Raw genomic sequence first — 143,208 nt, forward strand, 5'->3', positions numbered from 1 at the left:
TTAAAATACAATACGACTCTGCCGTCAAGTGCTCCTGTCGAGCGTCTCTTTAGCCACGGAGGACTTGTTTTCACCCCACACCGTAACCGCATGACAGACAAACACTTTGAACAGGCGTTACAACCGCCTTTACGGGACTGTAGGCTAAGTGGAACAGATGTAGGTCTGTTGCTGAAAATATCTTGGTATTGTTCACTGATAAGGTTTGTAACCTCATTCTTTTGTAAACTTAGTGTTTGTTTTTTGCAAGCATTAGAAAGGCAGCACCTTAGATGGTTCTTGTTGCATGCCTTTGTTAAATGGCCATGAAGCAATGTTGCTGGGTTGCATTAAAACATATATGTGTTTAAAATTATATCTTGTGGCAAGGTTTAAAGTGCATTTTGTCATTGTCACATCAAGTTTGAATATCTGATTTGTATTGAATGATTTGTATTGAACCTTATTTTTGCTAAATGTGCACATTTCTGGGAAAAAAACAAATCGATATCTAAACCATCTAAAATAAAAATTTTAAAACAACAAACACTACAATGTAAAAACTAAATATGTAAATAGGAAGTGTCTTTTTCAACGGAACTGGATTAAAAATACGTGTTCGCATCACCGCGTTCGACTCTGAAAGTGCAAGACCACATTTTGACCACAAGAGGGCAGCAGGACATTACACTTTCCCACAATCCCTTAGGAAGCGTTTACATTCGACTGTATTTACACTGGCTTGTATTTCAGATCGTTCTTTTATAATACATTTGCCAAAACAGATAATTGCTGTATAATCTTTATTCTACTGCAACGATGGAACAAACTGATATTGTAGCCAATTTGTTTTAAATGTCTATTCTGAGTAACGTCACTATCATCTGCATTATACAGCACCCTTCTCCAGCTACAGGTTCCTTCGAAGCCTCCATTTAGGCCAGTGTTGGATTTCAGACACGATTCCCACAGAATCCAGCTTCTCTTACTGACCTTGCAATCACAGCATGATGTCACGTCGCAATCCCCCCAGCTTAGAATCGCCCAAAGCTCTAGAAATATTCAAAAATAACCACACAACAGCTGGCCTTCACAATCCAGCAGGCAGGCAGGCGTTGCTGCAGATTCTAATGACCAGGAATGCTCCACCATGGGTAGAAACTGTGCCTTCTGCTTAATCGAGCCAACCTTTTGGGTTGATGCTTCTGGAAACCATTTCAATACATGATATATATGTGTGTGTGTGTGTGTGTGTGTGTATTGATCCCTTTTTCTCGTGCATGTGCCCTGCACTTGTCCTGACTCCAATTAGTATGAGCCTTAATCTGTGCAATGGAATTCATGATTACATGAATCTGTGGCTTGCAAGGTCAATTCACTGTTCAGGAACCATCAGGAGAATCTCCAGGTTTAATAACAGACTGGGGGACTTTGTGACCTCCAGTTTCTATTTATTGCTTATTAGAGTATAGTTATTGTTTAAATGTATTGTCCAGCCTTATTATTATTGATGCATCACGTTGTCATGAACTGCTTCTCGGCTATTTTAACTGTAACCATTGACGGCAAAATGAACGGAAATGAGCTGGAGAAGGTTTTCAGCTAAGCCTTGAACTGCGGGTGGGAGAAAATGTGGAAAACATGTAGAAAAGCTTATTCTGTTCATGGGCTAGACGCTGAACATACTTATGGGCGTTGTTGATTCTCAACATTGTAGTAAAGAAGTACAGGAAGTGACATAACATGAACAATCGCTTCGAGGTATTGGTGTGGCACTGGAGCAAGAGCATCAGCTATACCTAGGCCACTTTATATAATAATTCTATAAATAACACTTGCGTCGCATAATTATGGGAGTGTTCCGGTCGCCGCAGTTCCACCTGACCCACGCCCCGTTTTTTTTTTTCTTTCCATTTTGTAGCGATTACCCGCTCAGGCTTTGCCCACTGGCAGCTACTGAGGCACGCAGGCCGATCTCCGCCCACAGCGGCGCGCCGCACCGTGAGACCTCGTGGTTGCCAGGTTGGCGCTGTTAGTGTCCGCTCTAGGGTTTTTATTTTTTGGGGTTTCAAAAAGCAAAACAAGTCTTGTTTAATGTGTCAAACGGATAAATAAGGAGAATCGGGAGCAACATGAAATACTTAGGCTAGTTTCTTACGTGGTTGCAGGTATTTTAGTCTTCAGAATTTTTCTCTCGTGTGACTGTATAATTATTTCCATGTGCAACATGGAATGCTCCAATTTCAATACGAATTATTTAATAGCCCATTCACATAATTAATGGATACCAAGTGAGCCAAATGTTAAGTGGTAAAGTCACCAGTGTATTTTTTGACTAGTTTCAGTTCCATCTTTTTTTTAAATTTGACAGGAAACCGCGCCCGCACCTGGCAACCCCGGCTCTTTATAGCCGCCTAATTCCGAGGCACCGCTCACAACTGTACGTTCCTGTTAATGGTGCTGCGCTGCGCGGCGACCCCACTGCACGGCGGCAGCGGCAGCCGCCCGATTCGTGGCACCTGGCGGGCGGATCCCGGAAGCCCGCGACTCCGCGGCGTGAAATTCGCGTCGCCGCCCGGAGCCGCGATGCTCCGCCACGTCGGATGCGCGACACGAGCGGCCGCCGCGCTTTGATCCAGAGACCGGACCGGTCAACTCCGCGGAGCCGCAATGGGATTTCTTCATCAGCTCAATCTGCTGCTATGGAAGAATGTCACTTTGAAGCGGAGGGGGCCGGTGAGTAGCCTTTCGCGTTGGTGGCATTAATTCATCTTAGAACGGATGTAAACCGGCGCGTCGCGTCGCGTCGCTTTGTTTATTTGTTTGTTTCCTTCTTCTTTTTTTTTTTTTTTAATGATATTTTCCGGGCGTCGCTGTTTACGATCTTCCTGCCTCCGTTCACATCGGAAGGTGATGAGAGAACAGGTTGCACCGACCGCCTGCTCACTTCCAAAGTGCGTGCAAAACGTCACCAAATTCCAAACGGTGTTAAATTAGGCCACGCAGCACCAGAGCCAATGTTGATGCATTTCCTTTATTTCCATTCTGATTATTTATTATTGCACATTTGTGAGAAAGGGTCCTGCTGTTGTCTGTACCAGTTGCTGCCTCCTGAATTCAGCTGAATGTGACATGGTTGAAGTGTGCAGATTTCTCAGACTGGGTCTGACTCGGTTCACGCTGTTTTGTATAAATATTTCAGAAACGTTTTACTGTCAGTTCTGTTGCCGTTGCGGTTAATGCATAATTCAAATAAAGCGCTGCTACCCCCCCTTCCAATGTAATTATAATTTTCCCATTTCCCCTCATGAAAACATCACACATTTGTGACTGCAGAATAGAGTCAGGTGGAATACAGTTTGCTTTTACGCAACTCCAGGGAACTATGGAGTCTGTTACAAACATCTTATAGTTCTAAAGGCAAGTAATCTACAATAAAAGACAATGAAATCTCAAACTTAATTACATTGTTGTTATCATTGTTATTATTACAAAGAAATTGAAATAGTTGTTATCATGTAGTCATCATTCAGTACTTATTTTGTTATTTAATATGGGGCCAGTGGTGGCCTAGCGGTTATGGAAGCGGCCCCGTAATCAGAAGGTTGCCGGTTCGAATCCCAATCCGCCAAGGTGCAGCTGAGCAAAGCACCGTCCCCACACACTGCTCCCCGGGCGCCTGTCATGGCTGCCCACTGCTCACCAAGGGTGATGGGTTAAAAGCAGAGGACACATTTCGTTGTGTGACCGTGTGCTGTGCTGTGTATCACAATGACAATCACTTCACTTTATTTAAATAATGGAACAAGGCTGTTGTGTGGCGCTGGTTTAAGATATGGACGTGGCCATGTGTTTGTTCTGCTCCATGATCTTCTATTCAAGCTACCTAGTAATGCCATCAGAGGGCTTTACATTTCCCTTTAATGCATGGCCACTGTTTCATTCGTAGCACAAAAGCTGTGTTGAGACCACAAAATGACTCCTCGTGCAATTAAAATGTTCTCTTGTGACATGTGTCCAGGGTATCGAACCTGGAGAGCAACTATTATGTAAACATCGCAGAAGTCATGCCATGTCCATGTGCAACCTGTGGAATCAATGTTGAAATATCTTTTTTTTTATGATTTAACTTTTATGGCACCCCCTTTATAAAAAATAAGCCTCTGGGGAACGGTTCTGAAATTTAGATGCAGATACGTGCCACAGTTTTGGGCATAAAACACTCCCGGTCAGCCTCTGTCGAACTAATCTCTTTCAAAATTACCTCTGGACAGAAACAAATGCCTTCATTATACGTTCCTTTCCGTTCCTGCAAAGATGTGCCTCAGTGGCCCGTTCCCTCTCGTCGCAGCTAATGGATCCATATATTCCAGGTTTAAATTTTTATGTGCCTATTTTTAGCAGCTCTATTTATAGATCCTGGGCATCAGAATCCCTCGGGCAAAGGACTGCCCGGGCAGTAATAGCAGCCTCGGCATCTTTACGTGGGCTCATCAGGTGGGCCGGGCAGGCCAGGGGCCGATAGTTTTGCAGATTGATGGATTGTGAGAAACCGGTGCGTCAGCAGTTGCTAATGGCAGCAGCCGCAGCCGCAGCCGCAGCCGCAGTGGCGGTCGGGGTTTTATGAGCGCAGCCCTTTGGGTTAGGGGTTCGGGTTAGATGTTTTTATTAGTTTCACCTGTGCGCCAGAGGTTCATGTTAGCAGACGTGTCCCCGTCACCTCCCTCCGGTAATGTGTGGCACTCAGATAGCAGTTCTCATGTCAACATGCGGAGTGATTATCGTCAAGGTGACACTTTTAATGTGCCTTTTAAGGGACCAAATGAGGATGAGTTAATCATTCATCCTCTTGAATATTTACTCTGTGCTTTATGGACAGGGGAGAAGAAAAATTATTTACAATGCTGTTTGGTTTTAATTGTTCCAGGAACATCTATGAGCTGTAGCACTTTATTATAAATATAAAAATGACATGTTTGATACTTTAGTTGCCAGTGTGTCCGGAAAGTATTCACAGCGCATCACTTTTTCCACATTTTGTTATCATTGCAGCCTTATTCCAAAATTGATTTTGTTCTCTCACAACACCCATAATGGCTAAAGGTGAATAAAGGTGAATAAAGTTTACTCGAGGTTTTTGCAAACTTATTACAAATAAAAAAACTGAGAAATCACATATTCGCAGTCTTTGTCGATGCACCGTTGAGGCAGCAATGACAGCCTCAAGTCTTTTTGAATATGATGCCACAAGCTTGGCGCACCTCTCCTTGGCCAGTTATGCTCATCCCTCTTTGCAGCACCTCTCAAGCTCCATCCAGTTGGATGGGAAGCGTTGTTGCAGCCATTTTAAGATCTCTCCACAAGTGTTCAATCTGGGGTCTGGCTGGACCACTCAAGGACATTCACAGAGTTGTCCTGAAGCCACTCCTTTGATATCTTGGCTGTGTGCTTAGGGTCGTTGTCAAGCTGAAAGATGAACCGCCACCCCAGTCTTGCGTTCAAGAGCGCTCTGGAGCAGGTTTTCATCCAGGAAGGCTCTGTACGTAGCTGCAGTCACCTTCCCCTCTATCCTGTCTGGTCTCCCGGTTCCTGCAGCTGAAAAACGTCCCCACAGCAGGATGCTGCCACCACCACGATTCCCTGTAGGGATGGTATTGGCCTGGTGATGAGCGGTGCATCCAAATGTGATGCCTGGCATTCACACCAAAGAGTTCAACCTTTATCTCTTCAGTCCAGAGAATTTTGTTTCTCATGGCGTGAGAGTCCTTCAAGGTGCATGCCATGTTGAAAAGCGTTTGTGTTTTCACAACGTGTGTGTTTTCTAGATATGCAATGTGTTGCCATTTCTTATATAGACTGGTGTGTGTCTTTGCAATTCAGGTCCAACCAACTGTTTTATCCACAGATGGACTCCAGTTAAGCTGCAGAAGCATCTCAAGCACGATCAGGGGAAACAGGATGCACATCAATTTTTTATCTTTAATAAATTTGCCAAACTTTTTTTCACATTGTCTTTATCGGGTATCATTATGGGAATTCTAAGGAAAACATTAATTTGATCAATTTTGGAATATGGCTGTAACATAACAAAATGTGGAAATAATTATGTGCTGTGAATACTTTCCGGATGCACTGTATGTTGTGTAAGACGTAGTGCATGGGAAAAGCTTGTGAATATATGAATCTTTTTATTCACCAATAAAAGCACCTTGGCTTGGTAGTGGATGTGGGTTCATGGTTGCGCTACGTCTGCAGGAGGGTGTTCAAATCATCCAGAAAGAGGAAGTAGGTTGCTTTTATATATAAAATTCACATTTTATTTTTCACGTACAGTCATACACGAAATGATATGCAGTGAAATGCTTTTGCGACTACTATAGACCTCAGTATTGCAAGTATTCAAGAGGAACCAATATGCAAATGTTGCAAACACAACCAAATATTCAAATTTTATGTTTTTAAGCATAAAAAGCAATAAAAGCAATATTTCCTATGTGCATATTGCTGCTCCTGAAGACAAACGTGAAGTGACATTCACAAAACATGCCGCAAGTGTTACATCGCTCATGGCTCTGTTTGCTACCATACTCTTAGGCCTCTGTGGCTGCAGCTTGATTTATTTTGACCCCTATTTGTCCACAGAGACTGACTCAAGGCCCTCTATCTCTTCCTGATTTTTTTTTCCTGAGTCACCCCTGCCCCCTCTTGTTATCTTGATAAAAAACAAAAAAAAAAGTTTTACATCTCTATCCCTCTGCCTCCCTGTTGTCCTCGAGATGCACGAAAGTGGTGAGAGGACGCCGGGCCTCTGCATCCCGGCTCCCTGTGATATTACCTTATGCCGAGTGCAACGCAGCCTGACCTACTTCTCCATTGCCTCTGACGGGATTGGCTGAGGGAGAGTCCGATTCGGGGACAGTGAGAGAGAGGCAGAGCGATCGCTGCCCAGGTATCTATGGCGACTAAGAATAATGGAGCGTTATGTACAATCAAAGATGGAGGAAAATGCGGGTGTTTGACAAGGGGGCACCCACGTAAAACAAGGCAGGAGTCAAATGCCAGCCGGTTTAAATTATACATACGAGCTTGGCATACGATCCTGGCAACCTGATTTCTGTCGGCACGTGTTCACAATCAATTTTACTGGCTGATCTGTGGACTGACTCTGTTTCTGCTGTCCTTCCGTCTTCATGCGAAGGCTGAGTGCTCCATTGAAGTCAACTTATTTGCTACAGTGCAACAAGCGGGGAACAAACTGAACTGTGCAAAAGTTAAAATGAGATATCGGGTTATGCTACAGTCTGTAGTGTGAATAAAAGACAACAGAAAATGTATCTGTGTCTGTCTATTTGTATTTACATGTATTACATGTAACCTGAACATGTTCCTGCTGGGTCTGGTCAAAATTTTATATTTGGCCCAAATCTCAAGTCTCATGTTGTGTTGCTTATAAACACATTCACATAACTTGCCAAATAATTTGATCACATTGTGATGACGTTTGAACCAAACACGATTGTTTCCAAGCGCTACTAGAGATTTCCACACCACTGTGGGCTGCAGTGAGTTTTTGGCAAGGGGATCATGCAAATCGCCAGATAATGAACTAAATAACAAACGTCAGTATTCTGTTAATGTCAGATAAGCAACACAAAATATTATCTAAATAGCGTCAGTTTGACACTAAATGTTAAATAATCATTCAAATATGATGATGTCTGGATATGCGTAAACAGGTGTAAGAATTGAAATGTGAAAAGTTAAACCACTATTATGCTTTTTTGCTTTTATATAGGTCTTGGTGCAGAATTACACCAAGGATGCGCTGTTTCGGTGTGTGTAATTTAAAGAGGCAGGACGAGGTGCAGTCTCTTCAGAGTCTCGCGTGACGGAACGAAAAAAATACATTTTTATATCCAATCATAGGGCAACTGCAATGCTTCGCACGTTTTCAAGCCATGACGGTTGGTGGAGTTACTTTTTACGGGAGGGGTGGAAAATTCTCTGGGCAATGAGCATGAGAAAGGGGAGGTAACCTTTCCCCTTATGATGACATAAGGGGCCAAATTCCAGATCTGACTGTCTGTCGCTTTCTGAATGGTGTAGCAGAATGGCCAAACCACTCTTTATACATATTGCTAATTCTAGCCACTGCAGGACCATAGACAGGCTAGGGGAACTTGTATTAATGTTAAATAATTACACAAAGTGAAATTTTCATAATATGTGACTTTTAATAAAATCCCCCATTCAAAACTAGGGATTTGAAGGAAATGTAAGGGTTCTGGTGTTGTCACAATGCTGAATTTTAAGCAACATTTACTAACAAAAGCATAATATTCAATCCTACATTTTCCAAAAATGCTTTTAAGTTGTCCGAGCAGGAAACTGTTCACAAGCAATCTTTGCTAAAAAAGAGGAAGCAAGACTTTCTAAATGGAACTATAATGACTCCCGTGAATTGGTTTTGATAGACCTCCTCTTAAATGGACCATTTAAATGACAAATCCTTGAGAAACAATGCATTATTTAACAGATGAATTCAACAAACAATGAAAGCGTAGCGTGCAGTGAACCCTGCCACATTTAGGAGAAATGCTTCTCTCCCGGGGAATCAGACACTCCAGCGAGACAAAGCAGTGCATTCAGGAATACAAATGTAAGACATTTTCACGGAAACCGCGGGGAAGCACAAGAAACCAGAAATATTGTGATTGACACTACTGTAAATCATTTAGGATTATTGAGAAAACTATTATGCTGCTGAAGATGTATTGGTTTATTTGTGAACAGATGTGTGAGGTAAACCATTTCAAGTGGAATACTATGTATGTGGAGGCACTGCAGTGAATTTTCACATGTTTTAAATGGAATCTGATATGTTCCAATGCATGTGTGCTTACTATGATCTCTCAACACACCTTCGTAACATGAGAGTGAAATAAGAATTTTATGAGTCACAAAGGTGTAGCTACACTAAAAAAGGGAACACTGGCTTAACTTAAAAAATTACTAAAATATTAGGTGACAGATTACTTTTTTTGCCAGTGTTCACTTTTTACAGTGTAAAGATGCACTGAATGTTTTTCATTACAATTGTTAAAATATATTAGTTTGCTTTTTTAAACTGTCTAATTTATGCTAATGAGTAATTTTTTTTTAACTTTACTATAGTTCTGCTGACAGCATTTTGTTTGGTTTATTCACATTACGGCAATGCTAAAATATGAGGTGACAGATTAATTACATATTTTTTTAATTTAGCCATTGTTCACTTTTTCTGCGTAGTTTGCGTGCAGTGACGTAAATATATTGTTGTATGTGTGTTGCTGGTAGAATCAGTAGTTCTGGGAATAATTACAATTTGAAATGTTATCAGAAGTCACAGCATTTTTGTTTTTGACACAATAGAGGTACAATAGTGATTCTGCTCGATGGCGAAAATGGCCTTCAATTGTTGCTGCTGTTTTTCAGTTCTTCCCTCAGGCAGATTTAACTGTGACTGATTTCATTTCAGTACTACGATACTGGATACCAGTATATCACCAAATATGTGAACTGTGCCTCATTATTATACAGCTCTCAAACCAATTCTCAAAACAGGTTGTGAATGGTGCTGTGGTGTTTGTTGCGCTTCAAGTATTTCATTAATACTTCACTGAAGCACGTCTGTAGGGCACACCATTTTTTTAAGTGTAGTTGCACCCTTGCTTGACGTTTATTTCTCGCTTTAACGTGTATACGGCTCTGCGTCACCATGTAAATCCAGCATGAGATTGAAAGGGCGCATCTGTCAATCTGTCACTGAAAAAGTGCTGTTGGCTATACACAAGTAAATGTTAAAAGTAAATAAATGACCTTGTGTGTCAGGCAAAACTGCACCAGACAGTGATGTGTTTATATGGGTAGAGGGGTATTTATGCTTTTAGGACAGTTAAAGGGCGTTTAGACAGACGCAGCCTTGTTTTGGGTTGTATGTTGGTGGCATTCGTGCTGCATCTGTTGGGCCTGGTTTATGTGTATGGTGAGCACACTGTGACGGTTGTTTTTGGAAACCATGGCGGACCATAGGGGCTCGGCCAACAGACTGGGCATTTTTTGGGCATAGGCTGGGCTCTGTGCGGTCGTCTCGCTTTATGGCATCATCTGCGCGTACAGGCCAGCCAGCCTGGTGAATTATTGAAAGCCCTGCTGACTTCTGGGTGCTGCACTGGAGAAAGAGCGTATGAAAAATACATGAAATGGACGGGAAGGAAGAAACGAGGGATTGAAAGAGAGAGGAGGCCAGTGGCCGTACGGGCGCTGAGGCGCAGTGGTCCGGCTGTCGGCCACAAAGATAAGAGCGGAGGGGAGGTGGGGCCCAAAGTACAAACAAGACGTGGGAAGATCCAGAAGCTCCTTCTGGGCAGGTTTCAGCTCGAGATAATTCCATTACACTTCCAATGTGCATGTTACACGTGCATGGTCTGAGGAAGTGGTTAATGAGAGGAGACAGAAAATCAACCAACAAAACAGGTGGAGAGCAGGGTGAAAACAGGGTAAAAGTGGGAGAAATGAGGACAAATTATGAGCAGAGCCAGAATGGGAAAACTGCAATGTGCAGTGATGGAAAGGGAGAGCAAGAAATATAAGAAAGAAAATGTCAGCGATGCTTTCACCAGGCGGCAGAATCCTCTCTCACCTTTGACCTCATGGTGCCTGGCGTACGCTTGTCGTAATTGAGTGCCGCTGCTTGGGGACTGGCCTCTCTCAGATGGTAATGGCCTCTGTTAAGCGCCTCTCATAAAGCCATTAGCTTTTCGTTCGTGTGGGAGATAAAATGCAGGGGCTGGAAACAAAGTCTCTACCCAACCACAGTGCCGCTTAGTCCCCTGTTGCATTTTCCCAAAAATGAAGGCAGAGAAAAGAATGCACTTTGTTGTCTTTTAATCCGACTGGTCCTCTGAATATCAGGGAACATAGGAAACATCCCAGAACTCTGTGGTGCATTCTGATAACTGTGTTTTTTTGTATAGTTTAGGGTCATTGTGGGCTTGAAGAGTAAAATGCCACATTTGAGTAGTTTGCTTGGTGAATTTATTACTAGGATTAAGACGTGAAGGACTGGAAGCAAACATTGAACATCCACAACGTCAACCAACCACAGTGGGGGGGGCAGTGGTGGCCTAGCGGTTAAGGAAGTGGCCCCAGAAGGTTGCCGGTTCGAGTCCCGATCTGCCAAGGTGCCCCTGAGGTGGCACTGAGCAAAGCACTGTCCCCACACACTGCTCCCCGGGCGCCTGACATGGCTGCCCACTGCTCACTATGGGTGATGGGTTAAATGCAGAGGACAAATTTCACTGTGTGCACTGTGTGCTGTGCTGCTGTGTATCACATGTGACAATCACTTCACTTTTTAAACCAAGAAATGATATATATGTTTATGTGTTCTCCTGGCTTGTAATCAGTTTATATTTTGTCATGGCATTGTGAATTTGTAACAGTTTATTACAGTTTTTTTTTTTATCTAATCAGTTATCGGAAGGATAATAAATCAATTTTGGGAACGGCTCATGGCCATGAGAGAATATTCCAAGTGGTTGAAATTAGGGGCTGGGCGGTACGGCCCCTTGTTTTTTTTTGCCAAATATATGATATATGCATGGGTATATAGTCTTGTCAAAATGACAATACCTTCAGGTTAGGAAGTTTCCATGATACCATGGCACATGATTTACTATATTATACATTTTATTATATTTATATTATAATTTGTCATTGTTGACTTGAGTTGTGCCTGACAGAAAATGCACCACATTGTTCTTGGTTGTGAACATTTTACGTACATTTTTTTCTTTTTACCTGTGTGTATGTCAGAATGTGTTCATGTACACTTGTGCATACGTTACATCAGCCTACATCCCGTTAACGTATCTTGTAACTTGTTGAAAGGCCTGGCTTATAATTCAGTTTGAATCAGATCACGGGGCTTTCACGGCAGGAGCACAGGTGACAGTGTGTGTTCTCTGGTCCCCTGCTTCGACTTCACACTCGCTACGCGAGCCACCTGTTCGCTGGGCCTGATCTGTGGGCTGAAAAACACATCTTGCATGTTCGTGTGTGTGTGTGTGTGTGTGTACAGCATCACATCTGCTGGGTCGTGTTGACAGTTGCGTTTCTGTATCTCTGTCTTCTTCAAAACAAGCTCAGCGGCATTTGTGGCCACATGAAGAAAAGCCGCTGTCGTCTGATGTTTAGTGTGTATCCTGCGAACACATCATCAGACGTGGGTCATGGTTTGTTCCAAAACAGAAGTGTTGGTGGAAATGATTATGTGGGTCAAGGAATCTTTGTTGAATATAAAGAACTGCTCAGAACATGTTTGATGACACCTGTTGCTTGTGTTCTAGTGACGTGGCAGAAAAACGTCATCAGTCCTTTGTATAGCATGAAACGGTGCTTTGTGCAAGTGAGACATTATAGTGTTTCTGCTGAGTAATGAATAAGAAACATGTGACCTTCCTTGCACTTGCAAATTTGTTTCTTGTAATTATGACTGAATATACACTAAACCAACATGTATTTATTGTATTTATTTACATTTTTGAGAAATGAAAAAAATGAAAAATTCAACAAAGACAATTCTGCCAATTTGGCACCCCTGCTGGCTGGCTGCAGTGCATTTTTTTCTATTGCCTTTCTCAGTTTTTTATTGATTTTAGTTTGCCTTTTCCTTGAAAACCAACAATTGAACACAGTTAAACCATAGAGTTTAGCTAAATAGCTTCACCAAGTGATCAGTTTCCATGTTCTTTTTTTAGTGTAGATAAAAAAAGACTTATTTACACAAAACAAAGGGAACATTAAATTGGTTTATTGTCAGTAAAACAGTATACACAGTATACGGTGTCTTGAAATGCTGTTTCACACAAACCCCCCATAGTGCGAGTACAAAATAATTATTTTTTTTCTTTCACTTTTATCAGTTCTTTTTTTGTAATATATCTGTCTATGATAAACTTGATTGACGGCCTTGGCTGGATGAGAACAGAGAACCTCCAGCATTAAATGTTGGAGCTACTGACTGTGCATGTGTCCCAGACATCAGCTTGTTGGTGGCTCCCATTTTGACAATGTGGGGGAGGCGTTTTTGTTCTGATGACCTCTGAGTTTACCAAAACAAGTTTGAGTTCATTGGATACATTCCAGAACAATTATGCATCCCATCATGCACTGCACCTTGCTGTAACGGCAAAACGTTTTTGCTTTATTATTACTATTCATAATTTTATTTCACTAGTAAAATTCACACAGGAGCAGCTGCAGGTATCTGAGCTGGTTACGTTACGTGTTTCGAATGGCGCAATCTTGTGCAAGATTACCGAATCTCATGTTCCCTAACCAGGGGAATAGCTCCGGTGTGATGCTGGTATTGAAATGAACATTTCTGGCAACACTAGGTGTGTGAATTTTTTATTTGTATTTTTTTTTACTTTTTCCTAATGTAAAAAAGGCATGGCTGATATAATGGCTGGTGCAGACTGGCAAAGATGCAGGACAGGGTAAATCAGCAATGATTCGGAGTCCAATTACGGTAAATGCCAGTCTTCTCTGCCAGTGGGGTTTCTCTGGTGCTCCCTTGACCTTAGCTGCGTCTGTCTTTACTGTATCTCTCTCATCCCTGTTCCCATTTTCCCTCTCTTCATTTCGCTGCCTTCGTACTTTCTAACAATCTTTTCCTCTTTGATCTCCTCAGCTTGGCACATGGTACGTGTCCCTGTCTCTCCCTCTTTTCTTTTTTTCCTCTTCCACTGCTTTTCACTCAGTATTCTTTTGGTTTAGTGTCTGACTCTTTATGCTTTGTGCTTTGTGTACCTGAGTCACATCTCTGGATGGGTAGCTGTTTGCTCCAGCTATCAACCTCCATATTCATATTTAATATAAAAGTTAAACAGTAGTGTTGGTCTCTCAATCTCTCCCTGTCATCTCCTTTAGCAATCAGAATTTGTGGTGGTGCCTGGAATCAGTGAAATGAAAATTGCCACTCAGTCCTATCCATGTCATGAAACATTTACCAGCTTGACAAACATTGTGTGAAAGGAATAAAAAAAGAAAAGGTGCCGTGTGATGCCCCCCTACCCCAAGTGTACTTTATTGTGCACCATGGTATCCACTGGGACACAAAGTTAGCATTGACATTTAGGTGAATCTTATACTTATTACATGATTATGTAGTTATAATCATGGTGTGGCAAACTATTGTGATATGTGTACAGCATAGTGCCCATTTCTAATAAAGAAGCATATTAATGAAGATATTTAATTTTAGATACTGTGTTTGTGTATGTGTGGTTGTTCATGTGTCCTTTATGTCTCCCATAGGAGAGCACTTGTTTTTGCACAAAATCTCCGGAGACAGGGTGCTTAGCTGATCAGACGTCGCTTCTCTCCTGAGGGCTTTAACAGGGGACGAGTGAGAGTGTGAGTGAGAGAGTGGGTTCTGTCTGATTCACTCACTCGTCCCAGCCGTCTTCCATCTCGATACAAGACAGAAATGGGTTTGCTAAATGTTTATCATTGTAATTCAATATTGAATCCTGCACAGTGTTTTAATATGCAAATATAATTAAATGAATATATCCGCAAAAGTCAATCTAGAGTAACTATTTAAAATGTTGAGCCTCTGAGACTATTTTTAATATTCACAGCTACTGTGTGCAGTGTAGTTATTATTCTGAACATCCTTAATGTATAGAAGTACAGTTGCTATCCTCACTGAATTTGACTTCAGCAGTGACGTTGGATGATCATAAATATTGCTCATATTAGGAAAGAAACTGTGTCCACTGTAAACTTGGAGAAGCAAATGTTTTCAATTGCAAGAAACAACTTATTTGTGTATAGGCAGACAGGCTTCATCTAGTGGAGCTTCTATAATTATCACATTGCAAGTTTTTTTCTTTATGTGTATTCCACATGTACAGGTATTCTAGTGGCATGAGGCAGAAAGTTCAACAAGTGGCGGTAAAACTGGTTTAATGAGGCACAATTCTCCCAGAAATGTCCTGAAATGTCCCAGGCTGTGTTTGCCATCAGATTGTTGCATATTTAGGGTAGGTTAACACTGTGCTTATTAGATAGATAGATAGATAGATAGATAGATAGATAGATAGATAGAGAGCGATACTGGGAGAGAGAGAGACAGACAGAATGCACCATATATATCGATGAATTATTCTAGAGGACGGAAAATGACAGTCAGCAGGCCCACATTAATAATTGACTATTATCCCAGAGCCCATCTCAACATCCTGCTTGTGTGCTCATATTATCTCCAACAGCCACACATGCCAGGATGTGAAAGAGATGGCTCGATATATTTAGATGGGGGGATATGGATTTCGGATGAATGTATCACTTGCGCTGGACACTAATGGCCCGGTGACATAGCCCACTGTGAGTTTAAGGCTTCTGGTTGTTGCGTCTCATTTTCGTTCCCATTATTGTGTAACAGCTGTAATAAAGGTTGCATGTAAACGCTACTGTCTTTTTTTTTGTCTTAGCATTGAAAGCACCATGTCACGATGGGCTGGACATGGCGAGGAAGGAGGACGCATATGCACAACGTCACAGGACAGGGGTTTAATACAAAATGCCCTGACGGCGAACAGACACCAACAGGATAGCTTTATACAATTATATAAATATACACCAGGTGAACACGATAAGGGAACATGAAACTCCGGCCCAAACTCCGGATTCATATCAAGATTCAGACTCATCAGTTAGCTCAAAATGTCTGTTCCCCAAACTAATGAAAGATACATAGACCACCACAGATACATAGTTTACTAGTCCTCACCAGCTGATTGTGATTTTCATGTGCACAGCCTGAAGACTTTGAATATATGAAGTCAGTATTACTGGGTGGCTTGCATGAAGTACTACTATGAGACTACTTCAAAAGCTATGTATAACCTTGATTTTTGTAGTTGGATGGAATTCAATCATAGTTCTCCAATCTTTCTCCAAGCTTTTGTCTGTAGAGATGATACTCAAGTAAGAATTTCATTGTGCTTGGTACATTGTACTTGTACATATGATAATATACTTAAAGTATATGACTTTTCAGGTTTTTTTTTCCAAGATATTTCTTAAGTAATTGTTGTTTTGAGGTTATAATATCTGCTTGAGGATAGTGTCCCCACTGTAACATATTAATTTCGTATTTTAACAATGGTAAGGGTGGTAGTAGCCTAGTGGGTAACACACTCGCCTATGAACCAGAAGACCCAGGTTCAAATCCCACTTACCACCATTGTGTCCCTGAGCAAGACACTTAACCCTAAATTGCTCCAGGGGGACTGTCCCTATAGCTACTGACTGTAAGACTCTCTGGATAAGGGTGTAAATGTAAATGTTAATGCTCATGTGGAGATAACACACAGTTTTTGGTGGGGTGAACAGCCTTATGGTGACAGCCTTATACTGCCCCCTACTGGAGCTGAACTGTGAACTAAACAACTATGAATAACTATACATAAATTAATAAAATTATTATTATAAAAATAATTGCTTCCACAACTAATTAGTCGAGGACCAATATGTCCTTTTTTGATGTTAAACACTTATTTTTATCATAATGGGGTGGGTAGTAGCGTAGTGGTTAACACGCTCGCCTATGAACCAGAAGACCCAGGTTCAAATCCCACACTTAACCATGAGTGTGTCCACGGGCACTGTAACTTTACGCTAAGTGCGTCTGATAAAATGGCATAAATGTAAATAATGTCTGTACACCTTTGTAAATCCTGCAGTTTTTAGCCTCATATTGTAAGTAGAGTTTGTAAAGTGTTAGGGTGCAGTAAAAACCCTCCGCTCCATTAGTAATTACCCTAGCTGGAGTATCTACAGGACACCTGTATTACTTATTGCTGATGTATCAATATTCAAAAAGACATTACTCCGTGTACAGAGTGTCCTTCATGGAGCGGGTGGCTTTCCAAGCGGTAATTTTCCAGCGTTTTGGCTTCACTTGCCTTGGTCTTTAAACTGTAAACGCTCTGCCAGGGGCTGAAAGCAGGAACGATCTTCTAGAGCACATCAGCAAGCGGGAGGAGGCAGAGAGTCCCAGAGTGATGGAGGGATTAGCTCTCAGTTGGGGTGGGAGAGTGAGAAGCGTCGGGGATGTGATTTAAAGACGAAGCCGACGATCCAAGACTTGTTTGAAGAAGTGGAGCTGTGTTTTTGTAATATCAGGACAGGGAGAAGAAGAGGAGTAGATGGATGGTAGTCGTTTGCTGGCTTGAGTGCAACTCAGTCAGGCTGGAGATCAGTGCTTGAAATGGCCAGACGGAGGGCGTCTGGATAGTGGCTCGTCTTCATTTGCGGAGCCCGAAGTTGGGCACGACGGCTCCCGCCACATAATTGGGCCACTTTATCTTAATTGTTCCCCTAATTACGCTGCCAGTGACAAACCCAGCGCTGCTTGTGTCCCAGTTAAGGCGCCAAACAAACCGATCACGCTGAGTGCAGGTGGAGTTGGGGTGCTGTGGTTGGTTCAATCTGCCATGCTCGTGTGTGTAATATATATATATATATATTCTGTCTTTACCTACCCAGGTCTCATGTGCATGTGCTGTAGTAGGTCAGTCAGATAAGGGTCCGTGTAAAGGCGCATTAGAACAGAATATTAGTCCAGACAGGTGAGGCCCGACTGGCGTTCATTTTCTCAAGCTGCTGGATAATTCATGAAAGCGCTGTCGTCGCTAACATGCCAGGCTCAAAGGATGAACCTCTCGGGCTTCATGATGGAAATGGCTCGGGCTGACAGCCATTTTGTCCACTCAGGGAGATTTGGGGGGAAGTGTTGTGTTGCCACGTCCTGTCAGTGTTGATTAAAGATGCTCACTCAACAGTGTTTACTCAGCTTGACACGGGCACCCATCCTCAACCTTCAGTATTTTCCTTTTATCCCCTACTGAGTTCCTCATGATTTAAGGAGTTCCTCATGACTCTAACTTTTAATTTGTGACTTACTTTCTCTTTTTCCCTCCTTGTTTGTTGAGCATTCTCAAATAGAGTGGCTCTCATCAGAACCATCTTACAAATAGCCAATAGCAGCTCACTTACACATATATTCACTCCATTTAAACCATTAGTCCACAGTCTTTCATCATTTCAATCAATCTTTCAACCTCCACCATTCTCCTGATCATGTAACATAAATAAATATGTGCCATAGCTCATCAAATTTGCATTAGGAAGCCCAAACAGTAGGAGGAAGTCCATGCAAACATGGAGAGAACATGCACGATGAACACATAGAAGGCAAGTGGTATGACATTTGCACTGCCCTGCCCTTACATATTGCATGGAAATGCTTTCATAATGAAATTACTTAAAGTATTAAATGTTTGTACATTTTTTCCATAATTCTATCTGTTTCGGTTTTCCATGAGGGAAGGTCATTAAATAAAGAATCCTTTATTTTGTTCAGTTATCTGTGTAACCCCCACAACCATTTACAGTACACTGCTCTTCTGCTTTGGACTGAAAATCATATTCAACTGCTGTCCTGACTTCAACAGAAATCTGCCACTGTTTCTTAGCAACTCTGTACATCAATTTGTTCCAATAGATGCAGCGATGTATATGTTGGTTATGATATTATTATGCTCATGCTGATGTCTATCTGGACTTTTGTGTCTTCACCACTTATAACATTTGATCTGATACCATCTGATTTTTGGGGAATTAGCCTAATTTCAATCTCAAATATTTCCATATAGAAGCAGTCAGTGATGGCTGAATGGCAAAAATGCTAAATATTTTTATAAAAATTTAAGGTAGAATATAGATTTTGTCCTGTGTGTCAACGGTGACAAAATTTACATGTAAATAATCATTGCTGCAACAGCAATGATAATCGTCAAATCATCAGTCATGCAACTGTAGTAACATTGAAGCTCTTGGTTGAAAACAAGGCAAGTGGGGTTCATCGCACTGCATCTCACTTTTATATTTTTATATCTTTTCCTGAACAGAAAAAGAAAGCCAAGTCATAAGTTGTCCCCATTTGTCATGGCACACTGACAACTATAGATTAAACCTAGACTAAAACTAAAGTGAAATTAATAAAATATGAATTTAATGAAAATCTAAAAATCATCTCTTTACTGTAATCCAGTCCCTTGATACTGGCTCATAATTGCTCTTTAAAAAGTGCTGATGGAACAGATTTTTTTTTTCCAGTGGTGTCATATTTTGCTATCATGCACACAATGAATATGTCTGGAAATGTGCAGCATCGCTGTCTATCGTGCTTTAGAGAGGGGTGTCTGATGGCTGGCCAACAGACCAAGGTTTTGTGCTGATGTTACCACGGTCTGATAGCTGTGGTGATGGCGTGCATGAGTAACAACCTTTTTACTTACCCTGAATAAACCCCTCTGCTCCAGCCGGGAGGTCCAGTGTGTACCATGAAAACATGGCTGGCATCGCTGCAGCGCCCCAGGTCGCCCATGACACTTTATATAATGGTTCGGAGAGGCACAAGTAAATTTCACGGGGATGTCCATTGAGTGTTCATTTAGCAAAATCTTGTTAAAAGCTGTTTACAAATTGGGCACCAAAGCCCAGTTAAATAAAACCATCACCTTGTCCACTCCAAATGAACCGAAAAATGCAGGTAGTTAGTGATGCAGGGGAAGTTCTGCTTAGTGTCAGGAACTTTTTCTGCTTCCATGATTTTCACTGACAGATTTCCAGCACTCATGAGCTGTCAGTTTTCTGTACGTGTCTCAGCAAAAGCCCTGTCCATTCTAGCTTACATGGACACAAGTATTATAGAATTTTCTAATAATCTGACTGGTGGTGTCAGAATATCAATATAAACACTGGATGCCAATAGTTTGAACTGAAATTTGAGTGACCCTGACATAATAAATATTATGTTTTAATTTATGTTTTAAATTGTTTTTAAATTATCATTTAATGTCTGATTCTTTAGAAAACAATTCAGTGACCTCTGAATAACTCTTTTTATACATAATCACTGAACATATTGTACATTTATATTTGCACCATTTTATCAGACACCTTATTCAGAGCAGCTTACAATCAGTAGTTACAGGGACAGTTTCCCTGGAGTTAAACGTCTTGCTCAGGGACACAATGGGTTTGAACTTGTCAATTTGTGCTCTTCCAGTAAGTGTGTTACCCACTAGGCTACTAATTAGTGGATGTTGTATGGTATAAAAAACATGAAACTATAATTAAATTTGAAAATTCTCATTGGAATTTTTAGTTCAAATGAGCTGCATTACAAGAAGTTAAATTTTTAAAAAATATTTCCTTCTAATGCCAAATAAAACATCCATTTTCCTCCTTGTCCTGTGAATCCCATTCACCGAGTCCCAGGGTGCTTGTCAGCCTGCTTTAAATTGCAGCGTCTGAAGACATGATGCCCACTCTGAGGGAACAGTGGATTTCAAAGAGCGTGTCCTGCGGAGCTCAATTCGCAGAACATGGTACTAACAAACGCTGAGATTATGGTTTGGAATCCCAGTGGGTGGATGTGAAATGATTCATTTTGGAAGTGCATGCACTGTCAGTGCAGCATTTGAATTTCAATGCAAGCCACTGCTAAATATTTAAATTGAGCGATGGGGAGCTGGGCCTAATATAATGTTCGTTATCGTTTAGCCATTGCATGCTGTTGCACTCTTCTGTCCTGTTATATTTGCTCATTAGCATGTGCGTCATGGTTGGATATGAGGTCCCGGGCGCATCATTACTTTTTGGTCCCGGCTAATGCTATTCATATCATCCCGTTGGGTCATGTTGTGGACCCTCAGGGTGGTGATATGCTGTGAACAGTGACTATTCATCATTACTTCCATTGGGGTCAAAACTCAGTTAATCATTAGTGGCAAGACATAGCGTAAGGTGAAAGAACAAAATACTGGGATGGGGTTATTTAGTAGATGGATCTCCCACTATTTACACATCTCAGAAAAAGTGTAACATAGTGGAAGTATTGAGCGTAGAAATTGGACATTTCTGAAATAAATTTCAATTACATTGTTATTATTTATGTAAATACATTTTTCTGAACGATGCTGAATGGGTCAAAGTGTGAGGGGTTTGAGTCTGTGGGGCCTGAATTGAGTCATACTGTATGTGATTTTGGACTAAATAAGAAATGAATGTTGTTGTTGTTTGATTGATATATTTTTATACATAAACAGTGTACAAGGAAGAAAATTCCTAATGCAAGTTCATTACTTTGTGAATTGCTGTCATTATCCCACTATCCTCCAGCACAATTTGATCTATTTGAAAAAGATAAGTTTCTTTTAATATTTAAAATATTTTTAATGAGCCACAATCAAAACACACACACACACACACACATTGTCATAGGAAGATGTTGACTCGAAGGCTGATGTGACAAGCTGTCAGTAGGGTATATATGTATTTGTCCTGTGAGGCTGGCGTGTGGACGTTGACACGGACGAGAGCGACAGGCGACCCCGACCCAGCGGTTCTCGCTCTCCCTGCAGGCATTTCTGCACCAGTGCTCTCTCATAATCAGCCCTCTTTATTATTCAACAGCAGCCGAGTGGAGAATGGCTCAATAATTGATCACTTGCGTTGTATTAGAGAAGCGGTGACGGGGTGGTCCCTCAAGACAAGAGAAGGGAGGAGGAGAGCAAGAGAGAGCGATACGAGTGAACACTGAGCCATCGTACCCGAGACGGGAAAGGAAAAAAAAAATGCTGACTTGGTGTAACAGAAGGCACGACAAAGTCTCCTTGAGCTAACTTTGGTCCTCATCCCTCTACCCTTTCTCTGTCTCCTTGCCTATTTGGGCTGCATTTTAATGACGCTAAATAAAACTTTAGTTCAACGTGTCAAGTATATCTCATAGGTATTCAGACACTAAAACACAAAAAGAAGGAAAAGGCTGCCTCGCTGCATTGTTGCAAAATTTAACCAGATTTTCTGCATCGAGGACGAGGCTGACCCATCAGAGGACTTGAATTAAAGCTTCATGATGGGCTTGGTAGCAGATCTGTGATGCCTGCTGACACCCTCCTGGGTTCAGGGTGTGTAGCAGTGTAGGGGACGGAGGCAGTAGATGTTATTTTGCACTACACTTGGTGACATATTGATGGGATGGCCTAATATTTGGAAGTAGGGTGAGGTAGTAACGCTTCATATCATTTGTTAGTTAGTTAGTATTTGTTGTCAATTCATAGGCATCTATGCAACCCTGAATTGGCTATAGATGTGAATTGTGTGGCCCTCATAAGCTGTGAACCTGAGTAGGACTATGCCTTAATGGAAAGTAATTGAGGAAGAGTGTTCCTGACACACACTCATGAGGCCCACCAAGGTGGCATCATCTGCATTTTTAATTATTGTGTTGGGGGGGTCGGTGGGAGTGCTGTCATGGGTATAGACTCCATACAGGGGAGGGCTCAGCACACCACCCTGTGAGGATGGAGAGCTCCAAGCACTAGGAATGTGTAATGTTCAAGGTTTTGTTGCTACTTCTATGAGCACCACTTATCGATTCAGTACTTTAACGGTACTTTTATCTGTACTTTTTAATTTTTTTTAAAGTAAAGTAATTATCTATATCTTAGCAAACACTAAAGTTTGAGCAAATATCTATTGATGTTCTGTGGTCTCCTCCATTTTGCTCTGTGTCTGTATCTCATCTGAGAGCCCTGTTGTTGGTTTCTTTCCTCCTCCGCCTCATTGTGGATGTATAGAGGACTCTCATGAGCTGGACAAACTCCTCAGCCTTATGGAAGTCCTCATCCTTCAGATGATCTAGGTTGTCCTTGGTGATTACTTTTTGAAGGTGTGGGTCCAAGGCTGCTGCTTGATGACCAGGACCTATGCCACAGCCACACAGCTGCAGGCCCATTTACGAGATGCGAGGGGTACTAGGGTTTTCAGACAAACCATTTGCAACCTACTCCACCGCTTTGGCTTGAATGCCGGATGACTGTTGCAGGTGACCCCACTGACACCAAGACACCACCGTGACGTTTGCAGTGGGCACAAGACCATGTGACCTGGACAAAGCAGCAGTGGTCTACCGTCCTGTTCACTGATGAGTGTCGCGTCAGCATTGCTGGAGAAGGAAAATGGTGGAAACACACGCTACTGACATTGTCAATATTTGTTATTTGGGGCTATCCCTGTTATTGTCTAAATTTCTTAAATAATAAGTATTAAACTAATGAAAATGGTGTTTCTTCTCATACATCATTAGTAATATCAAAGGGAACTTTTACTTATTTCCTTAAAATTCAGAGCAAATAGGAAAAGCACTCAAGCGGTTAAGGAAGTGGCCCCGTAATCAGAAGGTTGCCGGTTCGTATCCCGATCCACCAAGGTGCCACTGAGGTGCCACTGAGCAAAGCACCGTCCCCACACACTGCTCCCCGGGCGCTTGTCATGGCTGCCCACTGCTCACTCAGGGTGATGGGTTAAATGCAGAGGACAAATTTCACTGTGTGCACCGTGTGCTGTGCTGCTGTGTATCACATGTGACATCACATACTTCACTTTATATATTGTGATATAATTGTATTGTGACCCATGTATCGTGATATGTGTCGTATCGTGAGAACCTTGCTAATATACACACTAGTCCTAGCCACAACAATGTTAGGTATGATGGAGTTAAAGGCTAAACTGTACCTGATGAAGAGTAGGCATAGGTCCCTGGGCAAAGAGCAGTCTGGAGGGCTGTGGAGACTGCATCACTCTGTGCACGGAGTATTTTAAGATCGCTGGAAGTCCCTTGTAAATTAGATCTGACTTTTAAAACTTTAAGCGTGTAAAACACTCATGCATGAGGATTTGAGGATGGGGATTATGGTAGCTGCTATGTGGCATGGTGGTATGGTAGCATGGTACAGGAAGAGGCTGATTGACAACAGATACTCCATCGGGTTCGTTCTGGTGCAACAATATACATAGTCCAGCAATGATTCGTACCCCTGCAGTCTGCTGACACTGTTGTGTATTCAATCTAGAGCCGATCTTACTTACATTACCAATGGGATATAAACTGTGCTCTCCAGGCTCTCCAGAGTTTTTTCTTGTTTACTGAATTATTAGTGATTGTTACAAGGTTTGAGTGGTTGAAAAAAAGAAGACAAAAGGAAATACATTACAATGTAACTAGCCAATGAAAATACATTTACATCTCACATCATGAGAGTATCAGCAGACACAAATCACAGTGGGGCAGTGGTTGGCCTAGCGGGTAAAGAAAACTGACCCGTATTCAGAAGGTTGCCAGTTGAAATCCCGAACCGCGAAGGTTCTACTTAGTAAAGCACCATCCCCACATGCCTTTCATGGCTGCCCACTGCTCACTATGGTGATGGGTTAAAAGCAGAGGGCACATTTTCCAAATACATTTGGAAACTGCTCATGCACAGATTCAACTGCAGTGTAAAGAACGCGTTCGGCAAGGCAACTGAAACCTTTATTTTGGGATCTCAGTGCTTCATATTGCCGGGCCATAATAATAGATCTATATGAAGTGATCTCGCAGGGTGTGGCCCGTGCGCTGGCAGTTTGACACCCCTGAAACAGTCTATAACTCATAGCAACGTTTGCATGAGTTTTGCCATGCTTACAGTAGTCTATTATTGGCCAACAAGGCTGTGATTAGAAGATGGGACTGGAGCTGCTCTGGAAGGGACAAAGCAGAATCACCCATATTTCATCCTGGACATAAACGCACTTATATAATACAAACAGGTATTTCACAGGTATTGGGGGTCCGCTGGAATTCCCTTGTAAATTCAATGTGACTTTTAATTCCGATGTTGATGATCTCTGCACATATACTAACAATGCTTTCAAAATGCGGCTAGACAGAGTACTGACATCCACTGCATTTCTGCATGCCGCAATAAATGTATTTGCATTAGGTGCTCTGGTTACATTCAATTCATGCTAACAGCAATTGTCCAACGGGTTTCATGTTTGTTTTTTGTCTTGACTAGGCAAAAAAATTCACTCGGACATGTTGAAACTCTGCTTGGTTTAATAAAAAGCACCATGTGGTGCATTTAATTGCATAACAATTCTTTAATACAGCAATTTTTTATTATGTGTCCAGTCATTTAAGCACCCAACAGTGGTGATATCGTCCCCGCATGAATCCCATAAAGACCTCTATTACTGTTGTTACTACAGGGATTATTTTAATTTCATTACCACTACTGTGAAAAAAAGAAAAATAATTTGGCAGAATTACTGCTGTTCCCATTGCTGTACTGGTAGCTGTCTGGGAAGAGCTGTTAATCATGCGTATGTGCTCCTTCCTTCTTGAACTTACACATTAAAGTAGATCAGGGTTTAAAACTAAAAGGGTCTTGCTCTAGGCCAAAGAGTTGTTCTTGTACTAGTTTGCTCACTAGTGAACCCTATGTGGTGTAAGGCCCTAGTAGTCGAACTAAGCCAAGATCACAGTGCTGAAAAGGTAGTTTACCTGTCCTGCCCATGCTCTAAAATGTACCCCATGACAGATTTTCAGATCACCCTACAATTCATGCTCCTGCATTGAGGTAATTGGCGCCACATGGATTATTTTCTCATTTCGTGCAGTAATGAGCAGATGCGAGATCAAGACTTCTTGCTATCAGACTGTGCTCTGGATGTTGTAATGATCCTCCATGTGTTTAGTAATGTTAACATCTGTCAGACAAGACATTTTTGTCTTGGAAGGCTAATAAACATTGTACTGTAATGAACAAATGATTGGGAAACAGTCAGAAGGAATGAGGGAAGTTTCAGGGTCTGGTGCAAATGGCTGGAGCGAAACCCTTAAACAAACCTGTCTGAAAGGTGAGCCGTATACCGAGGCTCAGGTTGCTGTCCCTGTCATCCAGACTATTGTATTTGTGAATGAGGGGGCCAGATAGCACCAGAGGAGCAGGTCTGACTCAGAGGTCAGTGCTGTCACATGGCTCAGATCCCAGTGTTCCACTCACCCTGTGTTCAGGCCCCTGATTAAACCTCCCAGCTTCTCACTGTCAGTAATTATGTTTGGAAGGCCTTTTAATGAAATGGACACGGAGAGTAAAAAGGGAATGTTTGTTCGGTGCTTTTTACGGTGCATGTTGTTTTTTCAGTAAGTAGATGAAAGGAGGATCCCAGAGGACTGGCAAGACAGTAATTACAACTGTAAGAATTTATGCACAGAGCTTTACAGGGTTCTGCAATGTGAGTGACGGATGTATGAGTAGAGAGGTCTTTGTTTCTGAAGTTAAGAGTTGGTGCATAATACGTGCATAAGACTTGCTTGTAACAAAGTGAACATCAGTGAGCAAAAGTTAAACTGATGGTCTTTGTACCGTTGTGATAAATCACTTCATTTGGTTGATGCAGTTGCAAATGAGCTAATTTCCTAATTAACTTTAGGAAAAGTTTATGTCATTATCCAGTCCGGAAGGGGAAAGAGTTCGGACCGGAGTTTCACGTTCGTCCTGCCTTATATTTCCTGATTGTTTTCACCCGTGTATGATTGTATGAAGCTGCCCAGTTTGTGTCTGTTCGCAGTCATGTCATTGTTTGATGATGTCTGCCCTGTCCTGTTCACCATCTGATAAACCCGTTCCGTGATGTTGTGCGTATGCGTCCTCGTTCCTCACCATGTCTAGCCACCCTTCCAGATCTACTGCCCTTGCAATGTCAAACCAGCGTAACACTTATTCTGTTATTCTGAGGGCAAAAGTGGTCAACTTCACTTTAGTGTATTGGTGTGGATAACAGTTTATGCAAAATATTTTGGTACGTCAATATTTTGATCTATTTATTTTTGATACACCAATAATCAGCGAAAAAGGCACAATTATGTACATCAACATTTTTCCGAATTAAAAAAGGATCTGATCCCCTTTGTTTTTATACAGGGAAGTACCAATAGGTGGAGCTACCTGTAGTGCCACTGAGTTACGGGTAAATTAGAATACAGTGCCTATAGATTTTATATCAACCCCTCGTGGTCTCAGCTATTATTCCTGAGTACTGTCTAGTTATCTTATTCCTTAAACTTAGCAGCAATTTCCCAGCTCCTTTGAATTATGTCTGCAAAGACCAGTGTGACATCCCATCAAACCTCAGCATGCGAGAGAGCGTGGTAAATTGGTCCCTGGAAGGACGTGGCTCTTGTTACGAGAGCGTGAGCGGAGCAGAGGTCTTTGACAGGAACCGATGGTCTGGTCGTTTAATTCCACCCTGGTCAGGGAGCTGCTGGTTATTTACGATAGACGGCGGGGGGAAGCTACGGACTAAATCAATCCCATGCCAGCGATGGCCACTCCTGTCTGGAGGGGGGCTGGGATGTGATGGAAAGGATTGTGGCTGTTATCAAAGCTTTTGTGGTAGTTATCCGCCACTCATTTATTTCTCTTCAAATGCACTTAACTAAAGCCTCTGCTGGTTCTCAACCTCACACGGAATGGTAATTATTTTAGTAGAAGGGACACATTTGAATGCAATCAGGAACACGAAGTATTACGGCAAGAAATGTTGGTTTCCGCCTGTTCATTTGATCCTCCCTCTGACAGATACGCATGAGTAGAAAATATTGTTCTTTTGTTCAGTTTCCCTTCTCCCCAAGCAGAGATTAAATAGCCTGAGATGTGGTCTTTGAGCACATCCTAATACATGCTTCCAGTTTACAGAACAAAAGAAAGAAATCCATTTAGGGTTGAATGTACTTGCTGCAGTGTGACATTAGCCTTAAATTAGCATACTGTCTATCTTCCTGTGCGTGAAGTCCTTCCGGTTCATCTGGGTCGAGGTTGCCGTGGCATTTTACACAAAGTCCCATCTTAATTGGAATTGGGGATGTACATGCAAGATGTATGGACAACAGACATGACGATATATCCGTGAAATGCATAAAGAGAAAGACTCAAAACATTAAAATTAATAAACGTATCAAACTATTTGACCATAATCTAAATGTTAATTTTAGGGGTAGGGTTACATTTTGAATTGCCTTATGACGGAGGTCATTACATTTATAATCCATATTGTATGCTGCATATGTATTTACCTAAGTGCTTACAAAGCTACAAAACGTGTGTGTTCTGTACTGCACTAGTCTTGTACTCTGTATGTAAAGCAGCTTTAGGACCAGGCATTTTCTCCCACTCATAAATAATGTAAACTCACCCTCCAACATGCAAATGCGGCCCAAAAAACTGAGGAGGCATTTTCAGATGCAGACACTCCACAGGCAGAGCTCTTTAACATTCTAATCAAATGTTTCTGTTTGCCCTTTCCGGCCCTTGAAATCAATAAGCACCAAGAATTTTAAAATGAGACAAGCTCTCCCTATGGATAGTGATTTTTTAGCACTGTGTGTGTGCAGGACTGTGGTGTTTACAGCTCAGACTTTCATAAGTGGTTCTTTGTAGACAGAGTGAGTCGGGCCTTTGTGCATTGTGAGCTAGGCACGTAAAAGAGCTGTCTGTCTAGCGTGCATCGTCGACAGAGAGGATGGAGGAGGGAGGGGGAAAGGCACCCGGAAAGTGGCAGGGGAAGGAGTGGAGCCCTCCACCTCAGGGCCTCGTTCACCTGCTGTCTCTCTCTCTCTCTCTCTCTCTCTCTCTCTCTCTCTCTCTCACTCACTCATGAACTTTTTTGCTCTTGGGTGACTCAGCATTCAGGCAGGGTTGATGGACCAGATGGCTGAAGCACACACCTGCTCTTTGTGCTTTACTCCTCTTTTCTGCTACATCCTCTTTCACTCTCTCTGTCTTTATCTCCTTATCTTTCACTTTAGCTCAGATGGAACATACAATGTTGCTGTGTTTTTAATGTCTGTCATTGTAGCAGAAAAAAAGTAAAAATCACAAACAAAAGTACTAAATATGCCATTTTGTTTATTTGCACTGACCATTAATAGTACCATCATTTCACAAAGTAATGTAATTCATTATGAAGGCTACAGTTGCTTAGCAACATACCAATATAAGCAACATTTAGAACAGATCTAATGATGAATTCACATCTGATCTGCAGTTACATTCAGTCACAGATGTGTGATTATAATTTCAGGCTTTCGTGTTTTTTCAAGAACCTTTGGTTCCTAAAAGTGGAACACACACTCACACAGTGTATTATTTCCACCCCTTCCCCAGCCTGACACCACACTGTCATGTCGCTGACATCTTTCCTGGCAGCTTCTGAGCGAAACATTGTGGCCAAACATGAAAAACAACATTGTCATTGCTGCCGTCACCCTCTGCCAACTCTCCTTTTTCCACTTTCTGCACCAGCACCCCAACTTCCCAAATCATCGGAACCCCAGCCTCTCCCATCCATCACCCCATCACCACCAGCCATGCTCTCCCCACACTAGTGGAGCAAAAATGGTGCAAGATCCCCGGCTGGCGGCTGCACTCCTGCCGGTTCTCAGTTCTTTATTAAACAAAGATATATGGTAAATCTTATAAATACATAAGCACACAGTATATAGAGTGCGATCTTCCAGAGTAGCCTATTTCTCATCCGTTCCTCTCCTGACATGTTATCATTCGGAACTGCTGCAGAGATCAGCAAAGTGAGACAACATAACGACTAAAAAGCTACGATGAGGATAAATATCTTTATCTTTATTGACTGAAGGCTAGGAAAGAAGCATGTGGTAACAGTTATTGCTGTTCTAGCAACATACTCCTTGAAAGCATGGGGGAATAAAATAAAATAAATGTTTTATGTGTTTATAGAGAAGGGCTAAGGGAGGATAATGTAAAAGTCTAAGGGGTGTATTTTCGAGGCCTTATTAAGATGTGCCGAATTTCAAGTGTTCAGGGAATTTTCCAATCCAATCCAACTTTATTTTTAAAGCACTCTGAAGCAACCAATGCAGTGCAGTACAGTGAATAAATTACGACAATAAATAAAACAAACTAGCATCACAAAAAACAAAATAAAAAAATGACAAATAAAATCAATAAAACCAGCAATGGTAAAACATAAATAAAACATAAAATCATTAAAAGCGACTAAATCCTTTTTTGTATTTTTTGCTTCAAGAATAGCTAATGAGGAACCCAGATCTTACGTATTGGATAGCTTGGGCACTTTTGTATGTGTTTTGTTGCACTTGTACTACATTTACATTTACATGTTTTACAACGTGCTTTCAAGTTACCATTGATGAAGAGATCAATTCCGGTTCACTAGGACCCCAACTATGAATACATCTTTTTATTAACTCTGTTGTAGATTCTGTACACAAGTTCGACAACAATAAAGTTACAATTTAATCTAAATTTTCTTTAAAGAGGAAGGTCTTGAACTGTCGTTTGAAGGTGCTCAGTGACTGAGCTGTTCTGACCTCGAGGGGAAGTTCATTCCACCACTGAGGGGCCAAGACGGAGAAGAGTCTAGATGAATGTTTTCCTTTTACCTTTAGTGATGGAGGGACCAGGCGAGCAGTACTGGAGGCTCGGAGTATATGAGGTGCAGTGCGAGGTGTAATAAGGGCATTGCACATATATTGTATTGACATTATCCAGAATGACTATGGGCTCCTCCCACTTTATACTTATTTTATGTGGACATCGTTAAAGTTTTAGTTCTGGGTGACAAATAATGATGACCAACAAAAAAGACGAGTTATTATGAAAGCTGTGATGACGTACTGGCTGCATCTGTTCTAGAGCTTTGAAATAAGTGATCAAATCAGTACCTTGATAGAGCGATAGAGTCGCATGGCAATGAAGACAATGAATGTACAGTAAATTACAGTCTGTCCACTGATAGCTGTAAGTCACTGTGTCCACAGTCGACAAAGCACTTCTTTGTGGCCGAACTGTTTACACAGGTGTTGTTGGAGTCCATTTGCGTACAGGGAACAGAAAATTTGTGTATTTCAACAGCTGTCAGGTTCGTCTGACCACATTAAGGCAGAGAAAGAAATTATGCAAAGGTCTTTGAGATGTGTGCATTGACACTAATGTTTATATTTAGGCTATTTTACATTCTTCTACATATTTAAAAACAGCCCTTTCCCATCAGTAAGTTGCATAGCACATTTAAACAACCAATATAGAGTAAAAATATGCAATGTATCTAATATCTGTCACTGAACGTTTTTTGTATTAATTCATTTATTTAATATGTTTATATTATTAAATTATTTACTACCGAGCCATGACGCTATTCATCAGAGTGAACACTCTGGGTAAAGCCATTTTTACACACGCACGCATGACAACACACATACACACCAAAATATACTGTAGAATCATGCCTGGATGTGTTTATGTGTGTGTGTATGTGTGTGTGTTCTGGCCTTGGCCTCTAGATGCCACCACTGGTTGTGATTGGGGTTTGATTTGTGTCTTGTTTAGACTCACCCTTCATATAATGTTTCTATTTTTGTTGTCCTTGGTTTTGTCCTTTGTTACTATAAGGCGTTCCAATCAGACGTCTGAATTATCATCTGGAAGTCAAGCAAGTAGGGGTTTGGGTGTTATCTTTTAGTTCTTGCTTCTGTTTTTTGTGTTTTATTTTAAAGGTCCCCTGACATGAAAAATGTTTCTGCTTTAATATCAGTCTCAGTGGTCCCCTAATACTAATAAATTAGTGATGATTTTTACATCCCATCACAGAGCGACTGCTATGCTTCACAAATTTGCAAGACATAGTGGCAGTCATGATAATGCTTTAGAGGAGGTGTGGGAAATTCTCTGGATGAAAAAAGCCTGAGAAACGGGAGGTAACCTTTCCCCTTATGACAACATAAGGGGACAAATTCCAGAGCCGACCTGCCACTCTCAGAACTGCAAAGCAGAAGAACCAAAGCACTCTTTACACCTATCGCCATTTCTAGCCACTGCAGGACCATATACGGGCTAGTGGAACTCATATTAATGTTAAAAAATCTCACAAAGTGAAATTTTCATAGCAGGGGACCTTTTGCATCTGAAATCTCTGTCCTCCGACCAATGAAATTTTTTTTTCTTCGTACGGAAAAGAGTTTTTGTGTGTTTTGGGGTGTGTGAGTCGCTGGCAGAGTGAGTGTGTGTCTTTTAAGTGTGTCTGATTAATAAAGTGCTTTGCCTTCATGGCAGCTGTCCATAATTTTATCATTACTGTAAGAAACTGCTCCGGAGGACTCTGGCAGCGCTGGCGTCGGCTGCACAAGCCAGCTTTGTGCGTTTAGCCAACTGTACAACCTTCACACCGGCCCGTGGATCAATATGTGAAGCTAAGCAAACTGAACTCAGTGTGTTCCTTGGCTGAGGCATGGTAGAGCAAATCGGAACTGACAGTGAAGTGAAAGTAAAAGTGAGTCATTGTGATACACTGCAGCACAGCACACGGTGACACAACGAAATGTCTCCTCTGCTTTTAACCATCACCCTTGGTGCGCAGTGTGGGGACCTCAGTGTGGGAACCAAGAGGGGGCAGAGGGGCCTTTCATCTACCAGTAAAGCACAAAGTTTCCCCACCTGTGCCCACCTCACTACTCTGTCTCTCTTTCTGTCCCTCTCTCTCCTGGTGCAGTGGGTGCTGGCCTTCGAGATTTTCATCCCCCTCGTCCTGTTCTTCATCCTGCTGGGCCTGCGGCAGAAGAAACCCGCCATCCCCGTGAAGGAAGGTAAGAGGTGGAAGAGAGCTCTTGAGGGATTAGAGGCAGAAAGAGATGGGTACGTAAGTGGAGAGAGATGAAGAGACAGGAAGAGTGGGGTGTGGGTGGCCCACCTGGCTCTCTATCGCCTCCCGGTGGTGCGTAGCTGTTCTATTAATAGTGTTTCTTTACAGATCAGCGTTTGCGCCCCCGCTGTGCTTAGCTCATCCATTATGGTGCAAAATGTGGAGAGAAAAAAAAAAGATTCCCGACCAGCAACCAGAATGAAAGCATTATAACCCATTCGTATAAAGACAGAGTGTCCAGACTGTGGCCGTTTGAACAGGAAGACGGCCATTTCTTCAAAGGGGCTGAGAAAGGGCTTATGGGAGATAATTAGTGCTCTCTCTGTACTCTGGAGATCACTGAGGTTACTACAGTTTAGTGTGTTCATATCTGGTCTCACTGTGCAATGTCTTTCATCCAAGTGTCCCTTTTATTTCAAATGTGGACGTCACATTATTTTTCTCATGTTTATTTTCCTTCTTTTTTTTCTCTGTATTTCTCTGTGTCTCTCTTGCTCTATTTCTGCAATTCTCCATGGTGCATGTTAACTGCATGCCGGACCAGTGTGTAAGTTTTTTTAATTGGGCAATTGATTTCAGCGTGACTGCCTTCAAGGTGTCTCTGTCGCTGTCCTCTCGTCCCCTGTGTAACCATGGTGTTGCATAATTGTTCATTTGTGTGTTTACCTCTGTGTGCGGGCACGTGCTTTGTTGACCACGGCTAAGGGTGTGTTCGTCTGCCGCTGAACTGATCCTGTTACACTCGACTGACTGATGGTGAAGAGATTTAGCTGCCAGGTGGCGGCTGCAAGGAGAAACGGGGCAGCGAAAGGCCAAGCACGCACACATCTACTCACACGCATGAAACGAACACAGACAGGAGGCGAACAGGAGGAGGACATGCCAAATGAATGGAAACCTGCTGCTTCTGTGCCCAGTTTTAAATCACTAAGCTGAGAGAGGCCGTGTGGGGGGAGGGCAAGGTTGATTTGCAAGTGATTTGCTGTCAGATGTGCACAAATATCAAACTATTTCCCATGACTTGGAAGCAACAGTCGTAAACAAAAAAAAACATCAATTCATCATTGGTTACCTAGCAACATATCAGCAAAGTCCCCCTATGCACATTCATGATGTTTTAGCTCAAATAGGTTAAAAGTGAGTGGAGGTTACTTCAACATCACATTTTAGAGCCTGTACAATAATATAAAAAAAATGCTTGTGTTCAACCAGTGTACATTAAATTATTGACTGGAGCTGATACCATAAATGCAATTGTTCCTGATTTCCTGAAAAATCCTGACTGATTTATTTGCAGTCCGACTGAAATAAACAATTTCAGGAGCTTTCCTTAATATGGATCACAAAAATGTTACCAGATTTATATGACTAATATTGTAGTACATAAATATATATAATTGCTTTTACTGTTGTCTTGTCATTTTGACTGACATCAATTTTATTTAATTCATAAATTATTTTAGCAACAAATTTCAACTATTCTCTATTTCAACTATTTGAGATCCAAAAACACTGTGGGCACTGTGATCCAATAATCACTGATTGGTTGTTTCTTGTCACATAATACTATCTGCATATTATGCTTCACTCCCATGTTTGAGATGGCCCAGTTTTATTTTTACAGATGAACTGATCAAAACAACCGATATGTAACCACGCTTAACCGTACATAATACATACAGGACTGTTCAATGAATCCCTTTTGACATTCATCCCTAATAGACCATTTCTGATATTTGTCTATTTTATTATAGCATATATAGGGTAGGCCTGATTATCATGGATAATAACACCAGATAATAGAGAATTGGTCTGGGTGAGGTTGCCATGCAAATTTGCAAGGTGGTATAATCCAGGGATTGTGCAAAGCAATTTAATGAGGGGAGAGACAAAGATTTTAATTGTCTTGGTCTGTAATAAAGTTTCCATTCATTTGGGAGGAGAGTGTAAGTCTGTGTTTGTGAGTGTTTGTGTGTGTTTGCATCAGCCCTTGGGCCAGTCCTAGTCCTCCTTGCAGGCATTTGGCATCTATTTCCCGGCATCAGCAGTTCCTTTTTCTAATGTCATCTTCTGCTTGGCCTGAGAGTCTCTCCTTTTCCCAGCCACCACTGTGAGGGTGGCTCTAACCAACTCACACTGTGTCACCTCACTTCTGGGTCCCTCAGCTGGGTTTGTTGTCTGGTGACTTTGCTCTGCTGTAATCCTCTGCTTTACAGGATAAGAGGAAACAGATGTCAAATTTGAAAATTGCGCGGGCTATAAACCTGCCTCGATTGAAAAATATATATACTTTATAAACATTAATAAAACACATAATGCCTGGGGTGGAGGCCAGAAGTCCTTTGAAAACACAAGAAGAAACTCTACTTTCCTCTGCGACCATGTCAATAAGCCCTGCAATTGGCCAATGATAAAACTGTTTTCTTTCTGCTGAAAGTCAGGAAATTAATCCTGCTGCCCCTGATATTTGGCCCCACTTAGGAAAGGAAAAGACATGCGAGTGTGATGCCAGCTTTACAGGCTGTTCACTGCTGCACCAAAGGCACTTAAGGAAGAACGAGAGTGTCAGCAGTTTCAGATTAGAGCCTTGTCGCCATTGACACTCTCTGTTGCCAGATTGGACAAAAGGCTGAGATTGAAATTCATGCATTAAAAGTGTTTTATAAGAGCCATCATGGATTCATTGTCTAGGAGTCAGGTATACGTGAAAAGGTTTGTCAATTAATTAGGGTTCTGGGTTAAATCCACAACTTGCTGCTGTATGGAACAGAAGTGGAGAACACAAGATGACATTATTATGACTGACTCTGACTCAAGCTGACTCTTTATTATAGATGAATCCAAAGGGGGCGTCCTTTTTACAAATCAGAGGCAGAAATGTTCTAAAGTAAATCTTATGTTTTGCGTAGTACTGGACAAAGACAGGTGGAACTAAAGAGTGGAATTTAAATTAGGGAGAGGGGAAATGTGGATAATAAATAAGGTACATAAAACAATGTAATGCAGGAAGTGAAATGGGGGAAATGGCAACCATTAGTGCTCTGTTTCCATTCCATTATTTATAATATAAAAATTGTTATAGGGAAAAAAACGATTATTCCTTTCCTGATGCATTTCTTTATTTCAACACCACCTTAACTCACAAAATATAAACAAGTGATGTATCATAACTTTTGTGACTGACTCAATTAAATGCTATAATTCCCTGTCACCACTACACATGAATCTCTGCAGACCAGTTAGTGATTAGAAGATGACTGCTGGCTGTATGCTGCTGTTGGATCCTCATCCACGCTTTAAATGCCAGCCTTTATTATATAATAGAAAATGGTAAATCATTTTTTTACCTGGCTGCAGTCTAAATGGCATTTCCCACGCACATCTGACAATTATAGTCAAACTTATTTCAGGAGGTTCGGTAAGGGCACAAATCTGACATCTGTCACCCTCTCTTACTGATTCTCTGACTTCTCTGATCTTTGATGGCTCCCTTCTTTTCTCCCTCCATCTCTCCCTTTCTTCGATCTTCCCTTTTTTACATCTTAATCAACTTTTCATCTTTCATTCAAATCACTGCTCCTTCCACAACCCTCATCGTTACTCCAATTCTGCACCTCTTCCTGCTCTACCCTCCGTCTTCTCCTTCCCTACCACCTTCCTCCCTCTCTCCTTCCAGCCTACTACAGCGCAGCCCCCCTCACCTCCGCCGGCATCATTCCCATCATGCAGTCCCTGTGCCCTGACGGCCAGCGGGATGAGTTCGGCTTCCTCCAGTACAAGAACTCCACGTGAGTCAGAGTCCTGTGCATCCGCTCAGTGCCAATTTAATGGCCTCTAATGGCTCAAATGAGATCAGAGCCCAGTGAGCTTAATGCAGCAAAGACAGTGGCGGATGTTCGCTGCAAAAATCCAGGCTGTGTGAGCCTTTAAATAGGGCATCGTATTCCATGTCGCTTTGATCTTTATTTGCATAGCTCTGGTAATCTGTCACACCAACAGCTTCTCTGTTTGCTCTCTCACTCTCAGCGTGACCCAGTTGCTGGAGCGCATAAGTGAGGTTGTGGAGCAGAATCACTTGTTCACATCGGACAGGCCCGGCCTAGGTGAGGAGCTGGAGTCCCTGCAGCAGCATCTGGAAAGTCTGAGCTCAGCCCAGAGTCCCCTGGAGAGTCACTTCAATACCAGCCACGGTGAGAATATGACTATTATATTCTAAAAGTATAGCAATAAAACTCACTCGCCATCCTTAACAACTTAATCCTACTCAGGGTTGCGGCTGCCGGAGCCCATCCCAGTACACTGGGCGCAGGGCAAGATACCAACCCAGCACAGTGCGCGCACACACACACACACACATCATTCATGCACACACTCACGTCTACAGACAGTTCAGTCGCCAATCGCCTAGTGTGCATGTATTTGGATGGCAGGAGGAAACGAGAGTAGTGGGATGAATCCTGACCCAACACGGGGGGGAGCATGTTGCTAACAGCCACATAACTGTATGGCCCAACAATAAAACTATAGAGAAAAATTGGATTAAAATATATATGGTGCACGGTATGGTGCTGTGTGGCATGCAAAATGTAACAATATAAAGAACAGAATTAAAAATATTTAGAGAATACATACACTGTGGCAGAATATGCAAAGTAAAGGGCATAATTAGGGAGCATGGCAACCATTTAGCAGGGTTTCAGAATCCATCACTTCTTAAATTATCCGTTGTCAGCACCAGGAACGCTTTTTGCTGCCAGAGACGACTACAAAGATCAGCTTCAAAGCATACACTTTAAAAACACTTTCATCCAAATTCAAAGGGGCACATTCAACTTTGGGATATATATTCTAACTGAAGCAAATCTGTTGACGCAGATCTTCTTAAGTGTTTACTAGGCCATCTGAGGAAAGGCACAACATGAAACGACTCTACTAATTAGCATAAATAAAGTATGGTAACATAAAGTTTTACTGCACCTGGATAGAACTTGTGAGCTTGCGAATACAATATAAGATGCTGTGCACAGAAAAAGGATGTGACAAGTCACAGGAATTCCATAGCTAGTCAACAGTTACATGGACAACAAGAAACTGCAGAAAGTGGACATTTTACACATCGTTGGACTCCTGAACTTGATCTAAAAAAGGATTTTGCAGCCACTGATTGTGCAGGTTTAAAAAGATGAGAGTTCTGTCATTTTCACTTTTCTTAACATTCTCTCAATCCTCCTCTGGATCATCCAGGTCTCTGGCAAACTTTAGACGGGCCTGGACATGTGCTGTCGTAAGCAGGGAGATATTTCGAGCTCTGCAGGATTTTAACCCATTACGACATGGTGTGTTACTAATAGTAAACTTTGTTTCTGTGGTCTCAGCTCTCTTCAGGTCATTGACCAGTTGTGTAGTTATAAGCTATTTCTTCACCATTCTCAAAATCATTTGTATCCCACTAGGTGAGATCTTCCATCTATTTTCTAATATTTGCTTCAACAGTTGATTTCTCCTGACCAAGCTGCTATTGTTGGCTCATCCCAGTCTCGTGCAGGTGTACAATCTTGTCCCTGATGTACTGATCAGGTCTCTGGTCTTTGCCATGGTGGAGGACGGGGTGCTGTTGGTGCAGTGTCTTTTATGCAGATAATAGAGTTCAAACAGGTTCTATTAATACAGATAACTGGTTAAAATTAGAAGAGCTTCTTAAAGAAGAAGTAAGAGGTCTGTGAGAGCCTACCTATGATGAAAATTACAGACCTCTCATTTGTGTAAACTCCACTGTATTTGTAAAAAAAACCCTTATCAGCCATTTTGAGACTGCTTCTAACACTTAATGACTTATTCTTGACCACACACCATTTAATAAATGATACATTTCCACTCATCCTTTAATTTACAGGGCTGATTTAATCATCTTTACCCCCCCTTTTCAGGTGATTACAAAAACTCTCAGGGTGGGTGTAGGGAATAATAAAAAGAACGACCAAGTGTTTTGACCAAAAATGATGGTAGGTTCCAAATCACAGCTCAGCTCATAAGTACATAACCATAAATGTTTTATGGTGGTTTATGGCTATAAAAACATTCATTATATATCAATTTAATCATCAGACATAGCAAATGGATGAGTGGTTCAGAGGAATCCTGGGAGTGACACTATCTCAAGATCTCACTAAATATCATTTTCACTTTATTATATTGTTAATGGTCACATGTGCTGCTGCTACCTGAATGACATTGCTTAGGAACAGCTGGATCAGAGGTGGAATGCTTTGAAAAAATGGGTTTTTCGCACAACAGAAAATGATGGTGTGATCACAACAATACCCTTGAGGTTGCACTATATCAGTCCCTCTCATGAATTTTTGATTAAATAGCCTAACAGTGGAACCTGTGGTGAATAATAATTCATTACTGAGTGTGAAAAGTGGAAGTCTAAAATGAATACATCTGAAGGCTCTCCAACAGACTCCTCACACATACTCCATATGTCTTTTACTTGTGCGTTTGTGTTAAGCAGTACATCCACTAGTTCAGAGTCCAAAGTTTCTGACCTTCCAGGATATTGGAGTTAGTAACAATATATTTTTGCCCAAAATTCTTCATGTATAATTTTAGAACATTGGAATGTCACTGTCTCTCTATTGTGTTGTAGGCTTCACGGTCGGCAGCATATTGAAGAACCAGTCTGTGTTCCAGCAGTTTCTGGTCCGAAATCTCTCTCTGGCCAATGACACGGCCAGTCTCCTGCTCTCCTCTCCTGTAAACCTCAAAGAGGTCAGGTTACACACACACACACACACACGCACACACACACATATCTCAGCATTGTATGTGCGTGATACAGGGGTTTATTTTATTTTCATTCTGGGACACAGCGATAACTCAATTAGAGAAGCAGTTCTCTTGATGATAATAAAAAACACTGGCTTGCATTGCATCTGATTGTTTCTGCTAATGTAAGGGTTTTACATCATCTCGTTTTTTCTAAACAAAAAGTTCTAATTTGTAAGATAGTAGGGTCATGAATCACTGAATTCTCCAGCAATTAGGGCTGCATTTCTTTTTATTTTCTGTACAGTCATTCTGACTCCTTTTCCCTGACCAGGTGTACAACCTTATCTTTGGCACCTATCCTAGCATGGGCCCTGGAGGTAGGGGACTTATGGAAGGGGTGAAGGGGGCACACAGCCCGGGAGAGAAGGTCCTGCAGTTGGAGGTTAGAGCGCTTCTTCTGTTGTAACCACTGTTAGTTACAGGACTCTCTTGAAACTGATCTCCTGTTTTTTCACAGGAGCAGTTGCTGGGTGGGTGGCGTGGCCTGGATGGGGGACTAATCCACAGAGCTCTACAGGACCCGACCAAAGCTGACCATCGCCATGCTCTTCTAAAACTCCTGTCCCAGGCTCTGGGTCTGGCTGGTGGAGGTGTTGGACCGAGGTTTGAGCCTCAGGGACTTAAAGAAATGGAGGTGTGTCAGTCAATTAGTTACAGTAGAATCTTACATTCAAAACAGAAATCTGTGAAGTTTTCAAAATGAACTTTCTTTTTTAAATGTGGAGTGCCTATTTAAGCAATTGTGTGAGATGGTTTATATCAATTTTGTTCAAAAATTCAGATTTTTGGTCTATTTAGTGTTTAGCCTTAAATCATCTATGTTTGGGCAATTCTAACATTGGTATGGATCATGTTGATCATGTTCCAAAATCAAAGTGACTTTATTATATCAAAAGGGACACATAAAGGCAATTTTAATTCATTTAAATTGATATTTTAATCAAGACCCACTCAATTGTGGTCTACAGACATCACTGTTTTCAGGTTCGTTCTTCATGTCGTTCTTTTCATGTATTTTTCTCTGTAGGGCATCTTGCTGACTGGCTCAGTGCTGGAGGGGATCACGTGTGAGGAAGGTAGTAACAGTGAGCTGGGAAAGATTCTGTTGGTCCCTGAGGAACAACAGTCGGCCCTCCAGGCCTATCGCTCTGCAATGTGCCGTGGTGGGCCTGCCCAGCGTGCAGAGAGGTTTGGACAGATAAGCCAGGAGCTGAGAGACCAGATAGACACTCAAAATGTAATTGAAAAGGTACGATTAAGAAAAAAAAAGAACAATTTATAAGAAGGGATTGTGTAATTTAAATTATGGGGGTCATGAACAACCACCGTACTCTGTAAAACAGACTGCATCTATATTTTGTACATTTTGTTGTGTTGAATGTGGTCACTTTTTTGTACCATAAACCTTCTTGAACAACCAAAGAAGAGCATTACATACAGGACATGTGAACACAGTCACATGTTTCTTATAGCAAACGTTCATATTTCTAAATATTACATTATTTATATTATTTGAGATCTCTGCATTGTCTTGTGTTTTTTTGTGAAGCAACTGCCACTTATACTTCATTAGAGCTTTAAGTCTTTGCTTTGAAAAACATGGTCTGTGAAGATTCTCAGTCATCCAGGTGAATTTGTCTGAAAGTTGAGTCAATGCAACAAAGAAAGAAAGTCCAGTTGCCATGACTCAACTTTGAAAACCATGGTCACTTGAAAATGCTAGTATATCTAATACACCTGTATGACAATCGTAAAAAGCTTTGCCTAAATTATTTCATTTTTGGTAAAGCTGCGGCTGGAGCAGGCCAATGCTTCAGGTCTCCCCTCTGCCCACCTGGGGGCTCTGCTGAAGGATCTGGCGGATGTGGAGCGGCTGTTGCGGGACGTGGACCTATTATCGGGCTTGGCCCGTCTGCTGCCCAAAGGGGCCTGTGCTGGCCATCAGCCTCCACCGGTCACTAACACTTCCACATTTGGCTCAAATACCACCACCTGGGGTCCCAACACTACTGAGGGCTCATCCACCACTGATGGGGAGGATGGGGGCGTAGGAAGCGAGGCCGAGAACCCCCGCACCCAGTTCTCTGCATTTGTACAGTTGTGGGCCGGACTGCAGCCAATCCTCTGTGGGAACAATCGGTATGTTTGTGGGGGTTTGCAGATTAGACATAAGTTTTTAGATTTGAGTTAAACTCTTTTTTTCAATGTCTTCAATTAGGATTATAGAGCCAGAAGCACTGAAACAGGGAAATATGAGTTCCCTGGGCTTCACCAGCAAAGAGCAACGTAACCTGGGCTTACTGGTGCACCTCATGACTACAAATCCCAAGATCCTCTACTCTCCCATTGGGTCCCAGGTGGACAAAGTTATCCAGAAGGCAAGTTTTTAGGCTCAAGTGAATGTGATTAAACCTGCTGAGCAAGTGAAAAGAGGAGAAGGCCAGAAGGGTGTGAAGCTTTGAAGTGGCACGGAAATCACGCCCTGGCTGCTCTATTCCCTTACTATCTTTTGATTAAGCAGCTTTAGACATTTTGCTGAATTTGCACAGCAGAAACACAGCTGTGACTTTAGCAGGGATAATGGCTTCGTAGCAATGGTGCACAGCACTAATAAGGTCATGCATTTACAAAACAAGAGTCTGAGGACCTTTTTACGAGTCTGCATGGCCATAAGTGGAAAGTACATGTCCAGAAAACTCAATTCCTCTCTAGTATTGAACTCCAAGTCACTTGGGTAGTCTAATTAGTGCCGTTGCTCACCCAAGCCATGATGCAGAGCTAATGGTACCAGATGCCTCACTGGCTGTAATGAAAACAGTGCTGCTAAATTTGGGAAAGCTTCTCTTTTTTTTGCACAATGTAACCTTTTAGCATCTGCTGTTTTTTTTTTTTTTTTTAGGCCAATGAGACCTTTGCATTTGTGGGGAACGTGACCCACTATGCCCGGCTGTGGCTGAATATCTCCAGTGAGTTGAGGACATTTCTGGAAGAAGGAAAACTCAACAGCCACCTGGCCTGGCTTCAGCAGGTAAACATTGCTTCTTTTTTTAACCTGCCAGTCAAACTTCTCAAAACTGTTCCCTTCGATCCGTCTAATTACAGCAGTATTTTTCACCAGAACTTGCCAATGTTCCAGCACTAACTTGCAAGTGATGAACAAAGCTTTTATTTAAAATGTGCTACCAAAGCTAAAACCTCTTTTGCTTATTTCATACCCCTCCAGAAATCCAACGTGAAAGGACCTTCTGTAGAGCATACAGAAGCATACAGCAATGCTTTCTTCTTGATAAAGCACCAACATTTTTTTAATGCAGGCGAAGTGCATGATTCATTAAGGCACCCATGAAGCAGATCTTGGTTAACTGATTGAGTAGCTGCTGTTTTCTCTACTTTACAGATATTTAGGCTTATCTTGAGTTCCTAGGGCATTAAAAGGCTTCTGATGTGGGCTGGCATTAATGTTAAGGGTTAGCATCTCTATTGTGTTTTTCCTTGAATTGTACAGATGGGAATGCCAGCATGTTATTGGTTCATTTATTAGAAGAGAAGGTTCCTGTTGCCAGTGGAATGATGAATGAGTTTAAGGGAAAATTTGTATGTCCAGAATTCCTTGACGTGTGCAATCTGTGCATAAAATGACATTGGAAAGTAGGTGGGAAATCCACATATGAGCGGTGAGCCGTCTTTCTTGTCTGACTTGTAGTTCACCTCGGATCTACGACGGCACCCTGAGCTACTCAATGCCTCCAACAGCGAGCTGATGCAGAGCCTGTTGGAAGGGAACTTCAGTCTACCCAACACAACCACCCTGCTGGAGCAGCTGGACACCATCGACAACGCTGCCTGTGGCTGGACCAGCTTCATGTCCAAGGTCGGAAGGGGTGTGGTGGATAGTGTTTGTCAGAATTTAATTAATTAGTAATAACAATTTTTTTTCATAACAGTTTTTTTTTTTATTTATTGGAATTTGTTAGTTATTCCTTAGTTTATTGTTATTTCTTATTTGTTGTATGTTATTGTATTTTTGTTTAATTATTTATTCTTTTCAAAATTCCTACACACAGTGCACATAGGTATAATTTTGTAATTTTGTTATTAATTTTGCACCTATATTCATTTTGGTTATTCGTTGTTTGTGTCTGCAGGTCAGTGTGGACATCTTTAAGGGCTTTCCAGATGAGGAGAGCATTGTCAACTACACCCTTAACCAGGCCTATCACGACAACGTATCCGTCTTTGCCAGTGAGTTACCCGGTGGCTGTGGCCTGTTTCCCAGTTGTGTTTATACAGAGCGGAGCTGCTTCATGTCCTTTGAGACTGTTGTGATATGTGGGACAGTAACCATGGCCATAATCCAGTGGCATTTATTGTGCCGCCTTATGATACAGTAGCTCTTCAGAACGCCTCGAAAATAAGTTGAGGACATAAAATCTTGTGAGAAGGGTATTTTATGTTTTATTGAGAACTGTGATTCATTGCAAGCATTCTTAGCAAATCTGCATGTAATTATTTTACCCAGTATACTTTTGGTTATCTTATAAATAAATACCCAAGGTCAACTGAATTTTGTGTGGCCCATGCTGTGTGTTTGTGTGTTTTTTATTCCTCACTTTCTCAATAGGTGTGATCTTCCAAACCAAGAAAGACGGCTCTCTGCCCCCACACGTCATGTATAAGATCAGGCAGAATTCCAGTTTCACGGAGAAGACCAACGAGATCCGCCGGGCCTACTGGCGTCCTGGCCCCAACAACGGCGGGAAGTTCTACTTCCTCTACGGATTCGTGTGGATCCAGGGTACTTACAGCTGATTCGCTTTAGTGTTTGAATTGGCAAATTTAGGTTTGGAAGCAGAAGCAAAATGCTGATCCTGGGGTTATTTTTGTACATTGTTTCTTTTGAAGGCAAAAGAAAAATGTTTGTTCTGTTTCTCTTGGGAGCTGCCCAGAAATAAAGAGGAATTAATGTCCATTACTTTGCATCAGATGTGCACCTCGTAGTTTATTTTGTTGAGCTGTTTGTTCTAAAGATGTGCTTTCTGTTGCTAAAAGCTCTATTGCTTCGTGATGAACTGCTTGTTGTTTTTGTCGTGTTTGCAAATTGCTATACGGAGCTCTAACTCTAGCCTATTGTTGGTGTTGTGGGAATGTGACAGATGAGCATATATGTGGTGTTATGTGTACCACTATTTCTGAGGTTTGAAAACTGATTCTCCTGTTTCAGGAGGCCATCTGAATAATAATTTGTCATAATCATGATGGCCTCATTGCATTTAGGGTTTAGGCTTCTTTGACCTTATCATTCTGTGACCTTGCACTCTAATTAATTGTTTGGCACTGAATCTGACATTATGGTCAGGGGGCCAGGGCCATTTTCAACTAAGCATCATTTCTCATTTCCATGTTAACTTGAGACAAGCTGTCCATCGATGTATGGATTATGACCTTTGGTCATAAGAATTCGGTAGATTAAATATATACATATACACACATACTATATACATTTTACGGGGCTCAGTCTCCTTAATAACGTGAGAAGCTAAACAATGGACATTAAATGGACAGTTGAGGTTGATGAGTGTCTGATAAGATGCCCCTGAGATAATGCCCGTGGAGGTCTACGGTGGAAGATAAAATACCTTAATTTAACCAATACTTTTAACACTCAAACATCAATATAATGAGAGACGTAAAGCCCTACTGTGTGTTTGGAACAGATAGTGAGATAGCTGGGTGGCTGCTTGCCTTTTTGCATCTCTGACTCTGACCAGGACTGAGTGATTTTGACAGTAGAGGGAGGGAGGGACGGACCGGATGAAGAATGGATGAACAAAAATCCATAAAATCAATAAAGCTTTGGCTATTAGTAGAGTAGCATTTTGTGTTCCTTTCCTACGCTGTTTAACTGCCGAACAGATTAGCTGGTTATCCTGAGCACACCTGGGTTAGGGGACGTTGAGGGTGAATGCAAAGTAAGATCTTCCCTAGTCATGATTTATTAAACACAAACCAAGCAATCGGTTTTAAAAAAAGCAGTGGAACCTATTTTTACTTCTTGCGCACAATGGACCTTGCAGAGTTGACACATTTTCGAGTACAAATTTGCTGCCACTAGGATATGAAATCCTGAAATAAGTGTAAGCAGTCTACCTCGTAGCCACACAGCAGAACTTAAAATATCACTGTTGTAGGGTACAGTTTCAGAAGACAAAGCGCTAAAGCTAGAGATGCGTAAAGATGTTCTTTTCTGGTGTTTCTGCAGATATGATGGAAAGGGCCATCATCAACACCTTTGTAGGACATGACGTTGTGGAACCAGGGAACTATGTCCAAATGTTCCCCTACCCATGCTATACACGAGATGAGTAAGCATTCCATGGCTTCATGCCATGTGTCCTTCTTCTTGTTGTTCTTCACTGATCCCATTTATTGTACAGTAAATTAAGACTTGGATTTGAAGATTAAATCTCTGCTTTCCAGCTTTCTGTTTGTGATTGAGCACATGATGCCCTTGTGCATGGTCATCTCCTGGGTCTACTCGGTGGCAATGATGATCCAGCACATAGTGGCTGAGAAGGAGCATCGACTCAAAGAGGTGAATGTCTGCCTGACATGCAAATAGTGGCCATGATTAAAAAAGATGGTTGTGAGGTAGCATTTACTTCAACACGTAAGGACTCTTGTTAAAGGATCTATTTGGCCATGGTCATGGCCACACTCTTTTATTCACATATGTCTGAGAGTTAAAGAACATTTATGACTCTTTATGGATGCAATCTCTCCCTGCCTACAGGTGATGAAGATGATGGGACTGAACAATGCAGTGCACTGGGTGGCCTGGTTCATCACAGGCTTTGTCCAGCTCTCCATATCTGTTACTGCTCTGACGGCTATCTTGAAATATGGCCGCGTACTGCTGCACAGCGATCCCTTCATCATCTGGCTCTTCCTCACCATCTATGCTGTCGCCACCATTATGTTCTGGTACTTTGGCTTGGCTCTTTTGTTCTCTTTTTTGCTTGTACAGCAGATAATAAAGCTTTTAAAGTTTTCTTTCATTGAAAAAACTTCTATATTTCTATATTGTTAGAAGTATATATATAGTTCCATATTTATCTTGACATTTTGTTTTAGATATACCAAATTGAAGTTTCACATACATCCAAAAACGTCAATTTGGTATATCTAAAAAAAAAAAGGTCAAGATAAATGGCATGAAAATACAGTAAAAAAAATGCATATGTCAGTTATTTTTAACCTGAGCTCTTGCAGTAGATGTTGACTGGATTGATTGTATGATAAGGAAACAAAAGGAAAGCTATTTCTTTCTGGAAAGTATTAATGTATACATTAGGGTTTAGTCTATTACAGCTGTTATGAGAATGTTGTTGGCAATTGTAGTTGAAACACCATCTAAAAAATCCCCATTGCACTTGTCCTCATCCTTAGAGGCTCTATATAAATAGGCCAAATCGATGTGCCTGCATAAATATCATTTAAGTGACAGGTCTTCTGCCGTGTTGTCCCACTGAGGTGATTGAATGCTTTCTCTGTACAGCTTCCTGGTCTCGGTAATCTACTCAAAAGCCAAACTGGCCTCAGCATGTGGTGGGATCATCTACTTCCTGAGCTATGTGCCCTACATGTATGTTGCAATCAGAGAGGAAGTGGCCCATGACAAGATCACTGCTTTTGAGAAATGCATAGCGGTATGACGTTTTTCTGGTGCTTTTGGAATATGCTGCATTGTTCCTCATACCCTGTCTGTGGGTTCAGCTGGATAGTGCTTTGCTTGGTGTTAAAATCATAAATTCATTATTGAGCCCACTGCAGAGTGAATGCTGCAGAGAACCTGCCCATGTTGGTGTTCTAGAAACTGTTACTAAAACACAGTTGCACAGATTTTGGTGCAGAATCATTACATTTAAGAGCCAAATGCATATGAAAATGGAAGAATGTAATTTAGCCACATTTAGCTATTTGGGGGCAGCATAGTGTTAAAACACCAATAGACATTTCATAAAAATTATTCAATCAGTTGGAGATTAAAGGAAAGTTAAAATAACAAAAATGTCTGGACAACTTTTTGAACCCAACCCATGTGATCCACTTGCGATGGCCTAGTTTGAATCTGACTCTGCTCTACTTCCGCACAGTCTCTGATGTCCACCACTGCCTTTGGGTTGGGCTCCAAATACTTTGCCCTGTATGAGGTGGCAGGGGTGGGCATACAGTGGCGCACCATTAACCAGTCGCCGGTGGAGGGCGATGATTTCAACCTGCTGTTATCCATGGTGATGCTCATCATTGACGCTACAGTGTATGGAGTGCTGACCTGGTACATAGAGGCTGTGCATCCTGGTAAGCAGTAGATTATTCATATCATGCACATATCATTCACGCACAACAAAGAGTGCATCGTGCTAATTTGTATATTTGCAAAGTAGAAGCTTGTGTAACAAAACCAAACAATTGTATGCCTGTACGGCAATGCCCTAAAGCGTTAAGGTTTTTGTTATGGTTGCAAGTTTCAGCAAGACTTCCCAAGTTAATTATTCTGTTTTATGCATCTTCGATTGATGTAATGGAGCCCCGCTGATCAGTAACAGCAGAGTAATTCAATTCTACTGTTCTCATTCATTCTAAGAACGTATAAATGTGTGCACAGCAAGGATGATTGGGGATCTGGAGCTGTCAAGATTCATATGCAAGGTTGTGACTGAAACTGAAATCTTTGAAAAAGCAGATAATCTTAATACAAAAATTAAGACATGTTTAACTTGATCCTGTGATATACACGCATTCAATGAAGGCGGTTTGCTGGAGAAAAATGTCGGATGCTACAGGAGTGTTTTCTTAGCAGTGTAGAAATAGCACGCCTATAGGCCTACTATTCAGTGTGTTAATTGAAATAATGAGGTATAATAATTATTAAAAGGATGGTGCACAGTGATGCTTTAACCAAATCTACTTAATGCTTTTAGGTAAGCATCAGTATTTGCTGGTCCTTTTTGTAGTAAACAATAATTGACTCTTGATTTAATTTTTTGTTTATATAATCAGTTTACATTTTGATTTATCCTGTTTTGTTTGCTCCACTTTGTAATTGGATTTTTAGAATTTACATAGTACATTTTAATTCTTGACAATTGTTGCACTTTTTCTATTATTAGAAAAGTCCTGTTAATTTTGGGCATGTTGTAATTATAACACTGGTGCACAAATTTGTCATTTTAATATTTTGTATAACATTGTGTATTTTATAAGGCTGTAAGTGTATACAAGTTTCTTAAGTGGTAGTAGCCTAGTGGATAACACACTCGCCTATGAACCAGAAGACCCAGGTTCAAATCCCACTTACTACCATTGTGTCCCTGAGCAAGACACTTAACCCTAAGTTGCTCCAGGGGGGACTGTCCCTGTAACTACTGATTGTAAGTCGCTTGGATAAGGTCTGATAAATGCCGTAAATGTAAGTTCATGTGCAGTTTATTCAGTTCACTGGTCCTTTTTTCATTATCTACCAGGTATGTATGGACTTCCACGGCCTTGGTACTTCCCGCTACAGAAGTCTTATTGGTTGGGCACTGGTCGTGTGGAAACCTGGGAGTGGCCTTGGGGTGGCAATGCCAGGCTTAGTGTGATGGAGGAAGACCAGGCCTGTGCAATGGAACATCGTTGTTCTGGTAAATTCCTCCTTCCTGTTTTCTCTTCCTGTATTTCACTTGCAGGCTTTCAGAAAAGAACCCTTTTCTGTCTATAATTTCAAAAAGACGGGACCATAATTTGTTTTTATAAAATTGGCATATTTTCTTGCTTCTGTCTTCCCCTAGAGGAAACACGTGGAATTGAAGAAGAACCCAGCCACCTCCCTCTTGTTGTGTGTATCGACAAACTCACCAAAGTCTATAAGACGGGTAGTAAATTGGCACTCAACAAGCTAAGCCTCAACCTGCATGAGAACCAAGTGGTCTCCTTCCTGGGACACAATGGGGCTGGAAAGACCACAACCATGTGAGGGGCCAATAAATGTGTGTGTAGGAGACTGTGGTTAGAGTCATGCTCATTTTCAAAACTGATACTGGGCCAAAGGAGTAATTTTTGAAAGTGAAAGTGAAGTGATTGACACAACGAAATGTGTCCTCTGCTTTTAACCATCACCCTTGGTGAGCAGTGGGCAGCCATGACAGGTACCCGGGGAGCAGTGTGTGGGGACGGTGCTTTGTTCAGTGGCACCTCAGTGGCACCTTGGCAGATCCCCATAACGACCACTGCCACTTTTATACCAAAGAAATATTTTATTAATATTTCATAAAGAGAACAACAAAATGATACAATTTGAAATAAATGATGACTCCTTTCAATATTGCAATACAAACAATGTAACATAAATTCAATAGCCTTTTTTTTATTTTCAGTGTGTGTGTGTGTGTGTGTGTGTGTGTGTGTGTGTGGTCAGAATTAAGAGTTATTTTTAAATGCCATGTACAGGAATATACTGCCTGTCCCATGGAGTTCAGATGGTGGATTTGGACCCTTGAAGTCCCCTGATGTTAGTTGATGATCCAAATATGAGTCACAGATTTATGATCATCACTGCCCAAAATAGTTAGAATTTTTCTGTCATTTGTTGAGTGAAGTGGTTGACAATAACTGACTGTAGGACCTGAATGGCACTTCTGCTCTTTCATTGTAAACACGTTGACACACACATGCTGTGCCCACAGGTCCATCCTGACTGGTCTGTTCCCTCCGACGTCTGGCTCAGCCACCATCTACGGACACGACATCCGCACCGAGATGGAGCGCATCCGGCAGAACCTGGGCATGTGCCCACAGCACAATGTGCTCTTCGACAAGCTCAGCGTGGAGGAGCACCTGTGGTTCTACTCACGCCTGAAGGGGATGGCTGAGGAAGACATCCGCAAAGAAATGGACAAGTGCGGACACATACATTTAGTTATTTTTTCATAACGGCAAAGAGATCATCTTGAAATGAATATTTGATGCTTTTTGATTCTAGTACCTATTTTCTTGCCGTTTTTTTTGGCAGTGTTGGTGACAAGTTGTCATATTGATAATTGGTTCATCTGCACAATAGATGCTGAGCAACAAAACTGAAAAATTATACACCAATTATAAGCACTACAGTTATCTTTCAACTTTGGTTTTCAACAAGATCCCATGGTTTTGCCCTAATTGCTGCAAAGGAAGACTTGTAAAGTTGCAATACTCAGTGACACTGATCTCCTGCTTTATAGTGATTTGCAAATGTCTCCTTACCTAGGATGATCGAGGATCTGGAGCTGTCCAACAAGAGACACAGTCTGGTCCAGACGCTGTCTGGGGGGATGAAGAGGAAATTGTCAGTGGCCATCGCGTTTGTGGGTGGATCCCGGGCGGTCATCTTGGACGAACCCACTGCTGGGGTGGACCCTTATGCGCGGCGAGCCATCTGGGACCTCATCCTCAAATATAAACAAGGTGAGTGGCGAGAAATAAACATGTTTAATCATTTCACAGCACGGTCCGGTTGATTCTGTGTCTTGTTTCAATGCACAATTGAGCTGTAATTTCATGGAGCCTGGCCCAGATTAGCACATAAAAAATTTTTTAAGAAGGCCTTTTCTCCACAAATGTATTCTAATTTTAAGATGTCGCTAGGTTAATCATCTTAGTAGGTTAATCATCTTAAGGAAATGTCTTTTATGCTGTGCAGCATGTTCAGGTTGTTCAGGTTGTTGGGTTTTAATTGTCTTTATGCCACAGTACATTCTGTGTGTGTATGTGCGTGTGTGTAAAAGGACGCACCATCCTGCTCTCCACCCATCATATGGATGAGGCCGACCTGCTGGGAGACCGAATCGCCATCATCTCGCATGGCAAACTCAAGTGCTGTGGCTCCCCGCTGTTCCTCAAGAGCACCTATGGAGATGGCTACAAGCTCACCCTGGTCAAGAAGCAGAGCGACTCACACAGTGGAGGTGTGTGTGTGTGTGTGTGTGTGTGTGTGTGTGTGTGTGTGTGTGTGTGTGTGTGTGTGTGTGAAAGGGAGAGTGTGTACCGTGCACTCACGCTTGTCTTCATGGCATAATTAACAGATGTCTTGAGCCTTGTTAATTGTTTGTCAAAAGTGTAATTATTTCTTAGGCCGCTCTCCATCTGCTTCATCACTATGCCGCTGATGGATCTTACTTTGCATCTCAGTCTTTGAGCAGAAAACTTCTCTTCTGATCCCAGACCAGAGCAGTCAGCCCCCAGCCTCCCACTCCCCCTGCAACGCGCAGCCTTCATCGCTCTCCCCCTGCTCCGAGAGCCGGGTCACCCAGTTCATCCGCCAGTTTGTGGCCTCCTGCATGCTAGTGTCTGACTCCAACACTGAACTGTCCTACATCCTGCCCTCGGAGGCGGTCAAGAAGGGTTGCTTTGAGAGGCTCTTCCAGGTAAACCTGTCATGCAGAGGCTGCAGGGTCAAGTTCAAGGGGCGTGTCCATTATGTATTTCCTGTTGTGCTGGAGGTTGTTCTGAGAGGTTTGCGTTTTTCCATCAGGCTCTGGAGCAAAGTTTGGACAGCTTGGCTCTCACCAGCTTTGGGGTTATGGACACCACGCTTGAGGAAGTCTTCCTCAAAGTGTCAGAAGAAGATCTTTCCCTGGAGAACAGTGATGCTGGTGAGCCTTCAGAACTTAGCCAGTCTCAAAACCAATGAAAAATGGAAATTAATTAATTCTGAAGATAATCAGTGGCTGAAAACTAGGGTGAAGAAGTTCTAAGCATGCTGGAGAAGATGAAAAACTGCTTCGTCACCAAAAACCACTCCTGGAGTGTATTACTTCCTGAATACCATTAATATGTATGAACAGTAGATGATAAACTCCAGATTTAGCTTCCTGAGTATAAATGTTTAATTGGTACAAATATGATCTGACTGCAGCTGTTGTTGCTAAGTGGCATTAGCATTCATTAGTTTTGCCAGAATGCTGCTAAACACATAGCTAAACACATAGTGATTGTATATTGTCTATATTGACCCTTTCGGAATTCAGTATACATTTTTAAATAGTGGTCATCTTCTAGAGAGAATGAAGCATAATATTCTGCCTTGCCTTGCGCTCCCTTCGGCAGTGAGCATCCAAATTAATTCTCAATCCACAGATAACTGTTACAGTTACATTTACAGCATTTATCAGACGGCCTTATCCAGAGCGACTTACAATCAGTAGTTACAGGGACAGTCCCCCCTGGAGCAACTTAGGGTTAAGTGTCTTGCTCAGGGACACAAAGGTAGTAAGTGGGATTTGAAGCTGGGTCTTCTGGTTCATAGGCGAGTGTGTTACCCGCTAGGCTACTACCACCCTACTGTTGTAGCAACCTGCACCTCTAATTGCAAAAGTTAAGATGAAGGTACTGAAAATCAGTCAATGTAGCCCATACCCTTCCTTGATTATACCCTCCTTTCTATCTCAGACATGAAAGACTCCCCTGGTGGCATGTCAGCAGGGAAGCCCTCCTCTCTCCTAAGTGGGCCCCAGGGCGAAGGGCCACCAGCAGGGGGCACGTCACGGCCAGAGGTGGAGCTCAATAACTTGGTCATGTGTTCACGCCTAAGCCAGAGTCAGGATTCCCTTCGCTCTGGCTCCTCTCTTGGTTCTATCCGGGGTGATGAAGGTGGGCTCTACGCTGACTTCTATGGAGATTACTGCCCATTGTTCAACAATGGGGAGGACCTTGACTCAGCCAGCCTGAAAGGTAGTTTAGGAAATGTTCTAAAGACCTATGGCTTATCTAGCCTTGTACAATTCTGTGGTTGGGTCGGTGCTGTATGGAAGAACCCTCATGGACAGTCAGGGTATGTTTATGGTATTAGTATCCATGTAATAGAAGTAATACATTTTGGTATGACACTCTTGAGATAAAATGGCTTAGATCATTGACTGTCATTGAGTCTCATTGAGTGGGAGAATTTCTTAAGAACACTAGCACCTTTAAGGGGTAGTCTGTGGTCTTAAAGCATCTTTAAATGGAATAGACTCTTTGCATCCCTCTTTTCTCATGCAGATGATGATGCTTCTCCTGACCCTGTTGTACTTGAGGGCCAGGGCAGCTATAAACTGGATGGCTGGTGGCTTAAGCTGCGCCAGTTCCACGGACTCATCGTCAAGAGGTTCCACTGCGCTAAGAGGAACACCAAGGGCCTCTTCTCTCAAATACTCCTCCCTGCCTTCTTTGTTTGCGTTGCCATGACTGTTGCCTTGTCTGTTCCTGAGATTGGTAAGTAGTGATGGGGAACCTTGAGTAAAGTAAAAAGACAGTTTTATTGTGCTGTATTTGTGCTGCTTGCTGTTACTTCATGCAGAATGTGTCTGGCTCTACTTCTCCAGGAGACTTGCCTCCTCTGATTTTGTCACCATCACAGTACCACAATTACACACAACCTCGTGGAAACTTCATACCTTATGCAAACGAAGACCGGCTCCAATACAGGTCAGGGTCACACTGACAGTTAAGAGTAGTGGAATGAGTAGGAAGCGCTGACACTTGGGTCAATAGTCTTCTCAGTTCAGAATTTATGTCTTTTTTTTATTCCTCCCCCTTCCTAGCAGGATTGATACGTTAATGTTTTTCTGGATAAGACCTTATGAATAAATATGAGGATGTAGTACAACTATAAAATAACAGCTATTCTAATTCGGTTTCATATGTTCAGGAGTAAGCCGTTCCCTGATGCCAGTCCACAGAAGATCATCAACACCTTGTGGCTGTCCTCTGGTGTGGGTGCAACATGCGTCCTGAAGACCCCGTTCAACAGCACCCTGGACCAGTTGGCTCAGACTCTTAAACCCTACGCCAACAACTCCAAAACCCTGGCTGCACGCTACTTTGACTCCATGTGCCTGGACTCTTTCACACAGGGCGTGCCCCTCTCCAACTTTGTGCCTCCACCTCCCTCACCTGCCCCTTCCGACGACCCCGAAGTTCACTTTGACGATGGATTCTGGAATGCAACGGCAGCCCCGATGACCACCGTGCGAGGTTAGCATGCAGTCTTTAATACTCATTGTTTTTTATGTATTATATCTGGCCACATTTATTCATTAAAGTGCTTATTAGCATGCAAAAATGCTATATTGACTTTGTGACCTCTTGACTTCTCTGATGTTGTCTTTCCACAGAGACAGTGACGTCTCCCCCCACTCTTCCTTTGTCTATACACGAACCGGTGCGTTGCATCTGCTCCATGCAGGGCACCGGATTCTCCTGCCCCAGTGGGGTCGGGGGTCATCCGCCACTTGTGAAGGTGGTTACGGGTGACATCCTGGTAAACATCACTGGACGCAATGTGTCAGAGTACCTGCTGTACACTTCCGATCGGCTACGGCTTCACAGGTTGGCAAGTCATATGACTTTTAATCGCATGTTGGGTGCCATTTTCATTGCAGTAGTGACAGAACAAATTTTATGTCCACAGATATGGTGGCTTCACTGTAGGAAATATTCAGAAATCTGTCACAGCATCCTTTGGGAAGAAGATACCACCCATGGTGCGCAAGATAGCAGTTCGTCGATCAGCCCAGGTGAGAGCTTTTGCACATTGCTGTCTTGGGTCATTTCAGGAGTTGAGTTGACCTGAGCTGCTTCTTCTTCTTCTCACAGGTGCTCTATAACAACAAAGGCTATCATAGTATGCCCACCTACCTGAATGTTCTTAACAACGCCATCCTCCGTGCCAACCTGCCAGCCAATAAGGGCAACCCTGCTGCCTATGGTCAGACATGAAGTTTGTGTGTTTCAGTATAGAAATTGATTAACAATACAACAAAGGTTTTGAGCACCGTTATATCAGGTCTGTCAGACAGTGATATCTCATATCATCACAATACAGAAATGTACTACTTTGCAAAAGTAGTGAGGGAGGAGTCATGTGGACAACAGCACATCTGTAGTCGACAAACTTGTTGTTTTAAGCATTTTATTTCAGATATGTGTTGATTTGAACCAGCAACCACTGTCACTGACTATTTCGTCACCTTTTTAACATATTTGCAAAAAATATTGCCAAAATGGACTTAAAATTAAATCACATGCCTTTGTGACCTGAACAAAAAAGCGTTTTCAACATGATTGTTAAATTCTGTTGTTCACAAAGGACAACATGGTGGGCTGCTGTTTATTATAATAAAAGCAATAAAACACTTTGTATTCAAGCCCCCACTTGAATTTTATTTAATTTTTAATTAAAATTAATTTTGAGTTTAAGAGCAATAAAAATGTATTGTAATGTTAAGAAATTAACATAAACAAATGATTGTAATGTTAAGATTTTTTTTAATTTCGATATGTAAGTTAGAATGTATAAATTGCAAGATTAGTCAAAAATGTGGAAATAATCGAGAATTGAAATGCTCTGATTAGGAAAAATGAATTTTAAGATGCATCACTGCATTGTATTGTTTAGCCCTAGTCTCCAGGATGAGCTGTAGCTCTCTACACTGTTTTCTTTTGTTAAATGCTGCTGTATGTTTCTCAAAATGGTATTTTTGTGCAACAACTACAGGAATCACAGTGACGAATCATCCCATGAATCGGACCAGTGCCAGTCTCTCTCTCGACTACCTGTAAGGCTCCCTTTAGTTTCTTTCCAGAACAATGAGCACACAATACCCTGCTTCTCCAACAGACATCTCATTCTCTCTTCCTCCCCTCTCCCACAGGCTCCAAGGCACAGACGTAGTCATTGCCATTTTTATCATTGTGGCCATGTCCTTCGTCCCTGCCAGCTTTGTGGTCTTTCTGGTGGCGGAGAAATCCACCAAGGCCAAACACCTGCAATTTGTCAGCGGCTGTGACCCTGTTATCTACTGGCTGGCGAATTATATCTGGGACATGGTAATGAGATAAAGACTGTTAATATGCATGGAGGTTGCACATCAATGGCGTAAGAAGAAACACTGTGCACGTTGGTGATCACTTTCCTAACTTAAATAAATCCTAACCGTGGATAAATCTATGTGTGTTCCTCTGTAGCTGAACTACTTAGTCCCAGCCACATGCTGCATTCTGATCCTCTTTGTGTTCGACCTGCCGGCATACACGTCACCCAAGAATTTCCCAGCAGTCCTCTCTCTATTTCTGCTGTATGGGTGAGTAAGACCTGATTTATTAAACCTTTAACGGGAACAGCATTTCTCAGCAGTTAAGGCATGCCCAATGTTTTAAAAGCATTTATTAAATTGGACTTAATTTGAATGTTTATTAAATTTGCATATTCATTGCTCTATGTGGCCCTGTAGGTGGTCTATCACACCGATTATGTATCCAGCCTCCTTCTGGTTTGAAGTGCCCAGCACAGCATATGTGTTCCTCATAGTCATCAACCTCTTTATAGGCATCACTGCAACAGTAGCCACTTTCCTCCTGCAGCTCTTTGAACATGATAAGGTATTTAACACACTGACAGAATTTTTTGCTGTTTGTTGACATTGTCAAATATGAGTATTAAAATGTGAATTGTAATAAATGTTTATTATTAAAATCTTCTGTCTTGGTAGGATCTGAAATTAGTGAACAGCTACCTGAAGTCCTGTTTCCTGATCTTCCCAAATTATAACCTGGGCCATGGGCTTATGGAGATGGCATACAATGAGTACATCAACGAGTACTATGCCAAAATTGGTAAGTCTGATAGTTCACTACTGCTGAAAGACTCGCTAGTTTTAGACCTGTGTTACTGTATATACATTTAAAGTCTATCTCTGTGCTACAATGTTCTGCCATGTTCAGGTCAGTTTGACAAAGTGAAGTCTCCATTTGAGTGGGACATTGTCACCCGGGGCCTGGTGGCCATGACCATTGAAGGGTTTGTTGGCTTCCTCATCACCATCCTCTGCCAGTATAACTTCCTCAGGAAACCCCAGTGAGTGGTGCCAATTTTGTGTCAATGAACATCAGAGATTTTGATAATTTAATATGAATTAAAATAATTTTAGTCTAATCTGTTTTATTTGTCTTATACATTCAGAATACAAAAATGACCATCTTGGCCCAAAACCTGAGACTATATTTAATACCATAGATGGTGTCAAATAGGATTAGGTGGAAGTAGCCTAGTGGGTAACACACTTGCCTATGAAACAAAAGACCACAAAGTCTCAGGTTCAAACGGGTCCCTGAGCAAGACACTTAACCCTGAGTTGCTCATGGGGGATTGTCTCTGTAACTACTGACTCTACTGAATAAAGACATCTGATAAATGTCATAAATGTGAATACAACAGTTCTTTTGGCTACGTCAGTTAATCCCACACAACAGAACAGAAAAAACAGATGAAAAATAAACAGATGATTCAGCAGTTTTACATGCATTTCAAACATGTATATATATGTAGCTGCTACCCTTTATTTAGCACCCAGCAATTTTTGCAAAACCCTGCCAAGAAACAAGCATTTGGGAGCAAAAACATTGCAGATAGTGAAGGGTTGAATGTGATGTTCATGTTCAGGAGGGTCCCAGTGAGCAGTCAGCCCATAGAGGATGACGATGTGGATGTGGCCTGTGAGAGACGAAGAGTGCTGAGAGGAGATGCTGACAATGACATGTTGAAGATTGACAACCTCACCAAGGTCACTAGCAGACTTTCTTGAAATAAATGTAATGCCGATGAAAATAAACTTACCATGTTTCCCCATGGTAAATGTATTAATAGGCTTAATAAATAGATATAGATTACATTTTCCCCATATGTAGGTGTACAAATCCAGGAAGATGGGTCGTATCCTGGCAGTCGACCGGCTGTGTCTTGGGGTTCGACCAGGGGAGTGCTTTGGCTTGCTTGGGGTAAATGGAGCAGGGAAGACTAGCACCTTCAAAATGCTCACTGGAGACGAAAGCACCACAGGAGGGGAGGCATTTATTGAAGGGCACAGGTATGGACTCCTCTCGCAGTTGTAAAAAGAGATAAAGCTCTCTGCACAAAGCACTGTATTAAAACACTCCAATCTGATGTTACCTGGCAGAAAGAGGCATGGTACAATAGAGGTTAAAAGAATGAACCGTTTCTAATTTACTAACACCAGTAGATTAATATTGCAGTTACATGTAAATATTGTATGTAAAAAGGGTACCAATGTTAAAGAAAAACCCAGAATAAAAGAAAGGAGAGAGGGATAGAGAAAGATAGAGAACAGCCAGGAGCCAAGCTACAGAGAGGTTACCTGGTCCAGGAGATACATGGAGAGGCAAAGGCCCAGAAACTGGGGGTGGGGGGGGACCCAGTTCCCAATGGAGAGGAAAAAGAACTGCCCACGTGAAAATTTTATTATACATTTGACTCCCAGGAAGTTGAACAATCAGAATTCCACCCTCCAAAACAAATGGCTGGCCTTTCACACCTCTGGCTCGGGGGGGAGGCCGTTTGACAAAGATATGGAGAACACAGAGGTGATAAACCTCTACGCAAGACAAAAGTGCAGAATGTCATGGACTTGTGACTCCCCATCTTACACAGTCATAAAACTGAAGAATTAATATCTTCTGCAAAATCAATGCCCTTCCATGCAATCCAATCATACTACAGGTTAATAAAGGCTTAAGGCACTGGGAATTTGACTACCAGCTGAAACATGCCTAATTGTTTTCATATGAATATTTACAATATTCTTATTTTGTTATCACATCACATATATACAGATGCTCGTTTATGTGTTATTTATACACAGTATTTATAGAATGCTAGCTTGATTATATGTTTTTTGGTAACTTTCCCTGCTCCTGCTTATCCTTTCAGCATCTTGCGGGAGCTGTTGCAGGTGCAGCAGAGCATCGGTTACTGTCCTCAATTTGACGCTCTGTTTGAAGACATGACGGCAAGAGAACACCTGGAGCTCTACACACGCCTCCGAGGCATCCCCTGGAAGGATGAGGAGCGGGTTAGCACACACGCTGCATCTCAACCCTCAACGCGCAACCCATATTTCAGCAGAAACAATATGTAATTTAAAAGTACCCATCTGCAAACTTGGAAAAGTTTGTATAACAAAGTGTAGAAAGCAATTAGGAAACCCTGACAAACAGACACAAACATCCTTACCCCAACATTTAATGCTGTCAATCCCCACTGCACCACAAAGGCATTTATTTAGTGCAGCTGAAGATGGGAGGAGCCCATAACAATGGTTGACAGCTCTGCCACTTCCTAATTTATCATTTACTACTACTATCTACTCTGGTCAATGCATTGTACAAAGTACCGCAATCAGTCATACCAGACATGTGAGTGTTTCAGCTAGCAATTGACCCAAAGTCCTCCAAAATGATCACAAAACTGCCCAAATGATCTGATAACAATTTAACTGTCACGCCTACTTAATGTGTTTAAAAAAGAATTGGGTTCTTCAGTATCTTTTCACAACAAACTGACCCATCTGAGTACTGAGCATCTGACATTGGTGAACATCTACATATACATCTTATATTGCATGATAAAAGCATCCCCCAGAAGCAAGAGGCGGAGGTCATTTGAGTAAAAAGTAGTAATTAGCATTACAGTGTCAATGAGACATTTTTATGGGAAATTATTGTCCAATTTCACTGTCTATTTTCCCTTTACCCTCTCAGGTGGTGCAGTGGGCCCTGGAGAAGCTGGAACTCACTAAATATGCAGATAAGCCAGCTGGCACATACAGCGGAGGAAATAAACGCAAGCTGTCCACTGCCATCGCTCTTATCGGATATCCTTCGCTCATTTTCCTGGTTAGACACTTATTCTCATATATGCTCTGTCTCATTTCACTCTCTTCCAAGGATACTTTCAATTTGGCTGACTTTCCACAGTCAATCTGCATCAGTCAGTTCAAGGGTAGTTTACACTTTGCTCCAGTCAGGCACAGCTTCAGATCCACTGACAGATAAAGTGAATAACATTGATTATCTGGTTACAATGGCAACTGACAGCAAGTGAACAGTCAGTTGGAATGGACAGACGACTTAGTCAATCTTAGTCAGAGCTTCCCCAAACATGTACTCCCATGTCCATCCCACCTGGTCACAGAAAATCTACATCTACCGTAGCACAGAGCCATAATGCTGATCAGAACACATAACAGCGATTACTCCTGTTCACCACCAACAATATCCAGCATGGGCACTTGAGTGTCAGAATTAGACCACGGAGCAATGGAAGAATGTGTCCTGGTGTAATGAATTATGTTTTCTTTTGCATCAAGTGGAATGATTGGTAAATGTATGTCAATAAATAGGGGCACCAGGATGAACTATGAGGAAAAAACACCTGGCAGATGCACCATGATGCTCTGGTCATTGTTCTGCTGGGTAATGTTCTGTATTCATATTTTAAGTACGACCTACTAATAGATTGTTGCAGGCCACCTACCCTGCCACACTGCAGAAATTGTTCAGGGAACAGTTTGGGCAATATGACTAAGAGTTGAAGAAGTTGACGTGGTCTCCCTCTATGGAAACAAGCTTGGTCCTTAGAGAAACAGACTGCTAATATCTTGGTACTTGAGGTTTTGGGGAGCCCATGGATCCCAGGGTCAGAGCAGTGTTTGTGGAATTCAGGCCACCTGAACTATGCAAGTTGTTTTCATTTTATTTGCTGATGGGTGTGTTTCTGTAAGTAACAATTAAGGTCCATATTTTGGTAGACCGTGAGGAGAATAGGAAGTAATTAGGTACAATAGGAAGGTAAGTTCTGTGTTGTCTTAGGAATATGTGCCCTGACCTGATTCTTTTTCTTACTATTTGATCCAGGATGAGCCTACCACAGGCATGGACCCAAAGGCCAGGCGTTTCTTATGGAACTTGATCCTTGACATCATCAAAACGGGACGCTCCGTGGTACTTACATCTCATAGGTAAAGATGTCCCCACAACTATCACTCAAGCTTTTCTCAGCTTGTGCTTCACGTCATGTTTTCTCTTGCAGTATGGAGGAATGTGAAGCTCTGTGCACCAGACTGGGCATCATGGTCAATGGGAGGTTCAAATGTCTTGGCAGCATCCAGCACCTCAAAAACAGGTTTAATACCTTGCGATTCATTCTTGATAAAATAATTACTTTGACTCTTTGATTCTACAATATTTACAACTGATTACACTGTACAACTCCATTCCCTTTCCTGGCTAGAGCCGGTGACTTAGCCCCAGTAAATAAATAAAACACCATTATCTCAAACAATCTAAATATACCATATCCTTCACTTATAAGCAGTTGTAGTATTGAAGGGTATCGCTTTTAGTGTTTAACTTTTACAAGTGAGTATTAGCTGTTAATACTTATATACTAATAACAACTTTCATGGTAACCTGACATCATCAAAATCACAAACATAACAGAATGTAATTATTAACAAATATCATGCATTTAATCTAAGTTTTAATTTTTGACTGTCAAAAATGTAAAACATTTATAAATATGTAACACATAAAAATACCTACCACAATTAATAAATTATGCTTCTGTGTTTTGATAACTTCCTGCACAAATAATTAAAAAAATAGTTGCCACACAGGTGTAAAAACTATTGAGAATTTATTTTATTTGCATTTGCATTTTCTTCATTGTCAGTGTCTGCTACGTGTATTGTTTTGTTGTTTAGTAATGTTTTAATCTATTGGCATACCTAAATTAATTATATTGAATGCTATATCTCCTCTGAACTGACCAATATCTTTTCACAGATTTGGGGATGGCTACATGATAACAGTACGTACTAAGACCAGCAGCAGTGTGAAGGAGGTGGTACGATTCTTCAACAGGAACTTTCCAGAGGCTATACTCAAAGTAAGTCACTTTCTATATCAAACAAAGAAGGTTAGGTATTTGGTTAAGTGCTGGGACAGAACATGACAATTTCTCTTTCCAGGAGCGGCACCATACCAAAATCCAGTACCAGCTGAAGTCAGAAAACATCTCTCTGGCTCAGGTCTTCAGTAAGATGGAGCAGGTGGTGGAGGTGTTGGGTATTGAAGATTACTCGGTCAGCCAGACAACACTGGATAATGTGAGAGATTGTTATACTCTTGTTGGTATCCTTTATAATCACCTGCCATTTTCTTACTCTTGACTCTTTGTCCTTTTTCTCTAAAGGTTTTTGTGAATTTTGCTAAAAAGCAAAGCGATAACCTGGAGCAGCAGGAGAGTTCGCCCTCTGGTGGACGTCAGTCACCCTTGCAGCGTCTTCTGTGCCTCCTACGCCCTCGGCCGGCCACCACCGAGCTCAATGCCCTGGTGTGCGAAGAGCCGGAAGAACTGGAGAGTGATGATGATGAAGGGCTGATCAGCTTCGAGGAAGAAAGGGTGAGTGGCAGCAGAAAGGAAGTGGTGGATGGGGATCTAAGATGCCCGACGATAAACCTCGGTTTTCTGTCGTGTTGTTGCCAGGTGCAGCTCTCCTTTAACACAGACACTCTGTGCTGAAACATGACGCCTCAGACGGGAACATCGCAGGGCGAGACAGGAGAAGTCGGTGGGGATAAATGAAAACCAAACAAAATTCTCAAGCCCCGACCTTCGTCTGACGGATGAAAGATACTGTTTCTGATTCAGAGGAGATCACTCCACCTTCCTGGGTTTAACAGGACGTGGAATGGGGACGACGGGTTGCTTCAGCTTGTGCACGAACAGCGGACTGACAGAGACGTGAATGCCGGGGAAATGCGTGGCTGAAGGCACATGGCATGAAGATGAAAGAATAATGGAGAAAAGGAGCAGATTGGGGATCGGTGCAGGCGGACTCGAGAGAGTCTCTGTATGTTGTTCCTTATATTGTGGAGAATGCTTGCATTTTTGAACCAGGATTGTGTGGGTGCATACGTACGAAATTTATTTGCTTCAGGGTCTGCAGGGTGACAGGGAAAATCGGAACTGTTTTATTTGAGGGGAACTGAGGAAGACGGGGGGGGTCAAATTCAGTTCTGCGGTGGAGAGAAATAACATATCACCTGCCATTTACGATTTGACCAGAAATGGGTTGCAGTTCTTTATCAGACGTTTTGTTCAAATATGTCAAACGATTGTTCCCGGCCAAAGCAGAAAATGAACGTACATATACAGCTTCTTTTTGCTTTTGAGTTGAACCTGCCTGGACAGCATGCTATAGTCAGACCTGTGTTGTGTCATATCTTCTTTTCCTTTTCCTGTGGTAATGAGAACTCTATGTTTTGTATATTGAGAACATGTCTGTTAAACGATTGACTTGCTGGTTTGTGACCGCATCTGACTGAGGTGCTGCATTTTCGTAGGCGGGACACCATGAGTATCTATTATCGGGGCGAATATATAGACGGCATGAAGATGTTTTGCACAGACTTTGGTGCCTGGTAAATCTCAAGCCTCTTTGTTGTGAAAATGTGTTGCCTCATGATTGAAGCACTTTGTACTGAATGCTTTCATTCTGTCCTTGATTTTATGTTTTTAATTTTTGTAATAACTTTTTAATCTTTGTTCATTTGCAATGAAAAAAGATTATTGCTATTATTTGGATCATGTAATTTATTGTCATATTGTTAAGGTAATCAGTACTTTTAAGTCAAAACCAAGTAACTGTACATGTTTTAAATTGCACAACTGGATAATTTACGAAGCACGGTCATGTGACATCAGAGCTTCAAAAGACTTGCAGACTCACGCACCATCACTGTGAAACTAACGGGAGCCTGACTTCATGGTTCTTATAAAGCAGCAAGGTTTTCTGGATGCTATGGTCTTTAATAATGCCATAAATGTTATGAAATGGACACTTTTTTTTCTTTTGTTGTGCCACTTGAAAAGTGTCCAGTCATTAAGGCTGACGTTCTTTCGTTCTTATTTGAATTTTGTGTTTCATTTTGAAATTGTTTGAGAATTATTTGAGAACTCTTGCTTATTGATAACATTGATCTGCTGACATACAGTTCAGCCAGGGTGTGGGTATAATGCTTGAATCCTTTCTAAATAGAAACAAGAGAAATGCTTCTATTTTCATAGAATGTAAAAACAAACAAAAGTGGGTGCGGCTTCAATGGCGTGGTCATGGCAACCACAAACAGAAATCTACTGTTTTATTTGTAAATTGACCAGAGAATATTTTTTAGAAACAGAATAAGCTACCATGCTGATGTTAAGACGTTCCTTTAGAAGTTGCTAACAGAGGAAATCTGAGAAACCTGTTTCCATAATTCAGATTCAAAGACCGTCATGAATTGTTTGGGCCAGAGCTCTGTGAACTTTGACCTTTAGCATTCTTTTTTTTCGTCTCAGATCCCTCTTCTTTGCGGTCGTCTATTCAGGTATTTGATCTTTAAGCATGCCAACCCATGCCAAACTGCATTGAAAAGGACCAGAACTCTGCATTGGCAGCACGATTTAAAGACAGAAGGTAGGAAACTGCTCTCTTGAGTGGATTTTGTCCAAAACACCAGCAGATTAAAATATGTACATTCTCTTGTTCAAAAATGTGTTTTAAAGACTCGGAATGAAACATTAATTGATCTAGTGGTTCTTCTCTTGTAACCTGGAGCAGTGTGCTTTGGAATGTATCTTATGTATGTGTGCTACAAGACTATAAATATATATTTCTATTTTATGAACATATTGTCTGTCATTTTTTTCCCCTTTCCTCTCAACGTCTTCTTTGTTCTGACTAGTTTCCATTTTGACTTGATGTTTTGCGCCTGTTTCTAATACATTTCCATTAATACTGTGTTTCAAATGAGGTGGTCTGGTGTTTTTACTATTAAAAAAGTTAAAAATAAAAAAATAAACATGATGAAATGCTCAGTTGTTCCTGGTTTGTCACTGAATATTGATCAAATCCCCAAGCACTGGTTAGGATTAATTCATGCTTTATTGTAAAACATAAGTGAAAGCGAAGTGACAGCATACGTGCACAAAATGTGTCCTCTGCTTTTAACCATCACCCTTGGTGTGCAGCGGGCAGCCATGACAGGCGCCTGGGCAGCAGTGTGTGGGGACGGTGCAATGCTCAGTGGCACCTGAGTGGCAACTTGGCGGATCGGGATTTGATCCGGCAACCTTCTGATTACGGGCTTCCTTTGCCGCTAGTCCACCTCTGCCCCATTGTAATACATTGTAGAAGCACATTTTACTGGGCTATAGCTGCCACAATCCTCTGGCATGCATATCAAATTGATCCACTCCATATTTAAACAACCTCCAACGCAACCTGATGCTCTATGAATTGTCTGATAAAGACACTGGAATTTTTTTGTAAATCACACCCAATTAATTAATCATGGCACATATCTGACCAAACATCATAAAAGACATAGTATAGATCTTATATTTAAAAATATATATTTAATTAGTGGATGTTTCATCATTGCCATAATTAAAAATCTTGCATATCAGTCGACGCATTCATAATTACTCATAAAATTTGTGTTAAAAATATCAGCAGATAGTGTAGAGTTATGTTAAATATTCAGGTCTGTTGACTGCAGCATTTGAAATAGGTTGAGTGTAAGAAAGTCTTGACAAGAACTCCCAGGAGTTCAGTTGCATCATGCCTCATCAGCGTCATCGAATGCCACACCCGTTGCAGGCTGCTTTCTAAACACACACACACACACACACACACACACACACACACACTTACTGACTTGTTTGCAACGTCGCACGTTATATAAACATTCTAGAACTCTATGGAAGCACGTTTCTGCCACCTACAGGCAATGACACATCAATTCATATGGTATTACTTCAGGCAATGCTCACATTTTGACTAAAAGGAGAAAAAAAATTATCAATATAAATACATATGTAAATCCTTAACTTCAGTGCAATAAAATGGGGGGGGCACACTCAAATTTCAAAAACACGAACACCTAAAACATTGAACAGATTTGGCAAGCAGACTTTCACATGAAAGTACCAGTAACAAAGATACAAATTGCCATACAAATAACAAAATTAAAGGCATATCAATTCCACAAAATATTCTCAATTAGGCATCTTGGAGTTTTCTGTGTGCTTAATTCAACATTGAAACTCTTAACAAATATTCATAAGTGTAAGTGCAATGTACTAATAAACCAAATTTCTCACTTTCTGGAACCTGGGTTGATTAGAGAGTCTCCAGGCAAGCGCTTCCTCGCTGCCACGGTTGAGCCTCTGCTGCTCTGCTGCATTCTGGGTTCAAACTCTGAGTGCAAAGGCAAAGGCTGCATTAATGATGCCATTTGTCGTTTCAGGAAACTGGCTCCCTCCAAAGCATTGTACTGAATTATTTATGGCACCATGAGGGAAAAACTTCCACAACTCTCAACATACCACAACTTTTCTTAAAAGGGCTCTTCCCTGGTGATGCCTGATGGAGTGGTACCTGGGCTGCAATACAAACAGGATTGGAAATGTCACTCTGAGCACTGTGTCACTTCGGACTGCAGGCAAATATCAAATAAAAATGATAATCAAAAGGTAATTTAACCCAAAATATTCATAGCACAACAACTTTCTAGCTGCATGTCCATCAAAAAAAAAAAACTTAAGGTAAAAAATTTTGGATGGGGGGAAAAAAAGCATAAGCAGGATATGAGTGGATGAACAAATAGAGATTTTACCTTCACGGTCCAGACGTGTCAAGCTGTCTGCCATCCCAAAAAGCAGCTCTCTCAGCTCTGGTGACCGGTCTGCATCACCAAGTTTCAACAGAGTCACGGTCATGTCCTCTGGGCCTGGGCCAAGATGGAAAACAGCCTTCTCTTCCTCCACGGAAACATATGCACTTCCACTCCTACATGAAGATCTGTTCAATTTTAAATGCACAGATGTGTAAAGACAAACAGTGCATTATACCACAAATCAAATAAGGAATAGTGGACTGCTACCTGATTTTCATTACATAGTCTTCTGTCGATTTCAGAAAATACTGCCCTCTCTGTTGAGGAATGTGCCCACTTCATGACACTGAAGCGAACAAATGTTCACATATTATGGACAGGGGCTTGCGTTTCACTTACAAATTGTTTCTGAGCCTCTTGACTGAGATGTGTACTCCACAGGTCTATGGCATTGGTCAGCCTGTAAAAGAAATACTTGACTGTAGCATTTACAACAATGTACACAAGCAAAAAAAAAACACATAAATAGCAGAAGCATTAGTTAAATAAATTAGTTAAATTAGTTAAATCTAAATGAATTTTCAGCACGTCTTCAGCATAGTATTAATAACAGCCTTTCATGGCTGCCCACTGCTCACCAAGGGTGATGATAAAAAGCAGAGGACACATTTTGTTGTGTCACCTGTTGTGCTGCGCTGCAGTGTTTCACTATGAAAATAGCATCATTATTTCAAAGCAATTTCTGCCACCAGGGGTCGCCAAAACGTCGATTATTTATTTACTTAACAAAATAAAACAATGACAAGGATAATACGGGACGGAAACGAAAAATTGCAGTTTAAGTAAGAACGCAAGGTCTCACTGTTTGTTGCTTTATATTTTCAGCATTTCCGACTCACCCGATACTCAAACCATCGGACGTCGCCTTCGTGTAGCACAGGTATTTTGACCCATCTGCTTTATCCAGGAGGGTACAGTAGCACTGCTTGACAAGCGCGCCGCTCGGGTCCATTTCGTTCTCCAAGCGTGGCACGTTAAACAGAAAGAAACAATTCGATCAAAGAAACAATTCGAAGAAAGAACAATCCGCAGCGGCATGCGAGGGAAGCCGGAAAAACACGGCGCGCTTTAAATGACGCAACGGAGCGACGAGCCAATCAAAATGGACTAACCCGGAAGTGGCTATACTGTTGACAGGCGAAAACAAACTTCGACGCTGTGTACACTTTTAGCCCTAATCTCCATTTGACGCGGCCGCTGTATATTCTCCTGTAATTAACACTATAATCCGGCTGTGGTGGGCGCTGCCGGCTAATATACTTTGTTGACGCTTCCGACGTCGACCCCACGCCCTACACGTGCTCTGCCGCTTCCAGATGACCGCGTACAGGAACACGCGGGAGAGTGGCGCGCTGTGACATGGCGCGGAGGTCGCGGACTCGCAGCCTGCAGGTGTTCGACACGGAGCTGAGCGCGGACGCGGCGGAGTGGTGCCCCGTACCCCCCTGGCACCATGTGCTGGCGTGTGGCACCTACCAGCTCCAACAGGGTCCACACCAGGTAAGGGCGTCGTGATGCGTCGTCGTCGTCTCGCCTGTCCTGTGTGCGCTGCGTCCCACGGCGTGTTTTCCCCTCTGCAGGCGCCCGAAGAGTCGACTGCGCCCAGCAGGATCGGCCGCTTGTATTTGTTCCACTTCAGACAGGAAGGGCTGCGCCCCCCTCTGACCGAGGTCCAACGCATGGAAACCCCGGCCATTCTGGATCTGAAATGGTGAACCCTTTCCCCACCTGTACAACTATGTGGATGAGATTTTTTTAAAAAATGGGACAGTGGTGGCAACGTCCCTGCCACACTGCTCCCCGGGCGCCTGTCATGCCTGCCCGCTGCTCGCTAAGGGTGATGGTTAAAAGCAGAGGACACGGTTTGTTGTGTGCACCGTGTGCTGTGTTTCACAATCACTTTGCTCTCTTTATTGCATAAAAATCCCCCCATGTGGTGTCTCCAGGTGCCACATGCCCATCTCTGGTCAGCCGCTGCTGGGCATGGCTACAGCGAGTGGGGAAGTGCAGCTGTACGCTCTCAGGGACTCTCAGGTGAGGAAATGCTCCTGTTTTATTGCTGAAAACCTGAATGAAGTTCTAATGATGATGTTTTAATAGACAATAGACTGTGTTTTATGCACAGTGCAAGATTTGCCCCAAATGTATTTGCACTTTTTAGTGCTTGTTGTATCCATTGCTAATTAAAAATGACACTATAAAAAGCGCTTTGTCCGCCCCTGTCAATAAAATCGATAGATCGATACTCAATTCATCCCAGAGGGAAATTCACAATAAGTGCTTTTCGCGTTTGTGTAATGACACTTTCTCTAGTAGGATGGCGGCTGTGTTCTGGATCCATGGTCAGGCACAAAACTGGGCCCTGACAGACTTGCTTTGTCCTTGGACTGGTCCACCGGGAGAGGGGACAGGTACAACACTCTTCCTCGCTCCTGCTCGTGTCTGGACTGGTGTTGTATCATAAGTGCATAATCTGTCCCGATCTCTGCATCTCTGTGGATCCAGTAATTCGGTACGTGTGGTGTCCAGCGACTCGGCAGGTTGTGTTAATGTGCTGGGCCTCGGGGAGGCAAGCCTGACTACCGAATCCCAATGGAAAGCTCACGATTTCGAAGCTTGGATATCAGCCTTCAGCTACTGGGATACCCAGCTTGTTTACTCTGGTATGTCATGGTTGGACTTGGCCCGTTTTTTTTTTTGTTCATTTGTCATTTCATAAGGACTCATACATTTGCTTTATACCATGGGGTTCAAAGTCTGAGAGCACCACAGAAAGCCTTCTAATTTCAATCAGTAGGACTGAGTAAAGTAGTGATAGATAATATCACTTTGAGTTCTGACCCCTTGTGAAAATGGGTTAACATGCATGCATAAATATGATCCCATAAGGTATAACCTTTCACACATTGTTTGTGCAATTTTCAGTATGGTCTCAGACATTTGGAACGCTGCTGTATCTGCCATTTCTGTACTCCACACTGCTGAGGCACATGTTGTTTTTTAAGTTGTGTGTGTGTCTGCGCTTCGTAATGCATCAGTAAGGGGGGCTCGGATCCACCCCATGCTAACTCGCATTCATTGTCCTGTTTGTCGGTCTGGATGGTGCCAGGCGGTGATGATTGCAAACTTAAAGGCTGGGATCTTAGGATGGGTCCCTCACACCCTACCTTCACCAGTAAGAGGTGAGCAGTAGATACTCTGGCGTCTTCCAGAATTCATCATGCATCGTTGACACCTGTCCTGGTACAAAGATCATGTGCTGTATGTCTGTTTTCGTTTTACACAATGTTCTATTAGTTCTTCCTGACATGTCAATCAGATAACGATGAATGTTGAAATATTGAATATAGATAATCTTTATTCTCAGGCATTCGATGGGTGTTTGCAGCATCCACAGCAGTCCACATCGGGAGCACGTCCTAGCAACGGGCAGGTAAATAAATCATGTGACGGTAGATGATATAATAAGGCTGACAGAGCTGTGGCATCTAACCTCAGACTCTTTGATTTAGTTATGACGAGCAGGTACTGCTGTGGGACGGACGGAAAATGAAAGGTCCCCTCAGTGAGACCCCACTGGGCGGAGGCATCTGGCGCCTCAAGTGGCATCCTTCCTACGAGCACCTACTGCTTGCAGCCTGCATGCACAATGACTTCCACATATTGCACTGCAGAGAAGCCATGGGTGAGTCTGGGCAGTTAAAACAGGAATAATCATCCCAAGAACCTGGGATTAAAAACAAGAGAAGAACTGAACCACTGAGGTCACATCTATCACAGTGAAGCTAGGTTCAGCTTCATTGAAGGTCCAGTAGGTGGCACTAGAGAGCCTTAATTCTTTTTTCAGATATAATATTGGACAATGTACCAGGGGGTAGTAGCCTACTGGGTAAAACATTAGCATACGAACAAGAAATCAAACCCCACTTTCTACCATTGTGTCCCTGAGCAAGACACTTAACCCGGAGTGTTTCCAGGGGGACTGTCCCTGTAACTACTGATTGTAAGTTGCTCTGGCTAAGAGAGTCTGCTAAATGGTCGTAAATGTAGAGTGGCCCGTAATTAGTAGTCTAATTGCATAAGATTGCTTAGTTCAGAATCATTCAGCCAAGCTTAATCCTGACTGATTGTAACACAATCAAATCAAATCTATTGTTTGAGCTGAAATTGGCTTTGCCTGAATGATGCTGTTATTTGAACAGAAAGAGAGATTTCCATCAGACTGGTTTTGTAAATCTCCAGAGGAACATTATTCATGCAAAATGCAATGACAAAGATTATGCATAAATTCCAAAGTTTTTAATATGTGCTTTTTTTATGTTCCGTTTTATAAGATCTGTTGTCTAGTAAGAGACAACAGTTGACTTGTTTAATAATTGTATTGTTTGTCCACTTTCACCAGAGGGCAGTGAAGGACCATGTCCGATCATTGCCTCCTATATCCTGCACAATTCCTTGGCCTACGGTGCCGACTGGTCACATCTGTCTTTGGACAGCCCTCCCCCTTCCTCCCCACAGGAGCCCCCAAAACCCCAAGGCCACCAGATGGAGGCCACAGGCCACCTGAAGATCCAATACGAGTCCCCTACTGCCAGCTTTGACACCTTGCTGGAGGACGAGGCAGGCCGTTACATCCCCGAACCAGACCTCCCGTCAGCCACAGCGAAGCCTGCTGATCCCGGCCTGGATTCTCCCTCGGTGTCCTGTCTGCTGGCCAGCTGCTCCTTCTATGACCACATGCTGCACGTGTGGCGCTGGGACTGGAGCCCACAGGACAGCGCATCGGAAGCAGGGCAGGGCCAGAACACATCTGCTGCGGAGTGACGGGTTCCTGAGGAATCAATTCAAGCTACGAGTGCAATGGTGTCTTAACTATGCAAAATCTGAGTAAAGGCAGAACCGACACATTTCTGTCTTTAAAACAAAACTTTTATTGTATTCACCCTTGAGCAGTCTAGACTCTAGATGTAGATCCAGAACTGAGCTAAGATGCTTTGTAGATCTATAATTACAGTGATTCATTTAAGCATCGCCCCGACGTTTTAACATTTTTGTTTAGCGGTAATAGCAATTTTCTTTAACTGTCTGAGTAACAATTAAGCAACAATAAATCTGTATTTTATTATTAACGTGTTTGGCATGTATTACCAACCCAATCAGTAACATGTGTCCTTCCAGATATAGCTGGGGGAAACTGGTCCTTGTCTCAGACAGCACTGCTGACCTCGGCAGCACTTTTAGCGGACAAAGTTTTTGGGATAGAGCTTGAACAGCTTCCCTTCCTGTGTGCCCTCATATCCATACTTCTCCAACTGGTCCTTGTCGAAAGTGCCTTCCTCAACGTCCTTTTTAATATGTGGTGCCACAACTTCAGCAAAGAGGCTTTCGGAGGTCACTGGCACCTCAGTTCCGTCCGGGGACCGGTAGGAAACGTAGGGTTTCAGGCGAAATCCTTCCAGCGACGGCACCACGAACTCTGGAATCATTTCCTGAATGGGAAAAAACTTCCTGCTGGAGGTCAGGACTCCGGTGGGCCTGGCTCCCCTGCCCTTGTAGTTGGAGCGAGGTCCCCGCTTGCTGGTGAACTCGGCCGTGCGGTCGGCTCCCCGAAACAGGCCGCGGGTCAGAGTGGACAGAAGCCCCATCTGTGCCGGTTCAGGCTCAAGACTGGAACACAGGGCAACGAGACATGAAGTGAAGTGATTGTCACACGTGATACACAGCACACGGTGCACACAGTGAAATTTGTCCTCTGCATTTAACCCATCACCCTGAGTGAGCAGTGGGCAGCCATGACAAGCGCCCGGGGAGCAGTGTGTGGGGACGGTGCTTTGCTCAGTGGCACCTCAGTGGCACCTTTGCGGCTCGGGATTCGAACCGGCAACCTTCTGATTACGGGGCCGCTTCCTTAACCGCTAGGCCACCACTGCCCTTTACATTTACAGCATTTATCAGACGCCCTTATCCAGTGCAACTTACAGTCAGTAGTTACAGGGACAGTCCCCTTGGAGCAAATTAGGGTGAAGTGTCTTGCTCATGGACACAATGGTAGTAAGAGGGGTTTGAATCTGGGTCTTCTGCTTCACAGGCTGTGTCAATTTTCCTTTCACAACGACACAAACATCAACTTTATACTTGGAATTACTGCCCCCTATCCTATTGAATTATGTTTATTTGTATGTCTGCACTGAATGAGCTGCTTTTAATCTCGTTGGAGATGCAAATAGTGACAAACGGTATTTTATTCTCAATCTACACTCCTCGGACCACGTCGTTCCTGATTAACTTCCCATTACTCACGCTATTGGTTTCCCACAGCGGTTTTTAAGATCAAACACTAATGACAATTATTCGCTAGACGAAAGTACTCGCTTTGCCCTGAAGAATCCTCGTTTACGGCGTCCACGTGTTAATCGGACCGCCAGATAAACATTTTCTGAAGGATGCGGTTAGCTAGCGTGCTAACTCACAATCCCGCTGCATTACCTGCCGAAATAACCACACAGTTGAAACGGACCGGCGTCCTGCGGTCATTTACGTTGAACTAGAAACGCGCAATATGCCAACGCTGCGGAGTTCCTCCGTTTAAACCAGCAGAGCGACGTCTGGCAAGCCACAGACCATTACTAACCTTGAGCAGCATGTCAGAGAACACGCTCTCGGCTCGCCAGTGACGTCGCCGCTGATTGGCCGAGGTGGAAACGTTTTAGCCAATGGGCCGCACAGATTCTGGCCCGCCCCTCCCGCACGGCCACAAAGACAACGTGATTGATTTCCCAACTCCGAAATGCACGGAGAGGCTTGAAAACATTGTAAGAGTAAGTAAGCTTATTTTGGAAGTGCCGTCGTGAACCGACGCTCACACCCCCGAAATAAAACGCGCGTAAGCGTACTGAGAAAAAAAAAGCTTTAATTTTTTTTTTACTTTATAATAATCGACGCTGGCTGTAGTAACTAGTTGTCGCTGTCATGTGAGCTGCCGTGCCTCTGCTCTTTGGCTGCCTGTTTTACGTTTTAACCGCAAAGCGAAGTTAAATGCGTGCGAAGGGTAAATGTCCCCGCGTTTGTTTGGGCCCCCCCCCCTCTGTGGGTGTCTGGTTACACCGGGTTCTAAGTAAAGCCCCCCTTTCCCACCGGGGTGCTCCGCAGATTGCCGGAGTCCCCTCATCTCGCCTGCCCGTGTTGGGGGGGTTCTGTTATATGAAAGTAACTGTTGTTCTGTTGTGAAAGTAACGTGTGTTTTGTTTGAACCCTTTTAGAAATGGATGATCTGGAGGACAGCTGCAGCATCTACCCGGTAAGACATGGCGGAATGGACCAAATCCATCCTGGTTTTATACTGCGAGTGAGCGAGTGGTAGTAGCCTAGTGGGTAACACACTCCCCTATGGTTCAAATCCCACTTACTACCATTGTGTCCCTGAGCAAGACACTTAACCCTAAGTTGCTCCAGGGGGAGACTGTCCCTGTAACTACTGATTGTAAGACTCTCTGGATAAGGGTGTCTGATAAATAATGTAAATGTACTGCAGTTACTCCTGAAAGATGTTGATGGATGTTGCTTGATCAGGGTCTTTAATGGGCGTCAGGGGCTGCATCTCGTTAAAATAAAGGAAAAGTATTGCTTTGCCCCTCTGAACCCTTTTGACTTGTTTATACAAGTTGTGTGTGTGTGTCTGTGTGTGTGTGTGTGTGTTTCAGGCTGTGCTGCCAAGTGGAACAGACATCCGTGGCTGGGTGCAGCACTTTGTGGAGGCACAGATGCATATGACAATGGTACCTCGCCTTCTTCTCTTCTCATGTACAGAGCTGTGCAAAAGTTTCTGGCAGCAGTGAAACTAATGAAAGGTGTCTCATCTCATGGGGCAGTGGTGGCCTAGCGGGTAAGGAATCCCGATCCGCCGAGGTGCCACTGTGCAAAGCACCATCCCCACACACTGCACCCCGGGCGCCTGTCATGGCTGCCCACTGCTCACCAAGGGTGATGGTTAAAAGCAGAGGACACATTTCGTTGTGTCACCGTGTGCTGTGCTGCAGTGTATCACAATGACAATCACTTCACTTCCAACTATCTAAAACTTATCTAAAAGTATTAAACACACACACAAAACAGTGAAAGTGGTAATCATTATTTTGATTTGAGAAAAATCTAGATCTAGAGATCTTCTAATGATCTAGTGATCTCCAAGAAGGAAAACACCTGCTCAATGAAAAACTGGATAATAAACCTGTGGAGACTTTTTTTTTTTTTCTTTCTTTCTTTCTTTCTTATTCCAAAATGGATTAAATGCTCAGAATTCTACACACAACGCCCCATAATGACAATATGAATAAAGTTTTCTTGAGGGTGTTTTTTTTTTTATACTTTATTAATCCTGAAGGAAATTGCTTCTCTGTATTTAACCATCACCCTTGGTGAGCAGTGGGCAGCCGTGACAGGCACCCCGAGAGCAGTGTGTGGGGACTGTTTGCTCAGTGGCACCTCAGTGGCACCTTGGCGAAGCGGCAACCTTCTGATTACGGGGCCGCTTCCTTAACTGCTACGCCACCACTGTCCCAAATAGCGTTTTGGCAAATTTGTTAATCACATGTACATAAGTCATCTGTTGGCATCAATCACAGCCTCAAGTCTTTTTGAATATGATGCTACAAGCTTGGCAGCCATTTGTCGTGTTGTTGAGTTGTTGTGAAGCCACTCCTTTGATATCTTGACTGTGCTTAGGGTCATTGTCCTGCTGAAAGATGAGCCATCACACCAGTCATCCAGGATGTCTCTGTACGTAGCTGCAGTTATCTTTCCCTCTATCTTGACTAGTCTCCCAGCTCCTGCAACATCCCCACAGCGTGATGCTGCCACCGCCATCTTCACTGTAGGGATGGGATTGGCCTGGTGATGAGTGATGCCTGGTTTCCTTCATAATGCCTGGCATTCATACAAAAGACCAGAGAATTTTGTTTCTCATGGTCTGAGTCCTTTGGATGCCTTTTGGCAAACTCCAGGCATGCTGCCATATGCGTTTTACTAAGGAATGGCTTCCATCTGGCCACTCTACCAATTGCTCAGTTAGGTGGATGGCCTGGTGGTTTTGAACTTCTTCCACTTACGGATGATTGAGGCCACTGTGCTCATTGGGACCTTCAAAGCAAAATAAATGTTTCTGTAATCTTATTTGTGCCTCGAGACAATCCTGTCTCGGAGGTCTACAGACAATTCCTTTGGTTTCATGCTTTGTTTGTGCTCTGACATGAACTGTCAACTGTGGACCTTATATATGTGTCTCTCCAAATCACGTCCAATCAACTGTTTTATCCACAAGTGGACTCCGATTAAGCTGCAGAAACATCTCAAGGATGATCAGGGGAAACAGGATGCAGCTTTATGGCAAAGGCCTTGAATACTTATGTATTATCATTACTTATGTTCTATATCAGTTTTTTTTATTTGTTACAAATTTGCCAAAACCTTTTTTCCACATTGTAATTCTGGGATGTTGTATGTAGAATTCTGAGGAAAATCTGCATTTAATCCATTTTAGAATAAGGCTGTAACATAACAAAATGTGGAAAAAGTGATGCACTGTGAGTGCTTTCCGGATGGTTTTTCTTTCGATGGTTTGTATTGGTGCTCATGACTTTTGCACAGTACTTTGCACAGTTTTCATTTCAACCCGTGCTTTATGAGCATCAGGTGATACTCATTAGCCTATTCGTGCATGTAGGAGGTTGGAAGCACAAAAGCTAAGAATGGGGGAGGGGAGTGACGTGGTTGATTGAAATCCAAGGAAATAGAGGATGTCTCAGAACGCTTGTATAACAGCGTTTATCATCGGTCTCATCGGTCAATAATAACCATTATAGTAATATTTCCTTGGATGTGAAGAATTGCAGATTCACTGCACAGCGTGTCATGTGGTGCTTTGTTGGGAGGTACACAAACGGTACAGATGTGTCGTAAGAGTGTGAAGTGTGGGGCTGAAATGTTGCTGCTGGTTTTTAAGAAGCTTTTTTTTGTGCCTGTTTACAGTGGACCGGAGCTCTTATTGGTGCAGCAGTGGCAATCTTTTTCATCAGTATTATCATGTTCTTCCTGTACAGAAGATATAAGCAAACAAGTAAGATTTCCTTCCTCTTTTGTGGGGAGGGCAGGACAATAGTTCATGCACGGCTGAAATGGTTTCCTTCATAATAACAACATAAGTATTATTTAATTAACTGTATTAATTGTATAATATTAATTAATTGTATTTTTCAGAGGAGCAGCAAGCTGGAGAACCTCGATATCGCTTTAGGAAAAGGGACAAGGTGCTCTTTTACGGCAGAAAGATCATGAGAAAGGTGAGCTGTAGTTTACATTGCACTTTAACCTTATTATACATTATGGTAGGTCATCTCATAACCTGACCCTGCAAGCTGTAGGTTTTTTCATGTAATGTAATCTTGTCATCAAAAAAAAAAAATCTTATTGCATTAATTTGATTCATTTTGTTCTCATTAGTAATGAACCATTAGTAATGAATAAGTTTGAAACCGAAACATGACCTGGTCCTGATCTATCCTTCGGTTTTGTAGGTTCAAACTCTGTCCTCCCCTTCCTCCACTGTCCCAGTGTCAAGGCAGCGTTCCCGGAAGAGAACAAAAGTCTTTTCTATAGCCCGCAAGTACGTTTTTTTTTTTTTTTTTTATCTGTAAATTATTATTCTTATATGTCTGTCTTTTTTTTTTCTTCTGGAAATGTCATTTCTGTTATGTTAAATCTGACATTTCCACAAGTCTTATGCACCCTGTCTCCACTCCAGAATTTTACGGATTCGCAGTGCCCCCCCAACACTGCAGCCGAAAGAGCCCCCTCCCTCCGTGCTGGAGGCTGACCTGACCGAGTTCGACGTCCAGAACTCTCACCTGCCCTCCGAGGTTCTCTATATGCTGAAGAATGTCAGGTACAGTCACTTCCTGGTATCCTTTTTTCTTTCTTTAGGGGACTCTCAGATGCATCTGTAACAATAGCTCTGAAATAAATGCTGTGATGCCTTATCCAGGGTCCTGGGGCACTTTGAGAAGCCTTTGTTCCTGGAGCTTTGTCGTCACATGGTGTTTGTGGAGCTGCAGCAGGGGGAAGGGCTCTTTCGGCCTGGCGACCTCGATGACAGCATCTATGTGGTGCAGACTGGTCGGCTGGAGCTTTGCATCCATGAGAACGTGAGACAAGTTCCCACCAAAATGGGTCAAATGTTCACATACAGTCAGCCAGTGCAGAACAAAGAGCCTTTCTGTCAGTTGTAGATCTGCGTAGATATAGATCTTACAGATAGAATGATACACATATGTTCTATTCTTTTCCGTTAAAGGATGGGACGGACCCAGTGGTGAAGGACGTCCTACCTGGAGACAGTGTCCACAGCCTGCTCAGCATCCTGGATGTTATCACTGTAACCTTCATACACACACTTATTCATACTGTGACATATCTGCATCATCTAGGCAAGATCTTCATTTTATGCATTTCCATCTCCTGTAGGGCTATCCAGCTCCGTACAAAACTGTATCTGCCAGGGCTGCTGCGCCATCCACCATCCTCCGCTTGCCAGCGGCCGCCTTCCAGTCAGTCTTTGAGAAATACCCAGAGACCATGGTCCGGGTCATACAGGTATAAATCTTGTTCCTCTCCCTGTGCTGCTTTTTCATTTGTGTGATCATAGAGAGGATATAGAAAAGGCCAGGGTTAATTTATTGTTAGAGGGGAAAGTTGGACAGTTTTATGTTGTAATACTGATTAGCACTGGCACAATTATGTCAAAACATCACTACACGCATGCAGTAACATAAACTTTACAATAATTTTATCTTGCCATGTAAATGAACAAGACTTCTCATACTGCATTTACATTTATCAGACGCCCTTATTCAGAGCAACTTACAATCAGTAGTTACAGGGACAGTCCCCCCTGGAGCAACTTAGGGTTGCTTAGGGCAAGTGTCTTGCTCAGGGACACAATGGTAGTAAGTGGGATGTGAACCTGGGTCTTCTGGTTCATAGGCGAGTGTGTTACCCACTAGGCTACTACCACCCCTGTTACTGCATGTTAGTAAATGAAAAAATATGAATGTGGAAATGTGCAGGTCCTCAACTTGCATTGTGTGTCTTGCCAAATGTCAATAATTTAAAGAGTGATTATTCCCTTTTGTCTTTGACCATCTGTATAAGAGCAGATGTACGTGTTTCTGCTTGACGAATGACAAGGCTGGTATTTGTGTTCCTGCCCAGATCATTATGGTGCGTCTCCAGAGGGTCACCTTCCTTGCTCTGCACAACTACCTGGGTCTGACCACTGAGCTCTTCAACCCGGTTGGTCAAGTCCATTCAATAACATATTCATATTATAACCCCAAATCAGAAAACGTTAGGACAGGGTGGAAAATGTGAATAAAAAAGAAAAAAGCAAGTAATACATTTTCCTCAAATTGTATTTCATTGCAGACAGTATGAACACAAGGTATTTCATGTTTTTTTTTTTTGTACAGTGCATAACATAGTGAAAAGAATCAGGGAATCTGGAGAAATTACCGTGATTCATTCATCAATAAGTGATATAACTGCGTGGGCTCAGGACTACAGGAAGTCAGTCTCAAGTACATAGTTACATTAGGAAATGCCAGCTGAAACTGTACTTTGTCAAAAGGAAGCCCTGCATGAATAGTGTCCAGAAGCACCGTCGACTTCTCATTGTGCAGTGGAAACGTGTATTGTGGTCAGACGAATTGGTTTTTCACATCTTTTTTTGGAAGAAATGGACGCTGTGTACTGCAGACCAAAGAGGAAAAGGACCATCCAGACTGTTACCAGGTAACAGTCTGGATGTCCAAAAGCCAGGGTCTGTCATGGTATGGGGTTGTGTCAGTGCCTTCGGCAAAAGTAACTTTTGTGATGGCACCATAAATGCTGAGAAGTATATCTCAGTTTTGGAGGACATTTTCAAGACAACTTCTTTTCCAGGGACGCCCATGCTTATTTCAGCAAGACAATGCCAAACCACATAATGCACATAACAAAGGCATGGCTGCATAAGAAGAGGGTGCGGATGCTTGACTGGCCTGCCTACAGCCCTGATTTGTCTCCTATAGAGAATGTTTGGCGCATTTTGAAACGAAAACGAAAATGTGTCAATGAAGACCCTGTACTGTTGCACACCAAAAATACTGTTTGCAGGAAGAATGGGACAAACTAACCACTGCAACACTTGAATTCTTCAATGTCTTTTAAGTGTTATAAGACAGGGGAACTGTACAAAGTGGTAAATGCTGTACTGTCCCAACTTTTTTTTTGGAATGTGTTGCAAGCCTGAATGGAATGAATGGATATTTATTTACAAATCAAATGATGTTGACAAGAAAAAACCTGAATTATTTTGTGTTCATACTGTCTGCAATTAAATACAATTTGAGGATTTTTTTTTTTTTCCACCCTGTCCCAACTTTTTCTGATTTGGGTTTGTAAATTATTGGGTATTTAGAAATCTGTCTAAGCATTCATATTTTGTGGCACAAATAGGTAATTATATGAAATATTATGTTTTTGATATATTGAGTAGCTCGATCTTAAGCATAGTCATAAACCACTTTTGAAAAATCCTAATACCTTTTAGAATCAAGAACACTTTTTCATAAAAGCATTTTGAGTGGATTCTCCAACACCTTGATTCCTTGATTATCACAGGAAAGTCAGGCAGTTCCTCTGAAGTCGGTGGCCAGTGTGCTTGGGGAGTCTGGTCCAACCAGAAGCCACCGCAGACACTCTCAGACTCTGAGTGGGGACGAGCTGGCTGCCCCAGAGAAAAGCGACCATAGGCCTACAGAGGGACCAATGGACACAGGTTCTGCATAATATCTTTAAAATGAAATGTAATTAAGCAATAACACACTTCAGCATATAAAGGTAAAATGTGATCTCAGGAGGTGTATTTCAGTGTTTTTTTTTTTTTTTTTTTTTTTAAACCACAGTTTACCACACCGTTTCATCTCTCTTACCATTCCTAAGCAACATTATATAGCAGGAGAGAGTCTGGTGATGTTTACAGTCTCAACAATGTAATAATGTAATTAAAATTATTGTGATACATTGTTTATCCTAGGACAACAAAGCAGAAATCTAAGTTGCATTATGGGATTAAGCTTCCTTATGTTGCAGCTGCACATGTATGTTTGGCTACCTAGCAATAGTGCAAAAATATTAGACCTAGACCAAACAAATAATTTGTATATTCATTTGTTTAATTATTAGAAGATGTACATGAAGTTCCCTGATTTTTATGTAAAAGTTTGTTTTTATTTGTATTTTTATAGATGATTGCAGATCTGCACCAGAAAGCCTCTCTTCGACCTTCAGGAAGTCCCGTTCCATGTCGTCTCCTGCAGACAGCACCACAGGTATCTTTTCAATGCTCATCCTCACTTGGCTCACCGGCTGCTTATGCCACCTATCAACAATGTGTGCATCTGTTACAGGGGGGATTGCAACTGGGACTGACCCCAGCCTGGGATTTGAGCGAGGCAAGCCCCCGGTAGCCCCAAACAGTCCTGTTTTACCTAAGGTACACAACACACTCTGTAGAAAAAGTCTTTATATCTCTATCCCCAGTTCCTTTTTCCTCAAAATATTTTTTTACTTATATATACACCCATTCTCAATAGTCTATTTTGAAGAAGAGCGTGACCATGCTGGATACTCCATCAGCAGTCTACCACTACTCGGACATGGGGGGGCACTCTGGCCACGTCCACCACTGCAAGGTCAATGCCATCTTTCAGGCAGCCAAGAATGACCTGCTGAAGATTATTCAGCTCAAGGTCTGTCTTTATGAACGTCCCTGAAAATGAACATTAGGGGTGGGTAAATGAATCACGGCAAGGTGGTAATAACTTTTATCAGCAGGCATGTGACATTTATTTATATAAATTATTATTATTATTATCAATAAAGATGAACGTTTCAAAATGTATAATTTTTTTTATTTCTTAAGCTCTGTGATTTCCTGCTGGTCTCCTCCTGCTGCTCTGCTGGGTCCCGTATGCTTGTGGTCTTGGGTTAAGGTTCTGTCTGTCTGTCACCCTCTGTCAGGACCCCAGCCTGCTGGAGGGCCGGGTGACTCTGAGGCAGGTGAAGACGGGCTCTGTGCTGGCCAGCCAAGGGGACCAGGTGAGTCTGTAACCCATTTCATAACTGCTCTTGTTTAATGGGCTGCGTGAATATTCAATTTTTTTTGGTTGTGGTCATATTCATGATATTTGGCTAAAACTAATCAGAATGTCTGAAATGCAAATGACATTTTCTTAATGTCACTTGATAAAGCATTTGTAGCAAAAACATGACCACTTGGATTACAATTTTTAATGGCACAATACGAATGAATTAGTCTCAGCTTAATTACATTCAACTTCAAATAACTAGCCAGCAGCACCCTTTTAGTTTTTTAAACTAATGTATTAATTTTTTAAATGCCCCACAAACCATTCCATTAATCCTTAATAAAAATTATAAATGTTGCACTCATTGTTTATCAGCCTGCAATATTTTCCCTCAATGCAACCCGTTCAGAGATAAAAGTGAAAGCTAAAATATTTCAAACAAGCTGCATAAGATGTCATTGGTACAGCTTATCAGTGTGCTGGTCTGGATTTGCTCCATCAGGACGTGAGCGTGCAGTTTGTCATCTCCGGCTCGCTGCATGTGTACCAGCGGATGATCGACAGGGAGGTGGACACGTGTCTGTTTGTGGCCCACCCTGGCGAGATGGTGGGACACCTGGCCGTGCTCACCGGCGAACCCCTCATATTCTCCGTGCGCGCCCACCGAGACTGCTGCTTCCTGTCCATCTCCAAAACCCACTTCTATGAGTACGTGTGTGCCTTCCTGAACAAATGTGCACTTTTTCTTACATTATCACCTGTTTGCACTTGACTTGTGGACAAAAGAAGGTGTGGAAACTATGGATTAAACAAACCCACGTCGTAATGATTTTTCTCCTTTGAGGCACGGAAGCTGATTAAATTGGCTTGGGTTTCCAAAGATCATGATTTGGTTGAAATCAATGATGTTGATAACCTGGTGTACAAGAGTATCAGATACTCTAATCCTTCAGCTTGGACGGGGATTGGTTTCCGATGAACTGTAGGACTAATTTTAGACAGGTAAATATGCTATTGGCTGAGGTAGGTTGAAGATTTTGTTGGGCCTTGAGGGGCTTTGGGACCGTGACTGGTATTTGACTGAATATTTGACAGTTTGTCTCTTTAGAATGACCATTTATTTCAGCAAATCCAGACAATGTTCTGTTCACCATCATAAGAAGGAAAATGGTCAGTGATGTAGATGCTGCTTTTTCGACAGACAATTGAGAAGTAAAATCTGAAGTTTCTCATTTGTTAAACAGGATCATGCGGGCCGAACCATGGGTGGTTTTGAATGTGGCACATACGGTGGTGCGCAGAGTGTCCCCGTTTGTCCGACAGATTGACTTTGCCCTGGACTGGATGGCGTTGGAAGCTGGTAGAGCTGTGTACAGGTACTGGGTCACGCATGGGGGTTGCAGAATTAGAAATGAACTGTTCCAAGGAGACAGTGTCTTGATGGAATCTTGTGTTGTATCACCATTGATTGCTGAAGATTTTTGCTGAGGCACATCTCCCCTGTCTCCGTCGGTTTCTGTCTCACAGACAGGACGACAAGTCCGACAGCACTTTCATCGTGCTGAGTGGCCGTCTGCGCTCTGTCATCATGAAGGACGATGGGAAGAAAGAGTTGGCTGGAGAGTATGGCCGTGGCGACCTCATCGGGGTGGTGAGCGGCTGGAGACTGTCAAGTCTAAGTTTAGGCCAGGATATTGAATAATATTACAAATTGCAGTATAAATGACTTTCAAAATCAGTTTATTCCCTTCAGAGTAACTTTAATTTGCCAGATAATCCAGCCGCATGTGGAGTAGTCAGGGAAATGCATCTGTTCATTTACTTGTTTAAGTTAATTTATCCATTTTTTTCACCTGATAGAAGCCTATTTTGCTAATATTGCTGCCTCAATAAATACAGATACAAATACACAATATTTGGAATATTTGCATATCCTGGGATAGGCTCCAAATACCATGACTGAGGATTAGGTTGCATAAATAAATGAAAATCTATGTTCAGTGTATAATTTTGCTTGTCTAAATGATTCTAAATACTGAATGTTCTAGTCTCAGAGTGCCTCGGAGGCTGACAACTCTTGTCTTTTCTCCAGGTGGAGGCGCTCACCCATATGAACCGGGCCACCACGGTGCATGCGGTGCGCGACTCAGAGCTGGCCAAGCTCCCTGAGGGCGCACTCAGCTCCATCAAGAGGAGATACCCGCAGGTCAGATCGCCGTCACCCTAATCAATCAGCCTCAATCAGTCTGAGAAGTGCTGATGGAGTGTAGTAGCTGTCGCCGTCACTTTTCCTTTCTGCCTGTCTGAAGGTGGTCACTCGACTCATCCACCTGCTGGGCCAGAAGATCTTGGGAAACATGCAGCAGGTTAATGGGCCCTTGTCAGGTCTGTGTACAGAAGTGTGAGTGTGTATGTGTGTGACAGAGAGAGTAAAACAGAAGTAAGAATGTGATTACACATCTGATATAACATATTTATATTTAACATATTCCACTTATTTATTTTGTATATCAATAATTCAAGTTCAGGTTATTTGCTAATATAGCTTTATTTCTCTAAGTGAGACAAGGTCAGAAAATCTAGTCTCACTGAGAGAAAACAATCTATGGTGGATGTTTGTATTGGCCTAAATGTTTGTATCAGTTCAACACTACAAGTGATTCATTTGTAGTTTTCTGATTGGTTTGTTTCTGCAAGCTTAAGGCCTCCAGTTTTCCATTTCATTATTCTTCTCTCTACCAGCTCATGATTTGGGCCTCCACACTCCCACCAGTAAATGGGATGCTGGGAACCCTGCCTCCAATCTGTCCACTGTCACCATCCTGCCGGTGTCAGATGAGGTGCCGCTCACCGCCTTTACTCTGGAGCTGCAGCATGCACTCAGTGCCATAGGTAAAACCAGTGGCGTCACAAATAATTTTAGTTTTAAAGGCTTTAATTGGTAGTCATTTTTGGTGTTATTGGGCAAAGATTTGTGTGTGACACCCCATGGATTTTCTCAAATACCACTATTTCCCCAACACTGTGTTCTCAGTTGATGTATTTTTTTTTCTTTATGTATGTAAAGAAAAAAAATTTATTAATATTTTAAAATGGGATATGTATACGGGGAAAAGGCTAATTAATGTACAGTTTTCTTTCTCATTCTTCAGGTCCAACTTTACTTTTAACCAGTGAAATCATCAAACAGCGCCTCGGATCTGCTGCTTTGGACAGGTAAATGTGTGTGTGTGTGTGTGTGTTGCACTACATGTTTTAGCTGTTGCCCTTTTTGCACCTGTATATGAAGACTGCTGAAGTGAGGAGTGTCCCGCCTCTGTTTTCCTTTAAAGCAGCACTCATTTGGGTTACTGCCCAGTTCCCTTATGCACTGTGATGTTTTCAGGGGGTAAATATACTGAGGTCACGCTGGACCTCAGTCTTGCCCAGATGGTGATTTTTAACAGTAACCAGCATGCATACAGTTCCATAATCAGCAGCAAACTGTGCAGCTTTACTTGTTCCAAAGTAGCTTTTGGGCTCAGTCGAACCCAGGGGACTGAAACCTTGGAAACAAAACCAAGCAACAATGTTTTTTTTTTTTTTTTTTTTTTTTTTTTTTTTTTTTCCTCCCCGTGTCTGGATATCTGTGTAATATATATTTTTATTTTTACACACCTTCTGCAATGCTCTTCTCCTTAGTGTGCATGAATACCGCCTCTCCAGTTGGCTGGGGCAGCAGGAGGACATCCACCGCATCGTGCTCTACCAGTCAGACTGCACCCTGACGCCCTGGACACAGCGTTGCCTGCGACAGGCCGATTGCATCCTCATTGTGGGCCTGGGGGAGCAGGACCCCACTGTGGGCGAGGTAGGGTCAAACAAAAACTCAAATCCCACTTACTACCACTAGCAAGACACTTAACCCCACGTTGCTCCAGGGGGGACTGTCCCTGTAAATACTGATTGTAAGTCGCTCTGGATAAGGGCGTCTGGTAAATGTAGTAAGTGTAAATGTGTCCTGCTTTTAACAATCACACTTAGTGAGCAGTGGGTAGCCATGAAGGCACACGAGGAGCAGTGTGTGGGGACGGTGCTTTGCTCAGTGGCACCTTGGCGGTTCGGGATTCGGGTCCACTTCCTTATTTGCTAGGCCACCACTGCCTATAGTGGGCACTACCACAATTACTCATTATTATTAAAGAAGAACATAACATGAGCTATAGATTAGAAAGACCTAAGCATATAAAGGCTTTGTTCATTAATTAAATTAAACGAAAAGACAAAGGATAAAGAAGATTTAAATGAAATGAACTTTAAAGTCTGTTTCTGTTCTGTTTGAGTGTGTCTAGCACTTTACTTCTGAACATCTTTAAAAACAGTAGATTAGACCATGGCGTGTCCTGGTGATTGATTATATTTCACAGCAGTGTTTGAGTACCTCCGTGTTCTACATCACTGGATCCCATTATTAAAGGCCTTTAAGCTTGCACACATACATCAAAAACAAGTGTGTTTACTCTTGTCAATTTATGATTCATTTTTGTTCTCACGCAAAATAAAGAGGGAGAAGTTACATCTGAAAATTAAAATCTATCATAAACACACATACACAGAAAGGAGTAGTGTTGTCTGGTGCATTTGCTGCGGTTTCAGACAGTCCCTCCAGGCTTTTGTTAGTTAGGATTTTGTAGGATTTTCATCTAACCCCCATGCGTTTTTGCACAACCTTTACATTTGTTCTAATCATTGCAACCAGATTTTCAGTCTGACGTAATTACAGTCAAACGTATGTATCAGGTCTGATAGCGGTGTTGTGTTGTGCACACACACATTTTGTAATCCCTGTCCTGTTGAGTAGATGGAGCGCATGCTGGAAGGGAGCGCAGTGCGTGCACAAAAGCAGCTGGTGCTACTGCACCGGGAGGACGGGCCTCCGCCCAGCTCCACAGTGGACTGGCTCAACATGAGGAGCTGGATCACCCGACACCTCCACCTGTCCTGCCCCCGCCGCGTCTTCTCCAGGAGGAGCCTGCCCAAGCTGGTACCCTGGGGTTGCAAGCTTCACTTCGACCAAATATATATTTATATTTCAAATAAGCCTCCTAATCCTCTTCTCACACAATCCTCAGAGAGAGATGTACGAGAGGGTCTTTGAAAAGCCACCCGACCGTCACTCTGATTTCTCCCGGCTGGCAAGGGTCCTGACTGGCAATGCCATCGCTGTGGTACTGGGGGGAGGAGGTGCCAGGTACCAGCTCTGATGAATGCACAATGATGTGCTGATGTAAAAAAAAAAAAAAAAAGTACAAAAAAGTACAGCAAGTATTTTCATATTTTATGCTTTGCACTGCTACACCATTGTTGTCCTTTCTCTTTCTATGTCCAAGCTGTGTCTGTCCTTAATCCCTGAACTGTCACAGCGGATATCAGAAGCAGCAAATTTGTGAAATCAGCATTGTGTTGTGGAAGTGATGTGTATGGAAGTTGTGTAGATTATTCAGATGTAGGGGAAACGAGTCGCCACTAAATCCCCTGGAACAGGTCGGTACGTCTCTGATGGTCGATGACTCTGGAATGCAGCCAAGAGGCCAAGTCTATGGGGTGGTAGTAGCCTAAGGGTTAACACACTGCCCTATGAACCAGAAGACCCAGGTTCAAATCCCACCTACTACCATTGTGTCCCTGAGCAAGACACTTGTCTCCAGGGGGACTGTCCCTCTAACTACTGCTTGTAAGGGCATCTGATGAATGACATAAATGTCTTAAAGGGTCTGTAAAATATATTGCTGCATAATATTAAACATTCAATTGTGAAAAGCGTTTAGATATCCGCTGGAAGGGTCTCTGTTTGTCTGACATCTGTGTTTATGTTTTTTTGTTTATTCTTTGTTTGGTTTCTGTCAGTTCTCTGGAGCTGCTGACAGGTGGGTTTGTGTCTGTGGGAAAAATTCTATTTGCATACATGCAAATTAGAGATCAATCATGTTTTAGATACCTGGCTTTGATTGTGTCAGTGATTTGAGAAAGTTTCTGATTTCTGACTGCTGTTTCTCTGCAGGGGCTGCTCTCAGGTGGGCGTCATCCGTGCCATGACCGAGGCCGGCATTCCTATAGACATGGTGGGGGGCACCTCCGTTGGCTCGCTGATGGGGGGGCTGTATGCCGAGGACAAGAGCTGCAGCCTGATGAGGGTTCGGGCGAGACAGTGGGCGATGGTGAGCTCTGACTTGCAGTGCAGTATTTCTTCACTTACTTCTGTGTCTAATCAAATAATTTGACTGGATGAGGCTTTCCGGTCCATTCCGATAACCTTACGTCAATAATATGTCAATTTTCTGGTGTGTCTGTTAGATCATTTGTGTCTAACATATTATCAGTATATCTGTAGAGCATATATATTATTTTACATACAAAATTACTAACAGGGTTTATACCATCTGATGTTTTATATGGAATTAGGCACAATACTAATGTGATTTGAATATTATTTCATTCCATAGGAGATGACCTCAGTATTCAACAAGATTTTGGACCTGACCTATCCAGTGACCTCCATGTTTTCGGGTTCCTCTTTCAATTCTAGCATCAGCTCTGTATTTAAGGAGAAACAGATTGAGGTAAAGATTTTTTTTTAAAGGATAATTGGGATGTATTTTCCAGAATTATGTTCAGTTGACAGTGGGTTATGTCATATATTGATTGTCCTATAGGACATGTGGCTCCCGTATTTCAACATCTCCACAGACATAACAGCCTCCTCCATGCGGGTGCACACTGATGGTGTGTGCCAATCATTTTGGATATTTACGTTCATTATTTAAATTTTTATATATATAATATTATATTATATAATATATTACACACAGTACAGGCCAGAAGTTAGGACACACCTTCTCGTTCAATGTGTTTTCTTTATTTTCATGACCATTTACATTGGTAGATTCTCACTGAAGGCATCAAAACTATGAATGAACACATGTGGAGTTATGTACTTAACAAAAAAAGGTGAAATAAATGAAAACATGTTTTATATTCTAGTTTATTCAAAATATCCACCCTTTGCTCTGATTACTGCTTTGCACTCTTGGCATTCTCTTGATGAGCTTCAAGAGGTCGTCACCTGAAATGGTTTTCCAACAGTCTTGAAGGAGTTCCCAGAGGTGTTTAGCACTTGTTGGTCCTTTTGCCTTCAGTCTGCGGTCCAGACCACGACTGGGTTCAGGTCCGGTGATTGTGGAGGGCAGATCATCTGCCGCAGCACTTTATCACTCTCCTGTGTTCATTCATAGTTTTGATGCCTTCAGTGAGAATCTACCAATGTAAATGGTCATGAAAAGAAAAGAAACATTGAATGAGAAGGTGTATCCAAACTTTTGGCCTGTACTGTATGTATATGCGCTCCTCTTTGCTTACCCTTAAAATGTCCCCACAGGCTCTCTGTGGAGGTACGTACGTGCCAGCATGTCACTTGCGGGCTACCTGCCACCACTCTGTGACCCCAAAGACGGGCATTTACTTATGGATGGGGGTTACATTAACAACCTGCCAGGTACTCTCATTTTTATGCTCCATAGCGCCTTCTCCTAGAACATATTGTTCCAACCTGTCATTTTCGGTTCTGCCTGTTATCAGTCATTTCAGGTTTCATTAGTAGAATGTCAAAGTTAATTATTTTAAAGCTTTACGGAAAACTCTGTGCCAGCAATTGAAATAATTGCCCCACCGCTTGCAGAGAGCCATGCCCTTCTTAAATGATCTGCCATGCACTTTTATTATTTATTTACGTTGTCCCCCTCTGTCAGCTGACGTGGCACGCTCTATGGGCGCCAAAGTGGTGATTGCCATCGATGTTGGCAGCCTGGACGAGTCCGACCTCACCAACTATGGCGACTCGCTGTCAGGGTGGTGGCTTCTCTGGAAACGCTTTAACCCCCTGTCTGAGAGAGTGCGGGTATGTGACAAACTGCAGGGTGACTGCGGCAGACCAGTATGAGTAACGCCGAGCCCTAAGTCAAGAATTTTTCCAGGTTCTCAACATGGATGAGATTCAGACACGGCTGGCCTATGTATGCTGTGTACGGCAACTGGAGTCGGTCAAGAACAGCGAGTACTGCGAGTACATCAGGCCACCCATCGACCGCTACGGCACCCTCGACTTTGGCAAGTTTGATGAGATTGCGGTGAGTAGGTCAGGCAGATACCACCTTAAGAAATGTAATTGTCAAACTGGGTGCAGGGTTTCACCAGGAAGTAGGGCTGCCTGTTTTTCGTATTCAAAATTAGTAAAAGTTTTATTTCAGGACGTGGGCTACCAGCACGGCAAGACCTTGTTTGACGTATGGTTGCGTAGCGGGGTGGTGCAGAGCATGCTGAAGGACCGACACCAGGAGGAGTTTCACAAGACCAAGTGTGGCAATGTGAGTGAGTGGTAAACTGAGAAAGTCATGTTCTGGCTCATGAAGAGTGGGTTCGGCGTGGTGCTTTGACACTCTTTGGTGGATGAGCAATCACTGAAGAAACGTACAAAGCTTGTGTGTGTCTGTCATATATATATATATATATATATATATATAATTTTTTTTTTTTTTTTTTTTTTTCTCAGGTGGTTACCTGTCCAAATGCATCCTTCACAGACTTGGCAGAGATCGTGTCAAGGATAGAGCCAACCAAACAAGCCATACCAGATGGTGAGCAGAGAGAAGCTTTATATCTATCATCATCATAAACTGAATTTGTACACAACAAGCTGGTGCATCCTCATCCCCTGTTTATTCCTGAAAAAACACTTATAGAAGAGTCGGAGTACCAGACTGACTACGATGAAGATGCTGTTTTGTCCGACTTTGACGTCTCTAACCCAAACAGTGAGCACACTGAGGAGGAGGAAACAGTTGACACGGTAACCGTGACTACGTTCAAGAGTGAAACCCGTGTGTGAAGTGGTTAATTGGTTTAGTTTTTCCAGTTATTCATCATGTACTGAGCTGATGTGGTCCATTTTGATCTGGAGAAGGCAAAAACATTTAGTTTCAGTTAAATAATAGCTGCAGTAGTTTAATAGTTTTATGCTGCTGTCTTGATGGCAGGATGAAGAAATGGAAGTAAGACGGCGTCATCGAACTCTGAACCACTATAAGACCGTCGCACCCTAATACATCCTGCAGCAGTGGCATTATTGACATTTAAAGTGTGAAGTTGCATTTTTTCCTTCCCTCCCTTGTCTTTGTTACAATAGTAGCTAACAGTGCATTGGTATTTTCAGAGAATGTGAAGATAATGATGATTATAAAATATGCTGCAAAATGAATCCTCACAAACAGTGGAATATGAACACTGGTGCTAATGTTTCTGAGATTTTTTTTTTTTTACTTTTAATCAAAATAATTTATTCTGCGTCATAGGGCTCATGACATTCTAACCAGTTATTTTTATGAGACTTTTATAAGACTGTAGTAATATTTAACAGTGCCTTGTTCAGTTGTAGGTCACAGCCAAAGTCAGTGTTACATGCTATAAGTCTACGTGGTCTTAGATACTGTTTTGTACTGTAGATATTAGAAACAAGGATGCTAATACCTATAGAACCTCATATTTAATGAATGAAAATGTGAAATTCAGCCAGTTTGCCTTACACTAAACCGTGTTTAATGCCTTTTACTTGTGTGATTTATAACTATTCAAAGGTAGTGAGGTACTAAGAATTTTCATTTCCTGACAAATGAATGTAACTTTTTTTTTTTTTTTTATAATTTTCTCATACCTGGCCAGTGTTTGAGGAACCACATGCCACATTTTCCATGCTCAATGTATAATCTATTACTGCTGTGTGTCTTTGATTTCATAGATTAACAGAAAATAAGTTTTATGAAGGGCATGTTTTTAAGTACAGATAATGGACTGCAGTGCAATTTTCATTTTTTTTACACTAGAACAAATGATTTTTTTTTTTTTTTTTTAATCATAAAGCAATAACTTGTTGCTGCAAGTTTACACTAACTTGCCGTTTTACTTGTCACTGCATTCTGTGTTCAACATTGACTTCATTCTACTGGGAAACATAACCGAGTAAACGACGCTGCCTTTGTGTATGAGATGTGAAATGTGGTTGGTTTCTTTAGTAATTACTGAAGAGTAAAGAAATTTGTGCAAATCATAGTTTAGTGAAGTGGTCAGAGATGGTGTTTGCTGTAAATAGTCAAGCATTGGTCAGTTTTTCACAGGCACTAGTACAACAAAAACACAGACACAGAGTCCATGAAAACCAGGGATAGCAACACAGTGTGGTTTCAGGACCTTGGACAGAAGCTCTAGCAGTAGAAGAAAGTTAAGAAGAGACCTTCATAACAGAAGTGAATCGTGGGCCTGAGGGGTCCATCTTGCTCACCTTTGTGTGGAACAGCACCTGGAAATCCTTTTTAGAACGTGTTTAGAAACAGAAATCTGATCTGAGAACTGCATTTTGCTAAAATTACTGGTAAAAAAGTAAGAAACACGCGTAATAATAATTGAATTATAAAAAATTACTTTGTTGATGCTAACAAGAAAGCACATTGTAAGTTGCTTTGGATAAGGGCATCTGCCAAATGCCATAAATGTAAATTAATAAACTATGATGATACAATGATTTAGAAATAAAATTTAAAGCAATACTACAAAAACCTGTACCCTGCCCTGGGTGTGTTCCTGTCCTCTGGGCAATATCCCAGAATGGGCTCCAGCATAGCCATTGGTTATGGAAAGCTTTTTTATGCTGTTTGGTTTGATTTATACGTTTATAAATATGCATAATCTTCCAAGTTTTCTTAAACCAGCGATTTATGGCACCCAGCGGATTCTGAGCAGTGCCAGGGAATATCTATTTTTTTTTTTTTTTTTTTGTCCGTCTTTTTGATGAGCTGTCTGAATACAAGCATGAAGCGTGTGCGTGTGTGTATGTGTGATGTTCTTTAGCACCCATGGGAGTCTGAATGACAGATGAGGTGCTGAACTCTTAAAAAGGGGAGAAAAGCACTGACCTCGTTGGCAGCCTTGATGTGGCTTGACTGAACGTCGCTTCATTGGTCTGGCACTGAATGTCTCTCTGAAAAGCCCAGCCTCCTCCCCCCATTCAGACTGCAGCTGCATGGGTGATTGATGTGGTGGCTGATTTTTATTGAGCTTTCCTGGCCCCACCTCCTCCTTGCAGCCCCCCTCACCTCCAGCAGTTTGAGGGATTAAGTATCCAGTGGCTACAAATCCACTATCAAGAGGAGCATCTCCTTTCAGTGCTTTAATCTTGTTAGACATACGGGAACTGGCAGCGCTGGAATTGCATTCAGGGGAAAATGCCTAAAAGCAGTCGTTAAAGGTGTGATATTAACGACCTGGAGCGTAGGTGCTTTATAGAGGGATGTAAAGCTGCGGCTTACTGCCTGGCCCGTGAAGAGCAAGGGACTGTTAAACTTCTGTTTTTCTTCACTTTACATGTGTGGGCACTCGAGGAACCAACGGAGGGTGAAACTGCAACAGGAGGTGGAGTGCGGCAGCAAATGGGACGGCAAACCTAACAAGGACATGAGCATAAAACATTGTGTGCATGTGTGATATACCTGTTTATTGTTTCGTTTTGTATGAATAAGAATGTTGTACATGATACATGACTTGCAGTGGATTGCAGTTACTGAGATGTGCGTGTGTCACAGTGTCATAGTGACAGTGCTGTGAATGTCCTGTGATAGACCTGACCCTGCCTTTCTCACACATATTCTTGGGCTGCCACACTGTCCTACCAAACTCCATAAACCTGACTTTCAAACTTTGGGTAAGACACTCCCCTTTCTCTTGTCCCTGAGCAAGACACTTAACCCAGTGTAGCTCCATGGGGACTATCCCTCTTACTTATGATTGTAAGTCGCTCTGGATAATGGTGTCTGATGGATGTCATAAATGTGAGTGTGGTGTTATCATGGATGGCAGAAAATACTAATCCATGCTGCGGATCCCTGTGGGTAGGTTAGAGGTTTGCATTTAATTAACAAAATCAACCTGCTGCAATGGAAGCAGCGCCGATTTCATTAAAACCACATTGACTAAAGTACAGTGACAGTACTTTACTACACTGTTAAAATCCATTGAGAAGAAGGAGAACAGGTAGAGGGATGTTTGTTGTTGGCCATTGCCTGCAACTGTGAATCAGTGGACAGTGACTCAGAGGAGGAGGAAGTACTAAATCTATAGCGCAGTCTTTGAATTGACGCTATTAAATAAGCAGCTTCCCAGAACAAAGCAGACTTGCAACTCCAATCCTGAAGATGACGACAGTGGCAGTACCCACTGACCAGGTCACTTATCCTGTGGGGAGAATTAATAATATAACTTCTCAGCACTTTCAACACATTTATTTCTAACTAGTATTATTAGTCAAAGCTTATCTCAATTGTTAGAATTTGTGCCATTTTTCCACCACTATGCATTAATGCTGTTAACTGGTGCAATTCTCCAGATTACATTTAGATATATTTTATTTTACAATGCACTTGTGTTTTTGTGTATCTTTGTGTCCATGTGCATGTTGTGGCAGTCATTACATAAGCAATTTCCTCTGGGATTAATAAAGGTTTCTGATGGAGATGGTCAACGATGGAGGAAGCTCAAGACTGGCTCTATATTATGTGAATGTTGACCTGCCTCGTTGGTTTACTCACAGCTCTTCTTTAACTACTTTAATCCACACCAGTAGAGGGGGAGGAAGCTCCTGAACCTCTTAGAATGGGCCTCTGGAACCATCAAATGCACTCCAAACCAATACAAAGTAGTTAACACAAGCACTCACATACAATTCTGTGTTGCAATGTTTTGGTCTGTTTGGCCCCACCTACTTGACACAAAGCGTCTGTGGAGCAGTAAGTAGGGCAAATAATTCATTACTTTTATGCAGCTTCAGTAGACCGTAACTCTATCCTGTTGCATTTCCTTTATTAGCCATTTGGTGGAGACATTTTGCAAAATCCAACCGTTGCAGGCCAGAGAATACTCACCAACAATCTGTCTTGAAATCTAAAAATTACACCTCCTCCTCTAAATTTGTTGTGAAAAATTACATTAATTCCTTGGGTTCGAATGAGGACAATTTAGCATGTGGCTGTGACCAAATAACACCCAAAATATAAAAATATTTTAAAAATACGGTACTGCGCAAATGTCTTAGGCACCAATTCAAACTAGTGAAAGTTAAATCTCTGTTCATCTAAGCTGCAAGCAATATTGTTAATGTTATTTTAAAAACCCTTGCCAAACTTTGATCAAATATTGATAATTCAATGACATCATGTATATAGAGCAAGAAACTGTTACCAGTTTCTTCTCTGAGCAGCAATACAATATTGATTTCCATCTGTAGACTTTTGCTAGTAGGAGATCATTTATTAGTTTACAGAGTTCAGAGTTACTCTAGGGTAAATGACTAACCTTCACTACTGCCTACAGCGTTTGCATAGTGCTGTAAATTCTGCTGGGTCAGTAGAGTGGGACACAAAATAATCTCATGCATTTTCTGAAACTGAAACTCACATGTAAATTAGTAAAGTTTAGCAGCCAGAATTATGTTGGACTGGAAACAGTTTGCCCTGACACGACCTTAGATGTTCTTGGGGAGTTATGTGCCCCCAAATTAAATATGGGTCAGGGAAAGGTGGTTTGTGTAATGCGGTATGTGTATGTAGCTATATGTTTAGCTATGTCCTGTCGAAGTTTTCTTTTGTGTAAAATGACAGATTGATGAAAGCGGCTTTTTTCTTAAAAAAATATAGAAGATGCCCAGATGACAGATATGACGCAAATGCACTATTTTAATAAATTTTCCCTCGGGTGTCTGGTAAGGCTTTCCAAATTAGTAATGTTTCCATTCCTTACTTGACTTTTATTTTATTTTTGTGGCTCACAGCATCATGCCTCTCCCTTCCCTGCCGTCCCCATGCCGTCATCGCTCTTTAATAGCAGCCAGGGAATGAGGGCCCAGGTAAATGGGTCACCGCGCAGTGAAAGTGGGACCCTCTCCAGGTCCCATGCAGCGCTGGGTGCCTCACACGATCCCTGCGGCCACCCGCCAAATGGACTCCTCCTGAGTAATTAGTCACGTGGCGATACGGCAAAGCTTGCAGAGCCAGATGAGATCAATTGGAGGGCATCTTATGGGGGAATAATAAAAGCCACATGTACGCATATTTTGTGCTATCACACTCATTATAGCATGGATCTCTTGGACTAAATTGTTCTAAATGCCCGTTTTATATGTATTATACAAGCCGATTTGAAAAAGATTTGCATTTCTCTAGCCCAATTATTTAACAGAAAAGGACAACCATGGGACCAAACAATGAAAAATATGAGCATATAATGGGAAGTATAAAGCATGCACTGTGGGATTAAGTCTGAATCATTAAGAACAGATTGTGTGTTAAGCGATGCTAATTTCTCTGGATTCAAAAGTCCGCTTAATATCATATTTATTTGACTAAAACCTTGAGGGCAATGCGAGAACATTAAAAAAACAATCATTTAATGTTTGTAGGTTGCTTTGTAAAGTGAACCTGGGGTGAAGAAAATGTGATAGAAGGGATTTGTTCTTGCTTGACCAATGTGACTGTCATCTTTGCTTTCTTAAACACTGATGTGTCTCTTAAATAACAGAGTCTGGTGTTCACAGCCTGTCAGGTTGATTCGCTACTGTTTCTGCAATGTGCTGCCCTCTGAATTGCCTTGTAGCCTTGAGGTTTCCACGAGGTTTGAACGTGGTCATGAAAACATAATTGACAGAGGGTTCAAACTGTGAGCAAAGATGTATCTTCCACTTAACTAACCTTCCACTAAGGTGTCATACTTAAAAATCATGTGACAGCAAGATACCACACTTGGGCATAGACATCAGATTACATCTCCAAAGGGGCTAGTTTGGTTTGTATGGAGTACAAACCCTGGACAGCCATTCTAATTACATATATTTTGTTGGTCTGTACCCAGTGTCATGGAGGGGAGGCTGTTGAGGAGGTGTCAGAAAGAAATTTTGGAATCAACTAGCACTTCATTACAAAAGTGAATAAGGAAGCAAAAGTCAATGGTTCAGACCATTTGTTCAACTCCATGGGGAACTTGAGATACACACACACACACACACACACACACACACACACACACACACACACACACACACACACATTGATTGTATAGTGCACTTTTTATACTGTACTGTTGGTATAGTATTTTTTTAAGTATAGTATTTTTTATCTTCTACTGTCCATTTTCAGGAAATACAATGCAAATCTTTTGTTATGGGAGTAATAAAGGATTATCTTCTCTAATCGTATCTTTAAACACCCCACAAAATAATTGTTAAATGACTGTAATATCCTGAAAGGGCCAGGAAATTTACTGGTTTTAACTGCAACTTCTTAATTATATTTCTAGTGGTTTGGCCCTATGTCAGCGATTTAATGGAAAGTGTAAATCAGAAGGCACAAATAAGACGTGTGTCCATTTCTGGGCACCCATTTGATAGGATATTTTGAGAATGTTTTGTTTAATTGAACTTAAAACCATGCAGTTTGACAGATTAATAACAAATTGTTATAAATTGTTGATAACATGTTTTGAACATGGGACTGCTTTGATTTTGCAGCTCCTGTGTTGCAATGACATTCAATGATAAATTCCGTTCACATTTCTTTACATTCTCTGTCAATCTCTCTATCTGTCTATCTTTCTGTGCAATCATTTTTGACATATTGTCAGTGCCATTAACATATTCCAAATGAGCAGAGCTGTGTCTGTAGGCCGTGGCTGGCTGGCACTCTGTGCTGTCTGAGCTGCCTCCTGAGTCGGTCTCTGCTAGGTAATTACAGGCACCGGGAATGCAGCCCAAACTCCCCAGATTTGAGCAAAGACGGTAATTAAAACGCGCGAGGATGACAAGGAAGAGGAAGGGCAGCAGTTGTGCGAGAGGCATCTGAGCCCAGCCCATGGAGACTCTCTGTGGGGAATGTGGACGTGCAGGTGGCATGCAGACCCGTGTGAAAATCAGGATCTCAAATGAGTTTTCTCAAATGGAGGTCTCAGATCAGGCCACAGTGTATGAAATCTTCTGGATGGGCCAGAAAGAACCTCACAGCTAGTCAGTTAAATGTATTCATCTGAACGTGATGCTCCATAATCCATGAAGCCATTTTCTGCTATCTATTTCACCTCTGTGTAACCTATTCTTAACACATTTACATTCATAAAATTAACCCATTATTCTTACTGAAAAACTGCAATACTGATATGTTAGGTATGCTAAGCAGTCATGTGGCAGGGTCTATAAAATCATACTTTTTAAATAAAGACATTACTCAACAGATGACTACAGTCACTGAATCAGGGGCTGATAGATGGATTTGCTGATCTGCTTATTAATGTTCCTGTATTCATTTATAATGCAGTGCTCGGGCATAAGGAAATAAGGAGATTAGAGGGGCGTTCTACATATTTTATGATGTTTGGTCTCCATACTCATTATGGAAAAAATACTCATTATAATTGAGGGATGTGATGAAGTTCTGTGTCTGGTCGAGGGGTTTTAAAATGATTTGTCATGACCCAGAAGCCTCATAAAAGAGCAGAATACAGACACTATTAATGCAAACATTAACATTTTACTGACACAAGAGCACTTTACAGATGTTTACAGCACTGCTGAAGTAAACCTTCACTGGCACTGCATCATGGTAAAGGTCATGCAAGTTGAAGGGGTCGGCAGTGTACTGCTCTTGTATGAGACGTTTCTGATTTCCCATGACAGCTTTCTTTCATGAGCTGAGTGCATATTTAGCAAACTTTGGAAGCACGACTCCTGCAGCGTCTGTAGCCATGGCTGCCAACTCTAATAACCCTGTGCAAGCTAATGGCGCTGCAGGTAATTTTTCATGTTAAAGTGGAGGTAAAATTTTCCAAAATTCATTGAACTGCATCAAGCGGATTTGAAGTCCGTCCAGCATAATGACTGTGGGCTCTAATGGACCCTCGCTGTGAGCACCCACGTGATAACGGGGTCTTTGACCTCGAAGGTGAATTTGACCTCCTGGAGGCCCCCCCCGACGTTTCCCCCAGCTGAGCATAGCACAGAGGGAGATGCCTTGATCGATCCCGAAATTATAGCTCAGGAGAAGTGGGAGGTAAGACCTAGCGCCCAGCTCGAGCAGCTGGAGCTATTTTTCGCTCTCGACTGTCTGCTGAGCGAAAGGAAAGGTGGGGGGTGTGAGCCTTGATGTGCGTCACCGATTGGTGAAGCCTTCTAAAAACGGCACCGGGAACACGTGAAGACCCACATGAGCAGACACACTTTCTGTGGCGGTGTGAACCACGCATCCCTGTCTGGCTCCTGCCCTCACGCGGCGCACTGCGTGGCCCCGTGCGAGTGATGACATACGCGTTCCTGCTTTAACACTCCACTTTGTAGTGATGAAAGGCTTCTCTTCTCCTGCCGGTGAGATAAACCTTGGCCACGTAGTTACAGATCCCACACACACGCTCTTATCATTGCGACAGTGAAGCGTTGCTTCTCAGCCTCCTTCGGGGGAAGAACATTGGCTACTGAGTCACTATGCTATTTATATCTTATGGAACCTATATCATAAATTTATAAAAGGATGCACGCAAACAATCTTTCTGTGCAGTATCTTAATATGACTAAGCACAGCAGGATGTACCTTTAGGTCAATATAAAAGAGTCTGGAATAACAACAGGTCACTTAGAGTCTACGTAAAGGAAATTCAGAGATTTGGTTCTAAACAAATCAACGTGCATGGTTAAAAAATGATTGGTGAAAATGTGAGTAAAGGCTGTGACATCTCAACAGAGATGATTTTGTATAGTCCACAGCATATCCACCCACCTACATTCTGGATCGAGCAGATATTTCATGTTGAGTACCTTGCCATTTGTCCAGGACCAGAGCCTAAAACAGTGTTTTCTTTGTTCAAAAACCAACAAAGTGTTAGTTAATAATATTTACATGTCCATAAACTGTTTTATGCATCCTTCTGTCTGTGCCAAGTGGATTCTGCCTTACAATTTACAATTACATACAAATATTGCAAATTATTTGTTACATGGGACTCTATGCTGGCAGTGAGTGTTTAGAGAGCAAACCACCAAAGGGGCAAAGTTTTTCTTGTAGTTAAAAATGTGCATATGTCAGTTCGATGGCATGGCAAGGAAAAAAACAAATTATTGGTGAATGCATTGGGTACATGTTGCAGTACTGAAATGAAAATAAGGTAAATACAAGGTGATTGTGCATCTTGTGATGCAGTACTGTCTTCCAGAATGAATATGTCTCTGAACCTTCAGGCACCAGAGCTCAACTATGGGAGAATTTTTGGAAAGATGGTGCCCATCGATCTAGTATTGTAATAGACAATCAGAGACAAGGAGCACTCAACGTTTTCTTTATGCTATGAACCTATCATAGCAGAAGGGCTTTCTGTCTGCTCAATTAGTATCACTTGTATCAGTAGTATCCACTCGCTCTGCATGAGAACACAGGACATAGGATGAATTTCATCAGAATTTAATCAGAGAGCAGAGCCATCACAATGCGTCCGAGCTCATTGCCTCTTAGCGCTGAGCCTCAGATGCGAAGGCGCCAAATATCACGAGGCAGTCAGTCACACCGGCGCTGTTAATCGAATCTCTTGTCCTCACTGCCCCACGTGGCTGTGCCATGCTTTCCTACTTTCATCAGGCCTAATGTCTTTTTTCCCCTCACCTCATTGCTCATGGTGACTGATTGAAGCATAATAATGACACAGATGATGTCTGGGTTCATTGTAATGACTCTTGCTCTCTGTGTAGTCCTATATGCAGTTTTTGTAGTCCTGTGTAGCTTTGTGTTGTCTCACAGCTTCATTCACACCTAATGTATTCCAATTTTGATAGATTGATACATTTCTGAATTTTGACTCAATTTCGTAAAAAAAAAAAAAAATGGTTTCTATATTCAGTTCTAAATTAATTATATTCCGTGATATATGCAATTTATATTTAAATGGCTTGTATAAGATTTTATAGCTTAATATTCCATGTTATCTCTGATGGTATCCATGATAAATATGCCTAGTGCTAGGAAATAAGGTCCTGCCTACAAACTACTGCAAATTGCGCAAAAGGTTTACAGACAAATTACAGGAAATTTGTCCAGAGTGCTCTGCAATGGAGCAGTGGAGGCTAATTGTGGACTGTGACAGTGTTTCTGACACACCTCTCTGCCATTAGAATCCTGGAGTCGATGCAAATGGAGTTTTCTCTGCTTCCGAAAAGTGGGATGGCCTTGTGGGGTTGGAAGAGAGCAAGACAGATTTAATCCAATCATCATAGCCTCCCACCTTCCTTGTCTGTCTGAACATCTCAAGGAGATATTTAGGTCATGGTGATTCAAAGATGGTTCCCTGGGGACCAAGGTCTCCGATGACGTCTCTGACTGGTTCACCTGCCAGGACTGCATGGGAAATAAACAGGGCCATCATGTTCTGTGTCTTATTTATTATATTTGTCCTTATGTTTATGGTGCTCTGCAAGAAGCTGTGGGATCTTGATGGGTGACTTCTCCCATCTGGCATTTTGTGTCCTAGTTAGAAATCTAATTTGCGGCATGGAGCTGTGTCAAATTAAAGAGAAGGGTGTCAGTCTGAATTTCCTGGTGTGGGCATGTTCGCTAAGTAGATAGATTTGCTCTGAAGGGACTTGACTATTGGTGTGTTTATTCTGATATTTCATAAGTCTGAGGGGAGGCGATGGGGTAGAGGTCGAATGAAGAGAGGTGTTGACACTGAACTCTCAGTCATCACCCAGCCAGACAGAAGCCTCATCCAATTAATCGCCCCTCTATAATCAAATTACCTGCCTACACATGACCTGCTGCCCATTCAAGCCTCAACCATCTTGACAGCCACCTTTCCACCTCATCGTCTTCTTCACCATCACAGGCACGCCTTCCCACAACTACCTTCCTACACGTTCACTCCGTTTCTTCCTCTTCATTCTTCCCCTGCCACCACTTTATCAGAACCATTAAAACCCAGCCCGCCAACAAGCTGCAAGCTGAATGGTTTTTGGGTAAGCGTATCCCTCATTTGTAGAGCTCCGATGTGGGCTGTCCATGGGCTCATGTATTAAAGTATACTGCTAGTCATAACGTCAATCCCGGAGCAAGCTCTCATTGGTTGCTCTCCTGCGACCTGTTGTTTTCTAATCTTATGCACACAAGACCCTCGTGTTCACTGGGTTTTCTGAAGCTGTAAGACAACACAAAGCTACACAGGACTACAAAAACTGCATATAGGACTACATAGAAAGCAAGAGTCATTACAATGAACCCAGACATCATCTGTGTCATTATTATCTCTCTTACACAAAATAACTTCATTATTAAATGTACATGATTGCTATGATTTATGTTTAGTGATGGCATAAAATGACAGTATATGAACTTGTCTCCCTGTGTTGGTGCAACTCTAAATTGTCTCACTGAACTGGGAATTGTCCATAGATTTGTGTGTGTGAGAGCACCTTGCAGTGAGCTCTAGGAGCCACAATCCTGCCTCGTACTAAGCAGCGTGAGTGTGACTAAAAGTTAGAAAAATACATGGACACAGATTTATGATAAAACAATAAATTGCATGCTTTCAAAGTTGCTGTCCTGACCTTAGAGGGCTTCAGTATAGGGATTACCCCAGCTGTGTCGAGGTAAATAAAAAAAGGGGAAATAATGTATCATGACAGGCTGACAGGTTTGGTGTTTCAGATGGGATGAAAGCAAAAGTTTCAAAATTACTGCAATCCCGTGCAGCCTGTAAATATTTAGTTTTGTGTAGGTGAAGCCCGGTTTGTCTGTGTCGCACACATGCACTTTATGTCAGTATGTAACTTTGTCTAATCGTTCAAATGTAGAACCAGGTTATTTCGTTTTACTATGTTCTGTCTAACATGTATATAGCTGCAATGACAATAAAGCTCAACTTCAACTTCAACTTCAGGTGTAGTAGGCCTTAGCCTACTGCCATAATGATGAATGAATCGTACATGAAAGAAGACTCACCTTAAGCATGCATGGTAAAAGTTATATTTACATCACTGACTTGCATTAACACATCAGATCCTATGTACAATAAAAGTTTAAGGTAATTTAGAAATGTCCTCAGTATGTGACCAAAAATCCTGTCTAGACTTTGTGAATGCTGTGAAAGTGAAGTGAAAGTGATTAATTGTCACATGTAATAAGTAACATGTAAGGATGGTAGTAGCCTCGTGGATAACACACTAGTCTATGAACCAGAAGACCCAGGTTCAAATCCAGCTTACTACCATTATGTCCCTGAGTAAGACACTTAACCCTAAGTTGCTCCAGGGGGGGACTGTCCCTGTAACTACTGATTGTAAGTCACTCTGGACAAGGGCGTCTGATAAATGATAACGTAATACACCACAGCACATCACCCAGTGCACACAATGAAATGTGTCCTCTGTTTTTAACCATCACGCTTCGTGAGCAGTGGGCAGCCATGATGACAGGCGCCCAGGGAGCAGTGTGTGGGGACGGTGTTTTGCTCAGTGTCACCTTGGTCAGAGTGGGATTAGAAACGTAGAAAGGCATAATATAAGCAACAATTAGTTCCAGTGGTTTGCTATGTTAACTCAAGCAAATCAAAGGTTCATTGATTATTAGAAAACCTTTTTGCAGTTATCTGTCACGTCCACACGGAAGTGCAGAGACAGGACATCATGCAAATGGGATTTATTGAGAACAAAGGAAAAACGGCACGAGGGCCAAAACAAAGGGAACAAACAAAACGAACCCGCAGGCGTGTGCCGATTGCCAGGAACTGAAAACAAACATAAAGTAAGTAACAGAGTCCACTTCAACGTGCAGCCTTGGTCTGTCGGCTGCATTCCGGTTTAATGGGAGTCCCGATTCGTTAAGCCCAAATGGCGCCAGGTGCAATGGATGGGGACTATATCAGGTGCATGGGCACCTGCTGTGACAGCCCCATGGACCTGGGACCTTGTATTATCTTAGACGGTTGCCCTAAATGAGATTTTTCTTTTAATGGAAAACAAGGAAATTTCTAAATGACCATTTGAATGGTTGTGTAAACATGAGAACTTTCTATTGTGTTGGACGAAAGAGACAGACAAGCACAAATATAAAATGTATTGTTATGGTAATGGATCAATTCTATATTATCATTAATTAACAAAAATATATATATTATTATCATTCCAAACCCTTTTTCTATAGAGAAAAAGGAAAATAGAGATTTGTTATGGTGAGTTACAAAAAAAATGCAAATTCATCCCAGGTGTGATAAAAGTGTTGGCATATTTGTTTATTTATTTTATTTCACTGACATCAACAAAATAACTGACATTGTACATGTTTTTGTGCAAATTTCAGAAATTATTATCTACATTATCTACATTAAACATACATTACAACATTTCTCTACAGTTGGTTCTGAAAGTTTTGTGGTCTCTATTAACACTTTGCCGAGAAGCATACAATTATGTCAGCGTTTAATGTGGTTATGACTAATCTGTTCTCAACTGGGACCAAATGCACGCATGAAACAAAACTGGCTAATGTCTTCCTTTTACAAAAAAGCAACCAACTCTAAAAGCATTTAGACAACAGTCACATAATAACATTAACAAAATAGTAATCAATAAATAAAATGAAGTAGTTTCAAAGCTATACTCTCTAATACCGAAAAGTGAAAACTTGCTACACCAAAGCTGAAATGTGCCAACAGTCCAAAAGAGGAGGAGCGATTATAAAGGTTATAATAATCTTAGCCACATGCTTGGTAATATTTCTCTTATGACTGCACTATATTGCAAGCTTAATATTTAGCTACTTAAAATAACATGTCGAATTAATTACAAAGCATCCATACCAGAGCTTATCCTAGGGATGTCAGGCAAGTGACTCGTTTGTGGAAAATGCACCACTAAAAACAGAGTTGCAGACCCTACACAGTCACCGACCCTGTTTCTGACACACAATTCACCTTGGAACCAAGACTGGGCAAATCCAGCGTGCGCTTGTGGAGTGCCCGGTGGGAGAATGCGTACAGGAAGGGGTTAACACAGCTGTTGATGAAGGTCATGGCGCCGCAAAAAGCACGGCTGAGTTCAGAGAATCTCTGGAGGCTTTCTGACTCGGTCCAAATAGCAATGACCACAAGGAAGTTGTTGACATGGATGGGGAAAGAGAAGATGAAGAAGACCACGATGATGCTGCTGACGAGACGAGTCATCCTTCTGCTGTTGAAGAGAACCAGGCGGTTCACCCTTCGCTGCAGTGAGCTGTAGAGGGATGCCAGGATGGTGAAGGGTATCACAAACATCAGTAGGCTCTCCATCACAAGGGTGGCCACCTTCTCCTGGGGTTCCCATCTATAATGAGGCAAACAGTGCTGCAGGCCATCATTTTCTTTTCTCACCTCACGCTGGACCAAGGCATGGGATGCCAAAATGGACCCAAGAGCCCACATGAACCCCAGCAGAACTTTTTTCAATTTGGCCTTCAACCCTGCCCAAGTCTTGGGGTAGAGGACCTGGATGTAGCGCTGGATGCTGAGCATGGTGACGCAGAGCACGCTGGTGTAGAGGCTCCAGTAGACCAAGTAGGAGATTAGCTTGCAAGAGCCTACCCCAAAGTTCCAGCCGATCTGCAGGGCCTGGATCCACACGGGCAGGGTCAGCAGGGTCAACAGGTCCGACACAGCCAGGCTCAGCATCATCCACAGGGTGAAGCTGTCCTTGCGCAGCCGGTGACGGAGAACCACCAGGACAGCCATGTTCCCTGGGACCCCCAGGATACAGCAGACCCCCAGGACACCACTGACCATCCGATTGTCATTGGCAAAGAAGGTGGAGTTGGAGGACTGAAGCTGAGACATGGCAGCTCTGAAATTGGTGATAAGCCTCAGATGAGTGCCTGACAGAATGGTGTAGTCTTCTCTTCCTGCCGGGGGTGTTGTTTTGATCACACTCCTGCCCAGAAAAACACACATACACACACACACACACACACACACACACACACACGTGCACAGTCCTATGGCAATAGGTTCAATGATATCTCCAGAAAGGAAAAAAATGGATCAGCCACAGCAATCGATATAATATTCAAAGCTTCTAACATGGATATTTTTATTTACATCTTTTCAGCAAAGCCTATTCAATTAAAAAATAAACAATAAATGCTTTTGAAAGGCTCAAGTGTGTGTGAGCAGTATTTTCAACACAAAATGCACTCTAACTTTGTTTTTAACATTAGGCCTTTCTGGACTGTTTAAATGCCTTTAATTGTGTGTTTGGAGTGGGTCTGCAGCGCTGATGCTCAGTCTTCATCATTGGGTAGACTGGTGTGGTCAGCCACACACTCGCATGCAAAATATGCAAATACAGGCACTCAGCAGATACAAGGCAGCGTCTAGTCACTTCATTTAAAAATGGTGGCCGTGGCCCTGAGGGCAGAATGTGCAGATGGCTGTCAAGATATGCATGCTCTTGATTTGTCAGCAAGCTGGTTGTGGTCAGGGCTCCCCGGCTGGTCTTGCATGTGTGTATGTGCGTGTCTGTATTTGTGTGTATGCAAGTCTAAAAGTAGGTTGCATTTTTACTTAGCGTGAGAAGCTGCCATACCTCTAAAGTAAGAATGAAACTGCACAGCGTTCCCTGTAAGCCATCGTGCAAGCAATTCACACATTTTTCATGTCAGCTTTACGTCTACTCATCACATTGCTTGTCTTACAAACAAAATACACTAATGCATTAATATTACCTAGACCTTTGTGTTTGAAAGCTAACATCTTTACTCTGAGTACAGTGAGCTGCATTTCAGTGTTTTGTAGACGCAGTTCCTGTCTTATAGACACACGCCTTCAGGTTGGTTTCAGTTTCTTTTAGTTCTCTTTATAGTTTTTTATACTTTAAACATTTCTTAATTTCTCACTCCTCATATTTCATTTCTATACATACCAGCCTGTGATGGCATCGTCCAGTCACCTCCTTCTACATTGAGAGGGCATGTAGAAGGCACTTCATTCATGAAGACCCTGCAAGCCAGGTTGCATCAGACAGAGTAACTACTTGATTATAGTAATAATTAAATAGAAATATTATATGACTTCATATGGCCAGATAGTGTATATTAAGGAAATGTCTAAGTTAATTTGGACTGTATATGCCAAAGTGTTTACTTGATAGGTCTAAAAAATGCCTCGGGTATATAGGCAGATTTGAAAGAACAGCACATAAAAATATGCAGCATGCATAAGCTACTCACACTTGTGCTGAATATTAAACAGCCATAAAAAAATAACAAAAACAGGCAGCTTAGTTTTGCTCATATGCTGTAATAAATGCGTGGTCAGCAAAACCATATAATTACACTCCAGTGTTTCGGCATGTTCCACTCCTCATACATAATAAATCAAAATGGATGGCTCTTAAGGTTTACACTTGACGGCCTGTCCTAATGTGTTTAGTGATGTGATTAAAGGCTGGATGATGAGAACCTCTGGTTCCTCAACAGTGAAGCCCTGTCTGGCTCTGTGGAGGTTCGCAGTGTGCTACAGCGAGAACCACAAAACAGGAGCAAATATTACACCTCCAGAGACCAATGTGGGAACCTGATTAAGAAATTACGTGGAACATTATTGTCTGTGACTAAATATAGCAAAATTCTAGCTTCCCTGGGTTTTGAGCTTATGGTAAAATCTAATTGTTCACTAAGCTAAATTCTAAAAAAAATAAGAGCAAAATTTGTATTTTGCATATGAAAATGTTTTTGCATTAAAACCATTAAGGTTTTCAGCACAATTTTCAATTATGGCATTTAGCAGACACCCTTATGCAGAGCGACTTAAAATCACTAGTGACAGGGACAGTCCCCCCCTGGAGACACTAAGGTTTTGGTGTCTTGCTTAGGGACACAATGGTCGTAAGTGGGGTTTGATCCTGGGAGTTTGTGGTTGTCTGGTTCAAAGGCCAATGTGTCAACAGTTTTTTCTCTTTAAATTTGACAACAAGGCTTGGGTCATGGTCAGTTTTACAGGAGCTGGTGACCCCAGAACAATGATCTACCTCATTACCATAAATTCCAGAGAATAGAGCGCACCTTCATACAGGCCACTCCTACTGATTTTTTGAAAGAATAAAGAAATGAACAAGCTGCACTTGTCTATAAGCCGCACGTGTCCTTTTTCGAAACATGATATATAAACCGAGCAGAGTTTTTAAAAACTTTTAATTAAATAAATATCCACAACTACATACAGTACATACCGCAAATGCTTTTTTCAGAAGAGTGCTTTTAACAGTACTAAAGTTCTCTTCTTCAGTATCGGAACTGAATCGGAGTTTAAGGTATGCTGTTACTTTGTCACTGTCACGTATTATAAGTCATTGCACCATAAGGTGTAATAACTGGTGATGGAGCGGGAGAACTGCTGATGCTAACGTTGGTTGGTTTTATGCCAACGAAGTCTTAGGGGCTTCGTGATTTTAATAATCGTGCACATGAAAGTGTTGGAAAACATCTCTACAGGTCTCCAGAGTTCACAGTCTTTTTACGATTTTGTTGTGAAATAATAAATTCAATTGTATTTGATTTATGTAAAACTTGATGGTGTAACGTTATACATATCTCTTTTTTTCTGCAGTATAATGCTGGAACGCTTGACTCGTGAAAGTCACCCCCTGGTTTCTACACTGTGAACCCGTGTTCCACAACCGGCTGAAGTACGTGTCGGCGGCCTATGTTGTGATGAGCGCTGACTCTGTAGGAAGCAGGAGAAAAGTTTGAATGTGTTTAACACGTAAAGAACGAGTAGCTTTGATGCATCAGTCATGCTTAAGGCCTTGGTCCTGCTTTCTTGGACAGAACAGCTAAATGAAGTCATTGTTGAAGCTGGGTGGGGGTCCGGTGAACCTCATCAGGAGCATGTTTCCTTCCAGACACCGCTGTGCTACATGGATCAATACCAGTGGAAGTGTGTGTTTTAAAGAGAAAATGATAGCGTCTCTGTGTGCTGGGAAATAGAGAACGACTGTGTGTGTATAAAAGAAAGAGAGAGCTATAAATAGACATAGACAATATGTGGAGTGTGTGAGAGAGTGTGTGTATGTGTGAGAGAGAGATGGTAAGAGAGGTAGTGAGTGTGTGTGTGTGTGTGTGTATGATAGAGAGATGGTAAGAGAGATAGTGAGTGTGTGTGTGTGTGTGTGTGTGTATGATAGAGAGATGGTAAGAGAGGTAGTGAGTGTGTGTGTATGAGAGAGAGATAGTGAGTGTGTGTGTATGAGAGAGAAATATGGTAAGATAGATAGTGAGTGTGTGTGTAAGAGAGATAGTGAGTGTGTGTATGAGAGAGAGATGATAAGAGAGATTGTGAGTGTGTGTATGAGAGAGAGAGATGATAAGAGAGATAGTGAGTGTGTGTGTATGAGAGATAGTGAGTGTGTGTGTGTATGAGAGAGAGATAGTGAGTGTGTGTGTATGAGAGAGAGATAGTCAGTGTGTGTGTATGAGAGAGAGATGAAAAGAGAGAGATTGTGAGTGTTTATGAGAGAGAGAGATGGTAATAGAGATAGTGAGTGAGTGTGTGTGTATGAGAGAGAGATAGTGAGTGAGTGTGTGTATGAGAGAGAGAGATGGTAAGAGAGATAGTGAGTGTGTGTGTATGAGAGAGAGATAGTGAGTGTGTGTGCATGAGAGAGAGATGGTAAGAGAGTATGTATGAGAGAGAGAGATGGTAAGAGAGATAGTGAGTGTGTGTGTGTGTGTGTGTGTGTGTGTGTGTGTGTGTGTGTATGAGAGAGAGAGATGGTAAGAGAGATAGTGAGTGTGTGTATGAGAGAGAGAGATGGTAAGAGAGATAGTGAGTGTGTGTGTATGAGAAAGAGAGATAGTGAGTGTGTGTGTGTATGAGACAGAGAGATGGTAAGAGAGATAGTGAGTGTGTGTGTATGAGAGAGAGAGATGGTAATAGAGATAGTGAGTGTGTGTGCATGAGAGAGAGATGGTAAGAGTGTGTATGAGAGAGAGAGATGGTAAGAGAGTGTGAATGAGAGAGAGAGATGGTAAGAGAGATAGTGAGTGTGTGTGTATGAGAAAGAGAGATAGTGAGTGTGTGTGTATGAGAGAGAGAGATGGTAAGAGAGATAGTGAGTGTGTGTGTATGAGAAAGAGAGATAGTGAGTGTGTGTGTATGAGACAGAGAGATTGTAAGAGAGATAGTGAGTGTGTGTGTATGAGAGAGAGAGATGGTAATAGAGATAGTGAGTGTGTGTGTATGAGAGAGAGAGATAGTGAGTGTGTTTATGAGAGAGAGAGATGGTAATAGAGATAGTGAGTGAGTGTGTGTGTATGAGAGAGAGATATTGAAAGTGTGTGTATGAGAGAGAGAGATGGTAAGAGAGATAGTGAGTGTGTGTGTATGAGAGAGAGAGATGGTAAGAGAGTGTGTATGAGAGAGAGAGATGGTAAGAGAGATAGTGAGTGTGTGTGTATGAGAGAGAGATAGTGAGTGTGTGTGTATGAGAGAGAGAGATGGTAATAGAGATAGTGAGTGAGTGCGCGTGTTCGTGTGCGCGCGTGTGTAAACCAGCATGAGAGCGGGAGCGCGCACTCGCGCGCAGGACGCGGCGTCTCTTCAGTAAAATCTCAGTCGCTGCTCGGTGCTGGACGTGTGCGGACGAGGCGCGCCGCGCTTTCCCACATGGACGGAGGGAGGCAGATGAAGGCAGAGACCCGCAGCGCCTGACCTAACCCCCAGCGGCCCGGGGAACGGGGAGCCGAGGCGCTTTTCATCCTCTCGCCGCGGAGGTGGGTGGGCTTTTTTTTTTTTTTTTTTGGTAAATTTATCCGCTCTTTCCCCAGCAATGCAGATGCGAGGACACTTCTGTGATTGTTTTTTTCTCTCTCTTCTCCGCCTTCTCCGTCCAGCATGGGAACTGCTGTGTCCAAAAGGAAGAATTTACGGAACGATGCGATATCTTCTGTGGCCGCAAAAGTTCGGTGAGTGACGCGCGGGGGCGAAGTCGTGATTTTCACTCCAAACTTTGGCTATCAATGCAACCTACGAACATTAAGTAGAACGTTTCGGAGCAAAGCGGCCACTTTTTATTTATTGCGCCTTTTTATGTCATTACCAGAAAGAAAAAAAAAAAACATTTACTGAGAATGACCATAGCTGACCTATTACAGTTAATGGACCCCTAATAAGAAAAGAGAACTGGACGGCGTGACATAATAATCACTCATCCAGCTATTATGATCATTTCCACCAGTGATGTTATTTGGTGGTATTGGGAGTAAAAAAGGGCCAGAACAGATTTAACAGGGGGAATAGGCGTGCCATTGTGATGACCTGACCCCTGGGCTGGTACCCTATTTACCGCAGAGTTTAGGGCATGTAGTGGATTTGTGATGCCGTTTCTCCGCCTGAGCATTTGATCGATATTTGGACTGATGGATAATAGCGGTTATAGTATTATATTATTAAGGTGGCATATGTCCCAGATTCATGCCGCTGTCCCTTTTTAACGTTCTGTGGACTTCATATGAAATATAAAAAATGTTGCAGGTTGGATAATTGTCCATTTTTATTGTTGCTCAAAGGAACACTGATTCACGAGAAACCGACTTTGCAACTGCACTCTTGCTGCTGTTGGGGTTATTTCTCTTCTAATACTGCAGGAAGAAAAAAATAAACTCACACTTTTATCCGTTTCATAACCAGCGACACCCAGGGCAGCTTTTTTTTATTATTATTATTGAACCTCAGCCTGTTTCATTTGCACTTCCTGCCTGTCTCTCTCTCGTTCTTTCTCGTGCCCTCTGTTGTTCCCCCTCTGCCATCTTCAGTGTGTATACAGACTGGGTGCTTTTAAAGGTTGTACAGCCCTTATCCCCCAAAACCAGTTAGAAAGGTGTCAGAAGGATAGCTGGTGACCTGGTCGTCAGGCCAGCATGCAGGAAAAGCATCGCATCATGACACCCTAAACTGGTCTAATCCCACCAAAACAGTGGTGGCCCAGCGGTAAATCCCGCCATCATACCATCAGACTCGGTTCTGCAAAGATGAGCTTGTCTGGTCATTCGGGGGGCATCATGTTTTGAGTGACTTGCTAATTGTCCCCCTTCCTACCACTTTTTACGCAGTCTGACCCCAAACGACCCCCCTCAGCAAGATTGTCAGCCTCAATCACCCAGAACCGGGCGCAACAATTACTTATTCATCCATTATGGAAAATTCATAATTCATGCGCCTGGCTGCCGGTCGGCTGATAGAATACGGTTGCGGTGGGCAGCTTCGGGCGGTTGGACCTGCTCTCATTTGAGAAAGGGACAGGAAAAGGCGGCAAATATGGACTAGAAGCAATTAAGGGCCCTTTCTTAAACAAGCTCTTGTGAAGAATTATGGATATTCAGATATGACCTGATAAGTCGTATTAATATTGCATGGGGAATTTTGGAACGTAATTGTACTGGGTGCCGGTTTTCACACGAGGGTCTGGTGAAAGAACAGTAGTAATATTTAATCTCCGCCGCCTCTGGATAGCACAGATATTAAAACCGACAGCTTTATTCGATTGTTTCGGACCCGCGTCCTCCTCTCTTTTTTTTCCTCCGCGCGCAGAACCGTTTTGAGAACAGCGGAGAACCGGTTGGCGTGTTGTTGAGACTGGCCCGCGTCACTGGGGAGGAACGTAATTACTGCTTTCACACCTCCTGTTAGCTATGTAGGGCAGCAGCCACACATCAAGAACACGTGAACGTGATGAGGTGCGCGTATTCAGGCTGGATTCGGGACTTCTTCTAAAGATTTTTTTCCCACCAAAAAAAAAAAAAAAACTTGAAATAGCTAAAGAACAACAACAAAAATGTAAATTAAATAGCATCTACCCTATAAGATCAGGCTTTGGAACGCTCTCAATAACATCACGCTAGGAGAATACGCGGTCCAACCAGTTCTCTTGGATCCAAACGCACAATCTATGAAGGTGCTGGATTAATAGCATGTAATAAAGAGCAGCTGCCGACATACATTTTATATATAAAAAGCTGTCACACGAATAGAACGACGCAGACTGCAGTCAAGTGGAAGACAAGGACTCGTCTGCTAATAGCATTCAGCAGCGGAAATGGCCGTGATCCTGCCCCCAAACTGTCACAACCACCATTTGTGTAACACGAAATAAACAACAAAAAGTGATTTTATAAGCATAATTGTGTTCTGCGCTTATGAGAGACATGTTTATGCCCATTGGGATTTTTAAGCATCGTTTCTAATAGGGGTGAAACTCAGAATCGCTTCAGAATTTGAAGTAGTTTGCCGCAAACATCTGACCTTTTTGAAGAGGTTTTGTTAGTGTGGTGAACATGATGCTGTGAGTATAGTGTGTGCTACAGTCCCCGCTTCGTAGCAGTGTGTAATAAACGAGCCTTTCCCCTCGCTTTGTACTCCTGTGCATCAGCAGGGTTGGTGTAATGTCTCTAATTACCGCGGTAAACCTGTCAGCGGTTCCGGGAAGCGCCGGACGCTCGCGCCGAGCCGTGTAATTACGCCGGTTGCTGCGGCCCGACGGGCCGGGCGCTGTGCACCGTGGCCATAATGAGCCATGATGAAGATGACCGGAGAGTGCGAACGCTTACGCAAGAGATCCAGGGTGTCACCTCTGCGAGGTTCTGCTCTCCAGAGGTGCTGTACTTGGGTTTGGTAACGCATTAACTTACCAGCGAGAGCAGTGTGACGCAAAGAGAGTGCACAGGCTGACCCTCTGTGTGATGAATACACATAACTGTGTGTAAAGTGGGAAGTGCAAAATGGAGCTCTCGGGGTGGGGAGGGGTGTGTTGGCTGAGGGAGACATGAAAGAGACGTGGGGAGAACAGAACTGTGTAGTATTAGTGGGTAACACACTCGCCTATGAACCAGAAGTCCCAGGTTCAAACCCCACTTACTACTATTGTGTCCCTGAGCAAGACATTTAACCCTAAGTTGCTCCAGGGCGGGGGACTGTCCCTGTAACTACTGATTGTAAGTTCCTCTGGATAAGAGCGTCTGATAAATGCCGTAAATGTAAATACATTAAGAGTAATAATTTGAAGCGACTGAAGGATCATCTTAGAAATCTACAGATAATGTTGAGCATCATGAGACGTCTTATCACAGATTTTCTCATGTGGGTCGAATAGATTGTCCCATAAGACACCCTCATTTGGTGTGTTCATGTTGGAGGGCACTGCATTGGGTTGTGCTCTGGCTGAAGGTCCAACTAGAAGATATTGTATGATATTCATACTCATCAACAATTTAATGAGGCTGTGGATTTGGCACCATCATGGTGGAAGAAACAAATCAGAACCTAAAGGTTTCAAGTAAGTGGATCCAACCTGTACTGCAAAATGCCCCACAAAAAAAAAAAGTTTTTATATATTTTTAGGTTTATTAATTTCTTCAGTTTTTTTTTTTCATGCCTTATGTATTCACGTAAGCAAAGAACATAGGGAGGGTCTGGAAGAATGAAAGAAGGAGGTTACGTGTTGGATGGTCCCTGTCCGCAGAGGCCTCGCCTGCCGGAGCACAGCACGCTCTCCTTCTCAGACTTTTTGGGACGGATCACCGCAGCCTGTTTTCTGTGTCACCTCAGCGAGGCAGTGTTGGACACTCGGCACGGCCCTCAGCAAACAATGACATGTGTTTCCACCCCCCTGTTTAGGTGCAAACTGTTCCTGAGCGAACACAGAATAAGGGCAGTAATTTACAATGTGGTGCATATAAAACCATGAAACACCCTCAGAATTCATTGAAGACACCCGCATTTGGATATTATACTCTATATCTACAAATAACAACCACTACTAATACAACTCACTTATTCGTTCACTCGCCCATTATCCATAACTTAATCCTCATTAGGGTTGCAGGTGCCAGTCCCCATCCCAATACCGTGGGTGCAGGGCCCTATTACTCCAACTACCACTTTACTACTACTACTGATAATATGATAATGCAATAATAATACAATACAATAAATCTCTTTACAGCTCAAATGGGTTATTACATAAATATTATAATAGGTTATAATAGGTAAAAGTAAGGATGCAAAATTATACTAATAAAATACATACTGAGGAATGAAAACTAACTAACAAAAAAATATAATAAGTGTATAGTGTAAGCCAAAGTCATTTTGTGCATGTGTTCTCTACACACTGAAGTGCGTGTTGTTATATGTTGAGATATAAATAGATCATGTATTGTATACACTTACAGAATTACAAGGGGTTTGAAAAATGCCCCCGGTTTTATAGAACATAAATAAATGTCACCCCTCCTGTTTTATTCCTTAATTATCTTCTTCTCCCTTCTGCTATTTTTGGGTTTTCTCCGGGTCTCGCCTGCCATCGTCTTCCTGTTTCCCCTCTCTTTTTTCCTTTTCCTCTGACCGTACATTCGTTCCCATCCCCCTTCTCCCCCTCACCTCCTCTGCTCCCTTCTTTACTTCTCTCTGTCACATGGCTGGAAACATGCAAGGGGCTCCCAGATGCACAATGCACAGTACAGTCGGGTTCTGAGGCATGTGTGTGTTTGTGTGTGGACGGAGTTTTTGTCTTTATGCATAATTCATGTTTTAATTTTATCCAGCTAGAGTAGATTTCCTCATCTTGGTTGTACTGATTCTGTAGACAAAGGCACTTCTTGGATGGACAGATCACTGATTGACCACTATGCTGTCTGCCCAGTGGCCACATTAAAACCGGACATGAGGACACAGTGTCCCTACAGCAGTGGAACTGTGTGGACAGGGTACTCTACACAACATGGCCACATGTTGTGTAGAGTACACAACATGTGGCCACCCCTTTATAAAAGAAAATCCACTGTGCATGGATTTTGAACCCCATGGTGGAACAGGGTGTGAAGTGGGTTGTCACCACTACCCACACCTTACATCCACGAGTGGAGTTTCTCTGCCCACAGAGAGAGATGCACGTGCGTCGTGTTTAATTATTGAAAGCGTCACCGTGGGAAAGCGTGCGTACGCTGACACGGCATTACCATTAGCCAGAACCCCCTGAGACTACTGTGGTTTTGGAGCTGTAGTGTTTGTGTAAGCAGCAGTTTGAGTGCGCTTGTGCATATGTGGAATAGTACAGTGTTTTCAGCCGGAGATTCTGGGCTTCAGGCATTCACATCCTTATCACTTTAGTCCATTTACAGTGAATATAAAAAAGTGCACACACCCCAGGTTTTTGTTATGTAAAAAAAAGGAGACCACAATAAATGTAATATGATGTGACCTGTTAAATTCAATAGAAAAATAAAAAAAAAATCATACAATAATCTTATTCTTTGGGGTGTGTCTATTTTATTATCCACTGTAGGACCTATATCACCTTGAGTAATTTTTTTTTCTTTGGAGAGGGTAGTAAATGTGGGAACACGTTTGAATACGATGCTGAGTGCAGGCATGTGCATGTGAGAGTTTAGAATACAGAGGCTTCTGTTTGTCATCGTGATGACAGATGATCGGCAATCGATCTGCAGTTTTAAAAAATCTAAGGGAATTCTCAATTAAGTAAAACCACATACACCAGCAGTTTTTATTTGGCTTCTTGTAGTTTTTCCCTTTTTCAAGATTTTTGTTTTTTGCTTGCATGAGCACAAAGTGCAAATGCATTTGTCACCCCAAGGACTAAGCTGACGTGGGTTTAGTGCTTTTGCTGTATATCTGCGGTAGCGCCCACTGATAAGGCTGCACTCTATACATTGCGGATATTTTTAAGCTCACTCTCAGATAAACTAAACGTGTGGTAATTTGTATTTTGCACAGCGGTGTGTTTAAAACTTTTATTTCCTCACTGACACTTGAAATTTGCATTTGGTAATTCTATGCATCATCTGCACATTATCATTCTGAAGGGTCGTAAATCAGCATTGCAAGTGGCGTAATGAATGAATGCATTATAAATTCTGAATTTAAAGCTTAAGTTGTTAAGATGACATTTGAATTTTTTTTCCATATATTCACACTATATTACACACACATAAATGCAAGGATAGAAATTAATTAACAAAAAAAGATCTTACTTGCTCTTCCCAAACTCTGTTGATGAGAACTGAGCCTCCTTCTTCTCTTGTTCTCTTTTATGGTCTATTATGGGATGTGGTAGTTCCTCCAGTGCTGTACCAGCTCTACACTGTGATGTCTTATACAATTGAATAAATGTTAACAATGAGGTGAAACATTTAGGGAATTGCTTCCCACTGAGTGAAATTCTCTCACACCATGTTCAACCAGCAGCAAATCACCAGGCCACCAGGGTATGGTGTTATCAGTCGATGCTTTTTCGTTGCCTTCAGTGGCGTTCCTAAGTGCCTCCCAATGGCCCATTTGATGGCTCATGTAATACGAAGTAGACCAGTCGGTCTCTGTGCCTGAGAAACCATGATCCTTGGCGCAAATACTTTTTGCAAATACTAATTTTGGAAGGACATTATTGTTAGACATTACTGTATAATCCAGAGAAGAGTAATTGCTCCCCTGGGCATTAATGAAAAATATATTTGCACGGTTAACATTTCAGAAGTGGTGGGACTCAGCTGCTTGATATTTGCCTTATTGCTTTACTAGCTATTTATGATGCAATGATCTGAAAGTTGTAAGAAATGCAATTCTGGATACGCTGGTATAATGGCCGTGTTGGCCCTGACCGTGAATATAAGGCGATTTCCCTTTTTCAAGACAAACTAGAACATTGGTACAAATTATCTTATTTGACACCATCTACCTGTGATGCACCAAATGCAGAGTGACACCACATTTTCAGTCATTATTTGAGGAAAAAACACATCTTGTAATCAGGCCAGTTAAAATATATTAATTATTCCAATATATTCTGTGCAAATCTAACGGCTTTTTTGGCTCTTGTGGTCCTACAATGTGCATTGTTAGACAGCCTATATATTGAATTGTTAAGTGAATTAACGTAAACAACCAACATTAACTGCATGAAATTGTTAAACTTTGAATTGAATCCGATTTAGCTGTTGACATTAGAAATTATGGCATCCTGAACTGAAGAATGTCACATTTCAAAAGAAATTCAAATAGAGGTGAATCCATAGACCTTGCATAATTGTCTGACTGTCCCAGGTCCTGAAAGAGCAGTTAGACCAGTTTTCTCTTTCTTGCCCTACAGAGCAGCCAGAGCATTTGGAGAATACCTGTCCCAGAACCATCCAGAGAACCAAAACGGATCAGGTAAGATTTACAAGGACCATTAACAGTAAAATGAAGTTATTGCTCAAGGCAAAAAGCCAATCTTAATTCATTGAGCTCAGAGTGCTTGTGTCCCAGAAACTATTGTGGTCCTCTATGTCAGCAGTCCCTAACCACCAGCAGTTGGTTCTGGGGTTTTATGTTTACTGAAGGGGCAGTGGTGACCCCGTAATCAGAAGGTTGCCGGTTCAAATCCTGGTCCGCCAAGGTGCCACTGAGCAAAGCATCGTCCCCACACACTGCTACCCGGGCGCCTGTCATGGCTGCCCACTGTGTGTGTGTGTGTGTGTGTGTGTGTGTATGTGTGTTAATGTCAGATCTGTAGATTAAAATGTTGGATCAAAACTGCATGTGAGCACCAGTTGTGTGATGTACAAGCCATAGGTTGTCCATGCTTTACAGTGCATCTGGAAACTATTCACAGAACATGTTATGTTACAGCCTTATTGCAAAATGGATTACATTTTTTTCCTCAGAATTCTACACACAACACCCCATAATGACAATGTGAAAAAATTGTTGTTGAGGTTTTGGCAAATTTATTAAAACATTTTAAAAACTGAGAATGCACATGTACATAAGTATTCACAAAATTGAGCTCATGTGCATCCTGTTTCCCCTGATCCTCTTTGAGATGTTGAGTCCATCTGTGGATAAATCATTTAATTGGACATGATTTGGAAAGGTGCACACCTGTCTATATAAGGTCCCATGTCAGAGCACAAACCAAGCATGAAGCCAAAGGAATTTTCTGTAGACCTCGAGGCACAAATCTGGGGAAGGTTACAGAAACATTTCTGCTGCTTTGAAGGTCCCAGTGAGCACAGTGGCCTCCATCATCTGTAAGTGGGAGAAGTTTCAAGTTTTAGGTTTAAGTCAGAACCCAGACTTGAATCTGATTGAACATCTCTGGAGAGACCTTATGTTGCCACACTTAGTATGGCTTCCAATCCAACCTGATGGAGCTTGAGAGGTGTGGCAAAGAGGAATGGACCAAACTGGCCAAGGAGAGGTGTGCAAAGCTTGTGGCATCATATTCAAAAAGACTTGAGTCTGTAATTCCTGCCAGAAGTGCACCAACAAAGTATTGTACAAAAGCTGTGAGCTGTGTATGGGCCGTTGTGTGTAGAATTCTGAGGGAATTTTATTTTTTTTCCATTTAATCCATTTTGGAATAAGGCTGTAACCTAACAATATGTGGAAAAAGTCATGCGCTGTGAATACTTTCCGAAATCATTGTATGTTAACATCATGTTAACAATTAACCTTTGGAAAATCTATTTTTGATATTTGAGAAATCGGTTCAGGATCATCCCTGTCTATATATAGATGCATTCAAGAATTGATTTCTTTTTCCACACGCAATCACATAAATGACTGAACATTTGAAATTTACCTTGAACTCCAGCAGTCAGTAGTTTTTTGCCCTTTAACCAGCTTGGTGGAAGTACTTTTCATCATTTGGTCACATGCTGCATTGTTTATAGACTTGTCAATATTGAGTTTGGTGTTTGGTGCGCTTGCAAAGGGTTGCGCTTTTCTTCAATGAGTCACGGGATTTAGTTGTAATTCCGCCATTCTGTGTCAGCTCTCCCCATCTATTCTGAGAGCCATCATTATCCTCCACTTCCCAGCCTTCATTTTCACTCTCATGCATAAAGAGCGTTTACCGTCTCTTTATGCATGACCCAGGACCCAGCTGTTGCCAAGGCGTTCGTCTCCGAAGACACGATTGCTGCATTATCTCTCCCTCTGCCACTTTCCAGACCACCTGCTGTCTGACACCTTCGTGGCCCAAGACTCTCCAGACATCAGTCGCCTCAACAACAACCTGCAACCACTGTACCCCAACCCGTCTGCCACGTCTAAGCCCAGTCAGGCTCAGCCGGCCCACTTGCCACTTCCTCCGACCTCATCAAAGCGGCGCCTGTCCGTTGAGCGAAGTTTTTCATCAGAGAGTGAGACGACGCAGCATCAGCCATCCCAGCAGAAGCTGAAAGGAGGGGTGGAGACCTCCCTCAAGCCCGCCCAGGTATACACCATAACCAGGGAAGGTGGCATGTTGGGTGGCCGCAGCAGTGAGGAGAGCCTGGAGTTGGAGGTGCTGAAGGGGGGCGGGGAACAGTCCCGGCCACCCTCGCACCCCAACGGCCTGCAGCAGCTGTCTGTCCACCAGCCATCCCGCAACCATCACCGCAGCAGCCACCAGCGAGGAAACCACAGCCGCTCCAGTCACCAGCCCCTGCAGAGCTCAGGCAGCGCCCACAACATCCGGGACTGGGGTGGGCGGAGGGGGGGCTCCCGGGAGGACTGCACTCCGGACTGCGTGACCTGCATCCGTCCGCCCTGCACCAGCCAGCGCTCCTTGGACCTGGAGACCTCGCCACGGGACACCGCCAAGCATCGTAAGAAGCTGGACAGGGGCTTCAGTGAGGATCGGACCAGTGCGGAGGAGAGAGGTGAGTTGTAGGGTTGAAGAGCTGGTAGGTTTCGATATTTAGTTGTACTTTATTGGTTGCCGGTTCAATTCCCAAACTGTCACGGTATGACTGAGGTACCACCACCGTCCCCACACACTGCTCCCTGGGCGACCTCCATGGCTGCCCACTGCTCACCAAGGGTGAGGGGGTTAAATGTAGTGGACACATTTTATTGTGTGCACTGTGTGCTGTGACAAAATGACAAAAACTTTCACTTTACATGCTTCATACGTGTTCTTGGAAATAGCACATTAGAACTATTTAGATTTTTAGAAGAATAAGAGGAATCCTAAATTAACCAAGTTCCGTGGGGGACTGTCCCTGTAACTAATGATTGTAAGTCCCTCCAGATAAGGGCGTCTGATAAGTGTCGCAAATGTAAATGTAAAGGTCCTAAATTAAGGTACCATGTAGGAGTATGAAAAGCAATGAGTGTCTTTAACCTGTCATATACTGTTGAGGATTGTAGATGTAAAAGAGATAAAACTCTGCACAAGCAGTGTATTAAAACACTCACTCATCTGATGTTACCTGGCAGAAAGAGGCATGGCACAATAGAGGTTAAAAGAATGAACCGTTTCAAACTTATTAACACCAGTAGATTAATATTGAGGTTACATGTGAATATTGTATGTAAATGTTTTTTTCTCAGTAGCTTTTTATTAGTTCTTCTGGCTGTATCGCATAAGGTACTTCACCCTTTAACCACTTCCTTGTTCTTTTGTGTTTGTCGTCCCTCTTTTTCGGTGCAGAGGACAACAGTAGCAGCTGGTTTCCGAACGAGAACATGTTCAGCTTCCAGACGGCCACCACCACGATGCAAGCGTGAGTACGAAGAGCCGAGCGGCTTCTACAAAACAAGTGACTTGAACCCGTCTCCGGGGTAGAGTGCGTGGGGTGGGTTGGGGGCGGACAGGGGGCCTGGCAGGCCTCGTTAGTGAGTGTTAAATGCCCGCAGAACGGATCCGCATTGTTCTCACGACTTTGCTGACTGCTTAATTATTACCTGCCTCGTGTCAGGTAGTAATTATTGACCCCCTACGCACTCTGGTCTCCTGCTGCATCTTTTTCTTGCTCTCCGGAACGATCCGTATTTATTTATTTATGTACATCTCCTCCGATCCCCAGTTCCCCACATTCTACACGCATCTGTCTTTTTTTTTTTTTTGTCTCTGTACTCTCAGCATCTGTCCCCACATTCTGTTGCTCTTTCTGGGTTTGACTAATTCTTTTTCAGTCCATACAAGGACATTTCAGATTATTTCCTGTACCTAGCATTAGCATCAGGATTTTATAATGGTTTTCTAATGTTTTTTTTACCCATAATCCTCCATGTTAAACTCCACCTTTGGGTAAAATAAAGCAGAAGAGAGTCTTATGCAGATGTCGGCTCTGATCTGCTGTCTTTTGTTTCGCTCGTTCTTTTGATGGCCGAAGCGTCTGACACCTGCCTCTTTCTCCCTCTCTCTCTCCTGCTCGCCCCCCGCTTCTGATCTTCTGGGACCTAAAGAATATCGTGAGTAGCCCTTTGTTGGCCGTTCCACCTTCACTTTGAACCAGTCAGTTGTCTGTCCCACCTCCCCACCCCCTCTCTCTCCCTGTACCTTCGTGCTGCTGTGCCTCCTTTCCTAACGCCCTGCTGCTCTGGACCGAGTGTTTGAAGCTCTGGGCCTCAGGTGTGCTGCTCAAAAAGCCAACTGTACATCATAGTGAGAGTTATTCCAGATGTAGATGTCTGATCATGATCACTCAATAAAATATAAACATAAACTCATCCAAATATCCAATATAAACTTTTTTAAGGTAATATGTCTAGCAACACTAATACTGGTAGTTTAATTAGGGCTGACGGTGCTCATTATGTGAGTGATTGAACTGCTGGTGCATTGGCAGAATAAACAGGACGCAACAGCCATGTGTCATGTGACTTTCTCAAGTTTCACATTTTGTACCCCCTAGCAACACCTGAATCTAAGGTTTTAATGTTTGATGTCATACCAATTTAGGTTTAGTTAAAGTTGTTTTGATCTGTTTGCCACCTCAGAATCTGAACTAGGCTTCAAAGAAAGGGGTTAAAATCCTGCAGAACCCCTGCAGTTTTTCGGCCACACTGAAGTGATGCCGCAGTTTTCGCATAATCTATCATGCAGCCCTAATGGGACATTTATATTTCTTTCCGTGACAGAAATCCATCTGCACTCAACACCAAATTTGAAGGCCGACCCTGTGCACCATTGCGTGCTATTGTTGTATGTATCATCCTGTATGGGTTGCATAGTACTGAACGGTGATAAACGTTCCATTCAGCAGGAGAGGGGCACCAGCTGCTCAGACAGTTCATTCAGGGCTCCCATGGTATGTAAAGGGAATGGGATATGATAAGAATAGTGCGATTCCTACACGTTGTCATCTGAAGTGATCGGCCTGTCAATCATCAGCGGCATCTTTGCAGTCCTGACAACAGCTGTCGGCGGTGATGTATATCGGCTTTGTCGTTCTGTCGGTCGGAATGTTTCACCGCGCCAGGCGGTGCAGGGCTATTCGCAGGGAACGGTGATTTGTAAAGGTTGTGTGGACGTGTCAAGGGCAGGTTTGTGGCACTTTTACCTCCGTGCTGGCATCTGTGTGTCTTGAGGGGCTGGTGTGTCTCGGTTGTGTTGCTGTGCTTTGTGTCGTGTCTGTTTGGTGTCGGGATGGGGAAAACCACCTGTTTCCTGCCCCTCCCCCGCCACTTGTGGACTTCCCATGTGACTAACCACACAATGTCGATTAGGCCCCTCCCCTACCTCTTAACCGCTTGACAGCAGCAGCAGCGTTAACCCTGTCCCACGTCCCAGCAGGGCTTTCCGGGGCATGGCTGATCGAAAGAGAAGGAAAAGAGAGCAAGAGACCGCCCTGATGGAGAGGTACGCTGTCCCGGATGTCCTGTTCATGCCTACCGGAGACCTACCGGTTCCTCACCAGTTCCTCGTCCCTACCACTGCCACTGCTCTCTACTTTTTAACTCCTATAAGCCCAATGCCTCGAAACACATTTATCCGGAATGCCTAGCATTTCTCTACGAAATTCTCCCATTTAATTCCGCTTCAGTGGTTTATTTGAGGAGTGATGATAACTCTGGCCTATTACATTACCTGTACATTACTTATGGCAACCCTCAACAACATATTTAGGAGTCTCATCCTTCATTATTCTATTGTTGTGGTGGCACTTTCAATCAACGAGTTGCTTTATACATTGAGGGGTGCTTTTCTTTTTATATATACAGCAGAAAAAATGTATCGTAAGATGTAATGTGCTACGACAGCACTCCAAAATCTCACACAGTTGTTGAGTTGAGGTGTTGATCTACACAATTTTTTTAAAAATTCATCTTTGAACATGTGAAAGTCCCTTTAGTTTTGGACAAATGCACAAAACCTATTCTTGGGCTTCTAGGAGTTAATCTCTGAAGTTGCAGCATGAAGGTTAAGCACACCTGCACTCTCCCATGCATTCACATTTAGTGTACTTCTGCACAAGTTTTGCGCTACCCACCACACACTTACACTCACGCAGGGAGCCGTCCCAGCCCCTGTGCTGCAGTATGTAGAGGTTTCTGTGCTGATTCATTTTACATGTATAGACTGTGAAATGTTTTTTTGAAGGTGGTTATTTTCTTCGCACACTTGCCTTCTTTTTGTGGAGCTGACATTTTGTACTAGTTGTGTGGGATAGTTTGGGGTAACGTGTACGTGTTTTGCTGTATTTACATTTCACTTTGTAATGTATCAGTTGGTTTACAGTGAGGTGAATTGGTTACACTTTTTGTGAATTCAGAGGATTTCTGCATGTAAGTGTACCAAAATATACTGTGTGCCCCTGTTTTTTTTTAAATTAGTGTTTATGTGTGTACATTGGGCTAGTGCAAGCTCCACCAGTCTGCAGTGCAGTGTGGATTTACAGAAGTGCATGTGACAGTTTAAATCATTGTGGACCACTGAGCTGAACAGCCACGTGTGACTACGTTCATCAATATCCCAGCAGTTGTGAGCTCTGTGTGTGTGGGTGTGTGTGTGTCTCTGTGAGGACAGCTTGGTGCAATAACAGTAAAACCAACATAATGAGAGTAAGATTGCAGTGCTGTGATGTGTGCTTTCATACTGTAAGCAGTAAGTTCTGCCGAAACAAGATTATGGCACACAACAAAACACAGTTCATCATGTAAACCTTTCTGCGACCATGTGTTAAACTGATATAGAAGCCCACCATGAAGAACCATATTTTTGAGATTGCAATGTGTAATTACTTAGTCTGAAGGTGCATGTGTCTCTCCAGTCTGAACCAGCCGACCCAACTTCATCTTTAAAATGACAACGGGCCCTATTTTGATGATCTAAAGTCCTTTTTAATCTGTGCTTTCCCCCATGGGGGTGCATTTCTCATTTTTTCACCATGCACTCAAGATAACAAATTATTTTGCTTGTGTTTTGTGCCGGTACAACTTTACAACTATTTATCAGATGCCATTATCCAGAGTGCCTTACACGGTAGAAAGTGGGGTTTTATCCTGTGACATTTCTGGTTCATAGGCAAGTGTGTTAGCCACTAGGCTACTTCCACCCCAGAGTTGGCACATTGCTATTTTAAGGTACTAAAATTTCATTTAGCTTTTGACCAACACAAACCAAGCCTAATGTCAGTGGCACATAATTAATCTCTATTTCACTAGCATAAAGTCTGCTTTTTTCCCACCGGCAAATTAGCGAAATGATATTGCAAAATGGTCATTGTATCAGAATTTTCCATATTGAGATGTTAATATCTTTTATAAACCTTACGTTGTAAATGTAACTATACTTAATGGCATAGTTAACATTCCGCTAGGAAGGGGTTGATAAGCAAACAGACCCAAAATAGGAAGGTTGCCTAGCAAAGCACCTTCTCCACACACTGCTCCCCGGGCTCCTTTCATGGCTGCCCACTGCTCACTAAGGGTGATGCGTTAAATACAGAGGACACATTTTACTGTGTGTGCTGGGTGCTGTGCTGTGGTGTCTCAGGCAGAGAGACCAACCAAGGCAGAATATATGTGTGTGTGAGAACTGAAGAAGTGGAGGCTAACCGTGAATATGCCAGCGAGGAACAGCCTGTGCAGTACAGATAACTTTCTGTGCTTTTTTTTTTTTTTGGTTTTATCCTCTCACGTCTCTGTTGCTATTTACTGACAGCTCTTTAGAACACAGAATATCTAGGCCAGTTTTCTTGTGCCAGGTTTATTTTTACAACATTTACAAAATGTCCCTGCACTGTCACATTATATTGACCTTGGCATTGTTATTAGACTGAATCACCATGAGCAAGAAATAAACTAATGAGTGAATTGCCATGCATTTCACACAATTTACATTTCCGCAATATCACTTTAAAAAAAGAGAACAAGACTGAAAACACTTCAGCAATTGAGTTAATTGGAAGCCTTCACAGCAGAGCGAGTTAGGGGGACCTGGTCCTATCAGCGTACAATTACAGCCAACAGCATGAATTATGCACAGCATCATTAAAGGTCCCCTATTATGAAAATTTCACTTCGGGAGATTATTTAACATTACTACGAGTTCCCCAAACCTGTTTATGGTCCTGCAGTGGCTATAAATTCCCCAGGTGCCTGTCATGGCTGTCCACTGCTCACTAAGCATGATGGGTTAAATACAGAGGACACATTTCACTGTGTGCACCGTGTGCTGTGCTGCTGTGTATCACAAGTGACAATCACTTCACTTTCTAGAAATGGCAATAGGTGTAAAGCAGGCTTTGGCCATTTTGCTTCGGCATTCAGAGAGATGGCTCCCATCCCCTAAAATGTAACTCCACCGACCGTCATAGCTTGAAAACGTGCAAAGCACCAAACAGGAAGTGTTGATGACGTCATTGCCACAAATACCGCCTCAAATTCTATAGGCCGCTGTCCTCCTTGTAACATCTCTCTCCTCCTCATTAGCATTTGAAGCTACAGGAAATCTGATTGTGGAACTGGCTAAAAGTGGCTGTAAATCTGCACCATGGCTGAATTTTGGAAAGAGGCATCAGATACAGTATTAGGGGACCACTGAGACCTATATAAAACCAAAAAAAAAAATAGGGGACCTTTAAGGTCTATTATTAAATTTGGTTTCACTCCAGCTACTGGTGGTCAGTTTAATGTTTTTGGGTGTTTCTTTTCTGTGCTGTCTGTAACCTTTTATTCATCTTTTTGTATCAGTCACCATAGTTACCTGACAGCCAGCTGGGTGTGAGAGATGGATAGGCAGAGATGGAGAGGCAGAGATAAGGAGGAGTAAGGAGGAGTGGGCGGAAGAGTAGGAGGTGTTGAGGAGAAACAGTGATGGATGGAGGACATGGAGATGAGACTATAGGCTTTTTATACCACATTTAATGCCACATTCAGTCTTAACCGAATATACTGCAAAATAACTATATTAGTGTAAAAGTCTCAGATTTTAAATTGAAATCTCATTACTGACATCAGGTAAAAGCAACAGATAGTTGTTTGAAACTCTTATGTAAATATCAGTAACTTTGGAGTTGCATTGTCTTCTGGGGCCAGATTCTCTTAGTGATTTCAGTGCTTGAGCAGCCCTGCAGAAAAGAAGCAGTTGTGCCCAGATAGAGTGTGTCATCGATTAGACACACTTTGCTGAGAGTAAACACATTTATCACTGCCGTGGAAATCAATGATCGTAACTTCATTCGCGTTTAGTTGACCCAGTGTCAGATCTACTTATGTGATCAGTTTTCTAAGGAACATCACCATGCTGAGTCATATTGACCTGGTACTTTAGTGGGAAATTGACTGTGAGCTGTTATTATAATGATTAAAAGACTAGAGCATATTATATGGGTGGCAATGAAAGCTTTTAAACAAGCAGTAACATGTGGTTGCTTACACTATATCATGTAACAGTGGTTTCCAAAGTGGGCGGGAAAATATGTTGAATTGTATGAATCATATTATTTCTAATGGAGCCAGACAGCTGCCTCATTCACACATGAGAGCAACGTGCTCACGGTCACAGTCCCACATGACAAGCAGTAATCTATTGCCCAGATGAAATCCATGCTAATTAAGCAATCAAGTAATCCAATTTAGTCATTTTACTTAATTGTATTTATAATTGACCACCATAGAATATGTATTTATTTATTTGTCTGTTTGTTTTTGTGTGTATGTGTGTGTGTCTGTGGGGGGAGGGGGTTGTAAATAGAAAAGGATTCATTATACATTCTCCTGTATTAAATGGGAGCCCTGGAGAAAAACGCAAGAATATACTGATTTCAAAACAGTAGCACATCACGCTCTCGGCAGTCTCTGCTATTACCATTACACCACAGCAAACAACAAATTTGCTTATTCAATGGAAAATTATCCCCTATTATGAAAATTTCAGTTTGTAAGATTATTTAACATTAATACGCGTTCCCCTAGCCTGTCTATGGTCCTGCAGTGGCTAGAAATGGTGATAGGGACCACTGAGACCTATATAAAAGCTAAATAAATCATAATAGAATGTCAATATTACGCACACAGTGCAAAAAGACACGGATGAAGGTGAAAGTTTTGTCATTGTGAAGAACAGCAAGCACAGCACATGGTGCGCACAACAAAAGGTGTCCTCTGTATTTAACCCTTCACCTTGGTGATCAGTGGGCAGCCCTGACAGTCCGCTTCTTTACCAACTATACCACCATTGCCATACTGGCTTCAACTATCAATATTAAGGCAGAGTGATATTTAAAGAAATGCTATTTAGACTGCTGTTAACTTGAGCTGGCGTCTCTGCCAGTCATAAGGTGGGGGGTCATACTGTGATTGACAGCACATCACGCAGTCATACTGTGATTTAAGATGTGTTTGGTGTTGCTCTCAGAAAACCCTTCCAAGTTGTTTACAAAGAGAGAGTTTCACTAATCCTGTTAACCCGGAGTAGGAGCTTAGAAGCTTTGCGTGCATCTGACTGTAGAACTTCAAACACTCATTCTGGGTCTTGTTTTTGTTTGGTTAGATATGGCGAGACGTAAGTAATAACGATGTTAAGTAATGTTTGTTTCCTGTCTTTCCTCTCCCCCTGTCTACTCCTGTCTGTCACTCTGTCCTCTTCCACATCACCGTCTTCCTGACCTTCTGTTTATTTTTTATAGAAATTTCCGGAAGCACCTGAGAATGGTGGGGAGCCGGCGAATGAAAGCCCAGGGTGAGTTGCCAGGTTAGTGTGTTCGCGCCATTATTAGTGTTGTTGCATTTTGCGACTGTCTGTGTGGTCTGTGCGCTGGTTTGCATACCTGCGGCATACGCATGTTTACAGCATTACATGAGTAATTGTTGTTGCCTTGACAACAATTGACCGCTGTGCTCCGGCAACAACAATGGCCTGTTGGAGATATCGCCTGTGGTCTGGGCCGATATCCTGAACGGGGGGGCTGATGATGGATTCAGATAAGGCCGCTCCACAATTCCTTTGGTGGTTTGAGGAGAAGAAGGTCAGAACAGGGCATCAGATTTCACCCTGACAGGCCCGCATAGCCCATTGGCATCTGTGCGCATGTGTGTTGTAAGAGTGTGTGTGTGTGTGTGTGTGTGTGTGTATGGAAAGAAGAAGTGTGACAATCTCTCCTCCTGCCTCCTCCTCGCCTCCTCCGTCAGCCTTCTCCGAGCGCAAAGCCAAGAGTTTCAGCCGCTCCTGGAGTGACCCCACCCCCATCAAGCCTGATTCTCTACACGACTCTAGAGACAGTGAGTCCACACACACACGCACACACACACACACACAGAGACATTCCTACCAACTGACATACATCCAGAAACACACACTTGGTTGTAGTGCATCAACAAAACACAGCTAGACTCTCACACTGTTGCTCGCGCTTTCCCCTCCACAGGTTCTCCAGCTTTTGTTGTCCCTGTCCCTGACGTCTCTGTTGCTTGTGCTTGTCTCTGTTGCTTGTGACCCATCTTTGTTTGTCTACAAATGAAGATGTGTCTTCCTCCAGTAGCCTTTGTGTCTGAGTTCCTGCTTTATTTGTGTCGCACAGTTCAAGGCTCCGCTCTCCCATTCAGAGAGTGCTGTGTGTTATCTCAGTGGGTTCTGCGTCTCTTATCCTACCATATCATTGTGAACGCTCTAATGGACCATTAATGTCCTCTTTCAGCTATGACTTTTTTCCATCCATTTCCTTTCTCTTTCTGCTGTACCATCACTTTGCTCCTCAGGTGGGGACCTGCAGACATCCTCTGGTACTCTGGATGAGGAAGTAGGTGACGAGGTGGACTGGGAGGAAGAGAGGGAGATGGAGAGAGCTGCCTGTGAAGGGGATGACTTCATTCCTCCCAAAATCATGGTGAGGGACACATTATCAAAACATGTATGTTAATATACTAGTGCTAATTGCAGAATTTTTACAATGCTAATAACAGTTCCAAACTCACCCAAATGCATGCCAGAAAAGTCCATTGTGCAGGACATGCTGGGTAGTGAGGTTTAAAGATTGGCCTTTTGACAGTAAATTTAATAAATGTCTCAGCAAAATGTTCCCATTTACATGTTATACTGGTCCAAGGGCACAAGAACTAAATGGATGTCAGCAATCTCAAGGCATGTCATTTATTGCACCAAAAATATGTACTTGTATAGGGATTTACAATGATGAATATCAAAACCTAGAAGAGTATCACACTTATCATACAAGAGTATGTTTACACTGTTTTATAATTCTACTGCAACCCATGTCTGCCATGCAAGTTTGGCCTTTTCTCTTCCTCACTGGATAACGCTCTTTCTTTCCCTCAGCTGATTTCATCCAAGGTTCCAAAGGCAGAGTATGTGCCCAACATCATTCGCCGAGATGATCCCTCAATCATCCCCATCCTTTATGTGAGTTGCAGCCTTCATCATTATCACCAGCAAAATGTAACACTATAGAGCATGCTTATTAAAAAACTATCCACTTCATGTGGTATATATATATATATACACACACACACACACACTTTTTTTCTATAAACCCCTTTGTTTTTCTTCTCTGGCCTTTAGGATCATGAGCATGCTACGTTTGATGATATTCTTGGTAAGTCCACAGGCTTGTTTTTTTTTGCTCATTAAATCTGCTAATTTGCTCATTTTCATCACATCTTATTTCTCATTTTTTCTTCCTGCCACCCATAGATGAGGTAGAGAAGAAGCTGACCGCCTACAGAAAAGGCTGTAAGATTTGGAACATGCTCATTTTCTGTCAGGTGAGACATGTGTGTGGGGTCTGCGATTTGTAAAAGTTCATAAAAAAGCGTGGACTTATAAGTCATAGCATGACCGTTACTGTATGACTCAACTTGTTGTACTGCATTCTCTGTCTTGTGCTCTGTCTTTTGATGTGGAGGCACCATGACACCAGACTTAGTGGGCTTGGAACATATGGCTCTAAAAGCATAAAACTTGAAAAATGCTGGGTACATAGAACTGACAGTACAGAACCCCAAAAAAACAGAAAACACAGTGAATCTTTTATCCATAGGAACATTAATCTTTGAAACTATTAAGCAGAGAGAACATGGGAACGCTTGGATGATCATGATTCATGATCGTTCTTTTTGCTTTACAGGGTGGGCCTGGACACCTGTACTTGCTGAAGAACAAAGTGGCAACGTTTGCCAAGGTAGAGAAAGAAGAGGACATGAGCAAGTGAGTCATCTGCTCACCACAGACAGGCGTGAGAGCGCCTATTCCAACACTTCCTCGCTCCCTCCCTCCCTCCCTCCCTCACATTCTCTTTTTCTCTGTCCTGTCTTTGTGAGCAGTTTCTGGCGCAGGCTGAGCAGGATGATGAGTTTGCTGAACCCCAAGCCTAACCTCATTCATATTATGGGCTGCTACGTGCTGGGCAATGCTAATGGGGAGAAGGTGCGTTCCCGCTCTCAACCATGGTTGGAGCAAACTCATTTGCTGTGGCTCGCTTCCAAAGGCCATACTGTGCCCTGTGCTGTCCTCCTGTTATTTTATTAATGAGAGGGGGAAATGGCTGTATTACAATAATATATGGTGTGCTTCAGCTGGTTTGTTGCATGGCCCTTTTGTCAGCACAATTTCCCATTGCATTCCTTTCTTCTCACCAAAAGTCAGTAGAGCACCAGAGTGAAAGTGAAAGTGATTGTCATTGTGAGACACTGCAGCATAACACATGGTGGCACAACAAAATGTGTCCTCTGCTTTTAACCATCACCCTTGGTGAGTAGTGGGCAGCCATGACAGGCGCCCAGGGAGCAGTGAGTGGGGACGGTGCTTTGCTCCGTGGCACCTTGGCGGACCCGGATACGAACCGGAAACCTTCTGATTACGAGGCCGCTTCCTTAACTGCTAGGCCACCACTGCGATATATCCCCACCCCTTTATGTGAAACTACACCCCTTTACGTGGCTAAAAAAGAAAAAGAAACAGTCTCAGACAGTGTATGGTTTATGTGATTTTCCTCCATGCTTCCACCAGTCACATGTACCCCAAACATCTGCCAAAAGTCTGTCAGACCTGCTGTCTTTTTTGCTACTGGGCCAACAACAGAGAACCATTTTCAGCAAAGGTTTCAAAAGTTTTGAATATCCCCCACCCCCCACTTACTACCACTTTGGACCTGAGCACTCAGTCTGGATCAGCGCCCCAGCAGAACGTAATGTAACTCTGTGCCTTGCAGATCTTAAATTCATCATTATGACCTTTAATATTTTGCATAAGCGTAATGTTGAAGGTCATAACGTTTTGGTGGTTTTAGCTTCTCAGTTCAGCTTCTCTAACAACATTTCTAACTTCATTCATCTCAATAATACCAGAAGGTAGCGTTGACATCGCGGCATGATGCCACACACTCTCAAATGAATCGCTTGTCTTCATGGAGGAGGGGTCTAAAATGTGGCAGCGGCTTAATTAATGCCACACCTGTGAGCCATTTTTCCCGGCCCCTGGACTCCGGTGCACCCTTCATGGTCAGGTCTTGCACCGTACTGTGTTCCCACCTCATCTAGCAACTGTCACCGGCACCCACTCCAGCGCACAGATGCCGCGCAGTGTGTGTGCAGAGGCTCTGTGGCGCTGTCACACAGGCAGATGTGCTGCTGTCACTCCGAATGAAATGGATGGGGGGGGTGTGTCTGGAGGTCGTCTCCTCCGAGCAAGCAGTGGCGGCTTCTGTCAGCACCCTGACAGACTGACACCAGGCTCCTGACATGTCAACTGTTGCCCGCGTGGCTGCTGCTCTAAACTCTTTAGCCGCACACTTATTGTCACTTTCTTTTAGCGTTGGCCAAAGGGTTCCACTTAAAATCCATTACACGCTTATTACTTATCTCAAAGGAAATTAAATTGTGGTTTCTTGTTATTTTGACAGCAGGGATGATAATTAGCTACTAAATGCTTGTTAAAATCCCCCGGTGTCTCCTAAAATCTCCTGGTGTCACGGCTGTTCCTATACGCCTTTACAAATTATGGATAGGACTATACCGAATAAATAGGTTATGCTGATTATGGGCCATCATAAAAGGTAGGGGCCATCATCTAATAATCTAAGTGTATAGATTGCTTGTCTTTAAACAATATATTGCAAAATGTCAATAGCACATAGCACAATATTTTCACTTCTATTCTGATGTAAGCATGTGCCTCCTAGTTTTCGTACTAGTGTTACATTCCATTCAGTGGTATTTTTAAAAATGTTTATGAAAATAATGCATAATGCATAAATACATTCATAGTTTTTAATATTATTGCAGTCATTTTAAACTATTAGACAAAATCATTACATTAACGTAGGCATGTAGACGCAGGTGACACTGCTCCAATGCTGTAATAAAACACACACACACTTGCAGATGCAGCCAAGTGTAAAACAGGATCACTGCATTGCATTTTAAAGCTCGCTGTCATGCTCCGTTGTTCTCGCGACCCTTGCATTTCCCTTCTGTAGTCGTTCTCTTTGCCGTGGTGGTTTTATAGTGTTCTGTGGATAGGGGGAAATGGGGGTCTAGGTGCACGCTGCATTAAGCAATTCTTTCCCCTGTGTTACCTGGTGTCTAGGCACTTTAGTTTAGTGAACAAGCGGGAGATGCTGTTATGCTTCTATTAATAGGCTAGTCGCCTCAGCAAATTTCTCCTCTGCGCTTCGGCTCACTGTCACAGTGGAAACTCTGCTTTCCAGCCCAATGCGCTCCTCGCAGAGCCATCTCTTGCTGTTCGATGGGGTTTGTCAGCTTAACCATGTTATAAGAACTGTCATCACAGCTGGGCATGTTGTTGCTGTTTTGTTTTTTTTTGGCCAGCCACTGGAGATATAGTTAGGCTTTATTAGGCATCCACGGACCATCCAAGGCTGCGCACAACCAATCCATGGGTTCTTCCGTTCAACTTTCAGTCGCCCATTTGGTAATTACAAAAGTTGTGACCCATTTTCCTCATCGGGTCAACCTAACAAAGCTCTTAAATCAAGTTTTATTAAAGAGAAAGAGAAATCTGAATAAAAGGCAAAGTATAACAAGATCGGAAATAATAATTTATAGCAAAAGAGAAAAACAAGAATTAAAGGAGACCAGAAAGCAAGGAGCTAAGAAGAAGTCAAGAAAATCAACATGGGCACATTCTCCTGTGTCTTATTGTATAAAGCTGCCCTGTTCATGTCTGTTCACCGTCGGGTCATTGTTAAGTGTAACTTCATACTGGATGTCTTCCCTGATTATTTCAATCTGTCATACAGTATGAACAGTTATCAACAGGTTCGACAAGTGTGTTGTGTGATCTGTGGAGAAACACCAAAGAAAAAAAAAAAACACTTCTTGCAAATGCTCTAATCCACATTTTTATATATATCCTTATATATATCCTTTCCGTATGATGAATTTGTTTTGGTGAATGCCATGTTTATTAAATTGATATTTTTTATTGAAATGTTAATTTGATTTGCAATTCTCGGCCAATTCTCATTCAAGTGATGTGTTTTAATTATCACGAGAGAGATGCAATAAGAGATTGTGAGTAGGGTAGACTCAGTTTATTATTAAAAGTGCACATAGAAATGAATGGTTTCATATTTACAGCTGGAAGTGCTTAATATTTACACGTGAAATAAGTTTATGAAATAAGAACTTGCTTTCTAACATAAAACTCTGACAGTTTGGTGGATAAAATGGAAACCAAACAAAATCATAACTGGCTTGAGATCAAATATCTGGTCACGTTTTTCATTCTCATATAATAGATGATTCTGCCCAGCATGGAGGCATTTTAACTTGTTAATTATCTCTGAACCCACTTGGAAATGTTTGCACTGGGATCTCTCCATGGCATTGTGCATGGAAAGTGGAAGCACAGAGAGCTTAGGCTGGTGCTGGTTTATCAGGCAGTGTCACAACAGCAGGAAGCCCTTATACCCTTGGCCTGCTTTCCTCCCAGGTACTCAGGTATTGATTAATCAGCCTGGGCCTGCTGGAGCATGCTGGGTCATTAATGGCAGAGCGTGAAGTGAGACTCGGGTCCCTAGCATGCAAAAGAACAGATAATGGGAATAATGGCCATATACCCCTGTGGAGCGTTGACGTCGTCCCCAGCTGAGAGAGAGTGGCAGAAAGAGTGGAAGCTGCAGAAGGAGGGAGGGATGGAGGAAGTGTGGAAGTGGGAGGAGGTGTCGCTTGTTAACAACTCTGTTAGCTCTTCTCTCTTGCTTGCAAAAGCCATCAGAAGGCAGTGCAAACACGAACAGGCAGTTGAACACCGTCCAGCTTATCCACAGAGCTTACAATGACCTGAAATGCTAATGCTAAATGGAAACCATGGAGGCTAATACTGAGTTCTACATGACGGTCAATGTATGGCCATTCAGTTTACACATGATTTTCAAAAATTGTTACCAAAATAAATAAATGACTTTTTTTTAAGTGACCAATCCCTACGTGTGAAAGTGGTCAATAAGTATTATTTGGTCAACTCACCAACTTCTTCTACCTTCAGCTTCTCCTGTTAGGGGTCACCACAGTGGATTAACCAGTCTGGTTGTCTGCACAATTTGCCTTCCTGATGCAACCCTGCCTATTTACTGGGTCTTCGGACCAGCACAAAGAAATACACTGTCACATGTGTCCCCAGTAGCTGGGTTTGGGTCACCTCACCTCAAGCTCTAAAAATGAAAAATATGACTTAATAAATGGATTGGTTCACTTGGGTCTATTTTATGGAGCCTTTTCCCATCATCCCACATGCTACACTTTCATTGGCTGTAGTCAACTTCTTGTCAAATGGGACCAGATATCTAGTATGCTAAATATCTGGTTTTGACTACGATCGCATACTTATTGAGGATCACGAATCAGTTGGTGTGTTGTGGCTAACTCAGAATCAGTTTGAACTGGGTTTAAGTCAAATGTTGGATTGCAGCATGGTTTTACTAGTCCTAACTCAGTTTACAGTTTATGTCCCAGATACCAGACCATTCTGTCCAGGTTCAGGCCAAGTCAGGGTTTCTGTTTATTTGAATCATTGCATATGGATCAAGTGGAAAGGTGATGTGATGCCTCCCTGTCCTCCACAGCTGTTCCAGAACCTGAAGAGGCTGATGAGGCCATACTCCATTGAATTTAAGTCCCCGCTGGAGTTGTCTGCACAGGGTAAGAGCAACACACACATACTGATGTCTGAACACGAGTACACGCTCAATCACTCTCTGCCACAATTGATCTACACATATTGATCCACTCTAATAGGCCAAGTGAACCCAAACCTTGCAGCAAAATGGCCCACAAATGGATATTTCCTAATTTTGTTTTGATTTTTGGATATTTCCTAAATTAGGAAATATCCATTAGGAAATGGATATTTCCTAATTTAGTTTTGATAATTTTTTGATCAGTTTGTCAATGTCTTCTCGACAACCCTTTTTCTCTTCACCGTCCCCTTTTTTCTCTCTTTCCCTTTTTTGATTTCAGGAAAGGACATGATTGAGATGTACTTTGACTTCCGTCTTTTTCGCCTATGGAAGACTCGTCAGCACTCCAAGCTGCTTGATTATGATGACCTTTTGTGACACAGCGTCAGCCCAGAAAGTCCTTCAACTGAGCCAACAGCTCAGGATTTAGAGAAGCCTCCTTGGCGATGGGTTCCCCTTCAGAACCTCGCCTGAAACAGGTGTCAAGGAGAAGAGGGATGGAGTCTTAGCTCCTGCGACTGTTTGTCTTCTGCCCTATCGGTTCCCTGAAACAGTAGGAGAGAGGCTGAGAACCAAGAGAACCTCTTGTTCAGGTGCTGTTTCACAGCGTCCATTTGTATTCTCCACTCCAAGCCTTTACAATTATTTCAGAGGGAGAAAGAGAGCTGGGGTGGGGAGAGGTACTTTTAGGACGAACGTCGAGAGCAGTGGAAAGAGAAACAACATGTTTTCTTCTTCTTGTTAGCTGCAGAATCAACCTTTCAAAAGATCATTTATATGCTGTGTAGCCATTTGAAGGACGTTATCATGCCTTTTGATGAACGTCTTCCATGATTTAAGGTATCCATATAAATATATACATGCACAACACACACACACACACACATATATATGTTCTGCTTTTCAGGGGGGTAGACAAGCCAATATTCCATCTTTATTCATCCCACACCGAGAACATTTTAAACTTTACACATATGACACAGTTGTGATATAGCTGGTGTTTCCTGTGTGTACAGACTTCTTGGGAATATCTCAGGTTTTAAGCTACTGCTGACCTTCTCAGCAACACCTCAACAGCTTCAGAAACGCAGACTGACGGGTGATGGAATGTGCCGAGCTGTGCAGCACAGTGCAGAATCGCTTGATCAAGGCTCCAAAGTCCTGGGCTTGTGGAGAAAAATTATTGGTTGGTGGTGTATGTGGGAATCTGTGCTTGTGTGTATGTGTTAGCAGTGGGAGGGCGACAGAGGTACATTTTACGTAGATTAGCCTTTGTGTAACCCTTTGGCATGTGTAGAGCTGCGCTCTGACCTTCTGGGAGCTTTTTCTTGTGATACCTGCACTCTTTTAGTAATAAACCGAGCTCAGCGACCAGATTTTCTTAAGTCACAGCAATGACTGCTAGCAGCTCAAAACTGTAGACTGTGAATTGTGGACAGTGACGACTCGTCGGTGTGTTTTCTAACGTAACAGCATCAATATTTATTCTACCCGTGTTGATGCAATGTCATGTAATTCAGTCTAGACTATATTTTTGTTTTACATGATACTGATCGTATTTCAGTGGAATTTCTCTATTACTCTAATTGCGGAAATAGCTAGCGGGCAAAGTGTGGAGAGAATATGTTTTAGACATCCTTTTTTCATTTGTCATGTTCCGACTGACGCGTTGGTTCACAAACGTTAGTGGGACTGCTTTGATCTTCCTGAGTGTGCACTTGTATCTCAGCATTTAGCCAAAATAGTGGAGCAAGGATTTATGAGTGCTGATTATTCAGTGAACGTGCAATATTACCTACGCCACTTTGAGGTGCATTATTTCTGCAGGAGCAGAAAAAGGGAAACCCAAGCCTCCATTTTCATGCTAAGCTTGTGTAGCAACATATTCATTCATCTCTTCGAGCTGCTTCCATATAGCAAAAATACTTATTTGCTGCCTTTGCTGTCATTTGTGTAGGAAACAGAAGTCATTGTTACTTGTGGTTCTGTAATATTATTACACACAGATCTCACCAAAAGTGTGTTCATTGTGTTCTTGAAATATTTTGTGGAGTCTCTATAAATGAAATAACGATTATTTCTGTTTTTCATGTACAAGTACATTTTTCTTTCTTATATGCCCAGGATTGGGTTGTTACCCATAAAGAAAAAAATGTTTTTATTATTGCATTTAATGTTTAGTTATTTTAGTTAACCCATGTTAAATTCTGTTTTATATAGCTGTTTGGGGTTTTTTAAGGCATTTTGTTGTAATACAGCTAATATATGATTGTGTAACAGGTTATAACAATCACCATGAGAATATGGTCAATGTTCCAGCGCAGAGTTGAGATGAGACTTCTTATTCTGTTTTGTCTCCTCTCTCTGGGTGATTTAAAATTTAATCCCATGCGAATGGATCATTAGCCATATGGACATTCCATTGTAAAATATTTGACCTTATTATATGGTTTTAAATATCAGCAGCCCTTGAGGTATAACAAAGGATCAAAGCTAATAACATTACTACACCCATCCCAACATTCAGTCAACTCCCAGACTACAGACAATAGACACCCTGGTAGGATTAGCTTCTCTATTCTTTTTGAGAGAGCATTACAAATTATTTTAAGGTTTCCTAGGATATTACGTTGTTTTCTTCTAAGGATTTAATTGTTTCTTCTAATTCGTGAAACATTTGTTTTCTCTTTTCGTTTTATTCGATGAGAATGAAATTATTCTACCGATCATCACATCTTTGCCTGCTGATGTTCCAGGCAGGTCATTACAATCTGAAGTCCACTCTTCATTTAAATATCTGATAAAATGTTAATCTTTTCTCCAGTTTTTACTTGATGGAATGACATTCTTGTATATTAGAGTTAAAGACACAGATGCATGATCGTTGACAGTTATGGGGTGTATCTCAGTGTCTGAAATATCACTCATCAGTGAGCTGCTGACAAGGAAATAATCCAGATGAGAATCGGAGTGATGGACCACTGAGAAAAAAAGTATATTCCTTGTATTTGGGTGAAAAGAATGCAATGCATCACAAAATCCGTAGTCGCTCATGTACTGTTCAACTAGATCCATAGTTTCCCAGTTACGCTGAGCCAATAACATTTCTACTGTGTCATCACCTATAATCCTATCTGGCCTCTGGACAATCCTGCTGGAGAACAGAATGACCTCAAAAGGCCAAAATGAGCTCAAGGAATTAAAGCACCATCTGGAGAGATATGATGTTGCCACTCTCATTTGTCCAAGTTCCTTGCTGCTGTCCCATGGAACTGTAAATTTATTTTATTTTTCTTCCTTTGTTTCTTTATTTCCTGCAATAATGCACAAAAGGAACATTTTCACCACTGGACTTTCATGAATCACTGTGCATGATTTGTTTTCCAGAGGAGACACATGGAAGAAAGATTTTTCAGTCTGCATGTGCTTTAGCACCCACCTACAATACACCATAACAATATTTCTTATTTGGAGTAGCAATAGACATTGTAACTGTACTGTAACTTATTGTAACTGTACTGTTACTAAAGCACTTTGTCTATGGAGGGTTTTCTAAATGTAGATTGTAAATGTATTGTCGGATCTCAATACAACTGGCTTTGTAATAAGGGAAAGTGAGAAAGTATATTAAACCATTGTATTATGAACTATGAATGTGACAAATATCTCAAACTATGAACCAGACAATCTGGTTTGAAAGATGCTTGTGCAAGAAAATGTGAGGGAGGAGATGTATGCCACCAAATGATGAACCTCACTGAAGCAAATTTCTGGTTTGCATGTACCAATGTCATATCAAACACAGTTAAATACCCAGCTAATTAACTGGCAACGGTGTGTAGAAGAGGTCACAATGCAACACAATTAGGGGTAAAAACTAGACTCGGAACCAATGCCTTTATTTAAAGCAATGATAATCAGAAAAAAATCCTAATGACTACTAATGTAATGGCAATATATTGGCAAAGACTTACCATAATTTAATGTCATATGTGGAAGCACTAGCTATTGAAACAAAGCCACATTAATTGTATATTCAGCTCATTGCAATGTATGTATGTCCCAAAAATATATAGGACCATTATTATTGACCACAGCCCCAGACAAAGAAGTTACTACTATTTTTTGATGTGGTGTTAGGAATTGTGCCCCAAATATCACCATTAATATAATCAATGAACGTGTTAGTCCATAAAAATGCTTGAAGAATGCATTTTAATAACACTTACAATAAATGGGGTTCAATTATTCCCACCCATTTCTATGTAGTGCTTGTGTGGTTTGATTAATTAAAAATGTAGCAGGTTTTACTGTTCTCACCCATGTGAAATGGGGCAACCTTAGTTCCTGAAAGAAAAACGTGTCTTTCCATCCCATTTGTGAGCCCGAAAAGACCCTGGTGTATAGCACTGATTGAATTATATCAGGATTGATTAACACCGCTGTGATTGCACATCTCCCTCTGGAGTCGGGAACGATTGGACGTAAGACTGGGGAGTGCAAAGCTTTCAGGCCTGCGGGCGACATCTCTTTCTTCACTTACAATTTACAAAGCCAGTGTATTTCCACAAGGCATCGAAACACATTTATGTAGCAGTTAGTAGTATTTAACATGTTCTTCTGCAGCATAGAGAGCTTTTAGGAGTGAAAACTATTGAATTAGTCCAATTGAATCGTCTTTTTGTGGAGGAAAAAATTGTTGTATTTACAAAATGATCAGTAATAGTTTAACTAAATAAATATATTTCCTTGGTAGCTTTTATCACTTTGAATTTTGTGCTCAAACTGGGCAGTTTTACATTATTGACTACACAGTTGGTGTCTTAGAATTGTATCTAGGATGGGAACATGTAAACTATAATTAAACCATCACCAAGTGCAGTGTGTTTAAAATTGTACAGTGTTGGTGCTGAGAAGTGGGCAATGTTTTTAAATCCTTTTTTTTTTTGCAGTAAAATGTACCTAGTTTTAAATCAAATGGTTTTTGTGTGCCTCATTTATACTGTTTTACTGGAAGACAAAAGTAAAAACACCCATCTGTTCATTTTCTAAAGCCACTTTCCAGGGCAGAATTCCACAGAACTGGAGCAAAGCCCAGCAATCTGTGGAGCACAAGGCAGGAACAGCAGCTGGACAGAGTGCCTGTCAATCACAGACGCACCTTGCCTACGTGTTTATCATCTTTGTGTGAAAGCCAGAGCAGATTCACGGATATGCAGAATCACATGCCACTTAATTTTAAGTGTAACAATGACCATAAACTGTGCAAAATGTTTACATCCATGCACACAAAAAAACTACACCCTTAGTTTTAAGTTCATTTTCATGGCAAAGATGGGCTTTGTAATTCATCTGATCACTTTTCATAACTTTCTGGAGTATATGGAGTAAACAGCAAACTTTGAGAAAAATATAACATTTTTCAAAAAGGGGACATTTTTTATGTACAGCTATAAACATTAGTTCTTAGTAGTAGTTGTTATCATCAATGAAATTTTTGACAAAATATTTTCAACAAATCATTATAATGTGATGAAAACGAGACAAGGCATAAATGCTGATCCTGTAATGAGAACTATAACAAAATATATCTTGTAATATTTTTGATGAGTCCAAAGACTGTCAAGTCCTCAACTTGGGGTGTAGAGGAACAGGACACAGATGGGTTTGGGAAAGGGGTAAAGAAACACATGAAGGCTAACAAATTGTACAAATTTGTGTCATGGTGTTGTAGTGGACGGATTGACACGCGATTTCTTCCAAACAGGGGTTTAATACACACAACGCAAGTTCACACAGCAATACAGGATAGCCATTGTGAAAACCCGGCCTAACTATTGATACCATGCTGGTATCAGTATTGGATAAATACTAGCACAATGGTGTCGATATTTTATTTCTGTACCACATTCCAACTGAAAGTAAATGTGCCGGTAGAAATACTGCTCCTCTTGCATCTATGTGACTGGGTGACATCACAGAAAGGGGCGGCCCCAGCCTGTTTGGTGCCATGGGCGCGCACCAACCCCTGCCCCCAGCAGCTCAGTACCCAAGACAAACACCCACTGACCTCATAGGGCTGCAGGACACATTTTTTAGGTCATGTTTAGTTTCAGTATTGGATCAGTGTTACTGGGTATTGGCTCTAAAGCACAAAAGACAGAAATATAGATGTCTATACAGATGTCTTATACAGAACAGCTGCATAATTGGGACCTCAAACACAACAAAACTGTGTTTAGTAAATGTAGTGATTGAAGTGATTGTCACATGTGATATACAGCAGTACAGCACACAGTGCACACAGTGAAATTTGTCCTCTGCATTTAACCCATCACCCT

At 42.2% G+C, this 143,208-nt stretch overlaps 7 protein-coding genes across 20 annotated transcripts; 4 read left to right on the top strand and 3 right to left on the bottom strand.

Moving 5' to 3' along the window:
- Window positions 1-2,376: 2,376 nt before the first annotated feature.
- abca2 (ATP-binding cassette, sub-family A (ABC1), member 2) lies at window positions 2,377-65,100 on the top strand. Of its 3 annotated transcripts, XM_028995031.1 has the most exons (50): window positions 2,377-2,715; window positions 32,536-32,629; window positions 33,045-33,047; window positions 36,362-36,473; window positions 36,712-36,875; window positions 39,335-39,456; window positions 39,788-39,898; window positions 39,974-40,150; window positions 40,544-40,765; window positions 41,306-41,655; window positions 41,735-41,894; window positions 42,416-42,544; window positions 43,220-43,387; window positions 43,662-43,758; window positions 44,138-44,311; window positions 45,776-45,878; window positions 45,994-46,108; window positions 46,307-46,497; window positions 47,072-47,222; window positions 47,670-47,874; window positions 49,041-49,199; window positions 49,347-49,527; window positions 50,241-50,453; window positions 50,801-50,997; window positions 51,318-51,497; window positions 51,754-51,956; window positions 52,064-52,184; window positions 52,981-53,262; window positions 53,572-53,784; window positions 53,895-53,997; window positions 54,221-54,546; window positions 54,687-54,900; window positions 54,983-55,088; window positions 55,168-55,279; window positions 56,069-56,129; window positions 56,226-56,400; window positions 56,539-56,654; window positions 56,805-56,952; window positions 57,063-57,186; window positions 57,295-57,427; window positions 58,013-58,133; window positions 58,258-58,436; window positions 59,297-59,438; window positions 60,127-60,261; window positions 61,282-61,385; window positions 61,457-61,549; window positions 62,212-62,314; window positions 62,397-62,534; window positions 62,621-62,830; window positions 62,915-65,100. In XM_028995031.1, exons 1-50 carry the CDS (start codon window positions 2,650-2,652, stop codon window positions 62,948-62,950), a joined length of 7,542 nt encoding a protein of 2,513 aa, XP_028850864.1. In that variant the 5' UTR covers window positions 2,377-2,649; the 3' UTR covers window positions 62,951-65,100. The 3 variants fall into 3 exon arrangements, with proteins under 3 accessions (XP_028850864.1, XP_028850865.1, XP_028850866.1); XM_028995032.1 differs by lacking the exon at window positions 33,045-33,047; XM_028995033.1 differs by lacking the exon at window positions 33,045-33,047 and having other exon boundaries at window positions 2,683-2,715; window positions 33,230-36,473.
- A 710-nt stretch (window positions 65,101-65,810) lies between these two features.
- On the bottom strand, window positions 65,811-68,970 carry paxx (PAXX non-homologous end joining factor). The gene is made up of 8 exons (XM_028997017.1): window positions 68,629-68,970; window positions 67,992-68,110; window positions 67,492-67,552; window positions 67,360-67,409; window positions 67,093-67,277; window positions 66,803-66,859; window positions 66,578-66,674; window positions 65,811-66,082 (listed from the first exon to the last, which is right to left on the bottom strand). The coding sequence occupies exons 2-8, from the start codon at window positions 68,102-68,104 to the stop codon at window positions 66,034-66,036; spliced, it is 612 nt and encodes a 203-aa protein (XP_028852850.1). The 5' UTR covers window positions 68,105-68,110; window positions 68,629-68,970; the 3' UTR covers window positions 65,811-66,033.
- On the top strand, window positions 68,261-72,281 carry dph7 (diphthamide biosynthesis 7). The gene is made up of 9 exons (XM_028997016.1): window positions 68,261-68,652; window positions 68,733-68,863; window positions 69,099-69,186; window positions 69,469-69,563; window positions 69,658-69,815; window positions 70,262-70,334; window positions 70,520-70,585; window positions 70,665-70,837; window positions 71,555-72,281. Exons 1-9 carry the CDS (start codon window positions 68,512-68,514, stop codon window positions 71,974-71,976), a joined length of 1,347 nt encoding a protein of 448 aa, XP_028852849.1. The 5' UTR covers window positions 68,261-68,511; the 3' UTR covers window positions 71,977-72,281.
- Window positions 72,060-73,822, bottom strand: mrpl41 (mitochondrial ribosomal protein L41). Of its 3 annotated transcripts, XM_028997021.1 has the most exons (3): window positions 73,639-73,777; window positions 73,132-73,255; window positions 72,060-72,819 (listed from the first exon to the last, which is right to left on the bottom strand). In XM_028997021.1, exon 3 carries the CDS (start codon window positions 72,795-72,797, stop codon window positions 72,390-72,392), a length of 408 nt encoding a protein of 135 aa, XP_028852854.1. In that variant the 5' UTR covers window positions 72,798-72,819; window positions 73,132-73,255; window positions 73,639-73,777; the 3' UTR covers window positions 72,060-72,389. The 3 variants fall into 3 exon arrangements, with proteins under 3 accessions (XP_028852854.1, XP_028852852.1, XP_028852851.1); XM_028997019.1 differs by lacking the exons at window positions 73,132-73,255; window positions 73,639-73,777 and adding an exon at window positions 73,784-73,822; XM_028997018.1 differs by lacking the exon at window positions 73,132-73,255.
- A 93-nt stretch (window positions 73,823-73,915) lies between these two features.
- Window positions 73,916-92,842, top strand: pnpla7b (patatin-like phospholipase domain containing 7b). Its single transcript, XM_028996708.1, has 36 exons — window positions 73,916-73,970; window positions 74,412-74,449; window positions 74,853-74,927; window positions 77,176-77,263; window positions 77,404-77,486; window positions 77,721-77,809; window positions 77,948-78,088; window positions 78,188-78,347; window positions 78,497-78,577; window positions 78,667-78,795; window positions 79,414-79,494; window positions 80,863-81,019; window positions 81,489-81,572; window positions 81,651-81,736; window positions 81,837-81,992; window positions 82,264-82,341; window positions 82,834-83,039; window positions 83,576-83,707; window positions 83,859-83,982; window positions 84,424-84,537; window positions 84,641-84,716; window positions 85,074-85,223; window positions 85,484-85,547; window positions 86,013-86,181; window positions 87,172-87,354; window positions 87,443-87,561; window positions 88,372-88,528; window positions 88,814-88,930; window positions 89,024-89,093; window positions 89,746-89,862; window positions 90,116-90,264; window positions 90,341-90,493; window positions 90,614-90,730; window positions 90,916-91,000; window positions 91,106-91,212; window positions 91,400-92,842. Exons 2-36 carry the CDS (start codon window positions 74,414-74,416, stop codon window positions 91,463-91,465), a joined length of 3,999 nt encoding a protein of 1,332 aa, XP_028852541.1. The 5' UTR covers window positions 73,916-73,970; window positions 74,412-74,413; the 3' UTR covers window positions 91,466-92,842.
- A 12,508-nt stretch (window positions 92,843-105,350) lies between these two features.
- Window positions 105,351-106,314, bottom strand: LOC114799663 (leukotriene B4 receptor 1). The gene has a single exon (XM_028996458.1). It carries the CDS (start codon window positions 106,281-106,283, stop codon window positions 105,351-105,353), a length of 933 nt encoding a protein of 310 aa, XP_028852291.1. The 5' UTR covers window positions 106,284-106,314.
- Window positions 106,315-111,035: 4,721 nt separating this feature from the next.
- On the top strand, window positions 111,036-140,514 carry nsmfb (NMDA receptor synaptonuclear signaling and neuronal migration factor b). Of its 10 annotated transcripts, none has more exons than XM_028996881.1 (17): window positions 111,036-111,217; window positions 111,338-111,409; window positions 118,603-118,664; window positions 120,449-121,141; window positions 121,915-121,987; window positions 122,673-122,678; window positions 124,003-124,068; window positions 129,341-129,405; window positions 129,843-129,932; window positions 130,410-130,537; window positions 130,987-131,070; window positions 131,230-131,263; window positions 131,362-131,432; window positions 131,795-131,874; window positions 131,991-132,093; window positions 136,754-136,829; window positions 137,148-140,514. In XM_028996881.1, the coding sequence occupies exons 2-17, from the start codon at window positions 111,339-111,341 to the stop codon at window positions 137,243-137,245; spliced, it is 1,800 nt and encodes a 599-aa protein (XP_028852714.1). In that variant the 5' UTR covers window positions 111,036-111,217; window position 111,338; the 3' UTR covers window positions 137,246-140,514. The 10 variants fall into 10 exon arrangements, with proteins under 10 accessions (XP_028852714.1, XP_028852716.1, XP_028852721.1 ...); XM_028996883.1 differs by having other exon boundaries at window positions 129,341-129,393; XM_028996888.1 differs by lacking the exon at window positions 129,843-129,932 and having other exon boundaries at window positions 129,341-129,393.
- The last annotated feature ends 2,694 nt before the right edge of the window (window positions 140,515-143,208 follow it).

Source organism: Denticeps clupeoides, chromosome 11, assembly GCF_900700375.1.
Source record: "Denticeps clupeoides chromosome 11, fDenClu1.1, whole genome shotgun sequence".
NCBI lineage: Eukaryota > Metazoa > Chordata > Actinopteri > Clupeiformes > Denticipitidae > Denticeps > Denticeps clupeoides.

Coding starts and splice junctions, on each gene's coding strand:
- abca2 (XM_028995031.1), top strand. CDS start 2,650: ATGGGATTTCTTCATCAGCTCAATCTGCTGCTATGGAAGAATGTCACT. Junction 56,953..57,062: donor AGCTCTTTGAACATGATAAG/GTATTTAACACA, acceptor CTGTCTTGGTAG/GATCTGAAATTAGTGAACAG. Junction 57,428..58,012: donor AACTTCCTCAGGAAACCCCA/GTGAGTGGTGCC, acceptor GTTCATGTTCAG/GAGGGTCCCAGTGAGCAGTC.
- paxx (XM_028997017.1), bottom strand. CDS start 68,104: ATGGACCCGAGCGGCGCGCTTGTCAAGCAGTGCTACTGTACCCTCCTG. Junction 67,410..67,491: donor AAGAGGCTCAGAAACAATTT/GTAAGTGAAACG, acceptor ATTCCTCAACAG/AGAGGGCAGTATTTTCTGAA. Junction 66,675..66,802: donor CCCTTTTAAGAAAAGTTGTG/GTATGTTGAGAG, acceptor CTTTGCACTCAG/AGTTTGAACCCAGAATGCAG.
- dph7 (XM_028997016.1), top strand. CDS start 68,512: ATGGCGCGGAGGTCGCGGACTCGCAGCCTGCAGGTGTTCGACACGGAG. Junction 69,564..69,657: donor TCCACCGGGAGAGGGGACAG/GTACAACACTCT, acceptor CTGTGGATCCAG/TAATTCGGTACGTGTGGTGT. Junction 70,586..70,664: donor CACGTCCTAGCAACGGGCAG/GTAAATAAATCA, acceptor TCTTTGATTTAG/TTATGACGAGCAGGTACTGC.
- mrpl41 (XM_028997019.1), bottom strand. CDS start 72,797: ATGGGGCTTCTGTCCACTCTGACCCGCGGCCTGTTTCGGGGAGCCGAC.
- pnpla7b (XM_028996708.1), top strand. CDS start 74,414: ATGGATGATCTGGAGGACAGCTGCAGCATCTACCCG. Junction 79,495..80,862: donor CCACTGAGCTCTTCAACCCG/GTTGGTCAAGTC, acceptor TGATTATCACAG/GAAAGTCAGGCAGTTCCTCT. Junction 83,708..83,858: donor GCTGGTAGAGCTGTGTACAG/GTACTGGGTCAC, acceptor TCTGTCTCACAG/ACAGGACGACAAGTCCGACA.
- LOC114799663 (XM_028996458.1), bottom strand. CDS start 106,283: ATGTCTCAGCTTCAGTCCTCCAACTCCACCTTCTTTGCCAATGACAAT.
- nsmfb (XM_028996881.1), top strand. CDS start 111,339: ATGGGAACTGCTGTGTCCAAAAGGAAGAATTTACGGAACGATGCGATA. Junction 131,875..131,990: donor AAAGAAGAGGACATGAGCAA/GTGAGTCATCTG, acceptor CTTTGTGAGCAG/TTTCTGGCGCAGGCTGAGCA. Junction 132,094..136,753: donor GCAATGCTAATGGGGAGAAG/GTGCGTTCCCGC, acceptor TGTCCTCCACAG/CTGTTCCAGAACCTGAAGAG.